Source organism: Lampetra planeri, chromosome 7, assembly GCF_965212315.1.
Source record: "Lampetra planeri chromosome 7, kcLamPlan1.2.h2, whole genome shotgun sequence".
NCBI classification, from domain to species: Eukaryota; Metazoa; Chordata; class Hyperoartia; order Petromyzontiformes; family Petromyzontidae; genus Lampetra; species Lampetra planeri.
Window position 1 is genome coordinate 1,356,198 of NC_136113.1, and position 126,995 is coordinate 1,483,192.

General features: G+C 46.0%; 3 protein-coding genes across 4 annotated transcripts; 1 reads left to right on the plus strand and 2 right to left on the minus strand.

The window, feature by feature from the left end:
* Window positions 1-2,637: 2,637 nt before the first annotated feature.
* LOC144720142 (platelet-derived growth factor receptor alpha-like) lies at window positions 2,638-54,829 on the minus strand. Its single transcript, XM_078596649.1, is given in 27 exon segments — window positions 2,638-4,078; window positions 5,176-5,300; window positions 6,135-6,240; window positions 7,452-7,551; window positions 8,611-8,722; window positions 9,417-9,539; window positions 10,231-10,346; window positions 10,479-10,615; window positions 11,020-11,146; window positions 12,367-12,477; window positions 18,610-18,702; window positions 19,651-19,783; window positions 20,744-20,838; window positions 21,328-21,486; window positions 21,843-21,994; window positions 25,323-25,461; window positions 26,035-26,150; window positions 26,528-27,080; window positions 27,987-28,164; window positions 31,007-31,134; window positions 32,913-33,560; window positions 34,507-34,687; window positions 41,702-41,874; window positions 45,787-45,834; window positions 45,837-45,861; window positions 47,013-47,234; window positions 54,812-54,829. Coding segments are annotated over 27 exon segments (4,191 nt in total). The 3' UTR covers window positions 2,638-4,005.
* Window positions 54,830-58,063: 3,234 nt separating this feature from the next.
* EMC7 (ER membrane protein complex subunit 7) lies at window positions 58,064-69,378 on the minus strand. Its single transcript, XM_078595888.1, has 5 exons — window positions 69,120-69,378; window positions 66,598-66,717; window positions 62,741-62,879; window positions 62,332-62,412; window positions 58,064-61,293 (listed from the first exon to the last, which is right to left on the minus strand). Exons 1-5 carry the CDS (start codon window positions 69,347-69,349, stop codon window positions 61,144-61,146), a joined length of 720 nt encoding a protein of 239 aa, XP_078452014.1. The 5' UTR covers window positions 69,350-69,378; the 3' UTR covers window positions 58,064-61,143.
* A 1,613-nt stretch (window positions 69,379-70,991) lies between these two features.
* Window positions 70,992-90,618, plus strand: LOC144719726 (steryl-sulfatase-like). Of its 2 annotated transcripts, none has more exons than XM_078595886.1 (10): window positions 70,992-71,188; window positions 78,010-78,170; window positions 78,474-78,595; window positions 80,333-80,455; window positions 81,318-81,741; window positions 84,569-84,705; window positions 85,371-85,508; window positions 87,763-87,925; window positions 88,708-88,829; window positions 89,833-90,618. In XM_078595886.1, the coding sequence occupies exons 1-10, from the start codon at window positions 71,066-71,068 to the stop codon at window positions 90,192-90,194; spliced, it is 1,875 nt and encodes a 624-aa protein (XP_078452012.1). In that variant the 5' UTR covers window positions 70,992-71,065; the 3' UTR covers window positions 90,195-90,618. The 2 variants fall into 2 exon arrangements, with proteins under 2 accessions (XP_078452012.1, XP_078452013.1); XM_078595887.1 differs by lacking the exon at window positions 70,992-71,188 and adding an exon at window positions 71,254-71,277.
* Window positions 90,619-126,995: the final 36,377 nt, after the last annotated feature.

Here is a 126,995-nt window from a genome sequence, read left to right on the forward strand (position 1 = left end):
GGCGTGTGTGTGTGTGGGCGTGCGTACGTTCGCTCCGTGTGGGTTGCAGGCGCGCGATTAGGACAGGGAGGTATCGTAGTAGGGAGGGGCAGAATACTACTCGGTAATTAGCCATGCCGGCTACGCGGACCCGCGGGGGAGGGGAATCCTCGGGCGATGGTTCCCACGCCACGGGTGAGGAACCTAGCAGCGGGGGGGCGATTGATGATGCTAGCCCGGCCGTTAGCATTATCGAGGGAGGGATCTCGGGGGCTAGCGACCCCCACACAGTCACGAAAACTTCAAATCTACTTTTGAGAGTTTTCAATAATACCACAAAAAATGTGCCTCCGCGCACTGGAGACCACCTGGAGAAGATTGTGTTGACAATGGTGAACAAGTGGAGACCCTTTGAAGTTATTAACATACATTTTTTTGTGTATTATCCGTTGTTTTTTCCATTATAAACGATAGTCCCATAATAAGTGTTAACATTTTTTTAAAGCACCCAACATTAGGGCAGTCGGCAGTTTCACGCCTCGTTGTTGAGCGACAACTTTGCTCGCTCCGTCGGCCCCACCGTGTCCTCTTTAGGCCCCGCACCTTCCTGCGTTCACACGGCGGAGTTGACACGGAGGGTCGTGGAGGGGTTGTGAAGGGGGCCCCAGGAAACGTGGCTAGCCCCAGTGAACGTGTGTGGCCCCAGGAAACGTGGGTAGCCCCAGGAAACGTGGGTGGCCCCAGGAAACGTGGGTGGCCCCAGGAAACGTGGGTGGCCCCAGGAAACGTGGGTGGCCCCAGGAAACGTGGCTAGCCCCAGGAAACGTGGGTAGCCCCAGGAAACGTGGGTGGCCCCAGGAAACGTGGCTATCCCCAGGAAACGTGGGTGGCCCCAGTGAACGTGGGTGGCCCCAGGAAACGTGGCTATCCCCAGGAAACGTGGGTGGCCCCAGGAAACGTGGGTAGCGGTATTCGTGGCGGGTCGTGTCAGTAGGTGAGGCGGCTTCACAACTTGCCGAGAGCCCTCTTCGAGCAGCAACATAGGATTTCAACTGACATGGAGAGCATGTTACTAGAGTGAATTATGTCATATATAAGCAAATGCTATCCCCTATAGAAGTGTTATTTAAGCATTAGGTTGCATTTTTTTCGAGTTTTGGTTTCGAAATTTCATATTCGCTTTCCCATACCAATTCCACTTTTAGGTAGTTTTTTTTTACCTTGACCAAAAATATGTTCACATGATCTTCAAGTTATAAATGTTTTAGTTGTATTATTGTTGTTCTTGTTTATCCAGGGAAGCCTCACTGAGTCTCACAATGGTCCTGCCAAGTTTTCGCAACAAGGGACAATGATTGCAATGTTTTTTCCACTTCATGTTTCACATTTGGCTAATCTGAACCATGAGGCCGGCACACTAATTATCTGATAATTACTCTTGATAACTCGTGACTCGTTACATTACCTGTTTAACAATGTGCTGTGCACTGTTTCCAGACGTGCATTTCATTTCGAAGCCTTGAAAACCCAAAACCGTTGAACACTCGTAGAATTATTCAATTATCAAATGTTCAGATCTAATAGAATGGAATGTTGCGCGCTATGATCATATAACCACACAATATACCGTCCAATTTCATAATAATACAACACTTATAATACTGTAGTTTTCATCTCAGCATTTCATGGGGCTTTTAGGTTGATGTACACAAACTAATACTGTTGTCTGATCCACACTAAATTCCAAATGTATGTCAACTACATATGTGTTGCGCCATACCAAGGCGCTGTAGGTTGCTTTACCTGCCACCACGCTCACGGGCCGACAGGGGGCAGCCGAGAAACAGAACGAGGTGTGTCGGGGTTGACCCAAGGTCAACCCCCCCCCCCCCCCCCCCGGGTGGCCCGTGACCGGAGGTTGACCGGAGGTTGACACCCCAGGCCCCCAAAGACTGGGGGCTGGGGGGGATAGGGGCCACCGGCTGATTTTAAGACCCTTTAAGATTTAAGACCCTTTAATACCTTTTCAGAACCTCCCAGACATTTCTGGAAGGTTCTGGAGAAGGGGTGATGAGGCAAGGGGTAAGCCCCCGACCTGGGGATAAAAGCCGGCCCTCTGAACGGGTCCGGCAGTGTTCGCCTACTCAAGCCTGAAGCGTCCGAAGACCTGAAGACTGGAGCAGCACCCTAGGACCCTCCCCGAGGCTCTTGTCAGAGCCGGGTTGTAGCGGACCGGTGGTGGGACCCTGGGTCGGGTCGGTCTCGCCTCCCTTAGCGGCCGTGGCCAGAGACCTGGGTGTAGAGTAGCCCGGGGTAGTGTGTAGGACACACGAGAAGGGATGCTGTACCTCCCTTAGGCTATCGGGTTGAAGGGGCCGTACCCCTTCGTGTTACAGTCGCTGTCCGTTGAGTCTGTTGTAATAACCGCGTTGCCTCCATATATACGTCTCCGTGTAGTTAGTTAGACACAACCTATGCCTGCGGGGATATTGGGTTAGACCAATGCAGTTCAGCAGAGGCAAGGTTTAGCCGAGCGAGCGAGCAAGGCATGGGGCCACGCACGATTGTTATAGCACACACGGGAGACTTGTTGATGATACATTCAGTCACCGATTAAAGGCGATCCTCGCGTTCATGGTGGATGAATTAAAGAGTGCATTTAAGAATCGATCATTTATGAAATACACAAACCATATGCAAATGGTTTGTGTATTTTAGCAAACAAAAGTACAAAAATGCAGAGCAAGAAACAATGCAAACGAGATGGTACAAAGGATGCAAAAATAAAATTTTCTTAATTTGAATCATGATCTCGGATCGTAACAACTTGATTTCTGTGGGGGATATATTGTTACAGGTATTGTTACAGGTATTGCTTCGAGCACTGTTGTCATATTAATACAGTAATGTATTCGAGGTGCTTTTACCTGTGGGATTGTGGTATTACAGAGCACACAATAAATTATCACGGTGCAATATTTGACAGTCATAGCGCTCGCTAAACTGCAACTAAGTGCGATGCTCGATCATGTCACTCGGGGTTACATCGCAATTCCTTACAGACTGCATAAGTAGGACAACCTATTTTTAATTTAGGGTGTCAAGTGCCTCGGTTTACTCTTTATTCTGTACCTATAAAACAGCATGAGACACAATTCAAGAAAATGGACCTGTTGTGCAAAATTAACTTGAATATTTAAATTGGAAAATTCTACAAAAACCATTGCAAAGAGTGGTCTATTACAGTATATCATGAAATATTTAAACGTTTATTCGTAATGTAATTTTTGTAATGTGTATATTGTTTCGTATTCATATAAGGTACTATACAGTACAGTAATACTGAAATTGTAAGTGTTCATAACTAGGACTACGCAATGAAACCATTAAAAACGTCTTTGTAGTGACTGAAATTGGAATGTTCAGTAACGTATCCATATTTTCGCATCTGAGTATAAAACACGTGAGAAAATGTGTAAACCTTTAGTAATAAGTGGAATCTTCACTGATTAATATACGTCGTTCAAGTAATGCAAGTTTAACAGGTTCTAAATATCAAGTTATAACGACTATGTTCGATATGAGGCGCTTAATACGTAGTCTTCATCGCAATACTACTGCAATCTCCAGATTTTAAGACACTCTGGAAATATACTCTGCTTTAAAATACAGGATGGGGGGGGGGGGAGTGCATCTTTTAATCTTGAGGATACAAAATATAAACAGTGGGACATGCAATAACATAAGTATTGAAAATATTCCATAAAAAGGTCATAACACAGGCAAAATACCGTGAAGCGAATTAAATATAATCAAGGAATGGGGGTAGCAAGAGTACTGTGCTCGACTTGTGTTCGAAGAGGGGCCAGCCAGCAACACCCGGGTACTGCATCTTCAGCTGCACATGGGGACGAATGTGTGAACACGTGGAGAGAAATGCTGTGCTCTGGAGCAGCAGCAGCAGCGAACCCAGTGGACTGCCGGGTGCTGTGCCCCTGTAATGGATGCCAACCTCAGCTGAGTCGATCACAGGAAACTGGTTTCCCACTCTGGCTGTACATCTTCCGTTTTGAGTTGAAGGTATAACAAGCCACCTTCCCTGCATGTGCCATCCACACCAACGCACAGAACACACCGCACACGTATCACTTTGCTCATTACGATGTCTATTTTGTGCGTATTTTTTGGGTCTTTCGGTAAAGTCACGTAGATAGAACAATAAAATAAAAATTAATTAAAAGAAAGTGAATAAAAAATAATAAAAAATATCATGACGTTTCGATCGCAACACAAGCAATCGTCACCATGAAGTGGGCGGGGCTAGTGGTGTTAAAGTGAGAGAGATTAGCATGTCAATGTAAGAGATTAGCATGTCAATGTAAACGGCAGCTGTGTTAGTGTTAACCTGTTAATATAAAATCAGAGAGTCGAAAATAACTAATAACATCAAAGGTAGGATGGAAACATCACAGTCAGTTAAGACTTTACCTGGTTAATAACAAGTCTTAACTGACTGTGATGTTTCCATCCTGCCTGCCTATGTCAGCTGTTCTTTCCGACTCTGTGTGTCTTTCTCCCTCTCTCTGTGCATCTCTCTCCGATCTCTACTCCAGTGACCCGGGTGCTGCTGTGGGGTCCACTTTCTGCCCCGCCTCCTTCCCCCCCCCCTCTTCTCTCTCCCCCCCCCCTACTGCCGAGGCCTATATAACCTCGTGCCACGGCAGATCTCTCGCCTACTTCAGAAGTTTTTTTTTGCTGTGGTTGTCCCACCTGATGACGATTGCTTGTGTTGCGATTGAAATATCGTGATCTATTATTTTTCTACCTACGCGAGTTTACCGAAATACCCAAAGGGTAAAGATTTAGTTTATTTAAGACACAGTACTGTAATCATCACAATTGACAACCCTTCCATTTCTGATGGATTTAAAGCCTATGCACACTGTGAGTTTTTGGGGTTGAATGACCATTCTTCACCACGTTGGTCAATGCAGGTTAATAAAGGGGTGAGGAGGGTGGGTTCGGACCAGTTAAGATATAATTTGCCCCAAATATTAGCCGTGACCCGGAAATTATAGTTGCCGGGTTAATCGCTTAGTGTGCTAACCACGGTGTCATCACTCCCCCCACGTTAATCTATCGTAACATATATGTCTGCATTTCAAATTCAAGTGTATGAGGTGCGGTCTCACATACCTGTCTGACTCAGTTTTGTCCTCTGGATCTGCCGTGCTGCTCACATCCACGCGCACATTTGTGTAAACACTGTTGTGTATCTTGTTGCGTCTGTCACAAAACTGCTCGCTCGTTTGATCGTATGCCTATTCGGACAACAAGCGACAGGGCAAGGAACCAGAGCAGTGGTAAAGGGCAGAGGGACAGCAGACAGGAAATAACAGATAGAAACAGATTCCAGAGCTACTCCTTCATTGTAAAATATCATCCGTGTTCTGCCCACTGTTAGATGAAGGCCTCCCCACATCGCCATCTTGCAGTCTCACCATCCATCCTGCTCCTGCACATGAACTAATATCATGGCTCCATCTCCACAGAGATTATTTTCTCGACCTATTTCCTCCTTTTCCTGCCATTCCATCGCCGGTCTCATCCATCGGCCAGCAACCATTTTAGCAGTTAATATGATTTCTCTACTTACTTTTTTCTCAGCTCCATGTTTTCCCCTTTCTGTATCTTGGTATAATTTACAGCATGCATTAATCCAGGACAATGGACTTTCAAGCATTTTTACCATTTGCTTTGGCAGTTTTGATGTTTTTGATTCATGTTACAGTTAGCAGAAGACACTGAAAACGTTTATAGACACATCAGTATACTTTTTTTCATGATCGAGATCAGCTTTTTTATTAAACGCTTCATCCAGCTCTTCATCATTTAAAAAAAATCATATTGATCAAAGTCCACTTTACACGGCTGCGCTTATTATACACATACTGCTGTGTTTTCAAGTTATACCCTTTCAAATGTTAATTTTTTTTAGAAAATTTGCTCATGTTTACGAATCCAACTTTTCGGCCTTGTTTGCACAGTTCACTTATTTCATGAATTTAATTTAGCCTTGGGTTTGGTGTTTCTAAATTGTAGAAACACCGCTATCGTAGTCACGCGTTTGTACAACAAATATAAACATGTGGTACCTGTAAGTATGTCGGTGGTAGAAGCTTTCCCACTGTTTTCACGAGCTGGGAGAATGTGGGTCTTTGGGATGCCCTGAGTGCCCAGCAAGCCTTCATTATTTCAAACCTGACTCAATCACATGCACAGTCACAGCCAGATTAGGGAACTTCAGCAATGGTCCACAAGCACAAGTCACAAAAACTCAACAAAGTGTCTTTAGCACTGCCCTAAAGAGGAAAATAATGGTCAGTGCCGAAAACGTTGCACATTATCTACGTGTATTACCTGTGTAGGGTAGTATTGGCGAAAGTGTTAAGTTTTTATTGTGACCCTATTCCACCATTGTCAAATCATGTTTCCACGAGCACACTGCCATACTATTTGAAATTCTTACGATATCGGAAGTGCTGAGTGGAGAGCCGTTGGCATGAAAAGGGAATGCTCTAGGCCAGGCAAGGGTTTGAGTGGAGTGCTCAGGTTGGGGTGCTTTGCGGTAGACACAATGTCGAAATGGGGAAGGCGGCACGCCCTTCCTTGGTCCTGACCCTGAATGAATAAAAAGCCCACGTCTAATTCACCCTTTACTTGAAGTTCTGTGGGAAAATATTACTTACATTGTGTGGGTATACATGGAGTGTAAAATCACACTTTGTTCAGATTTACTTTGGTTTGTTGTCATCATTGTTGTGATATAATCCACATTCAGATGGCTGCAATAACCTCATGCAATGCATCATGATCAGTATTGAGGTTCACACATTTCATAAAGTAAGATTATATTTTTTGGGTATTTTGGTAAAGCCACGTAGATAGATCAAATAAAAAATAATCATAATAAAAATATAAATAATAAAAAGAATAACAATATCACGACGTTTCAATCGTAACACAATCAATCGTCATCAGGTGAGAAATATCGCGGGAGAGCTGCTGAGAATCAATGCAAGATTACTTGTGTTATTATTAGCAGCAGTATTCGCATGTTACCGTCACATGGACATCTCTTTTAAAACTGCCAACCATGCCAGCATGCATGGCTCTGTAAACCAATTTTATTTCTCAGAGTAGAATTAGTCAAGCGAAGGCAAACAAAAATGACCGATTTTTGTAGTCGGTCGCGATGGGACGTTTAAAACAGATGACATCCACTGCGAGGGGTAACAAATACAATTTTCCGTAATAATTTTTGTCTATTAATTTAATATAAAGTATTTTAATTATAAAGTAGGAAATTCCAGGGTCCCCACACGTATGTCGCCATGAGATTTTTTTCTGTACCCTCATCCTAATTCGCTACATACACAGTTACCACAATGCGTCGCACTACGAGTACTCACAGGTCTTCCGTCGCATGTTCTGGTTTGTCCATATGAAGTCCAGCTTTCAGCTGCCCATAAAAGTGTGCATCAATTGCCATTCCAGGGTAAGGACTGCCTCCTAGAAATAATTCATCATCACCGTCATCATCATCATCACCATCATCATCGTCATCATCATCATCACCATCGTCATCATCATCATCACCATCATCATCGTCATCATCATCACCATCATCATCGTCATCATCATCGTCATCCTTCCAGCGGCTTCTGGCTGACCATCGAACAAAGACGGTCATCGCATCGTGCACTTTCAGATGCGCTTCTGCGGCCTTCTAGAACACTCTTCAGATATTAAGCTATTGGACTTGTACATTTTAAAATAATCTAGATTGAAAACTGATTTCTAAAGAACTGCTTTTTGTGTTTAGTTTGTTGTCCTTCTCCAGCACCTCTGATTAGCTCGGTTGGCTACGTACGGTGCGAAAACAGTTCAACATACATTGTCGTCGCATGTGCATTGGTAATTCTAAGTAAATACACGTCAAGGGGTGTATGCAATACTCACGTTTCCAATGTCATAAGGCATATTTAACATAGGAACCTTTACAGTTATATGAAAACTACACTCCATAGCACCAACAATACAGTATTCTGTAACAAAAACAATATTTTCTAGTGTAGGGATTGGAGCTAGGAGTTGATGGCAGGTTTCACTCGCGATTTCACGATTGCAACTGGCAGAGCGCTTTTACATTCACGCGCCAAAAATAGACACATCGGAAATTGGCCAGCCAGGGAAGCAATAATCCAAAATTGGCAATTGGATGGCACGATTTCACTAGCGCATTTCAACTGTTCATCTAGCCCCAGGGGACAATAAAAAAAACCCTCAATATTTCAAGAGCTGCAACGCAGAGCGGTGGTCTTTAATGAATATCGTCAAGAAGCAATCCTTAAAGAGTTGCATGTGGCTCTGGGACCGCAGGTTGCTGACCCCTGCTCTAGCCCAACTACCCAGGGCCCACTTAGTTCATAACTTATCATGTATTTGTGAATGTGTTTACTTTCACCTATCATAGTTGACCAGCCCTGAAATAGCATTTTATATGTGATAGCATTACACTAAATGACATTTGTGAGTGTGGTATTCGGATATAAGTGTGTGTTCACATACCGAGCGAGAATATTTCCCACAACAGCACACCGTATGACCACACGTCGCTGAGTGTTGTGTACACGTTGTCAAATATACTCTCCGGGGCCATCCACTTCACCGGCAGGAACGTCTGTACACACAGAGACATTACGACTTTTACTCGTTAAAAGTTACATTCTTGATCCATCCGTTCCCCCTCTTTCAGTGTCGGTCTAATTCCAAGCATGACTTCAGTGACTGCCGAGGTATTGTGAACAAATTGCGTAGGGCATACAGCATACTGGTTAAAATGAATCGATTCTTACACGTGTGATTGGATGCTTGCATCATGAGCGTAATAATGTATTTGAATCGATTAATGTACTATTATATGCCTATGTGTAATGGCAATAACATTATTTCATAAAATGTAAAAAAAAATGTAAGTCTTGTGCATTTTTCGTGAATGTCCAAATATCTGATTACATGTGCATACATATGTACAAACAAAGACACCCCCGTTTTAGCCCGAACAGACTGTTGGGGCAAGTTTTGTTCGCGAGCACCTATTAAGGCCGGCACGGCACACAAGAAGGTAGGTGACCAGATCCACACCTGATCGCCTTTGTCCCCCAGTGCTCATGTTTACACACTGCACGAGCTACTTATTTAAGTCAGAGTCGACCTTGGGGAGGCCCTGAACCAGTTAAAATACCCACCACATTTGTTAGTCGTGAGCAGGAATTGAACTCCACTCACCGGGTTCATAGCACATTGCGCAAACCCCTACACTTCTGCCCCCCCCCACACACACACGTGCAATGAAAGTTATGTTTTGTACATACATTGCCCCTGGATATGTAATTGGTGTCTTTCTCCAGATCTCTCGCCAGTCCAAAGTCACAAATTTTGACCACTCGGTGGTTTGCGAGCAGCACGTTACGGGCAGCCAGGTCTCTGTGTACGCACTGTCGCATACAAACACAGTAACACACGTGTTATACCCTATATGGTTCCATATATGTGGCATTTTTGAGAGCCTATTAAGGCTGGCACAGCACATGATGCATTTTAACGAGCACCTCATCCATCTGCCTTTATCCTTGCAACACTGAAGCTTACACAGTCAAGAGGATACATTACTGAGTTTAGACTGGTTCTACCAACTAGCCTTGGTACTATGCAAGGCACAGGATCGATCCATAGTATTTGGGATAGTGATACATTGTGTTATTGACGACAGCACTGCTCCTGATATGACATTAGTTTGATGCTTTTCTAACAAGTTGGGTAGCTGACAAATTTGTTCGAGCGCAGTTCTTCGATCGTACCCAAGTATGCCTTGGGTATGCCACCCAAGCATCACATGACCCTGAGATTTCAATGCATAAGTGGGCAACAAATATGACAAGTGGGCGCACGTGTTTCTTGTTTTGGCTGAAGCCCAAGCTCTTATTTTGGCACATCAGTACCAAAATATACCATATAAGGCCACACATTAGATTGGTTGATAATTACTGCTATGACAAATAGAACATCAGCAAATCGTAGAGTGTTCACGTGGAGTGAATACATATTCAGTACATGTGTGGTGTTAATGTGTGAAGTTCGTACACAGTTACGTCCAGGTCTGATGATTGTTTTAAATATCAGACATACATTTTTGGAGGCAAGGAACGCCATGCCCTGTGCCACCTGGTAGGCACAGCTCAGGAGATCTGTCGATGTGAGGGGCGACGCGCCACCAAGTTCACAGCAGGCATAGAATGGTTCGTCTGTAACAATACACAAGCCATGACCAGAATGTCATAAATGCTACAATTCACGGGCCCATCCGTGAGTTAAGCACATATTATTCTCGGCCTATCAACAATGAACATGCATTGTGTGAATGCACATATTCTTACCATCTCTTTGAGTATCCATATAATAGACCCCATCCACCACTGTGTATAGAACGCGATCCACACGTGCTTCAGAACGCACGTAATTGTCATCATCTCCCGGCCTCATATCCATATACATGCTCTCAGCACATGTAGAGCTATACACACACACGCGGGTGTGCGTACACGTGAGCACAACCAGAACATCCGTACTTATATACAGAATCGCATTATTTCATGTTTTGTAATCACAATGAAATGTAATACTGCAATGTGCAGCTCTTTGTAAATCCACTATTGAATGAAGGGCCTCCCCATTTCATATCAGTCATGGGTTTGTTTGACCTTACTTCAGCACGCTTGGTTGGCGCAGGTTAGTGGAGGTTGTAAGCCGAGACCGTTTTTGATTTCACTCGCCACTGATATTCAGCTCGTGGCTGTGAATCGTACTTAGGTCGCTGGGTTCATAGCACCGTGCCATTAACAGCTCCATCGGCCTAACCACCCACACTACTCACGACGTGAAGTGTGGTGACAACGGACACGTCCGTGGGCAGCTCACCTTGCTGCAGGCCTCTTGAGCGATTGCTGAGCATCCTTTAGCCAGTGAAGGTACGCATACTTGTTCCTGTGCAGGAAGTTCACCAGATCACCGTGGCAACAGAACTCGGTAATGATGTAGACAGGACCTGTGGGGTCATTGTTTTTATCGTTATTTGCTATCTTCTATAAATGTGAATGGCACAATTCGCCATTGTAAAATGTCCATTTTAAAAACGAGCATCTCCTGCTCCCGTTGGCAAGTTACAGCACAACACATCATTTGTGCATCACGACACCTCACGATCTCAGTGAATGAACTCACATTCCCAGATACGTTTGAAGATAGTGGCATAAATATTTAAATGACTGTACTCACGAAAAATTTTCATGCATTTTTAATTGAAGTAGGTGGCTATAAATAGGAATTTGAATGAGCAAACAAATCATAATTAATTGCTCGTGATTTATTTGGGTAAAGGCGCAGGCTTCCCATCGCTTACTCAGGGCCTCCACTCAGGGCCTCCACTCCAGGAAGTTCTCGAGAGCCCCTCTCTAGGGCAATGTGAACTCTCTCCCACACTGGCTCGCTGACTCGGAAGAGGTGACAGTACTCAATCTTTACACCACCACACTGTCCCCAACTTTACCCCTGACAATCGACCAACTATGGTGTACCCATTTATGCTGCTGGGTGGACAGAGGCAGTGCAGGGGGGGGGGATTTAAGAAACTTGCCCATTGTTTCACCTGCCAGGCCGGGAGATCAAACCAGCAAAACTCTGCATTGCGAGTCTATTTTGTGATCCATTCTGCCATGGCTGTATCCGGTGATTTCATCATCATTATCATCAGCCCTGGTCAATTCACTGCTAAATAATAATGCAATTTATAAAGCACGCAACATTTCACGGAGATAAATGACCGCGACTCTTAAGGCGCGGAGCCAAGCTTAATGTCGCGCGAAAGCCAGGTGAAGAGGTGGGGCCTTTAAGTGTCTTAAAAGTCGGCGTAGGTTGAACGCTGCTGCGAATGTGCAGCAGCGGAATGGCGTTCCAGACGGCGGGGGCTGCCACGGAGAAACGACGCCCGGCAGTGACCATGGTCCTTGGTGTAGAGAAGAGGAGGTTGTGAGTCGCGCTGCTATGGAGAGTTCTACCGTGAGGTGTAATGCGGGGCGACAGGAGAGCGAAGAAAGATAACGGTGGACGACTGAAAATAGAGGAGCAGTGGCACAGGCAGGCAGGATGAAGGCCTCCCCAAGCTGCTGCCACCTCTGCAATGTAATAATCCACCTAGTACTCGCACATGAACTGCTTTCATCGCTCCACCTCCTTGGCGTTTAAACAAAGAAAGTAAAATCGTCTTGCCTCCCACAGTGCAGGCCCCCAACAGGTTGACGATGTTGAGATGTGCGCCCAGGTGGCTCATGATCTTCAGCTCAGACATCATCGCTCTCCTTTCACTCATGGACGAGTTGGCTGAGAGACACAACGACCCATGCACACAAAGACTTTATCATCATCATCAGCAGCTGTGATCTGTTGGCTGCAGGATGAAGGGCTCGCCAAGCCGTCGCCATCTCTCGCGGTCCTGCGATGCAACTATCCATGTGACACCCGCGCAGATTTCGTCGTTCCATCTCGGACATCCTCTAGGGCGTGTTCCCTCTTTTGGATGCGACACAATTATTCATACAAGTGCAAATCCTTACACACTTGCGAGTTGACGTAGTGGCCTGCGCTATAAAGCAAGAGATCTTCCTTGATTCCCAAGCATGGCAAACATTATTGGTGAGTGATATCTATAAATTGAAACTATAATTTTTTTTTTTACCAGGTAATGCCCACTGAGAAAGACGGCTTTTTTGAGAAGCGATCTGGCCACAAGTTATAGCTCAACGAAGTGGCTTGTCATGTGGGAATTTCTAATGTAGCAGCCAAATACTCTAAACGCATGGTAATTCTAAATGTGGAGGGAAAATCCGGAGGACCCTCAGAAAATCGAACCCACAACCTCATGTATACCAGGCGAGGTAGTTAACATCTTCTAGCCACCGTGGCACCCCTAAACCATTCCTCAGCGCATCCCCTTCAGTACCCCATACTGACCTGCGTGGTGAGGTACGTTCAAAGGATCCCTTTATTTGTTGTCAGGCATACAAAACCCAAGGCTGAAATATCACATTCCTGCGGAGGGAGCTGGTAGGAACGTTGGGTTGCTCGGTCAATGGCCAGGGTTAACGGCGGCGTGGTGTATTCCACAAATATGGCCGACTGTGAGAGCAGGCACAAGCCGGCGTGAGTAGGTTAAACGTTGAGTTTTATAAGGGCACCACGGGGTGACCAGCCCCTCCCCACCCAGCCCCACCCCTCCCACCCCCCACCCAGCCCCACCCTCCCCACCCAGCCCCTCCCCACCCTCCCCTCCCCACCCAGCCCCTCCCCACTCTCCCCTCTCCACCCAGCCCCACCCCTACCATTTTTGGATGTACGACGAACCAGGTGGTTCCTACCAGTATCACCTGCAAATTACTCAATTCATATTAGACGTAGCAACACCGCCCCGGACCACGGAAACGCAGCAGGACCCTCCTGCAAAGGAGTCTTGAGACTCAGCGAGGCTATCCTGGGCAAACAATCATACAAAACGAAAATAATTTAGAAAAATAATATGCAACCTAAATTTCGATTTAAAGCTTTCATGACTGCAGGCATCCATCTTCTTGGTTCTTTCGGTAAAGTCACGTAGAAGGGAAGTAATAAAATACAAAAATAAAACATAATAAAATAAAACAATTCTCACGACGTTTCGGCTACAATGCAAGCAGCCGTCTTCAGATGAAGAATGAGACACTACCAAGCTAGGAGCTTATATATAAGCTGGGTTGGAGGTGGAAGAGCGCCTTAACAAAAAGAATGTGCATATGAAGAGGAATTTAGCATATTCATGGGAAATGCGTAGGAGGTGGGCGGGGGGGTTTCAAAGTCATATTATGCCCATGCATTATGCAGGATCAGCAGCACCAAGGGGGGGTGCAGGGAGTAGCATTAACAAAGGAAAGGAATGTTAATAGTATGTAGCTGCAGTTATTAAACAACCACGTAGAAAACTAAAGTATAAACTACATAAAGAACTAAAGTATAAACTGCATAGCACCATCAGTATACTTACTATACTCTACAATAAGCTGAGTTACTAACAGCAAGTAATACATTAAAATTCTACGTCGTAAAAATTATATAATATGCTTCCATCTAAACTTTATTCTCTTACATCACACGAGCATACACCGTACTATATACTGCCATAGATAAACCCAACATTAAATTATATACTGTATTGCTATAAACCACCCTATACCTTATACATTTTAAAATAACACTATGTATTATTCTACCCACCCTAATGTGTATCACACTGCTATATGTTTACTATACAATTACGATACTATATATTACGTTGTACATTGTATTAAGCATATAAATGTTATACTATTTGTTATTATACACTGTACCATTGACCGTCGTGTCAATGGGTGAGTCGTGAGGGGAAAACTTGCAGCGGAGCAAAGAATCCATTCCCTGCGGAGAATACAATGCCAGTGAGTGGAACGCGGTCTGAAAGTCACCGTAAACGTGAACACAATCAGTTAAGATCCGAAATGGTTTATTACGTCCTTCCAATGATTGCTAAGCCAGAATCCATCTTCTCGGTTAAAATTGTCTCTGTGTTTGTATATGTGGATCGCCTCATGAACGAATCTCTCATGATAGCCAGATGGCTTGCAGAGAACCTCTGTCTTGGAGAAGTCAATGTCATGTGAGCCCACTGAGTTGTAACAGTGATCTGCCACGGCTGAGGTGTTTGTCCTACCGTGTTTCAGGTCTGCTTTATGTTCACGGATGCGGTCCGAGACATGTCGTTTGGTTTCCCCAATGTAACTGCTACCACAGAGGCAACTTAGTTTGTAGACGCCAGGGTACTGTATGTCTGGAACCACATCTTTTACAGACGGTACCAGATCACGGATTTTATGTACTGTGTTGAATCGGACCTGGATCTTGTGTTTAATCAGGATTTTGGAGATCTTTTTTGTGACCCCAGCAATGTAGGGTAAGGTGATGGTCTTGAAAGGCTCCTCAACAGGATCCTTCTTGATGGTTGGAGTGATGGCTTTGCGGATTGTGTAGTCGGAGTAACCATTAGCCTTAAGAGCTTGGCATACGTGTTTGAGTTCACTGGAAATGTGTTCCTGGTCGGAGATGCATTGGGCTCTATGATATAGAGTCTTGATGAGGGAATTCTTCTGGGATGGATGGTGGTGGGAATCCGGTTTTAGGTAAGCATCCGTATGGGTGGCTTTCCTGTAGACAGAGTGGCTCATTGAACCATCAGGTCTCCTTTTGATTAGGACATCCAAAAAGGGTAGCTTGCCATCTTTTTCGACTTCCATGGTGAATCTGATGGCTGGGTGTATGGAATTGATGTGGTCGAGAAATTGGTCTAGAGCAGGCCGACCATGTGGCCAGATGACAAAAGTGTCGTCTACGTACTTCTTCCATAAGGTCGGGCGTAGAGTGGCAGTCTGGATGGCGTCCGTCTCAAATTTCTCCATGAAGATGTTGGCTACAACCGGAGATAGGGGGGAGCCCATTGGGGTGCCCTCAGTTTGCTTGTAGAAAGTTCCATTCCAGGTGAAGTATGTATTGGTTAAGCAGTGTCTCACCAGGGGGGGTACCCCAGCATTCAGTCCTTGATGAACCAAGTCTTCAATGATTGCGATGGTGTCAGGTACAGGAACCTTGGTGAATAAGGAAACCACATCAAAACTGACAAGCAGGTCGTCTGGGGACAGGGCAATCCCCTTGATTGTCGATACCAGGTCAGATTCACCATGGAAGTCGAAAAAGATAGCAAGCTACCCTTTTTGGATGTCCTAATCAAAAGGAGACCTGATGGTTCAATGAGCCACTCTGTCTACAGGAAAGCCACCCATACGGATGCTTACCTAAAACCGGATTCCCACCACCATCCATCCCAGAATAATTCCCTCATCAAGACTCTATATCAGGGGTCGGCAACCTACGGCTCCGGAGCCGCATGCGGCTCTTTACGGGCTGCTTCTTGACGATATGTACGTATGTACAGTATGTACTCAGATGCATTGCGGCTCTTGAAATACTGAATTTTGTACCGAATTGGAAAGAAATGGCTCTTCTTGTTATTTTGGTTGCCGACCCCTGCTCTATATCATAGAGCCCAATGCATCTCCGACCAGGAACACATTTCCAGTGAACTCAAACACGTACGCCAAGCTCTTAAGGCTAATGGTTACTCCGACTACACAATCCGCAAAGCCATCACTCCAACCATCAAGAAGGATCCTGTTGAGGAGCCTTTCAAGACCATCACCTTACCCTACATTGCTGGGGTCACAAAAAAGATCTCCAAAATCCTGATTAAACACAAGATCCAGGTCCGATTCAACACAGTACATAAAATCCGTGATCTGGTACCGTCTGTAAAAGATGTGGTTCCAGACATACAGTACCCTGGCGTCTACAAACTAAGTTGCCTCTGTGGTAGCAGTTACATTGGGGAAACCAAACGACATGTCTCGAACCGCATCCGTGAACATAAAGCAGACCTGAAACACGGTAGGACAAATACCTCAGCCGTGGCAGATCACTGTTACAACTCAGTGGGCTCACATGACATTGACTTCTCCAAGACAGAGGTTCTCTGCAAGCCATCTGGCTATCATGAGAGATTCGTTCATGAGGTGATCCACATATACAAACACAGAGACAATTTGAACCGAGAAGATGGATTCTGGCTTAGCAATCATTGGAAGGACGTAATAAACCATTTCGAATCTTAACTGATTGTGTTCACGTTTACGGTGACTTTCAGACCGCGTTCCACTCACTGGCATTGTATTCTCCGCAGGGAATGGATTCTTTGCTCCGCTGCAAGTTTTCCCCCCACGACTCACCCATTGACACGACGGTCAATGGTACAGTGTATAATAACAAATAGTATAACATTTATATGCTTAATACAATGTACAAAGTAATATATAGTATCGTAATTGTATAGTAAACATATAGCAGTGTGATACACATTAGGGTGAGTAGAATAATACATAGTGTTATTTTAAAATGTATAAGGTATAGGGTGGTTTATAGCAATACAGTATATCATTTAATGTTGGGTTTATCTATGGCAGTATATAGTATGGTGTATGCTCGTGTGATGTAAGAGAATAAAGTTTAGATGGAAGCATATTATATAATTTTTACGACGTAGAATTGTAATGTATTACTTGCTGTTAATAACTCAGCTTATTGTAGAGTATAGTAAGTATACTGATGGTGCTATGCAGTTTATACATTAGTTTTTTTATGTAGTTTATACTTTAGTTTTCTACGTGGTTGTTTAGTAACTGCAGCTACATACTATTAACATTCCTTTCCTTTGTTAATGCTACTCCCTGCACCCCCCCTTGGTGCTGCTGATCCTGCATAATGCATGGGCATAATATGACTTTGAAACCCCCCCGCCCACCTCCTACGCATTTCCCATGAATATGCTAAATTCCTCTTCATATGCACATTCTTTTTGTTAAGGCGCTCTTCCACCTCCAACCCAGCTTATATATAGCTCCTAGCTTGGTAGTGTCTCATTCTTCACCTGAAGACGGCTGCTTGCGTTGTAGCCGAAACGTCGTGAGAATTATTTTATTTTATTATGTTTTATTTTAATTATTTTATTTCTTCCCTTCTACGTGACTTTACCGAAAGAACCAAGAAGAAATATGCAACCTCATTTGTTCAAATGGGCTGCTATTGTGGAGCCACTTCAGATTCTCCCCTATGTTACTGTCACTCTTGTTGCGATAGTAACAGTGATAGTAACTATAAACAAATATGATTAGTCATTTATGTTTTGCGTTAGGCCACATAATAACCTGGCCAAACTTGTGGCATAAGTTCCTCAAGCACCCGACAAAGCCAAACATGAAATTTTAATGTGTACTGTACAAGTGTTTCACACGCCAGTAAGTTTAGAAGAATTATCACTACCAAATTTAGCAATTAGACATGACGCGTCGCTTAAAACTGTGCCAAGCATCTTCAGGGCAAAATCGAGGAAGTCAGAATTTGGCATTATCCAAAAATAAATTGTTGAATCATCATATTGTTGTGTATGTCGGAGAAACGGCGGTGTTGTTTTTTGTTGATGAAACCCGATTTAAGAGTTAATTGGCTCACAGGGTAATTCAAAATCATCTGAAACTGAACTGATATTGGCTGTAAAAGCGTACATGTTAAATTATCTTCTTGGTTCTTTCGGTAAAGTCACGTAGAATTTCCATTCTACGTGACTTTACCGAACGAACCAAGAAGATGAATCCCTGCAGTCACGAAAGCTTTAAATCGAAATGTTAAATTATATTATATAGAGGGATTGCTGACACTGTATTTTCTAAGTTCATTTAAATTGACCTTTATATTAATGTACTTTTACAATGTTTTCACAATTATATGTGTATTTGGTAAACGTGTTTTTATTGTGTATGTATGCACGTGCATGCGCGGAAATGTTACCTTTAAGCATTTTGACAGCCACGCACGGAGTTTCCGTGCCCTGTATGCTTGCTTCCACCACTTTACCAAATGCGCCACAACCCAGGACTCGACCTGTTCGAAGAGGGATGATAATAATCACAAGCATGCCTGATAAATTTTGTTAGCCCACCTATCCAGGATTCAGGGCTTTCCATAGCTCTCAAATTTCAATTCGGGGATGAGAGATGGGCCAGCTTTGTCGCCTCGGAGGGAGGGCTCAGCCCTCCTTGCTACAATATTGAACACCAGTGGTGGATTTTACTCAAGGTTCTCCTTAACAACGGCTAACTTTGCGAGCGAGAGCAGAATTCAAGATAGATGAAAGCAAATCACATCCTTACCAATGCTGTTTGGCGTTTAATGTGTTTAGCGTTTGTTTAACATTGATTGTGTCGTGCCCCCCCCCACCACCATCCTGAGTGTTTTAATGTTTCATTTTAAACTATGTCACGCTACAGGGCTGGGACGGACCAAGGTCCTGGGAAGCCCTGTCTGCCCTGAACCGACTGTGAGAAATACAGGGTAGGCTGCTGCTGCTCGATCAGCTACCAAGTTACAGGGAAGATGAGAGTGGGGTCCGGAGCAAGTTGTAAGTGTGTATGTTGAACTCCTTTCACACTGTACGTGGCTAAGTTAGGGGTGGCTCAGATGGCCCTGGGTTAAGTTCCAGTAAGCTCTTAATTCGAACCAGAATATTTCATATACTTAGAGATTAAAAGTTTGCACAATTTGTTATAATATCACATTCTGCAAAGTTTCACCAAGTTTAAATAAAAAATGCTTTTAAAATGTAAGTGTGAATTTTTTTGGTTTGTTTTCACTTAAAATAAAATAAATTGAATTTTGTATAAAATTCAGAGACAATAAGTACTATAATAGTACACAATTAATATGCTACACCAGCTTTTTTTAACTTACATGTTATTTAAATACATATTTATACGGTGGATGCATATACTGAAATATATGTTTATGAACATGAAATTTCCTGTCGGTGACGGTGTCTCTGTGCGTTCGTACCAAATTTCAGAGTGCTTCGGGGAACTTCCCAGCGTCGGTCATACAGGAGTTGCATCGGGTCCACGTACGTGTACTCGCACCCGTCTGGGCTCACCGACTCGATCACTTTCCACCGCACCTCGTAACGTGGTTTCTGCGCAGGCAAAGCCACGCATTCACGCACGGACGCACACACGCACGCACACACGTGAGAAAAAGAGCCAGTGGCACGCTTCCCGCAGCTGCACCGCAGTGGGCAGAGTGCACACTGCATGGTGGATTAGAGAACATGTGCAAGTTAAATGCATCATATTGGTTGTAGAGTTCATTGAAACAGTTTATTGAAACATGTGTGTAATCCGTAATGTGTTGTGCTGGTGTCAACTCCCTTTCATATCTTCTGTGTTATGTACCTGAATCGTTTTGTTTATAAAATACTTTTGGAAAAAACCCCATCATATTCTCTCTAAAGAAAATTAACACACACTCAATGCATTCATCAATAATGCTGATCTATAATGAAAATACTGCATATAATAGGTGACGTGTTGCGCCAAGGCTCTTCTTGCCATTTATTCCCGTTGCTATTAAATCTAATTTTAGGTGTTGTGATCTTGCAAAGATAGTTTATTAATAATGCCATGGTAACGTGATCGGTTAAGAGCAATAATGAAACATTAATATTCTATAATCTGTAATATTCTTAAGTTATTTATTTCTATTGCTATTTGTGTCTGTGGTAATATAAGTATTAGACCATGACTGAAAAAGAGCGTTGTATTGGACAAGTATCGTCCTCTATAGACATGGAAAAATAATGGAGATCAACAAATATCCACTAACCGCCTTCCACTGCCACGTGGAAGGAGCAAGATGACGTCCATGCGAGAGGTAAATGGACAGCAAAGAGCAGGACTCAAACGAGAATGAAGTATTCCTACAGGAAGCGATCGCTGTGACCGGAAAAAATAAATGAGGGGGGGGGGGGGAAGAGCTCTATCCAGCCTCGTCAACAGCCACCACGTGGTCACCGTATAGAGCAGAAGAGAGAGAGACACGGTCCTCCACAGCACTCCAGAGTCTCCACACGAAGGTGGAGGCCACGTTCACTTACCCTATTACAAATGACAATGGCAACGATGAGAAGGGCAATGGAGAGGACGAGGAGGAACAGCACCACCGACAGCACTGTGAGCCCCACCTTGGAGTCTTCATCATCATCATCGTCACCACGCGTTGCCAAGCAACAAAACAACACGCACGCAAGACATTCCGTGATGGGCTCATTACATTGAGTTTATCGTTGCACAGTAGTCGAAAACATTCAGAACGTGTTCATGACGAAAGTGTTATTGTGACGATTCATATCATCAGGCCGCTGGAGCTGTGGTTGCAGTGCTTTTGACACGCAAACAGTGGATTGCAAGTTCTAATATTAGAGCGGGGTCATCTCGGCCCACCATCCATCTAGGCAGGATAACAAAGGAAACTCCTTTGAGATAAGTCAACAGCAATTGAATGAGGAATTTCTACCAGTGGCGAAAGATCGTCAGCGGAAACGACTAATGCCCCATCACTTGGTTAAGTCCGACTCGAATCGGCACTGATGACATTTAGATAAAAAAAAAGTAATATAATGGTGATGATAAGCACTGTTGTGAATTGAAGTGGTGGTGGTGGTGACGGTGGTGACTATACCCGTGTTCAGTAGGGACAGGATCTGCTCATCGGTTTGGAAGGGGTTTGTGGCCACGCAGCGCACAGCGGTTGGGGTCACCAGTGTCACGGGATCGAAGGTGATTGTGCTGCTGCTGATCCCCTTGCTGGGATCGGCCCACTCCTGCACAGATATACCCTCTGCAATACAGAGCGTGGCAGCGACGTTAATTCCTCGGGCAAAACGCTGAAGCAGATGAGTGAGTATTCTTGGTTCTTTTCGGTAAAGTCACGTAGAAGAGAAATAATAAAAGAATATAAATATAAAAAAATTCTCACGACGTTTCGACTGCAACACAAGCAATCATCATCAGGTGTGTTGCAGTCGAAACATCGTGATAATTTTTTATTGTTTTATATTTATATTATTTTATTAGTTCCCTTCTACGTGACTTTACCAAAAGAACCACGAATATGAATCCCTGCAGTCACGAAAGCTTTAAATCAAAATTCAGATGAGTGAGGTCATTTTTTAAAATGGAAATGCTCATTGGAACCTTTGTCTGGGTTCACGTTGCTGTAGTCGAAGCCAGCAGCTGGATTGGCTCTGCGGCTTGAATTAGCGTCAGCTGGCAGGCTTGAGCCTAGCCCTGCAGGAGCTGTGGCATTGCTGACGTAGATCAAGGTCCAATGGATTGTTTCTGTGCAACTGGGGGAGGGATGAGGCACAGTAATAAACAAACACATTAAACAGTTGCATGGTAGGTTTGCGTGTGGTGGGGTAAAGTGTGCGCACACCCGCCTCTTCCAAGACATCTGGCCAGCGTGGAAGAGTAGGCCATACCAACCCTTTGGAGGGTATTGGTAGAGCTAGCGATGGCTTGGGCGAGCCATTTCTGTGCTAGACCTTCTTGCCGTTCCCTATTAAACAGTGAATGCCTCATTCACAAATCACAATGAAATTTCACAGTCGTCAAGCGCTGAACCTCTTTCTTTCTGGTCAGCAAATTCTCATTTCAACAGAGGGGAAGTGATGGACAAAATAGAACCTTATGGCGGGACCCCGGGGTTCCATAAGCCCCCGGCTCTCGCATAAACTGCGTAGCGATGTTATTGTATGTCTGTTGAAGGCGAACGGTACGGCAATCTATTCCTCTTGATGAGCTCTGCACGATGCGCTAATCAAAGTTTTAAAGTTTTGTTTCTTCTGCGCATTCGTCCTCGCTTTGGCGCTTGGACAACATGACAACAGAATGATCCGCGCCAGGTGGGTCATGGCGTTTATGTTGCGCGGTGGGATGGAGTCGCCAAAAATACGCCATAAGGTTCATTAATGGCCAGAGGTGTGGACTCGAGTCATGTGACTTGGACTCGAGTCAGACTCGAGTCATGAATTTGATGACTTGCGACTCGACTTGGACTTGCATAACAATGACTTTGTCCCACCTATGAGATGTGGACTCGAGTCATGTGACTTGGACTCGAGTCAGACTCGAGTCATGAATTTGATGACTTGCGACTCGACTTGGACTTGCATAACAATGACTTTGTCCCACCTCTGATAATGGCATCCTAGTGTAATGCAAGCAAGGATTGAGGGGGGCGGAGTCTGGGTCACGTGAGGAGAGGGAGGAGTTAGGGTCACGTGGGGGAGAGGATTTAGGGAGAGAACCGGAAGGGGATCGGGGAGTTGAGACGGAGTGAAACGGGAGGAGGCCACGCTGGGCAGTACGGGGAGGGTGGCGCGATCGCCACGTGTTGAGAGACGTCGGCACCGTCAGCCATCGGTGTCAGGGCGCAGAGGGCTAGCGGGCTGTGGAAGGCTAGCTGCAGAACGGAGCAGCAGGGTGGCTGCAGAGCGGAGCAGCAGTGTGGCTGCAGGGCGGAGCAGCAGTGAGGCTGCAGAACGGAGCAGCAGGGTGGCTGTGGAGTGATCGTCGGAGGAGACGCGGGCCTGAGCGAGGACGCCGTGTGAGCGAGATTTATACGAACCCAAATAAAGGACAACGGAGATCGACACTGAGAAAGAGTCCTTTATTACACTAGAGAGACTGCAAAGCAATTCCGAATATTTGATTGGGAGAGCTGACCACTCCACCACAGCAATGTCACTGGGCATGATAACGCAGCCTGCAATCTCACACTCGGCAATAACAATACTGATCATTTGCTCTTGTTAAGGGCCTTTCACAGTGTCTCAAGGTGCCGTGCATGAAAAGGACAAAAATAACGAAGAAGAACCGAGTGGCAAAATAAGAGCGGGAGATCTGTAGTGCTACGTGAGCATAGCAGCAGCAGCAACAAAGGAAAGACAAAAACTTCGACATTGCAGAGAACGAGCGCAGGGTATGTAACGGTCGTAAACGAAACACGCGGGAGTATAAAAAAAAATGTGTTTATATAATATAAATATATATATAAAACATGTTTTAAAAGATGTGTTGTAGTCAGGGTTTGTTTATTTTTGCAGAGGTCATGCGTATAGACATCTAATCTGCAGGGTTATTGTGGTCAGCAAAACAGAAAGTAGGTTCATCACATATCTCTGTGCACTTTTGCGTGTTGTGCATTACTCTACACTCTGGGTTTTCCGACTCACCCAAAGTAGTAAAATAGTAAAAGAGGCTTGGTATTCAGTAAGGCTGACTATGAATCCTAATCAACTGGAAAATCATGCTGAGGCTAAACATTCAATTACCACTCGCAAGAGTATGCTGCTGCATGCTTATGTGACGGCCGAACATTAATAAAAGCTGCCCAATTCAAAGTAGCCCCAGGTCACCCTTGCAAAAGACTCAATCTGAATGAATGCTAACCTAGAATTAATGCTAACCTAGTTATTTAAATGTGAGGCACAGCCCTGCTTGCTTACAGCATCGCTGGCAGAAGGGCTTCCACGAGAGGGGGCTCCAAGGGGACCCCTACAGGGGGTATTTTTGCCTATTCTTAATATCGTTCATTTTGGCTCTTTAAGCACAATTTATGCCAACATCTCTGACGCGTTCTGTTCCGATGTTGCCTGTTCCTCCATACGGAACACTTTGGTGTTGTTCTTATTCTGTGCTGATGCACCACAGATCTCCCTAAATGACGTTACGCGATTTTTGACGATTTTTGACCCCCCCCCCCATCGTCACACGACGTCACAAAAAGTCAGACCCCCCTCAAATATGACGTCACAAAGCTCTGCCCCCCACCCAAAAAAAATAAAACATGCTTCAAATCGCTTTAAACTATTGTCATTGTAGTGCGTATTTAATGTGGCACTGCACTCTGATGTTGTAGGAGAAACTATTTATTATTGAGTCTATTTAATTAAGTAGAACGTGTTGTCTATATTTATTTAAAGTTTTGATGTGACGTCACATTTCTCAAACCGCCCCCCCCATCGTCACACATCGTCACAAATGTATGACCCCCCCCTCCCCTAGGTGCGTGATGTCATTTATGGATGGCCCCGAAGTGGCAAAACGGGATGCTGCGTGTAACAAATAAACATCGGTGGATTGATTTTTCCACGCTGTGCCAGAATTCTTGGAAGAAGTAGAAGGACCCATACTTTACCCCAGTCACACGTGACATGCCCATCGACTTCCTGTGAGATATAAGAATACGGGAAGTCCCCGAATTCAGGAATGGTTCCGTTCCAGAGACCCGTTCGTAAGTCGAACGGTTCGTAAGTCAGAACACAATAATGTACCGTATTTAAAGCACATACGGTCAGTGTTAAAATATGTGTTATGGTTCAACAAAAAATGGAAGCATTGTTGAACTCATAAATGAGAAGAAATATTCTACATTTGCACGCAACACTGTAAATTGTTTCGCGGTTTGGTTCGCAAGTGCGAAATCACGTTGGCTAAAAAATACATATCCAATGGAAGCTCGTTCGTAAGTAAGGATGTTCGTAAATCAGGTGTTCGTCTGCCGGGGGACTGCCCTTACCGTACTATATGAAGGATACCGGAACGGGATTGAGTTAACACACGCAGAGCCGTGGGACGCGAGGGCTTCCCCCGCTCGGCGCTGCTACCGACCTGTGCTGCTGGCTGCAGGCGAACCACTCGATGCGTGGTTTGGGAGAGCCACGCGCCACGCACACCACGCGGTGCGCTCCGCTCCAGCCATTGTCGCCCTGCTCCGGGTTGTCCGACAGCTTCGTGATGGCTGCTGGCACTGAGAGAGTCAACGCCATAATTACGACCCGCACTGGTGCCATTGTCCTACGTGATGTTTGTGTTGAATTACATATTTATACATACTCTTTGGTTCTTTCGGTAAAGTCACGTAGGTATAAAATAAAATAAATTAAATCACGACGTTTCGTGGGACAACCACAGCAAGAAAACAAAGAGTATGGATCCCTGCAGTCACGAAAACGTCAAATTACATATTTGTAAACAATGATGTTGCCGAAATGGTTTTGTGACAGTGTTTAGCTGGTTCCTTACGCTAAGGGGTTCTCTGAATGGATTATATAACATGACACTGATGGACGAGATCAGTGATGGCAGGGGTTTGAAATGTTGGTGATGATCATGATCTTGTGATGCTGCGATATGACAAACAGTAGATTTTCCAACCAAAAACAAAAATGCAGAAGAAAGATTGTTGTGCTTATTTTGAGAATACAAATAAAAATTGTGTTTATAATGAAAAACAAATCAACAGTAAATACACAACAGTAGCTCATGCAGCGTAAGAAAACCGTGGCAATGTTGACGCCTCGTTATAAAAGGGGCGTTTTACCATTGATGGACAGGTAGAAGCTGTAGCTGGCATTGCCATCGCTGTTCTCCACCACGATCGAGTAGAGGCCTTCATCGCTTAGCGCCACGCGGCTGAGGCCCAGCCAGCCGCGGTAACTGTGACGTCACCAGACAATCATCGCAGTGTCACAATAGCCACACACGGCCATCACGCCTGAAATGCCCAGCGTCGTCACTGCCACCACGAACGATTCAGATACTAAACACTTAAGTGTTAAGCACACAGAGATCGCGTATCTAAAAAATAAAAAGCCCTCTGTCTCTTGAAGCTCAAACGAGCGGCGAGTGTGCGCAGAAGACTTTGTGCATCTCCAATCGGAGGTGCAGCCACATTGTGAAAGTGTGGGGTTGTCCTACTCTCGAATGGTTCCTGACAGCATCCCTGCATCTCTGCATGAACTATGATATTGTAGTGCATGGCCATATTAGTCGTACAGTTCTTACAATCGGTGCATTCAGGTAGCATCACTTACTGGTTATTCCGTGGATCTACAGCTTCAAAGCCAATGTGTGCGTGGCTGTCTCCATGATCGCCGGAGCGCACCCCCTTCTTGTCGTCTTGTTGGCTGTCAGGCGCAGCTTTGTCCGCAGGCTCACTTGCTCGATCGCGACGCAACGGACCTCCGCCAGTCTGCTCACTCGCAGCAGTCTGCCTGTCGTTCTCCAAGCGCCTCTCGAATCGAGCGTCCATCATTTTCTGAGCATCGCTCCGGCTGGGGTCGGTCCGACTGCTCGCTATGAGGTTATCGTTCGTCTTGCTGTCACCCGTCTGCTTGCGGCGCTTGTGGTCTGGTCCGCTACCTTCGGTTGGTTGCTTTCCTTCCTGGTGGTGACGAGCGAACTGAGCCTGATCGTTTGGGCGATGGCGGTGTTTGTTCTTGTCAAACAAGCGTCTGCCGTCTTTTGTCCAGAAGACAGAGAGAGGAGGTGGAAATGCGAAGATGTCCACCTCGTAGAGGGGCGAACTCAGGAGCATTGCAGACTCGTCGGGGCCGATGTGAGGCCGCACGCGGACAAACCCCTTGTCTGCGGAAGAACGAGTAAATGTAAGTTGATGATAACATTAGGGGCCGTCCATAAATGACGTCATGCGATTTTGGACGATTTTTGACCCCCCCCCCCTCGTCACACGGCGTCACAAAAAGTCAGACCCCCCCTCAAATATGACGTCACAAAGCTCTGCCCCCACCCCCCCAAAACATGCTTCAAATCGCTTTTATCTATTGTCATTGTAGTGCGTATTTAATGTGGCGCTGCACTCGGATGTTGTAGGAGAAAACATTTATTAAAAAGTCTATTTAATTAAGTAGAACGTGTTGTTTATATTTATTTAAAGTTTCGCATTTTGATGTAACGTCACATTTCTAACCCACCCCCCCCCTTGTTACACATCGTCACACATGTCTGACCCCCCCCCGCCCCAGGTGCGTGACGTCATTTCTGGACGGCCCCTAATTATATTCAAGTCAATTAGCATTCACTCTTGTGAGCATTCATATATCCAATAATTATGATACAGTAATATTAATTGCTCATTTATAATTGGACATAATCGTACAATACATTTACAACGTTTTGTATTTGCATGGTTGCTGTTATTACTACTAGCCATAGCATCACGTGTTACGTCCTGGCTTGTCAACCAGAGTTCGATTCCCGCTCACGGCCAACATCGTTGACGAATATCTGAACCCGTCTTCGTCCTCCTCTAGGTCGACTCAACCTCAAATGAGTACCTGGTAAGGTGTGCAAACATCGTCGCTGGGGAGAAAAAGGCGGTCGGGCATGGTACTGGCCACCCACCCCCATATTTATGCATACCATGCCAGCCTTCATAGGCGCTCGCTAACAGAATTATTCCCAACAGTTTGTTTAAAGGCTATACGGGAGATCTTTGTCTGTGTGCGGAGTACGTTTCGGCGGTTCGCTTACCCAACACGGTGATGTGAGTGCTCTCGTTCGCCTGTCCGTACGAATTCTCGGTCGTGCACGTGTACACGCCGGTGTCGCGCTCGTCGGCCAGCGGCACGGTCAGCGTGTGCACGATCTGCATGCCGCCGCCAGAAATGCGCCGCTCGTGCACGCTCGTGTGCGACGTGCCCCCATCAACCTGCGCACACACCACCCACCGCAAACACTGAGTCGGCATTGCGTGGTGCGCATCTCCACTGGCATCATTCCTGTGAAGGCGGTGATATTTCCGTGTTTCCTGTGGTGGAGGATGAGGTGAAGAGCAAGAGGCCATCATGGCCAACTCTGATGATTCCACCACACCGTTTTGTTTCTCTCATCTTTCCGCTCAATCCCACAATTGTTGTTTTAAAGGCCTACACCCACTGGTCAAGTTCCACTCTTACAGTCTGCCAACGTCTGGCTTTAGGTATTCCCTTTAGTCTCGGCAACCTGCCCTCCTACACACTGCATGTGTGTCCCTACCCATTGTAACCTTCTTTTACGGATGACATCTTCAATACTATCTTTCCATGTTCGACTCTAAACTGTCAAGTTGTCTCCCTAAATCGCTCCATGTAACTGTAGTGTCATAGGTGGGCCACACTTACCAGCAGTGGTGGACAGGGCCCATCTGCAGGTACCTCGGACCCTGGTGGACAGGGCCCATCTGCAGGTACCTCGGACCCTCAGGGGAGGGGCCACTGTGCTAGCCCAAGAGGGGAGGGGCTGCTGGGGCCTCTAGGATCCTAGACAGCTAAGCCCTCGGCGCCAGGCTCTGGGATCCCAGGATCCCAGACAGCTAAGCCCCTTAGCGCCACCAACGGGGGGGCTGTGTGTGCTCTGTGGGGTATCTGGGGGCACACACAACCCCACCCCTCGATGGGCAAGAGGCATAAAAGAGCCGCTCCCTGGCCGATCGGGGGCCAGTCGCAGCTCAAGACCCAAGACCAGCCAGCTAGGACCCTGGACCCCCTCGTCCCGCTTGTCCTTCTAAGGACCGGGACGCTGTGCGGGCCAGTGGTGGGACTCTGGGACTCCCGGCTCTACGTCCTTGTAAGGGCAAGTTCCGAGGAAGCCAGAGTCTAGACCCGCACCTTGGCTGGGTCGGTTCAGGTAGCCTCCCCTAGGGTAATTGTAGCCGGAGGACCCGAGAGCGTAGCCAGACTAGGCTGTGTCCCTAGGCCGTGTTCCTAGGCTGTGTTCCTAGGCTGTAACAGAGTATCAGGACTTTTAAATTTCGATTTAAAGCTTTCGTGACTGCAGGGATTCATCTTCTTGGTTCTTTCGGTAAAGTCACGTAGAAGGGAAGTAATAAAATAATAAAAATAAAACAATAAAATAATTCTCACGACGTTTCGGCTCCAACGCAAGCAGCCGTCTTCAGGTGAAGAAGTATCAGGACTGTTGGAATGTTGTATTGTAATAAAGAAGTTACCTCTACAAGTGTCTCCGGAACCCATTACATAACTACGAGTAGCCTCTGAATGTCCCTGTGTGCAGAGGTTATGAGCCTCCTTTCCCTTGATTTAAAGTGCATTTTTTGACATCGCACAGTGACAGAGATATCACTCCAGCCTCAATCCCTCACCTTGTAACTCAGGGTGACCATTGTACTCTTCCAAACTGATGTGATTAGGCCATCAAGAAAGCATTCCCTGCTAAAGGTCTACGTTGCTTGATCTGATTCTTGCAACCCTCTGTGCATTATGGCACATGCCTGCGTAAATATGGATGGCACATTGCCACGTCAAGTCCTTCACTACATTCCCACTTCCTACTTCCAACTGTCGTCGATCTTGTCTTAGGGAAGTTCACAATAAAACCCCAATGTTCAACATCGTTGCGTAAAAGTTCAAACAGTGACAATGTTGCCGGTCAAGGTCCTGGTCTTCGAAGTGGGGTGTACTCTACCCACAGCCCCCCCCCTCCCCACAGTCGCCCCCCTCCCCCTCTAAATAATTTGTGAGCATGAGATACAGCAATAGTTACCAACATGCTCATGACATGCTTTGTTTGTACCGTATTTTGAACTTTTGTTGCACCATATGCAGCCAACCGTGCTAATCGGCGGTGCGGGAATTGGCGGAGCGTAAGTTGGCCCCTCTGAGTCTTATAGCCCAAATGAAAGATTCATCGCAAAGTGTACATTACAAAATAAATAAAGCGCAATGGGCATGTATCGGGTAATGAATCCTGACACTTCTACTCACTGCTCGTCAATGACAATTCCACATCGTCAATCCACGCTTTCGCTCTTTCTCTCTTCTCGCCCCCCTTCACTGGAACCAACGTCCCTCTCCACATTAAGCAGTCACAGTCACCTTCTCTCACTAGTTTATTGGTACCTCCAACTCACCCCACGACCCCTTAATCTCCCCCTCATAACCACCACCGTTACTGTTCCCTCTTCAAATTCTCATTATAAATAAAAAAAAACGATGTTTTATTTTACCAGGTAAGGCACACTGAGACGTATAGAGCTCTTTTTCAGAAGCGACCTGGCCACAAATGATCGCTCTACGAAGTGGATTATCATGTGGAAATTTATACCAACCAAATAACCTAAACGCGTGTTTCTAAATGTGGAGGGTACAACCGGAGGACCCGGAGAAAAATCCACGCGACCACCGGGAGAGAGACACGCAAACTCCAAATATACAGCAGCATACCAGGCGAGGGAGAAGAACATCTCCTAGCCACCAGAAGAAGAACATCTGTGCGTGGCTATCACTCATTCCCCATTCATTCAATCCATTTATCATAATTCACTGTCATCAATTTCGCTTTCACCGAATTCACGAATCGTCACAGATTCGCCCCCATTGCTTCCTCTCATCAATTTTATTCACCTCACCTCCACCATCACATCCACGTGTTTTATCTGTCGGAATTCTCTGTAAAGCGCCTTAGCTAAGGCGCTATAAAAAAAATAACGTTTCGATGAGATAAGAATTGAAGCGCACATAATGATAATAATAGCCGAAGCACAAGTGCCATACCGGCTTGCGAGGGTGTCTCCAGGTGAACGTGACGATGTCGTTGCCCGTCACGGTGCACGTGAGCGTGATTGTGTCGCCACGCCGCACCACGGCACGTGGCGAGTCCACCACGGGATGGAGCTGTGAGACTGTAGACACACACACACAGACAGCAGAGACACACACACAGCCACAGGCGGAGACACACACACACAGTCAGCGGAGACACACACACACACAGTCAGCGGAGACACACACACACAGTCAGCGGAGACACACACACACAGTCAGCGGAGACACACACACAGTCAGCGGAGACACACACACAGTCAGCGGAGACACACACACAGCGGAGACACACACACACATAGTCAGCCACAGGCGGAGACACACACAGTCAGCGGAGACACACACACAGTCAGCGGAGACACACACACACAGTCAGCGGAGATACACACACACACACAGCGGAGACACACACACACAGTCAGCGGAGACACACACACAGTCAGCGGAGACACACACACACAGTCAGCAGAGACACACACACAGTCAGCGGAGACACACACACACAGTCAGCGGAGACACACACACAAACACAGTCAGCGGAGACACACACACAGTCAGCGGAGACACACACACACACAGTCAGCCACAGGCGGAGACACACACACAGTCAGCGGAGACACACAGTCAGTCACAGGCGGAGACACACACACACACAGCCACACGTGGACACACACACACACAGTCAGTCACACGAGGAGACACACACACACACAGCCACACGTGGACACACACACACAGTCAGTCACACGAGGAGACACACACACACAGTCAGCCACACGAGGAGACACACACACACATCTCACTGGAGTGGTATTGTGCCCGTCAGCACATCTTAAGCACTAATATGTACCACATGCAGTGAGCTGGTATTCATGGCCTTGCGTCTGCTAGTTTGCAAACAGATACAATATTGGAAAGATCAATTGTGTCTCAATGTGGAGCTGATATCACTGGAGATGTCTTCTTTTTTTTGTATAACTACCAGGTGAAATTATTGTATCTTTAGATGTTTTTTCTGTCGTTTCCCTGGTTGTGTTCCCGGTGCGCTATGAGATGAGTGTCGTGAAACAGAGAATCCATTTGGAAATCTAAACAGAGCAGTTCCGAGAACCATTTCCAGACATTCTTCTGAATAATCTTGATTTGAAGCTTTCGTGACTGCAGGAATCCATACTCTTTGGTTCTTTCGGTAAAGTCACATAGGTAGAAAATAAAATAAATCGCGACGTTTCAGGCGCAACACAGTTTAAAACAGCCTGGTTCAGCAGCAGACCATGCTTTCCCACCTGATGATGGACGCTTGTGTTGCGCCCGAAACGTCGTGATTTTTTTAATTTTATACCTACGTGACTTTACCGAAAGAACCAAAAAGTATTCTTCTGAATAACCTTACAACTGGCCTTTTTAAATAACACCAATCTCAACACACTACGGTGGGTAGTTTCACACATACTCTTCTATGAGATTAATGTCTGATGCCTTACACTGAAACCGACATTTAAATTCCGCTTGTCGATTAAAACGATGCGGCATTTGAGGCGTGTCCTGGGAAAAAAATGGATAATCCACATATTTCCAATTTTAAAGATAATCTACGCAGGCCTCATTGGAACACTTTACAACCCACTTCCGAAATTGTGATCACCACGCGTCATCTCCCCCACACAGATGGCTGGCTGCCCAATAACTACTCAAAAGATGCCTTCCTTTATCCACTTCTTTCTGCTACTCTCAACGAAATGCTGCTAGATGGACAATAAGATTGTGTGTGGGTTATCAAGTTTTTTTGTGGGCCCCCCCCGTGACATTCCTCGGTTGCGCTGCAGTCGGTGTCGACGGAGGTGATTGCGCTGCACACCTGCGAGCACCATCACGTGGTACTCTTCCGACTCCTGCGTGCGTCCCTCCAGACGTGCGACGCAGCGGTAGCGCCCGGGCAGCAGGTTCGCCTGCAGGCCCACGCCGGGCACGTACCACGCTGCCCGAGGGGTCCCCGCACTCGGCACCGCGGCAGCGAACGACACTCCGCCGGATTTGGTGGAGTGGACGGTTGTGACATTCGAAGACGGCCCTGTGCTCGCCATAGCATTGGAAGGAGGTATCCCGGCTTTGCCATTAATTTTGTCTTCGAGCGTTTGGATGTAATCGGCAGGATTCACGATGGGGAGCGGCTGCTTTTGAAGTGCATTACTGGGGGTGTTTGAGGAGTGCGCACTTTGGTTTGTGGCAATTTGGTGTTGCGGCGTTTGGGCGCTACGTTGCATCTGGCGGGTGACACTTTCTCCCACTGCGACGTTGTTTCTGTGCGTGGTTGCGGACAGTCGAGGCGGCATGCTGCTGCTGCTGCCGCTGCCAGGCGCGGCGGCTGCTGGGGCGGCGTCGTGACGGAGCGACACCGCCGTGCGTGGCGAGGTGACGAGGCACGGGAGAGTCGCCACGTCCCCTGCGTGCACGATCACCACCTGCGCGTGCTCACTCCGCGAGGGCACGAACAGCGAGCGCCCGTCTGGAAAGCGCACGGCGACGAGCAGTGTTGGAACCTTTGCGGTGGGGAACCCTCATATCGAGTGAAATGTCACTCCGAGTGGAAGACTTTTTTTTCAGAGACCTCTCGAGGGCAGTCGTATCGCGCTGTCGGGAAAGAGTTCCGTGTTCCCGTCAATAAGGGACAATGATTCCCCATTTTGGCCGTATGGATTGGCAGGGTGGGTTGCCACTTTTACTGGTTTTCCCAGTACCATCTTCCTTTTAAGGTAGCTGTCCTTAGGAAATCCATTAATAACATTCAAAGTCCCAATTACATAGTCACCCCAAACACATGAAGTATGTCACTTGATTCACAGCATGTCCCTTCTGCACCTCCTTCCCCACACCCCTGATCTGCCCTTAGAATGCTGGTTACTTCCTCCCCACCCCTCCTTCCCCCCCTCATCCCCCGTCGGAAGACCCCCTCAGGGTGGGCACCGGGCATTCCTTCCCCACACCTAGACGTGTTTGTTCAAGCGCCGAAAATCTCCCCCAAGAAACCATCGACGCGTTGTATCGGACTTGCGCGCTCACCATAATAGAAAACATTGCTGAAAAACAGTCCCAATTACACGTTGTTCTTCTGCCCTCTTATGTCCACGATGTGTCCTCGTTTTTTTGTACTTTCAGAGGTGGCAACACTGCTGCCATAACAGGAACGTTCAGTGAACAACTGTTTAGGCTAAGTTACCCGTTGGAGGTCGAGGATAGGGAGTGATTGCACTTAGCACTGAGATGCAGGTCAGATATAAACCCAAAGTGCGAGGGATTATTCACGTAGTTAAACAAAAAACAAAACGTATTTTGCGAACAAAACATTTCATTTACCGAACTTAAAAAGACCGTCGTAAAAAAAGTTTCTTCATTGACACAGGGGACGATGCTGATGATGATGGTCGTGACATTAATGATGACGTAAAACTTACCTTGCACATAAACTCTCACAGTGGCACCTCGTGCCTCTGTCCCATCAGTGGCGTCAGCTTCGTCGTATCTACGCATGTCTTCGTGATGGTACTGACACGTGTACACACCATTGTGTTGCAGCGTCGCATTCTCAATTCGTAGCCAAGTTGAAAACAAGCCGAATTCAGGTATGGCTTCCGTCTGAAAATGAAGATGTCAATAATGTCAAACGATTTTGTGACGTGCAGAAAGGTTCAACAAGAAAACCTCACATAATCTGAAGACCTTTCTATGATGTTCCCGGAGTTTGGATTTCCCCTCCATATATAGAAACAGTATTTGGCTGCAATACATTTCCACGTGATACGCCACTTAATTGAGCTATCATTTGTGGCCAAGTCACTTCGGCAAAAGAGCTATTTAGCTCAGTTGGCCTTAGGGGCCCTCCATAAATGACGTCACGCGCCTGGGGGGGGTCAGACATTTGTGACAATGTGTGACGACGGGGGGGGGGGGGGGTGAGAAATGTGACGTCACATCAAAATGCGCAACTTTAAATAAAAATACACAACATTTTTTTAGGGGGGGGGGGGGGCAGAGCTTTGTGACGTCATATTCGAGGGGGGTCTGACTTTTTGTGACGTCGTGTGACGAAGGGGGGGGGGGGGGTCAAAAATCGTTCAAAATCGCGTGACGTCATTTATGGACGGCCCCTTACCTGGTAAAATATATATTTTTTAACTGTGGGAGGGAAATGGAGTACTCTTTGGTTCTTTCGGTAAAGTCACGTAGAAATAAAAAAATATTAAATACTAGCATACGACGATTCGATTGCAACACAAGCAATCATCATCAGGTACAAATGAAAGAGAAAACAGACCTAGTAACATAAGTCAACACCCCACCTGATTGATTACGTTCTTCCAAAGATTGCTAAATTTGAGAGAGAGAGACAAAACAGACACGGAGACACATAGACAGACACACAAGCAAAGAGAGATAACACAGAAACACACAGAGAGAGAGGCACACACAAAGGCACACAGAGAAACAACGCCTCTGTATCGAGGCCTTAAATAGAGAGAGGGAGGGGCAGAGAGAGGCGGGGGTAGAGAAATCAGCATGTCATTGAGAGATTTGGAGCTTTTGTGACTGCGTGGGTATGAACTATCATCCCGCACCTGCGATTTGCACGGTTGGCTACGTATGGTGCAAAATAAGTAAAACAATACATAAACACATCACACCTGTCAAGAACAAAAATGGTGATATTCAAAGTACAGTAGGCTCAATTATCCGCGCTAATGGCAAGGATAATCCGAAAAAATAACCACTTTCCGTGGATCGCTATGCTAAAACCACGAATAAAGGTATAAATGAGCAATTGATGCGCGTGCTCAGTGATAACAACTTTCCTGCTCCCGCGCAGAAGACTCGGCCCACTAAGTGGACGGCAGAGCCATGCCAATCAACGTCAATCAAACTCCGTCCACTGTGTTAAAGATCTGAAACTACTGTACTGTAGAGGCGGTCACGTGGATTTAGGATTATCCGGAGTACAAATTTGTGCGGTTTGTGCACGTGACTTGCAATAAACATTTTAAATAATAACAATGTGTAACTGCTTTTAGATTATTCATTTAGGTTTAAGGGAAATGCCATGAGTTATTCATTCATGTAAAAATCTCAGGTGAGCGGTTAATCCGTAAATCGGATAAACCACACGCGAATAATCGAGGGTCTACTGTAATGCCTTTATATGAGTTTTAGACACGATGTGGGAATGTGGCCTAACGGTGAGCATCTGCTTGCCCTCGCCACTGACTCAGACGAGGCATGCCCACCGCACACCCGCAGAGCAGGCTGATTGCTCATAATTGCCTGCTGTGTAAACTAGGAAACGTGACTCATCTCAGTTGCATGTTCGCCACCAATTGCAATACGGGAAGCATAATTTACACGTAAATTTAATAGCAGAGGCTTGAAGTAATTGTGCACAGAGAACGTCATGTCCAACCAAAACACTCTGTATATACAAAAATGCGAATGCTGCTGTTTTGTCCTTTACAAAACCATGTAACCGGTGGCACACCCGGGGAAGCGACGTACATAGAGAAGGAAGGCGCAAGCAAAACTGAGCTTGCACGCAGCGGCGTACGTTTTCACAGGGGGCGGGGAAAGAGGTGGGATTCATAGGGGGGGTGGCCACACACGAGGCACGGGAGGCTTTCGAGATGATCTGGATACTGAATATTGATACCCCACGCACTCGAATGGAGCAACCTGATGCATCGCTCGAGAATGTTAACATGATTATGTTAACTTAATTGCTGTTAGCTATCCAGTTTCAAACGTTTAATCGTATTGAGAAATCATATACTTTTGCATTTTTAAACATCACATCAGGCATATTCGGTAACAAACATAACATTGATAATAATAATTAATAAAATAATAGGGTTTCTCCCCTTTTTTCTGGCAACAAAACTGAAACCTTTTACAAGGAATCATGTGTGCATTAACCACAATACTTGTGGTCAAAATGCAAAAAAAACACTGATAATATATGCATTGTCCTTGCAACTGAAAGACAATGCACTATCAAAGTAATGAGGGCTCGGGGTAAGCAGCTACATCATTAGACCTCCTTTGTCTTTGAGCTGTACGCCTTTTGGCGTCCTCTGGTCTAGCACCAATTGAGACGAGGCTCAAAAGAAAGCCGTCTCTAGTGTGGACCAATCAGTTTCAAGGACAATGCATATATTATCAGTGTTCTAGATTTGAAGCTTTCGTGACTGCAAGGATTCATATTCTTAGGTTTTTTTCGGTAAAGTCACGTAGGTAAAACATTAAAATTAATGAAAGTAAAATAAAATAAAAATCACGACGTTTCGGAGGCAACACAAGTCTCCGTCATCAGGTGGGACCGTCACAGCCAGATTTGCTGCATCAAGTGAGGCAATGATTCAAGATGTAATCCCTTAAAAGCAAGTTGAGGGGGGAGGAGAGGGGGGGGGAGCTCATCAGAATGTGGTAGCCAATGAATGGAACGTATCGGGAGGGAGGGGGGCGGGGCTCAAAGACGGCACGACGTGCCACGTAGAACACATCAGGAGGGGGAGGGGGGGCGGGGCCAAAAGAATGCACGACGTGGTACACGAGAGTCGGCGGCGTGGATGTGGTTGTGCGCAAGCAACTACTGCTGCACACGCCAACGCATTGGACAGAGAGGGGGAGGGGAGGCCAAAAGAGAGTGTGGGGTGCAAGTGTACGTGGACATGTGTGTGTACAAGCACCTGTTGATACACATGATAGAAAAGAACGAAAATGCCCATGTTTATACCAGTGCTGGCTGAACAATGAAGAAAGTACTGTTAAACACTGGGGATGTTAACACTCGGTAAAGTGAGCCCATGGCATTTCTGACCAACACCACCTGACCGGTGAATTAAGACATGTACATCGGGCCCTCAGGATGAACGGATAATCTGACTGCACTATCCGCCAAGCTGTTTCTCCCACCACACAGAAACAGCCACATGAAACTCCGACCAAAACTATCACGTTACCATACATAGCAGGCGTGACCAAAAAGATCTCCAAAATTCTAAACAAACATAAGATCCAAGTCCGATTCAGTACGGTGCATGAAATCCGTGATCTGATTCCATCTACACTATGAGATCTCTTTTACCAGTGGCAAAATATAATGGTAGGTTTTTACCCTTTTAACTGGTACAAAACTGACACCTTTATTCAAGGCATCATGTTTGCAATGCAAACATGATGCCTGATTCCATCTGTGAAGGATGTCGTTCCTGACTTACAGTATCCTGGAGTCTACAAATTGAGTTGCATTTGTGGTGATTGCTACATTGGAGAAACGAAACGTCATGTTTCTGATCGTGTCCGCGAGCACAAGTCAGATCTGAAACACGGCAGAACTGATTCTTCGGCCGTTGCCGATCATTGCTACAACTCGGTGGGCTCTCATGAAATTGTCTTTTCCGAGACCAAGGTTCTCTGCAAACCTCCTGGCTACCATCAAAGGTTTGTACACGAAGCCATACAAATATACAAACACAGACATAATTTCAACCGTGATGATGGGTACAAACTTAGTAATCATTGGAAAGATGTTATCAACCACGCAAAAAAGACTTAATTACACTTTTTTGGACCATCTTATCTGACAGGCACTATTTTACTTTACTTTACCGAGTGTTAACATCCCCAGTGTTTAACAGTACTCTCTTCATTGTTCAGCCAGCACTGGTATAAACATGGGCATTTTCGTTCTTTTCTATCATGTGTATCAACAGGTGCTTGTACACACACATGTCCACGTACACTTGCACCCCACACTCTCTTTTGGCCTCTCCTCCCCCTCTCTGTCCAATGCGTTGGCGTGTGCAGCAGTAGTTGCTTGCGCACAACCACGTCCACGCCGCCGACTCTCGTGTACCACGTCGTGCATTCTTTTGGCCCCGCCCCCCCTCCCCCTCCCGATGCGTTCTACGTGGCACGTCGTGCCGTCTTTGAGCCCCGCCCCCCTCCCTCCCGATACGTTCCATTCATTGGCTACCACATTCTGATGAGCTCCCCCCCCTCTCCTCCCCCCTCACCTTGCTTTTAAGGGATTACATCTTGAATCATCGCCTCACTTGATGCAGCAAATCTGGCTGTGACTGTCCCACCTGATAACGGAGACTTGTGTTGCCTCCGAAACGTCGTGATTTTTATTTTATTTTACTTTCATTAATTTTAATGTTTTACTTATCAGAGTGTGTTTTTGTTTGCATTTTGACCACAAGTATTGTGGTTAATGCACACATGATTCCTCGTGTAATAAAGGACTCTTTCACTGTGTCTGTCTCCGTTGTCCTTTATTTGGGTTCTTACAACTTGTCCCACACGGCCCTCGCTCAGAGCCTCCCCGCTTGGCAGCTCGACACCTGCCGTCGCTCCCGTAGCCTTTCCCCACTCCGATGCAGCTCCGCTGCAGGCTTTCTTGTGCAGTCTTTCAGCTGCTCTCGCTGCAGCTCCACCGCTGCCCTCCGTTCCACCCGTGCCCGGTCACCGCTGACCGACGGTGCCGAGTCTCACCACGTGGCGATCTCGCCACTCTCCACCTTCTGCCCTGCGTGGCCTCACCCTGTCTTTATTCCCACACTCTCTCCTCGTCTCTTCCGGTTACCGCCCTTAAGAGCTCACCCCTCTCCCCCACGTGACCTAACCCCTCCCCCCCCGTGACGTCATATCCGCGAGGCCGTTTACGCCCGCATTACACTTGTAAAAAGGTTTCAGTTTTGTTTCCAGAAAAAAGTATATTTTGTTACTGGCAAAGGAGGTCTAATGATGAACTAATTAATAAAACCAAGTGTTTCAAATCCCTTGTCTGCTGTGCAGGTGTAGTGAGTCCAACTGAGTCGCAGACGTTATCTTGGGAGCAACACTATTCATTCACATAACAGCACGAACATAACACAACCTACGCCCAGGTCTAGAATCCTCATCTAACCACGCTACGGCAGAACTAGACACGGTTCGCTATCCCGGTCCGGACCACAAGCTGGGCCCCGGACCGCGTGGCTAGAGGCTTCTTCTCCCTGACGTGGATCTTCGAACACCAACACTTGAAGAACCCCGAGCTCCTCACGGAGCTCTCGTTATATGCTCCCGGGCTGGGGCTGGCTCCGCCCTTAGCTCCGCCCACCTTCCAGGCTCCTCGAGCTCCTTCTCGAATGTTCCCGAGAGCTCTCCGGGACCACGTGACCGCCCCTCGGTCCCCATCCATCGGTGCCCCCCCTCCAGTATCGTCCGGTCACGTGACAACAGGTTAGCCAGAGCATCATGCCCCAGAGTAACCCTGGCTGGCTGATGCTCCCTCTCGCTCCCTCACTGGGAGCCGGCACCGCACACTGCTCGCGGTGCCTCCGCGCTAACCGGCGCTCACCCAACCACCGCTAGTGTTGGTACTGCAGCCCGCAACCCGGGCTGCCCGCAATGACATTACCGGCCGTGACTTCGCAAGTCCCCGCACCACACAGTGACAGGTACAGTCACTACACAGGCAACATATTATAGCAAAGCCTAATGATGATGTAGTGCTTGAGACACGCGTCACGCGCTGGGTCTGTATGCGTGCATGTGGCGGACAGTGAGGGCAAACGAGGACACAGGGCGCTGATTAACTAACCGTTGTTGTTGTACAAATTAAGGTGGTGTGATAGTTAAGGGGGCCGCAGGTGGCCGGGGGTAATTGAGGACGCAGGGCGTTAATTGGACGAGAGGGGCTGTTGTCCGAGATTGGCGCCGGCGTATCTGGAATAACAATGCCACGTGGCACCGGGGGCTGGGGGCGAGTGGCGTCGCGGGGGATGACTTAATTAATTAGGGGTAATTGGTTCGGGGATAAAGGGTGAGATGGTGGAGTGAAACGGGGGTTGGTGCCTGGGACAAGAGACGAACGGATGGAGAGACGGAGCAGCGGATAGAGAGAGTACAGCATAGGGTAGCAGTGGATAGAGAGAGTACAGTATAAGGTAGCAGTGGATAGAGAGAGTACAGCATAGGGTAGCAGTGGATAGAGCGAGTACAGTGTAGGGTAGCAGCGGAGTAACGGAAGCATCAGTGGAGAGAGAGACGACGGAGAGTTACGACGGAGTGAGACGACGGAGAGTTACAACGGAGTGGGACGACGGAGTTAATAGTGAGCAGCCGAGCTGGAGAGAGAGAGAGCGGAGAGGAGAGTCGCCGGAGGAGCCGAGGGGAGTGAGCGAGGGCAGCGGAGCGCAGCGAGCGAGCGGAGGAACATTGAGTGATGTTGACGGAGAGTTGTGGGTTGGAATATACGGAGGAACATTGAGCGGTGTTGACGGGAGAAATGTGGAACTATATGATTGAATAAAGAACCGAGGAAAGACAAGAAGCTGTCGTGTCGGTACGAGCACTACAATAATAACAAAAAAGCTCGCTAGGTCGGAGCAAAGAAACAAATAGAAAAAGACAAAACATTTTTTAGGAAATGTCTTAATTGCCAACTACTGTAGTAGTAGTAGTAGTAATAATAAAGCGCTCTTTATAACAACACATGGCGTACACGACACAACATGGAAGTGGAGAACAACAGCAACGACAACAACAACAAGATCGCTTTCTACGGTGCACGCATCGCGTTCGGTCAGAGCCACCGATGGGGTCCACCGCCCTCACCTGCGCCGTGGCTGTGGTTGCGGGCGGCGTTGAGACGGCGGCGTTTTGAGGATCGACCCAAACCACGCGGGCCGAGGCCTCACACCTCACGGCCAGCCTCTGCCCGACCTCCACAGTCACCTCGCTCGCGTTGGGGCTCACGCGTGGAAGATCCAGAGCACAGCAGCAGCAGCCTGAATATCGGCAATGAGAAGACCTATTATAAAGGCCCCGGCGTTCCGTTTGTCCGTCAACTACATTTTCAGAGCCGTTCAGAAGGCCTGAATCAAAAAGTTATAGAAAGTGGACCCCTCCCCCTCACCGGATGTGGGGATAAAAAGTTGATCCAATAGGGTTCCAAAAATGTTATTTTGTAGGCATATATGCCTACACACCCTACATACAATAGTCAGTCGTATCTACTACACACCCTACATACAATAGAGTCAGTAGTATCCACTACACACCCTACATACTATAGAGTCAGTAGTATCTACTACACACCCTACATACAATAGTCATACATACAACCGAGTCAGTAGTGTCTACTACACACCCTACATACAATAGAGTCAGTAGTATCTACTACACACACTACACACAATAGAGTCAGTAGTATCTACTACACACCCTACACACAATAGAGTCAGTAGTATCTACTACACACCCTACACACTATAGAGTCAGTAGTATCTACTATACACCCTACATACTATAGAGTCAGTAGTATCTACTACACACCCTACACACAATAGAGTCAGTAGTATCTACTATACACCCTACATACTATAGAGTCAGTAGTGTCTACTACACACCCTACATACAATAGAGTCAGTAGTATCTACTACACACCCTACACACAATAGAGTCAGTAGTATCTACTACACATCCTACATACAATAGAGTCAGTAGTATCTACTACACACCCTACATACACTAGAGTCAGTAGTATCTACTACACACCCTACACACAATAGAGTCAGTAGTATCTACCAGAGGTGTGGACTCGAGTCATGTGACTTGGACTCGAGTCAGACTCGAGTCATGAATTTGATGACTTGCGACTCGACTTGGACTTGCATAACAATGACTTTGTCCCACCTATGAGATGTGGACTCGAGTCATGTGACTTGGACTCGAGTCAGACTCGAGTCATGAATTTGATGACTTGCGACTCGACTTGGACTTGCATAACAATGACTTTGTCCCACCTCTGGTATCTACTACACACCCTACATACTATAGAGTTAGTAGTATCTACTACACACTCTACACACAATAGAGTCAGTTGTATCTACTACACCCTACATACAATAGAGTCAGTAGTATCTACTACACACACTACACACTATAGAGTCAGTAGTATCTACTACACACCCTACACACAATAGAGTCAGTAGCATCTACTACACACCCTACACACAATAGAGTCAGTAGCATCTACTACACACCCTACACACTATAGAGTCAGTAGTATCTACTACACACCCTACACACTATAGAGTCAGTAGTATCTACTACACACCCTACACACTATAGAGTCAGTAGTATCTACTATACACCCTACATACTATAGAGTCAGTAGTATCTACTACACACCCTACACACAATAGAGTAAGTAGTATCTACTACACACCCTACATACAATAGAGTCAGTAGTATCTACTACACCCTACATACAATAGAGTCAGTAGTATCTACTACACATCCTACATACAATAGAGTCAGTAGTATCTACTACACACCCTACACACAATAGAGTCAGTAGTAACCACTACACACCCGACATACAATAAGAGTCAGTAGTATCTACTACACATCCTACATACAATAGAGTCAGTAGTATCTACTACACACCCTACACACAATAGAGTCAGTAGTAACCACTACACACCCTACATACAATAAGAGTCAGTAGTATATACTACACACCCTACACACAATAGAGTCAGTAGTATATACTACACACCCTACACACAATAGAGTCAGTAGTATCTACTACACCCTACATACAATAGAGTCAGTAGTATCTACTACACATCCTACATGCAATAGAGTCAGTAGTATCTACTACACCCTACACACAATAGAGTCAGTAGTATCTACTACACACCCTGCACACAATAGAGTCAGTAGTAACCACTACACACCCGACATACAATAAGAGTCAGTAGTGTCTACTACACACCCTACACACAATAGAGTCAGTAGTATCTACTACACACCCTACATACTATAGAGTTAGTAGTATCTACTACACACCCTACATACAAGAGTCAGTAGTATCTACTACACACCCTACACACAATAGAGTCAGTAGTGTCTACTACACACCCTACATACAAGAGTCAGTAGTATCTACTACACACCCTACATACAATAGAGTCAGTAGTATCTACTACCAGAGGTGTGGACTCGAGTCATGTGACTTGGACTCGAGTCAGACTCGAGTCATGAATTTGATGACTTGCGACTCGACTTGGACTTGCATAACAATGACTTTGTCCCACCTATGAGATGTGGACTCGAGTCATGTGACTTGGACTCGAGTCAGACTCGAGTCATGAATTTGATGACTTGCGACTCGACTTGGACTTGCATAACAATGACTTTGTCCCACCTCTGTCTACTACACATCCTACATACAATAGAGTCAGTAGTATCTACTACACACCCGACACACAATAGAGTCAGTAGTAACCACTACACACCCGACATACAATAAAAGTCAGTAGTGTCTACTACACACCCTACATACAATAGAGTCAGTAGTATCTACTACACACCCTACATACTATAGAGTCAGTAGTGTCTACTACACACCCTACATACAATAGAGTCAGTAGTGTCTACTACACACCCTACATACAATAGAGTCAGTAGTATCTACTACACACCCTACACACAATAGAGTCAGTAGTGTCTACTACACACCCTACATACAATAGAGTCAGTAGTATCTACTACACACCCTACATACAATAGAGTCAGTAGTATCTACTACTACACCCTACATACAATAGTCAGTAGTATCTACTACACACCCTACACACAATAGAGTCAGTAGTATCTACTACTACACCCTACATACAATAGTCAGTAGTATCTACTACACACCCTACATACTATAGAGTCAGTAGTATCTACTACACACCCTACATACAGTAAAGTCAGTAGTATCTACTACACACCCTACATACTATAGAGTCAGTAGTATCTGCAGACATTTGGAGGGGGCGATGCGCCGAGAAGCCTTCTGCAGGAGCTATACATTAAGGCGGCCATAGGCTGCCGAAATTCTAGTGACTTTAACGGTGTGCGTTCATTTATTTGCGAATTTGCATCAAGAGCTGGCGTTTTGCAGGTCATGTGACTCCGCATAGATGTATTTGAATTCTTTATGCCACTTTAGGGGAGACATTTCTCTGAAATAGAAATAAAGAAAGTACTCTAGTAGGGCCTCCTCCACTTTTGCTGGCACCACAAGGCACACATGATGACGTCAGAGATCAGTCGATGTTGTCTAGAGTGGATTAGAGTTGGAGGCACTACCTCGCTGGCATGAAAAAGGGACATTGTCCAAAACGTCGCCTATTATAAACGTTTCCGATGAAGGCCACAACACAGTGTTGTGGAAAAAGGTTCTGAGTCTTTTTGTTATTTCGTTTTGGGCACCACTGCCAATTCAAGTAGCATCACACAATACTTCGCTTTTTTTCATATTAATCATTCTCATTTGTCCACAGAAATTGGACATTTTCAGGACTCCTTCCTGATCTGTTAAATGTTTAGCCAGTCCTTTTCGAAAACTGCGTGTGAGGAAACCGAGATACCCACAAGAACCCATGCTTAAAAGAGGATGACACCACCACCACCACACACATAGCCTGTAGTCATGTTTAAAAACTATCCTGAATCCCTACAGGAACTTTTTTTTTAATTGCATTGTGTCAGGAAATTGTTCTCAAAAGAAATAAACAATTATAATTAACATCCCTGTTCATGCACCAGCCAGACCTGTACAATTCCACATTTGAGACATACACCACCAACACACTCGGACATGTATGGTGCAGCACTCATCTTGTCAACAGGAAGCTACATACCCAGAATAATGGAGGCCAGCAATATATGTAGGCCGAACATCATGGTCACGATGAAATCCAAAGTAAAGAGTGACGCTGTTAAGACACAGACACACACAGGGCAGAGAGGATTTCAACAAAACACGGCCATGGAATGCTGCTCACAGAGACAATAAACTTGTAAACTGGGATTGTTTCCAGATGCTGCCGTGGTGTGATGGGTTGTGCACTGGACTTGCAACTCAGAGGCCGCCTGTCCAATCTCCCACGGTGCAAGTTTCTTCAAGCCTCTGTCCACCTAGCAGTTATAAATGGGAACGCCACAGTTAATCGATCGGTAGGTCGCATGTAGTGGGGGTAAAGTATGGGTAGGTTTCACCTCTTTCAAGTCGTCTGGCTAGCATGGAAGACTAGACCACATATCCTCTAGAAGGGGCTGTCTAGAGGAGGCCCTTCTGCCAGAAGTGACTTGACCCAGTGATGTTGAGACAACTTTAACCTCACGGGTTCACCAATGGCTCGTAGGTTGTGACATTCGACACCAGGCTACTGACCGAGTGTGCCTCCTTAAACGAAATACCGTTTTCTGAAGGCCCATTATGAAGTTAAGCTGGCTCAAACTGAATGGTAACATTATCTGTATTAAGTATGTTGTTTATTTTAACCACAGTGAAAACACCCTTCGGGACCTGTCTCATGAGTTAATAACTAAAATAGATATAACGACAGATTAAATAGATTAACAAATTAACTGCTGGCCGGAATTAAATCAAATGTCAATGATAACTTCGCTAAAATAGTGGCACAGTGATCAGCGAACCGTGCTATGAACCCAAGCGAATCGCGTTCGATTCCCGATCAGGGCTAACAAACACCACGGGCGAGAGAAACATTGGCCAAGTGTCCTGTCGCCTCCCACACCTCCATTCACCACCACGCATGTAGCACCTTAACATCTGCAGTGAGCAGATGAACAATTATTGCCCGTGTCGTCGGTCTCTGAGACCAGGCGACCCCTTGGATGATGGCAGCGGCATAAGTGAGGGCTGCATCCCACGCCTAAAGCGTGATACAGCAGCAGCAGCCGCAGCATTTCCAACATCACATTCTACTTGGCATCGTCTCGCACAGGCAGAAACAGCGCGCCCAACAACTTCACCATTGTCACCTACGATTCAACATATCGAAGGTGACGTTTCGGGCAATGGTCCATCTATCGTGGCCGAGAGGCGGCGGGCGTGCATTACGCGTGGCTGATGCACAGCGGGACGCATCGTTCGGCTGCGCGTGGAATCGACGAACGGGCGGAGGAGGCGGCTTGTCAGTGGCCGCCGAGTGGTTGATCCGAGCGGAGCGAACTCTTCGTTCACACGGCAGGCGTTGGGGGGGGGGGGTGCCGAATTATCGTCGTAGCAAAAGTAGCTACTACATGTGTAGTAGCTACATGTGTAGTAGCTACGGGCCCCGCACTTTCAAGGGCCCCGCGCTAAATGCTTTCAAGCTATCAATTCCGGCTCAGTGATTCTGCACTTGCTCTATTACTATAGTACTATACCGCCTTAGAACAACTGGGTGTTTAAGGTTAGCAATTTGTCGTATTACATGCTTGTATAGCAAATAAAAAAATACAATTACTTTACTGTGCAAGTAAAACAATTGTATTTTAATATTTATGTTTTTTAAAATGTAGGGTCCCTTTATAACAACATTTGCTACAGGCCCCGCACCGAGCTACATCCGTGCAATTCGCGCGACTCACTTTGTTGGTCTCGACCAGGTGGGGGAGGGATAACCTGCGGTTCCAGGACCACCACCGTCTCGCATTTACACACACACACGTATATATTGCGGCTCTTGAAATATCTTTACTTTTTAAATGGAATTTGGGATAAAAAAAATGCCTCTTCTTGTTATTTTAGTTGCGGCCCCCTGGGTCTCGACTGATCCCCGTGGCCTCGGCTCGCTTATCGTGCCCCCTCTCTGCGTAGCATTTCTTTGTTGACGAGCATCTCTTCGTTAGAACCCAAGCTCAACTCCACCCCACCCACCCACCCAGCCCGCTCGCTCCTTAAACAATGCGTCCCCTGCAGTGGTGCCGGAAAACGCTTACCTGGATTTCCCCCCCCAAAACGTGGAGGGAATTGAACAGCAGTCGAGGGATTCGTCGCGCGCTTGTCCGAGGCCCAAGCTCGTCCGCGTCCCAGTGTAAGCGTCTCGTGTGTTTATAACATCCGTTCTCGAGGCTCAAGCTCAGCGATTTGGCCCGTTTAAGTCTCCTCCCCGTGCATATGTGGAACACATGTCGTGAGCAAGATTCCCCCTCCACTCGCTGAGACCCCCCCCACTATTAGTTAACTGGAGGAGAAAGAGAGGGAAAAAATGCAGTGCGTTCAGGAAAACTTTGCAAACGGATGCTGAGATGTAAAAGTTGCACACACCAACAACAGCCAGCCATTCGCCAATACGTGGCGGGGACGTCACCAGCGCGCTTGTGCCAGACTAGGTGCAATGTTGAGGCCACGTGGAGTGTCGAAGGCTTGCTGCTGACAGGAGGTCACGGTAAAGACCCAGGTACCGTGGGTTGACTGACTGAGATGGTTTGGCAGATGCACACCAGCTGTGCTCCCCACTGTGCGAACTTACCGAGCGTCGCTCCTCTGCCCTCCGTTGTTGTTGGAGGGCGACTTGGCCCAGCTGCTTACCGGTCTTCGGAAAGTACACTCAGCTCCACGTCCTCCTGTACACCGCATCGCTCCATCTCTTCTCTAGACCGTGCCACGCCCGTTTAGCCCCCTCGATCCGGCCGAACAAAAGCTGTTTGGGCATGCGGTGGCTGGACATGCGGGCGACGTGACTCAGCCACCGCAGCCTTGCCTGCCGGATTGTATCACCGATGCGACTTCGTCCAAATCTCTCACAAATCTGCGAGCTCCTCACACGATCCAGCCTAGTTAAACCCAGAATAGATTTTAGGCAGGCCAGCCTGAATGCTTCAAACCGGCGCAGATGTTCCTTCAGATGGGTCCACGTTTATCAAGCACAGAGAGGGAGGGCACGACTGTGGAGGAGAAGACCCGGAGCTTCGTATGGAGCGATAGGCCAGGTAGCTTCCACACGGCGTTACGCAGCTGATGAAAAGATAATCCAGCTCGACTGATTTGGAATGAGACGTCTGCTGCCAAACCGAAACTAGTCATGAGCACACTGTCCAGGTATGAGAACACCTCCACTCTCTCTACAACTGCCTCATCACTCGTGGGGAGTTGAGGCGGCGGAGTGTTTAAACTGTCTTGCAAATATGTCTCATTTTAATGAAATTTGCAGGGTTTAAGTTTGAATTATGGTTTAAAAAATAGTGACACATTAAAATTAACATTTGATAGAACTAACATATCCAACATTTTTGTTTAGTTTTTTTTATATTGCTAATTTGTCTTTTTTTATTGAGCAGGGATATTATTTCATGCCGCATGGAGTAGTGCATATATCAAAGAGGCCAAGTGGATGCCAGCAAAGGATAGCAAAAGAGGCAAGAATTCAATCACTTAAAATGCTTGCTGGATCCATGCTTCAATATGTCAATAGACCGGATGATGTCCAGGGTTCATCAAAAGACACTGCTCGTCAGTCTCCAATTGATAAAGCTGATTCTTCTAATGCTAGCATGCATTCTGCAGAAGAGCAAGGAGTGAAAATCTAATATTTTGTAGCAGAAGAGCAAAGAGTGGAAATGGCAGAATTTGAAGCAGAAGAGCAAGGAATGGAAATTGAAGAATTTGAAGCAGAAGAGAGTGCTGAAAGTGACTCTAGCCATTGTATGTAAATGAGATGAGTCACGTTAAGGAGAAAGATTTGCTAATTTTACGTGACGTTTCTCTCTGGGAGATACCAGTTCCAGATCATTTTTGGGTTGAAATCAGCAAAAGGGTGAAGTGCTTCTTTCCAGAACAAAGACGGGCCTTTCAGTGTCGCGGCAAGGCAAGATGCACAAGCAAAGGGAGATGTGCGCCAGCTTGCAAAAGAGTGGTTTTACAAGGTGATGCCAAATGGTGAAAAAATTCTGCGGTCATGGATGGTTTACTCACGCGTCAGCGAGAATTGATACTGTTTTTGCTGCCGACTGTTTGCCGTTAAGTGCTACAGATACGACATCCACATTTGTGACTGGGTTTCAGAAGTGGTGGAAACTGAGCCCGAAAGTGCATAACCATGAGACATCCGAAGAGCACCTGCGTCGCCTTGAAAAGTGGAAAACATTGGCAGCAGGACTGAGGCTGCGCAAAACCATTGACGCCGAAACTATTGCTTTTATGGAAATGGCGAAGAAAAAGTGGAGGGACATCTTGCACAGATTGCTTGATATCACATTGTTTCTTGCCAAGCAGAATCTGGCATTCCATGGCCACAAGGAAGACGAATCTTCATTGAATAAACGGAACTTTCTTGAGATGGTTAAGATGCTTTCAAAATATGATCCAGTGCTGAAAGAGCACCGAATGAGATTAAAGCGGAGCACATGTAAACTTAAAGTATCAGTCTCTTATCTTGCACCAAAAACTCAGAATGAGTTTATAAGTGCCCTGGCAAATCATGTGAAGGAGAAGCTTGTCATGGACATAAAGTCTGCGAAGAACTTTGGGATCATGTTCGACAGCACACCTGACATATCACATACTGATCAGATGTCCGAAGTGATCAGATATGTAAAAATAAACAATAGGAAAGTTGAAGTGAAAGAAGTATTTCTAGGATTGTTCCCTTTAAGGGGGAAAAAAGCTGCTGACCTCAATTCTGATATTCTTAAAAACTGGAAAGTGACGGACTGGACATCATGATGTGCAGCGCTCAAGGTTACGATAATGCTGCCACTATGGCTGGAATCCATGGAGGCGTACAAGCCATTGTTAAGGGAAAGAACAAGAAAGCTATTTTTAATGGATGTGTGGATCATTCGCTTAACTTGTGCGGTCAGCACTTTTGCTGAAAATGCATCGCGTGTGACATTTTTTGGAATTCTTGAGACAATGTTTTTTTCTTTGCTGCTTTCACTTATCGATGGGATGTGTTAATTGACCATACTGGATTGCCAGTGAAAAGGCTATCAACAACACACGCTGGAGTGCTCATCATGCTGCAGTTAAGCCAGTTAAAGAAAAATTTGATAAGTTTGTGGCGGCGATTGAAGCTCTTTGTGATCCACATAGAAAATTGGACACAAGAGGAGCAGCACAAGGTATTTTGCCTGCTCTCTGTGATTAACTTTTCTGTGCTACCCGTACTTATGGTGCGATGTACTTGAGGAAGTTAATCTTACACAGCAATACATGCAGACTGAGGGCTTAACTCTCGACAAGGTGGTGAAAAAGCGAGAGGCGCTAAGACTTTTTCCAGAACAAGGAGCAGACACCTGGAGCATGCAATTGAACAGGCGCTTTTAAAATCAGACGAATATGAAATAGCAGTAGAGAGAAGAGCCAGGTTCAAGATGAGGATGGCAGGGGAGCAGGCAAACGATACTTGACTCACTCTGCAAGAAGAAAATAAGAGGGCGATGCTTGAGTGCATTGAGCGCTTTCATTCTGAACTCCAGATCAGATCAAGAGCCATCAAGGAAGTAGCAGCCATGTTTGAGGCTGTTCAAGCGAAGAGTCTCATATCTGCCATAGAAGAAGAGTTAAAGGTGTCCATTCCAAATTACTCACTTTCTATGATGAGGTATCTGAGAGTGAGCTTATAATAGAAATACCAAGGCTGAGAAGGCACCGGAAAGCAGCAGAGATTGATCTGGAAGAAGTCAAAGATTGGGCAACATTAGACGTTTTGGCATTCATAGCTGAATGGGACTTCATAGAATCCAGTGGCGGCTCCTGCAAAATCTCTCAGGGGGGGCAAATGTCTGGATGATTGATAAGGATAAGGTCCACCCATGCAAAGGATAAATTAACAGCTTAAGCATGTAAAGGCAACTTCACTTCTTTAATATTAATGAAAAATAAAGTGACTCTTACAATACATCTTGTTTGTTTCTATACTCACTATTAATACAATCCACTCATGTTTCTTTTATTAAAGATTCCACTAGGTGGCGACAAATAATTTTGTTGGATGAAACGTGATGACGTAAGCACGTTAGTGCGAGCCCTCCCGGAAGCCATAGAGAATGCATTGCAGCGCCCCCCGTTCGAAAAAAAACATCTTTGAATGTAAGTCTATGGGACCACTCGGGGCGATTCTCAGCCGGAGGGAAATCGCCCAAAAAGAGGCGGTACTCCACAGAACGTAGCATGACGCTGATTGGACTATATCCAGAGGCACAGTGACGGCTAGCGTGACTCTGTGGTTGAATGACATTGGTGGTGCGTCGTCCAATCGCCCTAATGAAGAAACCGCCCCTGATAGAATCTCTCCCAACCCTTTCACTAAGCCTAAAATTATTTCTGACGATCCGTGTGGCAGTGGCTTCATGTGAGAGGAGCTTTTCAAAGCTGAACTTATAAAGAACTATTTGCGATCTACCATGGGACAGTCAAGGCTTTCTGATCTTGCGATATTATAAATTGAAAGTGAGTTGGCGAAAGGCATTGATTTCGATTAAGTGATTCACAGGTTCACAGCTTTGAATGCCAGGAAAAGAAAGATCTGATTTAGTCGAGATGTTCACTAAGTGCTGAAATGTTTATGTATCTTTTCCTGTTAATTTTTTTGGTATTATTTCATTTATGAGTATATTTCCATGTGCATTTGTCTACAACTTCTACATTATTTGGGCCGTTATTGATAATGCAAACCTAATACATTAATGTATATCATGTAACGGTTAAGTTTAATGTTAAAATGAACGTAATTTTGATGTAGTTCTTAAACGTTTTTATTTCCAATTATATTGTTTTCTTATCGAACTTTCACTTTAACCATATGAAACTATGTAAATGCATTTAGGATGTGCGTATGATATTGTAATTTAAAGATGTAATTTTAATTTTGCTAGTTGTTTATGTCACTATTGCCATTCCATTCAGTGATAAACGGGAATTACCATTTACGAGTAACTTTAGTACAAAAACATGACTAAGGATTCTGTATGGTCTGGTACGGGAGGAGGTCCATGGGGGGTGACACCATGAGTTACCGCACTGGGTGACACCATGAGTTACCACACTGGGTGACACCATGAGTTACCACACTGGGTGACACCACGAGTTACCGCACTGGGTGACACCAACCCCAGTGACGCCACTGGGGGTGGGAAGTGTGCGTACTCCCATATCTCTTCGAAGACGTTCTGTTCCGCGTGGAAGAGGAGGCCAAATACCCTCCACTAGAGGGGAGTCTCTAGAACTTCCTTTGCTGTAGGTCCTTCCCGCTAGCTGTGGCGTGCACCAGCGATCGCAGGGCTGCTCCTCTGTCCGTTGACGCTGGAGGATCTTTGAGACATCATTGAGCTCTGCGGGGCAGATCACAAGTTGGAGCCTCTGATACACAACACGAGGCTCGGGGCGAGTTTCCTGTCTTCGACGCAAGTTAACGCTGGCTCAAAGTGAATCCGCCAGCAGGCATGGACTGGGCCTCAGGGGCAGCAGCCCGTCGGGCAAATGCCCGATGGGGCCGGTCCATTCCGAGGGCCGGTGGACCGGGCTGTGTGGGGAAATTGCCAAATGTGAACACATTTTATTCAATATTTTACCACCTCTAATGTGCACGCTTCAATGCTAATTATTTACGCTCTCGGTGGGATGACCGCACGGCAATGTTGGGCCGTGGTGCGTTCACACCAAAATGCCTGGGTCGATAATTTTTTTTGTTAAGCCCCAGCCCGTCACTATCCGCCAGCAAGTGACACGCGAGCAGGCAATTGCGGGGGCTGAACCTTTGTCTCGATGTTACGCCAACTGCGTGCACCGTGCTGTGTACGCATGTAAGCAGCAGCGGCGGCGGTGGTAGTAGTCGGGGCGGAGCGGGGCTGCGGGAGGGGCGTGCGTGCAGTGTGGCCGCGACTGCGCCGGGCTGAGCTCTCTGGCATTTCCGACCGGGTGCGCCCTCGCCCTCGCGCCCGTGCGTGGGGTGGAGTGAGATGGAGTGGGGTGGTGTGGGATTGAGTTGGGTGGTGTGGGATGGAGTGGGGTGGTGTGGGATGGAGTGGGGTGGGGTGGGATGGAATGCGGTGGTGTGGGATGGAGAGCGGTGGTGTGGGATGGAATGGGGTGGTGTGGGATTGAGTTGGGTGGTGTGGGATTGAGTTTGGTGGTGTGGGATGGAGTGGGGTAGTGTGGGATGGAGTGGGGTGGTGTGTAAACATCGCCACTTTGGAGACAAAAGCGGCCGGACGTGGTCGTGGCCACCCAACCCGTCGTATGGGTGCTCGCTAACAGCACTTGCCCCAACTGTCTGTTGAGGCTACACGGGGGTCTTTGTCTTTGGCGCCGCTGGTGTTGATCATTGAGGGGTAAAATTGCTGCTGCTGCTGGGTTATGAGCGGACAACTGGATATGAATGGGATTTGTTGCAGAGCCGCGACATGAATAAGGCGCGAACAGCCAATCTTGCGGGAATGCGCGTGAACACAACCATAAGTTTAGAATGCAAATCATTGGTTTAGTAAATGTGTGTCAACGGCAGTCCCCAACATACAAACACGAGAGAGAGGTCACACGCGCACCATGTGCTAATAATAGACCAGCACTAACATTGCCCAGATGTGTTTGGTCATGGGAACACAACCTATCTCTCGTTCTCAGTCTCGCTCACCATCTGTTCTCCGTCTTCGTCTCTGCTCTGTACCGCCGGATTAACGAGCAGCGGATGCAAAGGAAGCGGGCGCGTACAGGGACGAAGTCGACATCTGAGCGAGGCGCACGGAACGACAGCCACGGAAAACACCTTGAGAGGTGGCGTGGTGCCGTGCGCAGGTAGGAGTGGTCGTGCCTTACTGCCGCGCTCTATCCACTGCTGGACGCAACAGCCACGCGGCCCGCACATTGAACACGAGTCCCCATATAAATGGGTCATCGTGTTTTATATTAAAGGAGGATGCAACGTATAGTGTTACCATGGCTAGCAGTGCCATGATTATAGGGCCGACACTCAACCACGGGAATCGGGTATGTGTCCCCTCCTCCTACTCCAGTTTATGTTTTAATGATTATCTCTTACCCCTAAAACAGACGAACATCAGCGCAGGGTGCAGTGAGACGAACAGGCGAGCGTCCCTCTCCGTATGGCCGTGTCTTTGTTGGTCTTCGTGTCTTTGTTGGTTTCCGTGTCTCTTGTGGGTTTTCTGGTCACTGTGTTTGTTGGTCTCTGCTTGCGACCGTCTCTATCTCTCCGTATCTGCTCTCTTGTTGTCGTCTTGTCACTACGTCTGAGTGCCTCGCTCCGTGTCTATTGAGTCGTCTCCTCCGTTTGTCTCTCTGGCCAGTGTTTCTGTGCATTTCGACGACTATCTCCACGTTATCTCTCGCTCCGTATAAACTTTCCCCGTCTTCTTGTGTCCCACTGCATCTCGTCTCGAGCTCTCCCCGTCACTTGAGTCGCCTCTGCGTCTGTCTCCGTGTTGTCTGTCGTGAACAACCCCACCACTTCTGCCTCACCCCCCCCCCCCAGGGCTCCCCTCTACACCCCCCTAGACCTCACCATACCCCCGCGAACCGCTCTCCTTCACCGCGTGCGGTCCTCAATGGTCACGCATGGCAGGCGCTGCGGTGCCACCAAACACGAGGCACGGAAAGATCACCATCGATGATGCACCATCGCCCTGAACGCATTCTCACGCTCGCGAGACACAGGCAAAGCTGATATTGCGTAAGAGAATCTGCGGAATTGGATATGTTGCACCAAATATCACGCCACGAAAAGCCATTTCCTCCCGTTTATGCAAACGTTACGCTGACGCTGCATGTACTCTGCTAATGGCAACAACGTTGAGGCGTGACACAAAGCAGATAGTGGAACGGGACGAGACGAATTGACTCTGGATTTATGATCCCGGGACGATGGCATCTCAATAGAAGCTGGAGCTCACACCCCTCATCGGAAGCCAACAGCATCCCTAACTAGTAAGCCTACGTGTTAAAAAGCACCACGAACTGCCCATGCGCTCCATGCATGGTCACAGCGCAACCCAGAACACTGCTTCCCGTGGCCTCAAGAACCCCACATGCAGTGCAGCCCTGCAGCGGGGTTGTTTAGTATTCATTTTGCAATCCCAGGCCACCATCTCAGACGCGGGGTGTGCCCACTCCACGCACGGAGAGGAAGTCGAAGCGACTCTGCTCGGCCCAGGCAGGAGGCGCTCTTGCCGAGGGGACCCGACAAACCTCACAAACGGTTGATGCTCGAAGCCCACTGATTTAATGTTTGTTTGAAGTTGTTTTTTTATTGTAACTCACCCCGCCCTCCCAACTAAATTGCTTCCCTAGCCTTGTCCCGAATGCTCGATATCGTGCAACGAGAGTGAACCTCCTTTTATCCACAACCATATTAAGTGCTATTATGCGCGACCTCGGATTGACCCCCGTTATCCATCGGCTGATTTTTCCTTTATTGAAAAAAATCCAAAAGGAATCATGCAGATTCTCAATCCCGCTGGCCTTTCCCTTGGTTGCACGACGATAACACGTAACTGAAGGCTCTGTGAGCATCATGGTTGTTAAATCGCAACATTACGATGTTATAAAAGTAAATTACTTTAACAATGCTAAAGTGCGGGAACACGCATGCACATTGTTACCAAGTACTGTGGCTGTTCGCGCAGCAACAGCTCCCTCGCGTGTCCGTAAGCGCAGAAGCCCTCTGTGTGCACTAGGCCCGGTGCGTGGGACAAGGAGGGCCGAGTGGAGCCACGTGGGATATCGAGACCCCAAGCGAGACATCCTCACAAGAGGAAATAAAGATCAAAGCTGCGCACAGCTTGCACGGAGCTGGGCTGTATTCTTAAGGATTCTGAGAATAATTATCAAGGAAGGGCACAGGCATGTGTTTTTTGTTTCAGGAAACATTCTTTGTATCTTTTTTTTTAGAACATGTTACGTTTGTGCAGGACCCCCCCACCCCATCCACAATCCAATCAACAAGCCATGGCTTTTTTGTGCAAATATTGAAAAATGACCATCAACGTTCCATTTTGCGCACGTTGTGGTATTAGTGTGAATGACATGGGATGTTTACGTGTCCCCCGACAGGAATACCACTGTCTTGAATTTATTCATAAAGTGTCATCTTGCATATTGATATCAACATAAAACGCAGGCGAGGTTCGTCCACTAGGGGCGTTGCGCCACGCGCCACCAAGCAGCTGGAGGTGACAAATTATGTTTCAAATAAAAATATATTTTTTATACATTATTTTGTTGTGTTTAAATGTTTTTAAATATGATTATTTCAACGTGAATTGCCTAATGAAGGTAACATTTTAAGTTCATATTAGAAACCGCTGCAAGTCTGATTTATGCCTTGGGGAGGTCTCGGGGCAGCTGTGAAGGCATCCGAGTGAGAGATATATCCCTTCATTAATTACGATAATCTTCGCATTGTAGCCACGCCGTTTGATACCCATTCAGGGCCGTGAAAAAGGCGCCCATGGCTGTAATTACTATGACACAACGCTAGGTTGCACCGTGCACACACTCGAAGCTTTTGGCAGTGGCAAGGGGGTTGTGTAGTGTGGACTTGAGGGTCATGGGGACAGCATTTTAGTGCTTTGTTTTGTTTCGTATTGTTTATAAATGCCTACCGTTGTTGGTAAAGACAAGACAGTTATATCACTTTCACGAGAAGGCCAATAACATGACGAGGTTTTTCATAATTAGAACACCATATTTTCAGAGGTCACTCACAACAGCCCCACCACCTAATGGAAATGTCACGAACCGCCACCAATAAAAACGTGGGGTTTCCTAGTCGATACTCTCATCATGTTATTTTTTGGCAAGGCAATGTCGTGGTTTCAGTTTGCCATAAAACTATACTACGTGGCCTAGCCAAAAAACAAATATGGATCATAAACAAGAATATGAATATAGATGCACTCGTGTAATGTTTAGGTGTTCCCACAGCACACACATCAGCGATATGAAGTTGAACATACTCGTTTCCATATCACTCTTCTGTTAAGACACTGATACACGTTTTAAAAATCGTGTAACTTATTTTGTCAAACCGGTCACATGGATATATGTAACAATTTGTTTGATACCAGTTCAGCACATTGGCTTTCGCGACCAATATTATTCATAATAAAGGTTTTTGGGTTATTAGTTCCCGTCATAATACACTTTCTATTGATGACAATGATACACATGTAAACGGCCTTCTATGTTATTTTATTTTCAAAGAAACACAGCGAATGAAAATGCAATAAATGAAAAATGAGACTAACTATACGTGACGCATTCCATCCACTCGCCAGAGCATTCTGCTGCTCAAGATTCAACCGTCAAAACAAAACGTGCAAGTCGCTGGACAGCAACGAAGTGGCTTGTCAAGGAGAAACAATTCCGTTAAGTTACTCAACAGAAAGAAAAAAAAAGACAAAACAATGTTTAATCAGTTGTCGAGTTATTTCTGTTATCTCTTAATTGTGATAAGTCATTGCACAATCACACTTCCCTTCCGGTCATCTGGCCCCAATGTTCAGTAGCCATTACTGTCGCAGCTGCTGCTGTGCGGTCACCAAAACGTCGAATTTTCTCTGCGTTGCCATGGATCACAGCTACCGGCTCGACAGGCACTTCATTCCTCATCATGCATTTCTAATCATCAAGACGCTCACTCACCATTGCGTAATCACAGCACCCCACTACCAATTTACACCAAGAACACAAAGCTGTACAATAATTTAACTGTATTATAGTGAATATTGGTTATATTTTCAAGCGAATAAAGTTATAAACAGACAAGGATCTGTTTCCATACAAAATATAATTCCATTTGAGTGCATTAACTTATGAGCTTTCTGGCCCAATGTTTTTCCACAGCATTTGTTTTAAGCAGCAAACCATGGACTGGTCCTGATTTTGTCTAATCAGCTGAGCGAGGCCTTTTTTTAAAACAAGTTGTTGCCATTCCTGAATGGGAAAGACTAAAGCGTCAGCACAGCAAAAATGCACAACAGTGTACGTGCTGTCATGTTGAATTGTGAGCCGTGGAATATGAAAGATAGGGGTTTGTTTTCGCCATGACAGCATGGTCCATCAGCCGAAATGCATATCAATAAATATTTTGCAGCACAAAGTTGTTGCAAACTAATCTACGACAACAATCCATTACACACGTTGTACAATGCTGCTGTACTGTGCTGCTGAGCCGCATGGGGTTTGTGGAGACTTCCTCCCTATCAGATTATCAAGGCAACCCAGTGCCACAACTCACAGCAAACTCTATTAAATCGCGGATCAAGCCAAAACCTGTCCAGTTTGCCCGATTAAACAAATATTGCTTGAAATCAGTGGTCCACAAGCTGATAGGCTGATGGACCTAAATGTTATTTATTTACAGGGTAAAACAGACCAATGTATATTATATTATTCCTTATAATCCATCATGATAGTGCATAATGAACATTGTTTTACATCACCCTTAAATGTGAATACAGGTAGAAAAAGTGCATTGCCTTTACAAACACAAAGTTTATATTATTTTGCAAGTCACCAACTCCAACCCATATTCATACTTTCTTGCTGCTGCCACTCCCACCTGATTAAGAACTGTGTATGCCAAAACTGTGTGCCAAGTTATTTGAAAGCAGAACGAATCAATAATAAACAGTTGTGGAATGTCAGTAAGCTCTTTTTATCATGTTTTAAATGTATCATCTTTTCAATGCATCATATGTTGTAAGGCCCAATGGGGCTAAACAGCTTATTTTCAAGGACGACATGCCTATAAAGGTTGCAAATGTCTCTTACCAGCTTAGAATTGTTTAGGGAAACGGTCGATTGCATTGAGCCAGCAACTGCAGTGCCCTATGCATGGGAAGTAAAGAGTTCCTTCGCTTCGTGCGGCGTTCCAATACAGTACACACTACACAATGTGGGCCCATGTCCGACCGCAAAGGAGTGAATTCAAACCGCATATTGAAAATTTTGGGTAGAAATATGTTATAGCCGCATATACAGCACGAAATTGCACAAACTGAATCCGCACACAATGAGGGAAACCTGTATATGGGCTGGCTGTGCGTGGTCTGTTTACTCATCTGCAAGAAACATCGCCAACCAACATTACACAAGAGTTGTCATTTATGGGGCTCATGTGTTCTGGATGTGAAAAATTACAAATATCCACATTTCCCCCCCCCCGTCCCCAAGCAGAGGTAATGATATAAATTGAGATCTTGTAACTACACTTAACGATGATTTACTCTGCTCAGTACTTGGTATGAAAGTAACACAAGGACTAACGGAAATGATATGAGTGAAGAAAAGGGATTTATTTTCAAATTGCAGTCACAGATTTCTTATGTACCACAAAATGTAAATCTTAAATATTGTTGTGCGTCTAAGTTTATGTTTGGAAAGCATTCCCTGCTTAATTTTTCCATTGGTTTTAGGCGTGCAGGATTTATTTGCAGATTTTTGTATGAATTCAAATAATTGATGACATTCATTTAAACAAACTGGCTCTCACATTTTATTAAAACAATATCTTGGCTAAATCTGCATTTGTCATCACTTAAATAATAATAATAAAGTATTTAATCCAAGAGTGACCACGGATGAGTCATTTTGCATGTTTACCTGCAAAACGTTAGGTCGTTTTAAAAGGGTTTAGATTTGCACTTTCCTTCAGTGTGTTTTACCATTAATGCACAACGCATTGTGGTGCAAGCCAGAAAAAAATTTGCGAGCTTAGAAAAAACTACTGGCGTAATATGTACATATAAATAAAATAACAGTTCAAATAAAAATAACCTGTTGTTATTTCTATTTAATCTGTTATGTATATACACATATACTAATGGTTATCTGAGGACAGCCTCACGAGGAAATTTCTAATAACTAGAAACATAATAAACATAACAAATTACCATTAAATTTGGACGTGTGTTTGGAAAATGTAATTAGTATTATGAGATAACCTGTTCTATGGGCAGTTGTGGCATAAAAACACGCAGCAACACGATATCGTGAGAAACGTATCTTGATGCGATGTTTTTTCTCAAACTATAAATTCGCCAAGATTTTATTCCAATTTCTGACAAGGGATTCAAAGTTATAAATTGGATCAATAAAATCGAGCTTCTTTTAAATATAAAACAATGTTACTAAATATTGATGTCTCGTTTTGGGCAATGGGGCAGAGTGGAACAAAAAAGAACTGCAGCCACTGCTGTGGTTGTGTGAAGAGAGGGAAGGATCAGAGGGTGCAGGTGACAGTTGTCATCTATCTCCTCTTAACCGGCCCTGGCTTACTGACTTTCGTAGTGCTGCTGCTCTTAACGGCTTTCTTCGTGGTGAAGATGCGCGTCATGAGTTCGGACACGTCGGGAAGATCTTTGTTTGGTGTCAGCATGTTCATAGACTGCTCCATTTCCTGTAAAGTAAAACAAATTACAATGATGAGAATTGTATAATTAAAAGTTAATTGAATTCGGTCGTTCATAAAATAACGTAAAAAAAGTTCAAATAGTTATATGTAACCATTTGATAAAAAAAGAACATTACATATGAGTCAGAGATTTGAAGATTGAAAAAAATATATTACTGTCAATTTAACAAATACCTTTTGCATGTGAAACTGTATAAAACCTCACTTATCTCAGTTGTAGAGCATTATGGATAATATATTATGATAAATTACATTATTTTCCATATTGCATGAAGACAATGGGGGGGGGAGGAATGGGGCAAACACAATTTCAACCGAGACGACGGTTTTAAACTCAGCAATCATTGGAAAGATGTTATTAACCACTTTGTGTCATGACTTAAATTTGTGTTTCCTTGTCAACCTCTACCGTCAGCAGTGTGGATGGGCGTAGCGAGGTGCAATTCCCCCCCTCCATCTCTACCCCTCCCCCCATCTCTGCTCCACCCCTTCTCTCTCTCCCCCTGTCTCTGCCCCATCCTTCCCCCCCCTTTTCTGATGGGTGTACCGAGGTACAATTCCTCCCTCCTCCCATCTCTATCCCTCTCTCCTACCCCCCTATCTCTGCCCCACCCCCTCTCTCTCCCACTGTCTCTCGCGCAGCTCTTTCCCCCACCCACTCACTCTGGAGCACTTGAATTTGTGCAACCCCATTCCTTCCCCCCCCATTGTCTGATGGGTGGACCGAGGTGCAATTCCCTCCTCCTACCATTTCTACCCACCTCTCTCTCCCCCTGTCAATTCCCCCCCCTCCCATCTCTACCCCCCCTCTCCCCCAGTCTCTTGCGCAGCCCTTTTCCCCGCCCACTCACTCTGGAGCCCTTATAAGCAGCTACATTTGGAGGCTTGCCCCCTCTTTTCTCTCCACCTGACGAAGACCGCTTGTGTTGCGATCAAAACATCGTGGGTTTTTAACTTTTAAGTTATATTTTTGTTTTCTATCTTTACCAAAAGAACCAAGAATATACATTAAACTATGCTTACCTTTCGCATTTCTGGGTCATTGGTGTTCATTACTTTGGGCAAGAGGAAGACAATGAGCAAGGGCAGGGCCATCATGAGCACCTGTGAAACACAAAAGAGCAAGTTAGTTCAAACGTAGCTTTCATAACAAGTGGTGCCAATCCTCTTGTATAAATATTGTTCCACAGTGATTGTATAGTCACTGCAATTGTATTGGTTATTGCTATAAATGTTACAAATAACTCATGAATTTACAGCCCAGCAAAAGTGTGCAACTGCGCTTATCACCATCAGTAGCGTCGCTGCATTCTTCTTAATGAGTATATCTGTAGAGATTAGAAGCTGCTTGTGTGACGAGCATGTATGCGATTTTGTCCCAAGTAAACTAAATTAACACGTGCACGCTCAGACATCTGTAGGGGAATCAAACCATGGGGTTGAAGAGGAAGTCGGTCCATTTCCACGTCTCGCGTTTCATGAAGTAGTTGGGCGTTCCGAAGGCTCGCATCCGCAGCGGGTAAGGCATTGGCACCACCTCAGAGCTCTTGATGTAGTTCAGTTTACGGGCCCTGCAAAGGTGCAATGTGCATCTTTGATTTTTATATTTATAATACAAAACAGTATTTACCACTGTTCATGCAATATCAATATGTATGTTGAATGTCTTTCACACCGTACGTGGCCAACTGTGCTCAACAAAGGTAAAGGAAATTGTGATTCCTTACTTGTAAATTATTTAGGTAATATATGTTAATTAAGACATGGGTTTGAGAGCTTGGATGACTATACACATAACAATAGGAGTTAAACAAGGAGATATTATTTAGGTGTAAGGATTTGGATACTTATACTATCTGCTATTACATGGATCAGACATATCGGACACTGACCAAAAAAAATAAGTGAGAAACAAATCGATCAGAGAACAAACATAAATCAGAGACATCGTGTTGGCTGCTAAAAAAGCTGGCCTGTGTGTTTGGGTCCTGGCATGTGAACTATAAAATTTAGCTTTTTGATATTTAAGGTTTGTGTATAGGTTAAAAGCTATTATTTGAGTATGGAGATAACATAAGACATACATAAGTTACCTCACTTTCAGAGAAACTAAATGTAAACATATGCATTAAAAATTTAATACGCAAAACTAAAACACAAAGTACGGTGAAATAATAAGGGATGCACCGCATCTTCAGACATTTCTATCATGTGGCCGAATAAAAATTTCCAAATGCAGCTGTACTTAGAAGAGAGTACGGCAGCATAGGGGAAGGGAGAGGCAATGTAGCTGGGACTGGGGCAGGCGTACATACATAGTGGCGGCTTGCAGTACAGGTAAGAAGCAGGAACTCGGTGTGTGTGCGTTTCCGTCTCTGCACGTGTACACTTGTGTGCATATGCAGCTATGTATGTGTTTATTACAGTTGGGAGATAGGATGTCATATTCTTACATAAACATGGCAATATCTTTCATAATTTGGTCGTGCAAGATACAATTTAACGAGCATTCATTTATATTGTAGTAATTGCTACACAGTTAACAATATATGTACTGTCTTTATTCTTCAGCTTTATCCTCTAAATATAATGCAATGGAATGACTATGTAAAGAGTAGAAATGCTTTGTGCACTGACTGCACATGAAATCAAATTGCATGATCAATGTTCTAATTATTTATGCCTCACACATATAGATCTGTTGTATGTGTAATGTAGGAACTTGGCGGGAGACGACCTTACGGGTAGCACACTCTTTTATTAACACCAACTTATATTACACGGGTGGCTAACTCCAGCCTTAACCCACAGGGTTCCCCCGGCTACACCCACACGGGCTCTTACGCCCCGTAGCCTCTCGGAACACACCCAGCCGGGGTGTCCGTCTCGACTCTGGGTCCCACAGTCTCGGTCCACAGGGACGTCAGACCACGGGTCCCACAGTCTCGCCTCCGAGCCACACAGGGCCCCGGCCCTCACAAGGACAGCGGGACTAGGGGTCTCAGGGCCTACCTCTGAACTCCGTCTTCGGTCTTCGACTGGTTAACAACTCCCCGAGTGCTCCCGCGCGTCCCCCTTTATAGTCCTTCATGCGGACGTCGCTGAGAGCACCCACCCCAGTTGACCAATCACTGCGCGCTGCCCACGATCCTCTTTCCCACCTTGTGTCAGCGCGCACAACCACGCACCACGCGCCGCCCCGTAATCTCTCACTCCCGGCGCGCGCGTCAACACCACGCCTACATCGCGTGCCCAACCACGCACCCCGCGCCGCCCCGTGATCTCTCACTGCGGGCGCGCGTCCGCACCACCACTACATATGCTATCAGAACTGAACCCGAAGCAATATGTACTGTATATCATTATGGCAGAGCCTGGTGGTCTTTCTCCCTCTATTGATGAGAAATAAATTAATTTTAAGATGTTAATCTGTCAGAGATCTGGTATATATGGTGGGTGTGATCTCTCTCCTGCTTCATATCTGTCTAATGCATAACTTGTTACGCTGTACCTAAACTCCAACTCCGTATGTTTACAGGGGGTCCCCACTATATACGTCGGCGTTAGGGACTGGAAAGTTGGGACTTCTAAGTCAAAATCTTTATTAATTAATTTATTTTTGGTGACTCCGTCCCACTGCGCACATAAACGCTGCGACGCACCTGGCGCGGATCATTCTGTTGTCATGTCGTCCAAACGCAGCGAGGACGAATGTGCAGAAGAGCTGAACAAGCGAATGCACTCCATGCTCGGGTACGGGCAGGATCATATATCTTATCCAAAGCTGCTCAAACTGCCTACACGACTTCAGTCCTTTATTTGTCAACGGTATGCATAATACAGTGAAACTGCTCTCTTATCTTCATTTTTATTTGTGACCTACCAATGTCTGCAGCCAGGATCAATCGATGACAAACCTATTACCTGCAGATATTTAACAGATGAGATGCATTGCACCGTTAATTCCTCCTGTTTGATATTTCTCTTCTCCGTATGCATCTGTGCAGATAGTTTTTTTTGCGATTAAGCCATAGTCCCCACATACCGCTCGTATCAATGCGGATAAGAGGAGCGGCGACCCACTACTCTGTAGAGTAACATTGGTATAAACGCTTGTTACAATATGAACAGCGCATTGAAAACGCGCACTATTTTATGTACTGTTTACAAAGTGTGTTCACAAATCCACAATAAGAAACACGATGATTGACAGAGGGGTGTAAATTATTTTTTCGATAGTGTATATAAATAGAAATACTGCAGTTAAGTAGTTTTCAGTTTTAAAGGCATAGTTTAACAAGACAACACTTGCCACCATCCTTCAAACCCATTGGTGAAAAAGAGCAAAGTTTTTGTTTACATTACAATATGTCTATGCGAGCGCTGGGTGCTTATGGGACCTAAGGGTCCCGCCATAAGGTTCATATTACGGGGACATTTCTCCCACAGGAATCCTACATGTTAATGAGGGGGGGGGTTGGCTCATAAGAGCGTAAACATTGCCTATGCGATGCAAATCGGGGCAATTTCTCCTATAAGAAACAATGGGATAAGGTACTGATAGTGACAGTAACTTAGTGAAATGTTGTGTTTCATAGCTAACAACCAAAATATACGTATTTTACCTGTACAGAAAAGCATGTACTGTACATGTATAGTACCTGTACTATATTTTACAACACAATGTACACATTTATAACCAATTGTGAGTTCAAGAACATTTAAACAGCAATAATACTTATACTGATAACAGCAATCATACTTATCAAATACAATCTTAAGCAGTATTTTCTAAATAATTTAGCTTAACCTATACTTTTTATGATCTTACCTTGAAGAGTGGATGAGTTCTGGGCAGATATAATTTTAACACTTCTTTGCCGTGTAATTTTAATCTCCGAATGCTTTAAAGGGTGATTAGCTTTACTTTCTATTTAATCAGCATTCTTCTTCTATCGTACGTACACTCGTTGAAGGAAGATTCAAATGGCACCCGATATCAACCACACTTTCACCTTTCCTACGACGCTTTGTCACTTCCGTTTGAACATCGAGCGTAATACAGCGGTTATTCTTTTGCTCACCACCTGCACCGTCACCTGCACTATGCTTTCTACTCATTGTTGAAGTTTTGCGATTTTAAAAGACTATTGGTAATATCTGAGACATTGTTGTGGGGCATCGTTATGCCCCTCCAAATCGATACGACTAAAAGTTACATGTGCGGCTACAAAAAAAAGAATGCAACAAATGTACAGCACTTTGATTTGAAAATATTGATGTAGTTACCTTATTTTCCCCTTCGTGGTGATGTCAACTCGAACAGGATCAAACTTGAAAGAGGGGGATGCTACCTCCACAACATAGGAGCCGGAGGGGACGTTATGCACGGTGAAGCTTCCATCCGTTCTGCAAAACCAGTCAACACCACGTCATTTGAGCGGAGGTGGCCATGTGGCTCAGAGGTCAGAGCATTGAGCTGCCACCGTGAAGTTTCAGGGTTTGAATCCATCCCCTGCCATCTGTGGTTAAACCGGATTCTCAAGTGTACATCGATGATCTCAATCCTGCCATCAATAATTGTAATGAGTAGACAGTATGGCAAAATAGGGCAAGGGAGACGAAATGGAGCTTGGAAGAGAACAGTGGTGGCAGCTTGGGAGACCAAGCAAAAAGCAAACTTGCACAAAAAAATGTAAAATGTGGCTCTACAGTTAACTTGGCAAAGCTACAGGTCTAAGAATAAAAATAATGGTTTGACTATAATGCAACCAACAATTTTTGGAAAGTGGGTGAGAAAGTCCTGCCCATTACTGTGTAGACCAGGGGTCACTTGAACCGATCTCAGAGGTAGCTCTGTGATGTGTACTTCTGTGGGCCACTCCACTACAACGGGTTACAATGCTCTATAAGAGTTATGAACGCATTCTTCATCTCATGACGAACGTCATTTGAGCATATTTGATGCATGCAAACCGTCTCATGGACTTGCCACACGACACATTACCAGGCAAACACAGGAAATGTATCACACACGCTCAAACGTCATCCCCTAGTGTGCTGCAGTGTTCTAAGATGATTAACAAAAGCATAAATATTCCTGCTATGAGGAAGGGTTATTGCTCCAAACATCACTTATGTTTCCCCTCTTTTAGGCCAGTGTTATTGACAAATGTGTTGAGTTTTTGTGATATGTGCTTATTCACCTCGGCCAATGTAGTGTAACAAATTGTTTTTATCTAAAGCATTTAGTCTGGATGTCTGCGCTGGGAAAAGGTTAAACATTACATTTACTACCATTGTCCCACAGTAGAATTTTCTCCTCCAACATTCAGTCTGCTCACGGTTGAAGTAAAATTAAGGACACACCCACATCCATGCAAACATACACAAACATAAATCGTTTCACTTAAAGGAGCATATACAGGAATTATAATTGCATAGCTATACTGATGTAGGGTGTACAGTTATAGTATAGAATTTATGTTGAAAGAGTTACATTATTGTAATATTGTAGATTTTTTTCTCCCCAAATTTTAACCCGATTGTGGTACCCAGCTGTGTCATGAGAGCAAGCCATCCATTCGGATCTCTCAGAGTAATGTGAGCGAATGTCCCCAGGAAGCGGGTATCAGAGGTCCCTACTTGCCTGGTCGACACAATAGAGGGCAGCACGTTCACGCCATGTCGTCACGTGACAGTCATTAGAATTTAGCCCAATAAATCGACGAACCAAATGTTGCGGTTTTTTGTTGTTGCGCGGTCATTGTTGACCGTGTCGAAGTCATAAAAACCTTTTATTTGAGAACCAGGTTTATTTCAGACGGCTTGGCTGGCTTTGAACCCCGAATCTCTGTGGTGACAGTCAGTTCAAGGCTGTCTGTAATCTCTGAACCCAACGCCCACCTCCTGCTGCAGACGATTGCGCGGCTACCTTGACAGCAGAGGGCGCGGTGCGAAAACATCCATCGTTGTTACCATCTTCTACTCTGCCCCATTGTTTATACTCGCCGCCTTCACGAACCAGCAGCGAGCAGCGAGAGCGAAGTATGGTCAAACAACTCCCAAGACTCGCTAGGCCCTCATCCAGCAACAGACAAGACGATACGGCTGTACGTGGACGTACTGCTGCAGCGTGCGTAATGGTGTACATAGTACCCAGTTTACACTGCAATTATTGTGTACAATCAGTTGTGTACTTGTACGGTTGGGGTGGTGACGTTAATGTGTTTGGTTATACTGTCGTAGTGCGTAATGAATTTACATAGGTACTAGTAGTGAACGTGTAGTTTTATTGTTGTAGTGTTGTGGTTGAGTGTATACCGGTACTTCTGTAGGGAGGAGTGGTGGTGCAGTGGTTTGCGCACTGCGCGACGAAGGTCGATTCCCGCTCACGGCCAACATCAGCGACGATTATCTGAAACGGTCCTTGACCTCCCCTAGGTCGACTCAGCCTCAAGTAAGTACAGCACCTAGTGCGATGTATAAACATTGCTCCTGGGGAGACAAAGGCGGCTGGGAGTGTTGCTGGCCACCCACCCCCTCGTGTGCCGTGCCGGCCTTCATCGGTGCTCGCTGACAGCACTTGCCCCAGCAGTCTCTGAAGGCTATAGGCGGGGGATCTTTGCCTATGTAGTGAACGTGTAGTTATATTGCTGTAGTGTTGTAGTCGAGTGCATACTTGCACTGCCGTAGCACGGACGAGCATATGAAACGCATCAGATGTGTATCTCTACCGTCGTCACGGCTCTGGGAGGCTTCATCGAGCAGTGGAGTGACCGCGGATGAACGCGCCGAGGCCTGGGTCTCACCTGAGCAGCCCCGTGTACTCGCCGCCCTCCACCAGCACCCGGGCGCCAGAGATCCACTCCTGCATCTTGAACCCGGGCACGGAGACGCGGCCCTCGATCTTGAATCGCTCCCCGTTGGCGTCCTCCGCCTCGAGGTAGGAGAAGGAGGAGGAGGAGACGGGGGAGGAGGTGGAGGCGGCGGCGCCGCCCGCGAGCAGCACCACCAACAGCGTCGACACCAACACCGCCATGTTGCTTTGCCGGTCGGTCACGTGGGGGCGGGGGGCTCCTCCTACTCGTCACGTGGTTCCGCTCGTAGCGGTGCTCTCATGGGGGGTGGGGGGGGCTCAGTGGGAGGGGGCAGTTGGAGAGGGCGGGGCTCTGTGGGAAGGGGCGGGGCTCTGCGGGGCTCTGGGAAGGGGCGGGGCTCTATGGTAGAGGGGGTGGGGCTCTGTGGGAAGGGGCGGGGCTCTTTGGTAGAGGGGGCGGGGCTCTACGGGGCTCTGTGGGAAGGGGCGGTGCTCTTTGGGAGGGTTTCTCTGAGAGGGGGCGGGGCTATGCTGTAGAGGGCGGGGCTCTGTGGGAAGGGGCGGGGCTCTGTGGGAAGGGGCGGGGCTATGTAGGAGGGGGCGGTGCCGCCAGGGTGGCGCAGTTAGAATCGGAGGAATTCGATGAGCTACAAAGCGTTCTTTCTCTGATGTCCAGTAGGGGCGAGTCAGAACTTCACAACAAAACAAACAATACAAAAACACAACAGGAGTGCGAAATATAGGACATGTAAGCAAATCACTTTAACGAAACATACAAATAAAAATAAAAAATCTAATTTTATGTTACGAGGTACCAAGTTGACTCTCTACACGTGGCTAGGCGATGGAAATGATCACTATGTAGCTAATAACATTCTGGCAAATGTATCCCTCTCCGCTGGCGAGATGTTAACTCCCTCGCCCGGCACACAAGGGGCCCCGTGGGTGCAATCCCGACTGACGCCGGCTGCTGGACACTTGGAGTTTGCGTGGGCTCACAGTGGTCGTGTGGATTCTATTATTAAACACTCTTAGGGTTTCTAGGTAAAGTCTAAGAGTATGGATCATTGCAGTCACGAAAGCTTCAAATCTAGAATTTATCATTACAGGCTTTTATTTAACTCACTCTGTTGTTGTTGTATCCTCAAGTCTTGTAACTCAATTTTAACCCACTTCACAATGTGATATCGACTGCAAACTTGGTATACTTATGTCATACTGAATTACTGATGACAATGCTATATTCTATCATTAAAAATAAAAATTGAATTATATTTTTACACGCTTTCTATTATTTTTGTCTGGGTCCTCCGGTTTTCCCCTCCACATTTACAAGCACGCGTTTAGATAGAGGATTTGGCTGCTGCTGAGATATAATTTGTGTTAGACAGACAGGTCGCTTCTGAAAAAGAGATAAACCAGCAGCTCAGTGGGCCTTACCCAGGTTCAATAAAAAATAGTTAAAATGTTTTATTATTATTGGCTCTTTCGGTAAAGTCACGTAGAAGGGAAATAATTAAATAATAAAAATTTTAACCAATTAATTTATTATTCTTTTATTATTTCTCTTCTACGTGAATTTACCGAAAGAACCAATAATATGAATCCCTGCAGTCACGAAAGCTTTAACTCAAAATTTATATTTTGTTTATCGGGAGGGGAGGAGATTATTGCTGTGGGCACGCTGTGGTTCAACGCAGGAGGAGGATGATGAGGCGTGGGATGGCCAAACAGGGGGCAGTGCTTCTTGCACCGCATCGCTGAAGTCACCATTGCAGCTAAGAATCGATATATTTTGTGAGCGAGTTTGTTACTGTCTTGTTCAGTCTCGTTAATCCAGGGAGCCCAAACGTGCCATTTCCCATCGTACACACACACACGTGTATCCAAGTACGGTGTTTAATAAGATATGTCTTCTTGGGCGCGGATTTTCGATGCATGGATCGACACAAGCGAATCAATGGAATGGATTCGCTGGAATGTGAGGAGCGTCACAAAGTTGCTCAACGTGAACCGGACGGAACTCGGAGGAGAGTCGCGGTGCAGAGCTCACGAACAAGGGTCAGTGCGGTGTTGCGTGTGTGGTGTTGCGAGTGCGGTGTTGTGAGCCCATTGTAGCGTGTGAAGGGTAGTTGTGCTCAATGCAGAAGGTGAGCAGTCACTGTCGTGTGTATTGTAGGTAGGGTGTTGCTAGTGAGTGTAGGTAGGTGTTGCTAGTGTGTGTAGGTAGGGTGTTGATGGTGTGTGTAGGTAGGGTGTTGATAGTGTGTGTAGGTAGGGTGTTGATAGTGTGTGTAGGTAGGGTGTTGATAGTGTGTGTAGGTAGGGTGTTGATAGTGTGTGTAAGTAGGTTGTTGATAGTGTGTGCAGGTAGGGTGTTGATAGCGTGTGTAGGTAGGGTGTTGATAGTGTGTGTAGGTAGGGTGTTGATAGTGTGTGTAAGTAGGTTGTTGATAGTGTGTGCAGGTAGGGTGTTGATAGTGTGTGTAGGTAGGGTGTTGATGGTGTGTGCAGGTAGGGTGTTGATAGTGTGTGTAGGTAGGGTGTTGATAGTGTGTGCAGGTAGGGTGTTGCTAGTGTGTGTAGGTAGGGTGTTGATAGTGTATGTAGGTAGGGTGTTGATAGTGTGTGTAGGTAGGGTGTTGATAGTGAGTGCAGGTAGGGTGTTGATAGTGTGTGTAAGTAGGGTGTTGATAGTGTGTGTAGGTAGGGTGTTGGTAGTGTGTGTAGGTAGGGTGTTGGTAGTGTGTGTAGGTAGGGTGTTGCTAGTGTGTGTAGGTAGGGTGTTGATAGTGTATGTAGGTAGGGTGTTGATAGTGAGTGCAGGTAGGTTGTTGATGGTGTGTGTAGGTAGGGTGTTGATAGTGTGTGTAGGTAGGGTGTTGATGGTGTGTGCAGGTAGGGTGTTGATGGTGTGTTTAGGTAGGGTGTTGATAGTGTGTGTAGGTAGGGTGTTGCTAGTGTGTGTAGGTAGGGTGTTGCTAGTGTGTGTAGGTAGGGTGTTGCTAGTGTGTGTAGGTAGGGTGTTGATAGTGTGTGTAGGTAGGGTGTTGTTAGTGTGTGTAGGTAAGGTGTTGATAGTGTGTGTAGGTAGGGTGTTGCTAGTGTGTGCAGGTAGGGTGTTGATAGTGAGTGTAGGTAGGGTGTTGATAGTGTGTGTCGGTAAGGTGTTGCTAGTGTGTGCGCTAAGATAATTTTTCTGCTATAAATGTCCAAATGATAAGCCACTTTGTTGAGTTATTATTTGTGAACAGGCCACTTCTGAAAAATAAGTTAATACCTCAGTGGGCTTCGCCTGGTAGGATCGAGGATATTTAGTTTTATTTGTATGTTTTTGGATAATTTATTTACCTTTCTTTTACTTTTACCTCCTTTAATGTTAGTTTAACATATCGGCTTTTGCGACCAATATCATCCATAATACAGGTTTTTTGGGTTAGATCGTGTAAATATATAAATGTGTCGGTAAACCCGCCACCATCCGACACCACCCAACATAGCCAAATTGTGAGGTTTGTCACATTAACAGAACGTGCCAATTCGTTACGAGCACAGCACACCGGTGTGTTGGAGAGCTAAGCCACAACATTTACGACGTTTCGCCAGTGATTACAACTAGCTTCATCAGGTGACAGGCAAATCTGGCTGTTGCGACTTGGAAGACAAAGGCGGCCGGGTGTGGTTCCAGTCACCCACCCCCTCGTGTGACGTTCCAGCCTTAATAGGTGATCGCTAACAGCACTTTCCCCAAGAGTCTGGTTCAGACTTTATAAAGGACCTTTGTACAACATACCCCTGAATACAATGTTTTTGTAATGAGAGAGCGCAATCTAGTGGGCGCCAGGGGATAACTGTACAGGCACTATCGGGTAATCGATATCCAATCCTGAGCGGGGATGACATCTGGGCCAAAGGTGACGGGCGGAGCCGGAGGGGATGTTCGGGAACCATCAAGAAGGTTCCACAAGGGGGCGTGGCTAGAGGCGGAGCTTAGCTCCACTGGGAGGAATATAAGCAGAGGCAGGGTAGGACTCGAGGTCGGTGTGGGAAGCCTCGGGTCCGGACTGCGTCGCTGCTCATCCTCTCCTCGCCATCGGCCACGTGGCGGATCCCCAGCGGAGCTCGCCTCTTCTCCCCGGCACACCGCCAGCCAGCGGCGAGATCATCGAGGGAGAGTGGCGATCCTCGACGGTGGAACGGAGAAAACACCTCGTCCACGGCGGTTGATTAAAGGAAATTAACCCGGAGAGGGAAGGAGCGGAACTGTACAGTAATTCAGTTAATAAAGAAGCACTATTCAAGAATCGTCGTGGAAGTCTTTTATTACATTGGAGTCAGAAGTGGTCCTTGAAGAGACAAGAATATTCTACTAGTGTGAAAAATGTCTAAGCATCTCAAGAAGAAGAACCCACCTGTTGCGTCTTCCGACGACGAGGATGCGGGGACCCAGGACCTGCTGACCCCGGGATCCGTGGTCCCGGTCACAGGAACCACGGCTGGTGAGGTCGCCGCACCGGAGGCGGGCGGCGCGGCTGCGGCATCTCCGCCACAGCGGGCTGAAGACGGCTGGAAGAGGGTGGAGGAGCAGCTAGATTCACTGCGGGTGGTGCTTCTCCAGCTGGTGTCGATCATCACATCGTCTTCGGTGGCAGGGCGCCCACCTGAAGTATTGCCGGGGCATAACGAGCAGAGGTTTGGGGCCGGAGCCTCGGAGGGTTCCCCTGCGGAGACGACGTCCACCGTTGCGGGCGCTGAAGAGATGTCCGTCATTACGCATGCTACGGAGACCACGCGGCGGGACGCCGCCATCTTGGACGGCGCATGAAAATTGGACCGAATTGCATCTAGACCCACATGAAGGGGTCTGGTGTAGATTCTGGACTTTAGTTTGTGCATTTGAATTGGGCTTGGACTGGATACTGTGTTCCGTGAGAAACATGGCGTCTGCAGTGTTGACATTGTATGACATGGGAGACGGGGCTTTGCTGGCTCTCAGGTCAGATGGTAATAATCTACACGAGTTAATCATTAGCAAGCGTAGCCCATAGCTTTCATGAAAAATGCAAGCAAAGCTTTATCATTGAGCATGCCAAACTTTTCTTGTATGTCAGGGGATATTTGACATACAAATATTTTAACAACACAATCAAATACGATTTTTGATCTTTCGTATATAACAATCTGAAGTCAGTGTAATCACGCTGGGGTTACCAAGTAATTGGACTGGGTGGGGAGAGCGACTGAAGTCTGCCCAGTTGTTGTGCCAGTACCACTGAAATTACACCACTGCAGAAATGCGCACATTACACCACTCCTGATAAACACGATTTGCTCATGAGGTTCTTGGTGTACAAGAAGCCCTCTTTTCAGTTCATTATGAAGCACACGAGGCTCGATCGGCCATATGTATATATGTATGTTGAACTTGTTTTGCACCATACCTAGCCAACTTCTAAAGAAATTAGTTTTCAACCTAGATTTAAAAGTGCATAGCTCCAGTGGCTTGCTAATATTGGAACGGAAGAGTGTTTCAGACGCCCGCAGAAGCGCATCCGAAAGCGTGTGATGCAGTGACCATCTTTGTTCGATGGTTAGCCAAAAGCTGCTGTGAGAATGACCGGAGTTTGCGTGATGGTTTATACTCCCTGACGAGATCAGTATAGTATTGTGATTATAGAGGAAGACTTTGATGGGACAATTCCATCTTATCATTGAGATTCATCTCATCTAACTCTCGAGCACAGTCAGCATTACCAAATAAGAGCCCACTTACAATGATATTTAATGTACTTTAAGTGTTATATTTCATTCATGAAAACGATTTCTTCATGTTATTTCCAGTCAGTGGCAAGTTTCTTCACCTCATCTCTGGCTGGAGTCCAGGAGAGTGGGGTACACATTTAGAATACGAAATAGAAGTGACAATTTACTTGAAACGTAAGTTGTCATAGCAATACAATGATCCATATTTGTTTTTGGGTAAGGCCACATGGTAGTTTTATACAAAAATTATTGCCATTAACCTTTCACCACCCAACAAGATTGTGACTTTTGTAGTGCCATCGGTGGATGTCACTGCATGTTGTGTGAAGCTGGCCTGTGTGAGGCACGACACACGCCGCTCACACCATCTACAGCACTGCAGTAGGAATGCAGTACCGGCCCTAGCGGGGGCCGGTTGAGATTGCTGATCAAGGATGGATGGCACTGCACTCCATGTGCAGAGAGTGCCAGGGACGGTGCAGGGGTACACAGGGGGCCATGGCACTCCACGTGAACCCGGAGGCCTGGTGACCAGAGGTACCGGTCCGGGGGCCCCAAAGAGGGGACTGGGGGAACACGACACCAGGACCAGGACCCTCTCGAAGGCTCGAGAAGGGGGGCGTGGCTAGCGGCGGAGTAAGCCCCGCCACGGGCAATATCAGCCGGAGCCCTGAACGAGTCCGGCTGGCTGTTGCAAGAATCAAGACCGAAGCCGTCACCTGGAGAAGACTTGCCCGACTACAAGACCCGGACCCGAGCCGGGGTCCGGTCTGAGATAGCCACCCCGTGTGAGCTAGGGTTAGCTAGCCCGGAGGAGGTACCTCCCTAGGATAGCTGGTGAAGGAGCAGCTATACCCCTTCGTGGTTAGGGCTTTATTGTTAAATAAACGTGTTGCCTCTAAGAAGTCTCTGCCTCCCTGATTGGAACCACTACACTTTTACAATTATTTATACGTCCAAACGGAATGATGAAATTCAGTCGTGATAAAAAGCTAAAGCCAGAATTTCATCAATACGTTGGCATGTATGAAAAATATCTGACCAAAAACACTAATATAGATCAGAAGAGACTTATCTGCATATTTGTGCATATGGCCAGGTTCACTGTATCAAGAAGAACTCTGTCTCCTTGTTATCACAGTAAAATATCTAACAACAATTCAATCATTAGCTGAAAGTTAATATTTAGATTTTGTGAACCATTACCTGAATTTTCTGCAAATCCTTGCGTATTCATATAGATGTGTGGTGCCGGCCCTAGCGAGGCACGGCATACATCGCAGACACCCCGTATATGTGGGTGTAGTACCTGGACCCAAGCCGGGGTCCTGTCCGTTGTAGCTACTCCCAGTGTAATTGGTGTAGTTAGCCTGGTGGTCCACCACCATATGTTATTATCTGGTTAAGGGCAGTTACCCCTTTGTGTTGGTATCAATAAATGTGTTGCCTTCAAGGAGTACGTCTGCGACTCAGTTCAGGTTTCAAGTTTAATTTATTAGGTATAGCTCTTGAATCGGGTGCAACTGCAACAAACAAAAAGCAAAAACATGAAAAGAAAACATCTTAAAGTTACTATGTGACTATGTGCAATCAGAAAATCCAAGAAAAGACAGCAAAATATTGCAGAAAAAGCGCCGTACACCAACGCTGTGTGCAAAAATCCCAGTGGGATGCAAGTCAAACAACAACAACCACAAGACAACTTAGATTAAGGCCATCAGTCTAACTCCGTACTACAACAAACAAACATGGCCAAACCAAAAAACTTTCGAAATCACCTAAAGAAAGCCATAAAAGTAATGAACCAGTGATCATAGGGACTGTGACCGAATTTTCACAATAAACGACATAAACAACATGTACCACCAAATCCTGCAGCCAGTTGAACTCAAAGCTCGAGGTTTCTAGACCCTGTGGATACAGGCTGCGTGGATAAGAGGGTCACCCAGCAGGCTTCAGGGAAGGCTGGTGGAAGCCTGGTGCATGCGTGACCATGCTCATCTCACAGAAATGCCGCCAAGGAGATTCCTCCTCACAATCTCCTCGTTGTCATCCACGCCTGGGAGATGAAGAAGAAGTCTTGCCTCCCCTTCACGCCCAATCCGTGACCTCCACAATGACGCACAGTTCATGGCACGGATGGCCATGTAAATCTCGTAGGGAATCGGAAATTCTGTAAGTTGCGTAGGCCACGATTTATCGCATTTCCGATTCCATACGAGCTTTACGTAAAGAGGGGAACGTACATTTACGTGAGATGCTACGCGTGGTCAGGAGTAGACTTAATTCCGGCATTACTCACATTTACATACATCCGTGATCTCTCACCTACCCCAACAGCCTTAACAGACTGTTGGGGTAGGTGATGTTAGCGAGTACCTAATGAAGGTTGGCACAGCACACGAGGGTGTGGCAATGTTTGTACACTTATTTATTTGAGGCTGAGTCGACCTACTGGAGGCCTGGACCGGTTCAGATAATCGTCACTGATGTTGACCGTGAGTAGGAATCGTCCCGGTCGCCGGGTTTGTAGCGCAGCGTGCTAACCGCTACACTACCGCTCCCCACAGCCACATACATGTAGACACGTACAACACACGTGTCGATACAACTGTGACTGTTGAATCCCCCATGATTTGATCTTTGGGTCACATTGGAAATTCTTCTAAAAATGTGTCCACCGTACTCCCCTCCGCACCCTCAGTGGGTTATAGGTTGATGTAAACCGATTCCGATGGCGAGGAATTCAGACTGGTAATGACCATAGCTCGTTGTAGTAAAACAATCTCACTTCATAAATGAGAGCCTGGTAAGCCCCAACTTGTTGTGAGCAATATAAAACAAATTCTCAGCCACTCCCTGTATGATGAAGACGATAAAGTATGAACATTTTCACAAGAAGATGCTTTTACCTTCATGATATCTACAACAATCCACAGAATTGCAGGTTATTTGTTCTTTTAAAATATACGAATTCTTAGTAACTTGGCAAATAATATAATCATCACATATTTTAACAACGACCACAGATGGCAAGTATGCCTTTTGTTGTGTTATTACATACGAGACATCTGCAGTTAAATGCCGATGAGTGACAATTGCCTCGTTTTGTTTCGCAGTCTCTTGGTACCATGAGGATCATGCTTCTGGGCTTGGTCTTGCTGCTGATGGGCCCCATCGGCAATGCAGACCCACACCCTCGCAGGCCCAATTTTGTGTTGATGATGGCCGACGATCTGGGAATAGGGGACGTTGGCTGTTATGGAAATCACACCATTAAGTAAGAGATTTTCACACCACCAAATGCTACTTTAAAATGAAATGAACTAAGTTGTCTTAAAATGTTCATATCAGACGCATGAGAATTGATTTCAGGAATTTTCACTTTACGCCAATAACACGACAAATCACTTCAGTCGATTATTAACAAGTCTTTCACCGATGTAAGTGCCCGTATTTAATGATTCGCTATTTTTCTGGTTCTTTCCTAGATGCGTTTAAAAATGTACCCATGCATGTTCTCTCTAATTGTTGGGAGTGAGATATGTTTGAGGGTTACTTTTCCCCATATGCTTTTTGACAGGACCCCTAATATTGACCGTCTCGCCCAAGAAGGAGTCAAGCTGACTCAGCACATTGCCGCTGCTTCACTGTGCACCCCAAGCCGAGCGGCGTTTCTCACTGGGCGTTACCCTGTCCGCTCTGGTAAGCATTACCAGGTGTTAATTACCAGTAGGTGCTGCAGTGGTGACATGTTAACTACCTCGTCCTGGTATACAGAAGGTCGTGGGTTCAATCCCGACCCTGACACCTGCTGTATATTTGGAGTTGAAATGTTCTCACTGTGGTCGCGTTGATTTTTGTCCGGGCCCTCTGGTTTAAATCAACAGGGCAATGTGCACATCTTCACAAATGGACAACTAAAACAAACCACAGCGAGACTGGCCATGCAACCCAATCTATGGACCAAAAAGTAAACCACTGTACTCTTTAGTTCTTTCGGTAAAGTCACGTAGAAAGAAAATAGATTAAATAATAGAATACGACACGTGTGTCTATGTAGACACGTGTGTCTATGTTGTGTGTATCTCTCTGTCTGTCTCTGTGTTGTCTCTCTCTGCTTGTGTGTCTGTGTGTGTCTCTGTGTTTGTGTTTTGTCTCTCTCTCAAATTTAGTTCTACCTGATGACGGTTGCTTGTGTTGCAATCGAAACGTCGTATTCTATTATTTAATTTTTTTTCTACGTGACTTTACCGAAAGAACCAAAGAGTAATTCCTGCAGTCACGAAAGCTTCAAATCGAGTTTAAACCACTGTAGTCTCTGCTCCTTCAACGGAGGAGGATTAGCAAAACTACATAAACTCTCTCTTTTAACCCTCTCATGGCTAGCAGACCTCGACATTGGCATCTATCTCCTTGGGTATATTGCCATCGGCAAAAAAGAAAAGTATTACAGCTCCTCATGAGTACAAATAATAAAAGGAGTTAAAGGTGCAGCAACCTTGTAATTGATGTATCATACTTCTGCTGCCAGAAAGAGCCTGCACAAGAGGGAGCTCTGGAGAGACCTACGTGAGGATATTTGGCCTACTTTTTCATCATCAGCCACCACCTTTAATAACCCCACTCTTTGTTTTAACCACTTATCTTACGTACAATTGCATAATTGTAAAGCGCCTTGCATGTAAATCTATACAAGATAAGAATTTCAAACCACTGCTGGATGACGACCTCTCTACACCACAGTCATCCCTTGCAGTCCCCGCAATGCCACAATCCAACTCACTCATGAACTGGTCTCGTCTCTCCCTAACACTGAGTAGCCCAGTGACACTGAACCAGTGATGAACTGGGAATAAAAATCAGCCCAGGCTTTTGTAAACACACCGACCAAGATTGCTGTGCGATCTCATCGTCCCATTTGGGCTAGGTCCTAAAAAACAAATGGGCCGGTGAGGAAGAATCTTTAGGGCTGAAGAATATGGGACTTAATGCCAACTGAGAGCGCAAATAAGCAATGAAGTGTACACATTAGAGGAGTTAAAGTATTTCACATTTACAATCAGACAGACTGGCCCACCGGCCCTCGGAATGGACTGGCCCACCAGGCATTTGCCCGGACTGCTGTCCTATGGCCAGTCCCAGGCCTGCATTGAACCCTCATAATGAGCCTCAAAGTCCACACTGGCCCAGTGCTTAATGTTTATTGAACAAATGCTGCTGGAAAATACGTCTCCAAAGGCCTGCAAACTGATTAACTGTATATGTAACTTTAGCTTGCTTAATTTTTGTATTGAACCAGCCCTTTGGTTTATCAACGTATTTATGTTTTATTGACAGACAATAGCTACACAAATTCTTTTGTGATAACTTTATTGAGATAACGGTGAGTTGTTTTGAATTATATAAATAATGCCAAATGTCTTTCCTATCTCATGGCAGGAATGGCTTCAAGGGGATCGTTGCGTGTTTTCATTTTCAATGCCAACTCTGGAGGTCTTCCCACAAGTGAAATTACATTCCCCAAATTGTTAAAGGAGCAGGGCTATTCCACTGCGATAATAGGTAAGTAAATTTTGTGTAAGGGTTATAGTTTGTTGATCGAGAAAACCTATGAAACTAGCATGTTGTGAAATCCACAGGGTAGCATTATGTGGTGGGAAGTAGAGGACAGTGCAGCAAAAGCCTTTGTTAGACTATACTTATATGCTCCCTGCCTTCACCGGCCTGCATTGACGAGCGTTGTGCAGGAATTAATCTCCACAATGAGTGTAATCATTGCAGTAATAAAAGTTCACTTTCCTACATGTGAAATAAATGTCATTCATTTTGAGATCATACATTGCTTTTTAAAGGTATTCATGTCATACAATGCACGTATAGGCATCATGGCACTGTTGCTGCCAAGGGCATCGGTCAACACTGGGACTTCTGAATGGAATCCAGTGCAGAATTATTATTCATAATCCAGCCCCTCTTGCCTCTAATTGCCATTCCTTTGCCCCATACGGTGCAAACCAAGTTCATCATACATTACCCTGTACATTAAGCATATACTTCTATGGTCAATGCTGTTGTCAAGTATTTCACGTGACTCCACCCGTCTGTCAACCCACTGGCATTACTCACCTCTCCTCGTCTCGCCATGGCAACTGCGTTTCCTTGTAGACTGTCCCCACGGCGTTTCTGCATCGTGTCTATTGCTATACTCTGGAAAGCATTACTCTCGACTGCCCTACTTTAATACAACCTGCTGTCATTAAATTCAACTGTCAATTGGTTTGCACATTCTCATCCGCGTTGCCAATGGTGATTAGGCTCACAATAGGTCTACACTTTTCAAAACAAGAAATACTTCACTGTTTTTAATGTTCAATATGCAGACATGTATTTTAAACTCGCCGCGTCTCTCAATTCTCTGCTGTAGGAAAGTGGCACCAGGGGCTGAACTGTGACGTGGCAGGAGATCACTGCCATCACCCGCTGAGCCATGGATTTGACTATTTCTATGGAATGCCGATGACAAACCTACGGGACTGCAAGCAAGGGGAAGGCAGTGTGATCATCGCAGGAAGCTACAAATTAGTCATACATTTTGCTACCTACTCCCTGCCACTTCTGCTTGCCCTGCTCCTTTCCCATTTGGCAGGGCTTGTGCGCATCCCGAGAATCATATGGTTCACTTTCGGTGTAGTTTTGATGAGCGTCATTGGACTTGTTGTGTTTGTCATGAGTCACTCACGGATGCTAAACTGCATTCTGATGCTGAACCACGAGGTTATTCAACAACCGATTGTGTTTGAAAACCTTACGCAGAGGATTGTTTCCCAAGCCATTGGCTACATTGACAGGTATAAACCCGTTTTTTTTTACCCGGTTTACATCAACGTCCTTTACTTCCGAGTTGCACCTGGTGTCTATAACTAATTTAGGATTTTGGTTTGTGCTTAGAAATGCAAAATTCGAATATGCAACAACAAAAATGCGCCTGAAATTTCGTCATGTCACTGGTAATTCCGATCCTTCTTTTGAAAGTCGGTGTGTTCCCATAAAGTTGTGGCTTTGTGAATGAACACATTGTTATAATTGAATTAAATATAATTGTAATTTTAGTTGGCATATTTTTAATGCTCTTTAGTATAATGAAAATATCTACCTTGATAGTTATGTGGTAATAATTAACAAAATTAACCCAAACCTGTTTTGGTTTAACTCCTGACCTGCTACAATATTATCAAACTATTTCCTGGATAATGGCCTCCGCATGCCGATGGGTATTGGGGTTTTGCCATACTTCACCAAAGTGGCACAGCAGTTTAGCGCAGTTCTATGAACCTGGGGACCAGAGTTCAATTCCCGACTCGCATCAGTGGTGAATGATTATCTGTACCACTGCTGGGTCCTCCATTCATCAACCCACACTGACCAGCATGATAAAGCATGGGGATGCTTTCATTCAGCAGCAGACTTATATTATAGCAGGTCATAAACTAAAACACAACAAGCTTTATGTAAAATTTGTTGAGGTATGTGATGCACATTAGCCACAGATAAGTTTGTGTGCGATGTGTTTTACCTCATACCTCCATGGACACTAAAGTTACTGTACTTTACCTCATCCCGAATAGTGCCGCCCTCTTCCTTTGTCTCCTATCCGACACCCCCTTTACCGACCGCCCATTGCCTCTAAACGGCTGTCCTACCACACGGAGTTTAGTTTAAAATAGTTTTGACATTCCGCATCCGTATGTATGTTGAACATTTTTTCGCACCGTACGTAGCCAGCCCCTCTCCTCACTCTCAACCATTGCTGACCATTTCAACATTTGTTTCCTACCCCATTATAAGAACAATATTTCTCCTGCCCACAACCCATTTCCTATCCGTATTGTTTCATGCCACTGCCCATCGTGCTCCCTCACCCTTTGGCCTTCCCAATGGCGAACGTTTCATCAAAAATAACTCCATTCTAAACCAGCTTTGTTCCTGCAAAACGACTATTTTATTTTGATCTTCCTATGAAGCACAACACTGATATTCGTAGATAAGGCAGTCGGGGGCAAACACTGTGTGCATCGTCTTATAACAATACATCTCACATGAAATAAACTGAAAATAACGGGAAGCCTATAAAAACATTACATTAATCCGACAAAAAAAAAGCTCCTATTTTATTTACAAGCACAAACTTTGATGGTGGGTCATGTCATTTACAGAGTTTTACTGCAGTAATCCCTCCTCTGGCAGCATCTGTTCTATAATAGCAGCTCATGGAACATTTTGTTTGGAAGGCAGTGCTGCAGTCTTGCTGTCATCCATAATGCAAAGTCACGTTCTCGGCTTATTAATTGACACAAATGTAGCTTTCGTATAGACCATCTCTGTGCTTTAGCAATCCCTGCCATCCTACACCAAGATAGAAAACGCATTTCTTTGGAACTGCTTTTTGTTTAGTTTGTTGTCCTTCTGCTCCTCGGTTGGCTACGTAGAATGCGAAAGAAGTTCAAAATACATAAATACACAAGTCTGCAAATGACCATGCTCCTAAATCCAACACTTTGTTTAATGTGTTCTCCAATGCCCATGATTGCTCATCACTACCCACCCTTACAGGTGCCTCTTTCCAGTGTGGCTAATTATATAGCATCGTGAATAACACATCGGTCACATTATCAACATCAACCATAATCACACGATCTTCATCATAATTTTTGTCATAATCATCCCGTACCAATACCACGGTGGCACCAACTCACAATGTAATACATAGCACTAAGCCTGACCTGTTATATAAAACAGCCTATTGGCCGTTTATTAATCCATATCAAAACTTAACTTCAGTGATCAATGTAATTAATGTTACCATCTCTCTCCCATATTCTGCCTTTTTATAAAATAATCTTGGACATGTTACACTCAGGAAACACCAATGTACTGTATATTCATGTTCATTTATATGTTTACTGCAGTGTATTGTTCAAAATGTTCTCTCTTGCTACTTAACATACTGATTTTCTTATTCTTCATCGCTCATTCACCATTCACTCATTGATCCACCTCCAACATAATGAAGTGTCCCTGTGAACACTTAAATCAGTGGCTATTCATACATTACCCCACCGTGCCAGACCTGCCAACCGACTAATTGTGGTGTACCCAATATAGGCAGTTTAATGCGAGCTAAGATTGGTGCTCGGGTTTGCATTGGGAGTTGCAGGCACTACGTTTTATTAGGGGTGGGGATTATAATGATGATTGTGATGATTTGTTGATTATTTTTGACTTGATGTTACTGATAAAAAGGACAACACTAACATTCAAATATAATTCCCTTTCATGAGTTTGTGGTAGGATAACATTGCCACATCCTACAGCTCATAGCTCACAGTTTTCTGCACACTTATTGCTTGCTTACCGCTCACTTCGAGTAAAACTTCACAGCCCTGCTTTGAAAATCACCAGCACAGACCAGCGAGCACGGGATTGGCCTGAAACAGCGAAACAGCATGCATTGGGCATGCCTCCGACACATGACGTCACTCTCATTCCTTTACGACATGTCACGTCTGGACACCTCGAGCTTATGTGACCGCTGCACATATAAGGCGCTACATTGATCAGAATTGTTCCGTGTCAAGCTAAATGATATTATGTCACTAATTGCTTGTGCTGTCCCAGGAATCGCGATGGCCCCTTCATGCTGTTCTTGTCATTTGTCCACGTCCACACGGCGCTGTTCGCCGCCAAGCGTTTCCACGGAACGAGCAAGCACGGTTTCTACGGCGACAACGTGCACGAGATGGACTGGGCGGTTGGTATGCGAAACTTCCATCGTTCTGTAGATGTATTATGTGTATATTTGGAAATGCTCGCGTAACACTTGGTAATTGGCACAATTATAATTATATAGACGTTTTAAATATAAAAAAAAAATCGAACTTGTACTTTTGTTTGATATTTCGTTACATTTGAATTGAACAACTTTTTAACCAAGTTAATTTATTGGAAAATGTATGGCCAACTCTTTATTACCAATTATCCTTAGACATACGTGCGTGTAATTCTCTCTGCCATGGTGGCCAGACGTCTTGGACGAGCTGGGAGTACTCACACGACCCCACTGTGCGAGAACTTCTGGTCTACTGTTACATACCCGTTTATATTTCTGGGTGGAAAGAGGTGGCGGGATTTAAGAAACTAGCACCATTATTTCAACTTGTTCTCTGGTGCTAAATGTTGATCCGAAAATTCCTGCCATCGATTAAAAATGAGTAGACTTGTTTTCTGTTCTTTGGGTGTGAATTTGGCAGATATGAAAAGAGCCCCGGATACGATTTGAATCCTGATCAGTCCCATTTATAATCAGACATACCAGTGCATAACCTATTGTAATTGAAACTGTTACAATTGTTTTGGCAGTAATTCACCAGTCTTTCCAATACTGTTGTAAACAATACTTTCCTGTTGGGTCTTTTTGCAGGTGAGGTAGTGAACCACCTGGAGAAGCTGGGACTCAGTGACAACACCCTCGTGTACTTTACATCAGACCAGGGTGGACATTTGGAAGAGATTAGTGACTCTGGAGATGTGGAAGGTGGATGGAATGGTATTTATAGAGGTAAGTTCCCTAGTATAAATGCTCATCCTGATTTTTTTTATTCAGCTTGTTTACCCAGGAAAGCCTCAGTGAGTCTCAATTAATTTTCAGGAGGGCCCTGCTAAGTATTCGCAATTGATGTTGCTGCTGTGTGTAATCTCGATTGAATAATATGCAGGTAATTTTTCAGCATTGGGATGTTTGGCCAATACCAGTTACATTGTGTGTGTTTTAGCTGTGGGAGGAAATGCAGAAGAATCCCATGCAGAACCAGGGGAGAACATACAAACCACATGTAGAAAGGTGCCCTAGTCAGATATTGAACCGAGGCCCTTCCTGCTGTTAGACACAAGTGTTCCCACTGTGCCACCCTGTCAACTTAAATAAATGTTTAAATATATAACACGGTGAACTTTAATCACCCTGCTGAACTTCTTTTCAACAGACCAAATATGCACAAGAAGGGCAATGAACTTTATATACAAGCATACACTTAATTGCATGAAATACAAATATCCACCCATGTTGATCATTTAAAAGGTCAAAGTGATTTCTTGCTCAAATGAGCATTGAGGCAGTGCTCTTCTCACATTGACTGCCCTGAGCCGGTGTTGCAAACTCTATGTTGCTATGACAGTGGTGAGTTTATTCATAGAACAACCACTACTGACTTACCCACAAGGTGATACATATTTTATGGGCCCCAGAGAGATGATTGGTTGAGATAACCCCCAACCTAGACTTGAACACACAACCTTCTGATTGTGAGTTGCTCGCTCTACCCAGCTACCGTGATCGTTACCACAGAGAAAATAGACCGGGGGCTCTTTCAAATCCTTGTCAAAGAAAAGGCCACAATGTGGACACTTGACATGCGTCAGTTTTCGACCAGAGGGTTCGTGTCCCCCCTGCACATTTGCGGACTGTACACGGATCGCACGAGTGGGCTATGTGTACCAAACGTTGCTGGTACCAGCCGGTACCGCGCTGCTGTGGAGATGGTGCTGGTGGAATACGCGGACATTGTCATCAGTGCTACTGGCAGAGAAATTAGATCTCCTGCAGAAGACGTCATCATCAAAATGTATTATCTACACAGTTCAAAAGAACTGACAAATACCTTGTGAGAGACTCAGCGCAGAAGATTCCCTCGGTTAGATCTTCCACGAAGCTCATGGCCTCCCCGAACCCGCAGCCGCACAAACCAAGGCAGATGCGGATTCCGGATGCACAAATGGAAAATTAAAAACTCTCCAGTAGTGTGCGAATGTGGTCATCCAGAACAGACCGCAATGCCCCGATCCACAAATACGAAGGAGACATCACAGCGATGATGATACACTCTGATACTCCTGGCGCTGTATTCTGGATTGATCACCTCAATAATAATAATTATTAAATGTGAAATTGTAGCTGTTGTTTCTGCATCTACATCTGCCTTACGAAAAATCTATACAGTTCCTCCCATGCAGAACAGGAGGCAATTGCAGACTGAATACAGCATTGAAAAACAATACATTATAGATAATATGCACATAAATCTTCTTGGTTCTTTCGGTAAAGTCACGTAGAAGGGAAGTATTAAAATAATAAAAATAAAACATAATAAAACAATTCTCTTGTGAGAATTGTTTTATTATGTTTTATTTTTATTATTTTATTACTTCCCTTCATGGCCTCCCCGGGGAAGTAATAAAATAATAAAAATAAAACATAATAAAACAATTCTCTTGTGAGAATTGTTTTATTATGTTTTATTTTTATTATTTTATTACTTCCCTTCTACGTGACTTTATATAATAAAGTCACAATTCTCTTGTGAGAAGTAATGTGAGAATTGTTTTATTATGTTTTATTTTTATTATTTTATTACTTCCCTTCTACGTGACTTTACCGAAAGAACCAAGAAGATGAATCCCTGCAGTCACGAAAGCTTTAAATCGAAATGCACATAAATATTGAATAAATAAATAATTATATGAACATGTGCTTGAAAACTTTTTTTGTCCAATGCATGCGAGTTATTCATATGCCATATGGAAATGACGTGTATTTAGTTTAGTCTAAAAGTGATGAATTGTGGGTGCATTCATCATATTTATGGCTGAGCTGTCCCACAACTTTGGTGCCAAAGTTTTCTCCATGCACTTGTTTACTCACATGCAGCAGGACCTTCCGAAAACAGAAGTTCGAGACTTGGTTGAGTAATGCTGCTGGGGCGAATTTAGCACCAGTTAAGATGCCACTAACGCCATTTCATTGTGCTGTGCCGCAGGTGGGAAGTCTATGGGTGGTTTTGATGGTGGAATTCGTGTGCCGGCAATCCTTCGATGGCCAGGAGTACTCCCTGCGAGTGTCCAAGTGGACCAGCCGACCAGCCTCATGGACATATACCCAACAGTGCTGTCACTGGCTGGAGCCAGTCTACCACAGGGCAGGTCAGCCTATCCTCCTGGCCATTTCAGGGCTGCTGAAGAGCTGAGCGATTGTCATGTTTGTGACCGGGCCAGTTCATAACAATTTCTTGGTTTGTTTCATGGAGGTGTCCAATAATGTATTTGCAGGATGACCAGAGAATAATCTTAGCTACAAAGCGGACATTACGTACCTGTAGGTGTGACTTTTTGACGCAAGTAATTTGCAAGGCGCTCTGCATCTATATGTACACAGTTGAAAACTTTACACCATTGTTTAATCACATAATATGGAGGGTGGAATACAGTACTCAAGAATGGTGCATCCCTGCCTGTAGGAGACCAAGAATCAGTTAAATGTAGCAGCCAATGACGGCTGGTAGGTAAATGTGTCGATGGGGCACAGAAGTCTGCAGGGAGGGGAAGTGTAAAGGTTGGATCGGGGGGGGGGGGGACAGAGCGCAGAAGGAGGTGTAGAGGTTGGTGTATGTACTTAATAATTTTTACAATGAACAGAGCCTCGAGTACCAAACGGCCTACGCAAGTAATAGCGGAATTAACTCTGCTCCTGATCGCGTGTAGCATCTCACGTGAATTCACGTTCCCCCATTTACATAAATCTTGTAGGGAATCGGAAATTCAGTAAGTTGTGTTGGCCGTGATGTATTGCATTTCTAATTCCCTACGAGCTTTATGTAACTCGGGTCGCCAGGTTCGTCACGCACGTTACTAACCTGCAATGCTACTGCTCCCCATGCCTTGCCGTGTCTAATCTCTTTATTGCATACACATTCCACGTTGTGCAGGGTGATCGATGGGAAGGACTTGCTGCCCCTGCTGCTGGGAAATCAGAGCTACTCGGAGCACGAGTTTCTCTTCCACTACTGCGGCACATATCTCAATGCCGTGCGCTGGGTGCCTCGCGACAGTACGTCAGCATTCGCAGCCACTCATGTGAACGCGAGGTTCGGAAATCGCAGGCAATAACGGCAAAAAAAATGGAACGCAAACTGAAGAGCGCGAAGAAGCGTGGAGAGATGCACGCCACAGAAATTACGCTGAGAGACCGTAGGGATGTTTGTTGTATGTTGAAGTTCTTTCACACCGATGGTAGACAACCGTACTAATTGGACGTGTCAGGGAAGGACAACAAAGAAAAAAGTTATAAAGAAACGAGTGTGCAGTCGATTTTATTTTAATGTGCATAGCTCCCCGTGGCTTCCTAATATCGAAAGGAAGAGCATTCCAGACGGCCGCAGAAGCGCATCTGAAAGCGCGCGATGCGGTGACCACCGTCTTTGCTCGATGGCCGGTCGTCGATGACAGCGTTGGGGTGGCAGCCAAGGAGGGGAACGCATCCGAGGGGATGTCCACCGAGGAAATGGGAGCGATGAAATCGTCTCGTGTGCATCGTGGGATTTATACATTGAAGTGCTGTAAGAGATGACGACTTGGGGAGGCCTCATTCAGCAGTGGATTGATTTTGGCTGATGATAAAATATATTCACTTGTAAAGTGAGGATCTAAAGAATCGCATGCATTGGTTTTGCCAAGTTTCTATATTGATCCGTCTGCCTGGAAGCCTCATTCATTTGTCGGCCTTCAATAGGTTCGGTGTTCAAAGACAAAACCAAAAAACTTACAACGCATACAGAAATTTTTTTATTTTGATGATTAGATGGGAATATGCCAGAATTTGTCTCATGTGGAAAGGAAAGAGCAATATATGTACACTCCATCATTATTGCCTCAATGTGCGGGTTTTTTTTAATGAATGGCAACGGTTGAACCATTTGTACTTACCCCTTGCACCATCTAAGATCGTGTAATTGAGTAAATGTGTTGTTGCTCTGTAGAAAGGATTCACCGCTTTATGTAAAAGTTATTTAAGTTTCACGCCTAACATTCACGTTCATTATTTATCCTAACAGGCCAGCTCATCTGGAAGGTGCATTTCTTCTCGCCGGTATTTTCTCCTGCCGGAAGCAATGGGTGTTACAACACGGTCATTTGCCACTGCCAGGGCAACTTTGTGCAGACACACGACCCCCCGCTGGTCTTCGAGATGCAAAGCGATCCTTCAGAGAGCTCCCCTTTGGCCGTCACAAGCGCCGCTGTCCAGGCGGTGCTGGCTGTGGTCCAGAGGGCCGTGTCCTCGCACCAACAGAGCCTCACGCCGGTGCCCAGCCAATTCTCCTTAAACAACTTGCTCTGGAAGCCCTGGCTGCAGCCTTGTTGTGGCTTTCTTCCATCGTGTGGCTGCGACAACGATGTGACCCTCCCGCATGAATAACGTGCCAGTGGAAGGGGAATTTAATGAAAATAATTTGTTTGATCAGTTGTCACATTTTCCTTCAAACGCACTGGTACTCTACAACATGCTGTTTCATTTACCATCAATATTACCGCTGTCCAGGTATTGGGATTCGAGGATAGAATGTGCATTACAAATGTTTATTATTATAATGGAACGTGCCCAATAGCATGTCCACCGAGAAGATAGAGCAATGAAATCAGTGTGTGTGTGCAGGTGCTGGGTGGATTGTTATATCACAAGATCGTGTGAGGTAGCGGTGGCTTGGGGCGGCCTTCATCCAGCAGTGGATTGACCATGGTTGATGGAGACAGTGGATATTTTCAGTCATTTCGATGGCAGTCTTATATGACTCTTGAGAGATGTTTTCTCAAACGGGTTTATTAAACATTTGTATCTCAAAGAGTTACTGTTTGTGCACATATTATTTGGGTCTTTCGGTAAAGCCATGTAGATAGAAAAAATAATCAAAATAATAACAATATCACGACGTTTCGATCGCAACAGGTGAAAAAAGAGGGGGAAATCTGCCTCAGCAGGCTGTTTATATAGGTTTAGAGATGGGCGGTGCAGCTAATGTTAATGTAGGAGAGGTCTCGTAACATGCAGTAGGTCTACACCAATCAAAGAGCTGTTTACAAATGGTTTAGAGATGGGCGGGGCAGCTAATGCCAATGTGGGGGAGGTGCTACGGAGCTGTGGGGGGTGGCCATTGTATTGTGAGAGATTAGCATGTCAATGTAAGACAGCGCAGTGCCCACATGGAGGTGGAAAAGAATGGCAAGCCGCCATTTACTAATACAGCTAACGGTGGCTGTGTTAGTGAATGTAACTCAGATAATTTAAAATAACTGCTCGGTAGGATAGGAACATCATAGTCAGTTATGATCTAAACTGGTTGAAAACGTCCTTCCAATGATTGCTCAGTTTGTACCCATCTTCTCGGTTGAAATTGTGTCTGTGTTTATATATCTGGATGGCTTCATGAACGAATCTTTGTTGATAGCCAGTGGGTTTGCAGAGTACCTTTGTCTTGGTAAAATCTATTTCGTGTGTGCCCACAGTGTTAAAATAATGATCAGCCACGGCTGAGGTATTGCTCCTACCGTGTTTCAGATCTGCCTTATGCTCACGGACCTGGTTCGAGACATGTCGCTTAATTTCCCCAATGTAACTGCTGCCGCAGACACAGCTTAGTTTGTAGACACCGGGGTATTGCATGTCGGGGATCGCATCCTTCACAGAAGGGATCAAATCACGAATTTTATGTACTGTGTTGAATCGTACCTGGATCTTGTATTTGCTCATGATTTTGGAAAATGTTTTGGTGACCCCTGCTATGTATGGCAAGGTGATGGTTTTGATTTGGTCCTCAGATGGTTCTCTCCCCACGGTTGGGTTGATAGCTTTACGGATTGTGGCAACATCTACAACCAGACTGCTTAGAGACCTGGGAATTAAGGGCCAGAGCCAGCGTTCGGCAATCAGAGCTGCATCGGAGGCGGCAGAAGGCAGCAGTCAGTGGCTCTGGATGAAGAGGAAAGACCCCAGCTGGGCCCCGAAGTGAGAGGGCCAGGAGGTATGCGGTCAACAATGCTTGACTCAGGGAGGAGGACGCCCCTGCCATGCATAGTTGGCTATCAACAACAAGGCAACTCCTATGACTAATTGGGAATGGGACGCAAGCGTAGGATTGATCACCCTGTCGCTGGCCGCCTTTGGGGAGGGTGTATAGTGTGAAAGGCCGAAACACCCTAGGAACCAAAGGTACACTACTGACGATGCGCTCCCCAAATTTCACCAGGCTCACTGTTCATGAACTCTTGGAAGTGCTTGCACAAAGGATAGTAACATCTCATCCTGTGTTCTTGGAATCTGTAGTCCGAATATCCATTCCTCTTGAGGGTTTGGTGTACGTGCTCCAGTTCACTGGCTAGGTGGTGATGGCCGGAAATACAACGAGCTCTGTGGTATAGAGTTTTGATGAGGGAATTATTCTTGGATGGATGGTGATGGGAGTCAGGTTTTAGGTAAGCATCCGTATGGGTGGCTTTCCTGTAGACAGAGTGTCCCATTGAGCCATCAGGTCTCTTTTCGATTAAAACATCCAAGAATGGTAACTTGCCATCCTTTTCCACCTCCATGGTGAATTTGATAGCTGGGTGTATGGAATTGATGTCGTTGAAGAATTGGTCCAGAGCTGGTAGGCCATGTGGCCAGATGACGAACGTATCATCTATGTACCTCTTCCAAAAGGAAGGACGTAGGGTGGATGCCTGGATAGCATCTGTCTTAAATTTCTCCATGAAAACATTGGTTACAACTGGAGATAAGGGAGAACCCATATGGGTACCTTCAACTTGTTTGTAGAATGTTCCATGCCAGGTGAAGTAAGTATTGGTGTGGCAGTGTCTAACCAGGGCTGGAACATCAGCATTCAATCCTTGTTGGACCAAATCGTCAATGATTGCAATGGTGTCAGGCACAGGAACTTTGGTAAACAAAGATACCACATCGAAACTGACAAGCAAATCACCTGGAGATAGATATCCTTAATGGGAGATATCAAGAGAACTAAGTACAGCTGAGGTGGTCTTACCAGTGAATGGCTGCAACGTCTCAAACAGAAATCGGGCCAGTTTGTAGGTGGGTGAGCCAATGGTGGAGATGATAGGGCAGAGTGGTGTGCCTTCTTTGTGGATTTTTGGTAAGCCATACAATCTGGGTGGTCTAGCAGCAGAGGGTTTAAAAGCAAGCCGCTTGGATGGTTCGATTAAAGATGTCGAGTCAGTGATGATGTTGTTTTTTGTAACCAGGCGGTTGATAGGATCTCTATTGATTATGGTATAGCTGCCATTAAGTAGGTCCTGAATTTTGTTATTGTATGCGGGTTTGTCCAAGATGACAGTGGCATTGCCCTTGTCGGCTGAGAGGATGACTATGTCATCTCTCTTTTTTAGTTGAGACAGTTCACGGCGCTCATCCTTGCTGATCTTGCTAATAGGTGTCTTAGCGTTTTTGAGTATTGCTGCGATTTACAATCTTGCTATGTCTGCAGAAATGTGTCCCAAACCCTTAAGGGCTACGTCGACCTGGGCAATGATATCATCAACTGGGATGTGTTTAGGGGTGACTGCGAAATTCAACCCTTTAGCTAGAATCGAGTTTAGGCTGTCGGAAATTGGGCTGTTGCTCTGATTGATAACAATCTTGTCACCATATAACTTTTCAGTGTCTGGATCTGGCTTCTTCTTGGAGAGGAGGTTGAACTTGGAAATCAAGTTATCTTTGCATTTAGCTGACATTGACGCGGCTGAAGAGGCTGTCATGTTATCTACATGGTCCCAATCAGATGTAGACATTTTTTCTGTCAATGTTAAGTGTGAGTGCACATCTTGGCAATTGTGGCCAGTATCTTGAATGGTGTTCATTTAATGATTTGTAGAATGAGTGTCAAAATTAATGAAAAAACTGGTAGGGAACACTGAGCTTATTTTAAAGAGACATTTTGACGACAGCATGAGCTAGTGATATAGTAACCATGCGTCAAGAGACACTGTGTATGCATGACATGGTGACCAATCACCCCAACATCATCGCACCACCAATATCTATGCCTGTCAGACTGGGGAAGCTGATTCTGCTGCTCGTGAAATGATCTAAATGGGGCCCGAGTTAATATTAGCTTTTATCTGTTTTAGCTCAAATGGCTGATTTCAATTGAAAAACACATGATATAATTATATTGACGCAAATACCATTTTTTTTATTTAAAACTAATAGTGGTGACAAGCAGAGGCGCGCAGACAGCAGAATTTTGTCTCTTGCATCGTTGAGTAAGGGCGCGTATGTGGAGCAGAGAAAGGAGTCGAGATGAAGGCGCCGTGGCACGCTCACGAGAGACCAACTTCAGTAAGGGTGGCGACTCAGACTGAAACGTAACCATGGTCGTCATGTACGGCACTGAAGATGTTGACACCTTTTATTGGTGCTCGTGTCACGGTGTAGTGGGTGGTGGCTGATTGCAGTTGCCACCCCCTCTCCCAGTGATTGTAGTGGATTCCATTGAACTCCTGGTGCACATCTGCTTTTGGCGATGGTGATCACACCATCGCCCTGGGTTGCCACTGCTCTGTTATGGGTGCCATTGGCATGCTCGAGGTTGTGCTTGAGTAGATGACGTGGGCACATTACAAGAGACGTGTATTGGAATGGCACTCAGGAGTCGGCAACCAAGGGAATACCTAAAGCCACTCGGACACTAAAGGCAGATTTAGGAAAATTAGCAAAACATATGTTTCCCTTTAAAGGCACAGTTATTAAACAATTGTTACGTTATTTGGGAAATTCAGTGTTTACTCGGCTACAGCTGAGGGATCTAGTAGAAGGAAGATGGCGATAGTCTGGTGTGGTGGCATCAATGGTATTCACTATGACCTCTTGACCTTGCCTTTAGCTGCCATAGAATTGACCACTGCAACTGATGCGGGATAATGGCTGCAACTGAAGATATCTGTATGCCAATTTTATCTTAATTTTACTCTTTTTTTTAAGTAACCAATCTTGTAACGGGTAATCTCCCATGTGTATCCCAGAATGTGAACCTTTACAAATGTGAACTTCATATATATTTTTTATTGCATTAGGAAACATATGCAAGCTATGATGGTAGTGAAGTTCTTGCACTCTGTCAAATCTGTGTAGTGGCGTGGATGATGTTTGCACACGTGCTTTGAATGCAAATTGTAGGAATTATACAAAAATAAAAGTGAACGTCGGCATTATTATTTTGTGTAACCAGCCTTAGTTCATGAAAAACGACTTCAAGTTTTTGTTACGATGCATACAAACACATAAAACTGAGTTTTTTAACAGGTTAAATGTCTTTACATTAACAGGTAAAATGTCTCACTAGCACAGCCACCGTTGCTCGTTTTCCTCGATGTGGCGGTGGCTTTGCGATCTTACATTGACATGCACAATTTCACTTTAACATCACTAGCCCCGCCCACTTCGCTTATGACCCTTGGGCTACACCCATTTCAAACCTGTATTTATTTTAAACAATTTACGATGGAGAACCAAAGGGGTGCAGGCTGCAGTAAAGGTTAATAACCACTGCATCATAGATCACGCAGTCTATTTATGTGAAAACCGCCGTGTATATGTCAACATTTTCTCAATTAACTATAATTGACCAGTCATAATCACAATTATTCCATTTCTCATTTACATTTTTAATTCGTGATGAGAAAGTGTAACCAAGGCCTTTAATATAGGAGTCTGGTAGTATCATGTTAACTTCACCTTGTACTTAGCATTTTACTTTTAAGACTCTGAAATATTCTTGTGTTTCGAGTGTTAAAAAGGCTTATAGCTAGAATTTGTGCATAATTTAAAGAACGCAGAAACACATTCTCCATCTCCAGAGGGATGGAAGCCCTGGCATTTTACAAAAAGCACATTCCGTTCATTTGAAGGCCGATCTGTGGGCAGCTGCAGCAGCTGCTGTACCATTAACGGATATTTGTCGATGAACCACTTGGGCCAATGGAAATTGTTTTAATCCTGGTCTTAAATACTGCCTCATCCGGGGAAGCTCTCTTTACCAGTGTGGTTAATTAAGCATGCAGTGTTCATCCATGGCTGTTATGTAAACCCTTGAAAAACGCAACGTACGCTGTGCGAGCCGACGATGCCGCATGCAAGGGGATTGCAAACGAGGGTCTCCTGCGAGGCTGCAGGTACTGAGGCACGGAGCTTTGCTTATGATGAGGGAGAGGTCCCCGTGCTGCCTCAGGGTGCGGCTCACGCCAGCGATGCACTCGCCGACAGGAGTCCCCTGCCCCGGATCTATCCCTCTCCTCATCAAAAACACACATTTGCCAAACTCTCCAGTATGGTATAGATATTTATATTTGTAAGCCACTGTGTACTCTAAAGCGGAGAGTTAAATTCACATTTAAGCTCCATGTTTCGCATAAGGGGCAATACGCATAATTTATATTTGACTAGCTTCTTTGCCTGTCCTAGGACGGAAGCTGTAATATGTACGAAAAAATTGAGCAGAGTATAATTGTATCTTGTGTAAATTTAATGGCAGTGAATCTTGCACGAAAGTACGTCATCAAACACTTCACTGCATGTCACTGTAGCACTGTATTAATGGTAGTGAATCTGGCACAAAACGAAGTCATAAAACACTGCACTGCAGTTCACTGTAGCATTGTATTAATGGCAGTGATGCTTGCACAAAAGGGGCCGTCCTTAAATGACGTCACGCACCTGGTGGGGGGGGGGGGTCAGTCATTTGTGACGATGTGTGACGAGGGCGGGCGGGGTTGAGAAATGTGACGTCACATCAAAATGCGCAACTTTAAATAAATATAGACAACACGTTCTACTTAATTAAATATACTTTTTAATACATGTTTTCTCCTACAACATTAGAGTGCAGAGCCACATTAAATATACGCACTACAATGACAATATTTTAAAGCGATTTGAAGCATATAGTAATAGGGTTTTACCCTTTTATCTGGCAACAAAACTGACACCTTTATACAAGGAATCACGTTTGCATTAACCACAACACTTGCGGTCAAAATGCAAACAAAAAAAGACAACTCTGATAATGTATGCACTGTCCTTGAAATTGATTGGTCCACACCCGAGACAGCTTTTCTTAGAGCCTAGTCTCACATGGTGTTGGACCAGATGACGCCAAAAGGCGCACAACTCAAAGACAACGCACCATCAGAGTATTGAGAGCTCGGGGTAAGCATTTACATAATGAGACCTCCTTTACCAGTAGCAAGATATAGTAATAGGTTTTTACCCTTTTATCTGGCAACAAAACTGACACCTATGACTATATCTTACGATTTGAAGAATGTTTTATTTTCGGGGGGGGGGGGGGGGCAGAGCTTTGTGACGTCATATTTGAGGGGGGGTCTGACTTTTGTGACGTCGTGTGACGAAGGGGGGAGGGGGGACAAAAATCACGTGACGTCATGTCACTGTAGCACTGTATATAACTGACTTTCAATTTGTCCAAATTCCCTGCTCTGATACTTTATTATCTTCTGCTTTCGGTCGCTGGGGTTGAAATAAATTGGAAATTAGACTTACCTTTCGTCTCAAGTGCTGAAGAAATAAATAAAGACACCAAATCCCCTTTGTTGCTGCGTATAATTATTTATTACATTCACTTTCAATAAAGAAATATTAATGAGGGGGGGGGGGGTGCGACATGTGGAGTGACGTCACGCGCGTTACACACAAACATACATTATTCGCTCATTATAGTAGTAATTATTGATGAATGTGTACTGTTAAACATTAATGATAATTAATTACGTTTAGCTTTTTCGTCTATTTTATATTTTACATATTGTATTCATTACATATTGTAACACAGTACACAAAATTTGTGACCTGATCCCATCTATGAAGGACAAGATCCTTGACATGTAATATCCCGGCGTCTGCAAACTAAGCTGTACCTGCGGCAGCAGTTACATTGGGGAAACCAAACGACATGTCTCGGACCATGTTCATGAACACAAGGCAGATCTGAAACACGACAGGACCAATACTTCTGCCGTAGATGACCATTACTTTTGTAGGACTCGTACTCTCATTGTCTTTCTCGTCTCGTTTATTCACGCGTAGAGTTCACACCTCCTCCTCATCATCGCTCCGTGTCTCTCCGTTCGCTCCGATGCACGACCCGCCATTAACAATACTCCATGTCTCCCCGTTCCTACCGTACACTGTATTCTCTCTATCCCCTGCTACCGTACACTGTGTTCTCTCTATCCACTGCTACCGTACACTGTGTTCTCTCTATCCACTGCTACCGTACACTGTATCCTCTCTATCCACTACTACCGTACACTCCGTTCTCTCTATCCACTGCTACCGTACACTGTGTTCTCTCTATCCACTGCTACCATACACTGTGTTCTCTCTATCCTTATCATATCTATTCCTGCTCACTGCTGCTCCGTCTCTCTCCCAGGCACCAACCACTCCAGCTCCAATCCCAACCAAGACTCCCGTCTCTCCGTTACGCTGTGCCCTTTATCCCCGCACCAATCAGTCTCAATCAATGATCTCATCCCCCGCTTTGCTACTTGCCCCCAGGCCCCCAGCCTCACGTGACCATGTTATTTCCACCAGGCCGGCGCCGATCATTAGCCACTCACCCTCCTGACCAATCACCGGCCTGCGTCCCCAGTCACCCCTAACACCTGTCGCGTCTCTTAACGACCCCCCCCCCCCTTAATGCCACGACAACAACAACCGTGTCCTCAGATGCTCCCACTGTACTCTGCTCGCTTGCCTAGCAACAGAACGCGTGGCGCATGATATTTCAAGTCCTACACTTTAATGCGGCTGGCTCACGTGAAATGTATTTCTCTAAAACGATGGTACTTTGTAAGCCGAGTGGCTATCAACAAAGATTCATTCACGAAGCCATCCATAGAAACAGACACAGACACAATTTCAACCGAGACGGCGGTTTTAAACTCAGCAATCATTGGAAAGATGTCATCAACCACTTTAGGTCATGACTTAAATGTGTGTTTCCTTGTCCACCTCTACCGTCAGCAGTGTGGATGGGCGTAGCGAGGTGTGTGGTGCCACGACCGCGGAGCAACTCCGCAAACGCCGCGATCCCCTCCCGGCCCCCGCACTAAACACACGCTCACAGCACGGGGGGAGGGGCCAGGGGGGAAATAGCCTGTGGGCGGTGCAGACGGGGAGGGGGGAGGGAAAGCCCTGGACCCCCGCGGAGGTGTATTCCGCGGGATCGAGGGCGGGCGCGTAGACAATGGATCGGGGCGTCACGGAAAATAACGCTCCAGGTAAGGGTGGGGCATTAGTTTAAAATTGAAAGGTAGGCGCATGATTGGCAGCGTGGTATGATGGCACCCCGGGCCTTTGAAGTTAAGAGGATAAAAAGAGCAGCTGAGTTGGGGCAGTGGTCTGCAACCTTCGGTCCGCCAAGACCCTCTCCTTGCCGTCCTGCCTCTTTGAGCCGCTCACTGCATCCGTGTGATGCCAGCGAGTGCTGCTGCGAGACAGTGATAGGTAAAGTCTTCTCGCGTCTCTCCTCCGACTCTCACAGTGTCCGTGCGACGCCGTGAGTCTAGCTTCGAGGTACGTGGTAGAACGCTTGAGTGACTGGGTTCGTAGGCAGAGTTAGGCTAATCTCTAATCACAAAGTATTCCCCCTCCAGGTAGAGGGTATTTGTGATTTCTGTGTGTGCGGGGGGAACCTCGGTGCGGTGCTGGTAATTTGAGCGTGTGTGTGAGCTGCGCAGGTCTTAAAACATACACGGCCGCCGACGCTGGCGCATGTTTACGCGTGAGTGTGTGAAACACACGCGCCTGCAGTGTGCCGTGTGAGTAATTAGGGCAGGGGCAGGGTGTGATAAACCCGCTTGCCGGCATTTACACAGCGTGTTTACACAGCGACAATAGCATTAACGGCGAGGTGGGCATGTGCATATTCATACAGCCCTTTAGCATTAGCCTTTGTGTGCAAGCGGATTACGGCTTAATTACCTGGGGGATGCGTTCGCATATTAATACCGCCGTTTTCTTTAGCGCTAACCTTTGCATCGAATTAGCGCCTGTAAGGGCGTGCGTGGTTACGCGCGTGTGTGCGATATATGCACCTGCAGGTGTGCGTGTGTGCACGCCTCCGCGTTCGCTTTTGTGGTGGTGTACGTGGGCGTGTGCGGGATAACCCCGGGCGGTGGTGAGCCAGCCAATCAGCCATGTCCCTCAGAGAGGGCGCTGGCGCGGGGGGGCCGATCACTCGATCGGTGGGGGGCCCGGCGAGAGGGGCCGAACGGCACGGTGGAGGAAGGAGTGGAGGGGGGAATGGAGGGGGTGGACGTCGCACCCCGCCCGCGGATGTCCCCGTCCCGGGTTGACTGGAGCACCTCGCCTGGGCCGCTCCAACCAGGTAGCACCGTGGAGTCCGTGGTACTCGCCCGGCCCTCGTTGCCGGTGTTGTGGGCAGTGGCTCCGCTGTCCGAGGCTCCAGCGGTGGTCTCCGTCTCTATTCCAGAGGCGCCTCCCGTCCTCCGGTGTCCGCTGGCTGGGGAACAAACTCAGGGGCGGAGGGGTTTAAGTGCCGCCGTGCCCGCCGCCTCCTGGGGCCCAGCGGGGCCCATGTATGGCGCGAAGCCATCGGGTATGGGGAGCATGAGGGGCGCGGGGATTCCGGGGTTTCAGGGTACCTGAAGGGCGGGGGCTTCTCCCGCCGGGGCCGCCCTCGGTCCAGGATCCGCGCCAGTAGGTGGTCAGCTTCCCCACCTGTCCGGCCCCTACGCGCGGGGTATGCAGCCATACTTTAGAACCCGCTGAGTAGAAGGGGGGCTCCACATGGGGGCAGGCGCCCTGCTCCTACCGCTGATGTGCGGCCTCCCCCTGTCGGCCATGGGTCCCTCGCAGGGTCCCCATCAGGTGCTCCACGGGCTGGCTCCCTTCCTCCCGTTGAGGTGGGGGAACGCCGAATAGCAGGACTGCCGTTAGGCGAGACTCCCGACCAAACATAATTAGGAAGGGGTCTGCCCAGTGGAGGTGTGCACTGTGGTGGTGTAGGCGAACAGAGCGTAGGGGAGGTGTTCATCCCAATCCTGCTGATTGGCAGCCGCCATGCGTTTGAGCTTCCCGGCTAAGGTCCGGTTAATGCGCTCCACCATACCATTTGCCTGGGGGTGGTATGCCGTGGTTCGGTCCTTCTGGATCCCGAACTCCCAGCACAGCGCCTGAAATAGCTCTGCCTAATGACTCGTTCGGCAATCCTATGTTTAAGCACGTAATACTCCACAAAAGCCCGGGCGACCACAAGGGCCATCTTGTCTGGGATGGCCACTGCTACTGGATAGCGCGTGAAATATTCTACCACTACGAGAATGTACCGGTTGCCTCAGTGGGATCGTGAGAATGGCCCCTGGCTGGTTCACCCGGCTGATGCGAAACAGCCTCAGGGGCACCTGATACCACGCCAATTTCTGCCCACACTGTTGACAAGCGCGGCAGCCCTGTACCCAGGCGGCCACGTCTTGCGCCAGTTTGGGCCAGAGATACTGGCGACGCAGGGTCTCCCGAATGCGCCATTCCCCATCATAGCCCCCGAGCGGGTGGTCGTGCACCAGCCGTATCAGCTGGGGCCATACCTGGACGGCTTCGGTTTGTTCCTGCACCACCCCATTATTTACACACAACCGGGCGCACAAACCACTCCAGGGTCCCTGTAGGGCGACCTTTTCTTCCCACAGGGCCGCCTCCACCGCCGCCAGGTCCCGGTCTAGCTTCAAGGCCTGTCTTAGCTGCTCATCGTCCAGGCTCAGGAACGCGCAGACGACGTCCTCTTGGATCCGACCAGGCGGGGCAGAGCGGCCCGTTGGGCCCCTGGGTGCAGGCTCCGTGCCCGCCGGGCGGCCCACCGGGCCCCCAGCTTTTTCCGCAGGAACCTCTGTGGCACACACGGCACTCTCTCTCAATGGAGGGGGGTTAGTCTCAGGGCATTCCAGGGGAGCCATTGCCTGTCGGCAGTGTCCCCCCTTGAAGCATGGGCAGGCCTCCTCAACCCGTGTCTCAGAGCACACCGTGGGTCGCCTTGACAATGCGTCTGCGTGCGTCCGCACGCAGACGCATAACACCTGTTTTGTTGCCAGAAAAAGGGGAAACCCTATTATCATATTTTGGTACTGGCAAAGTAGGTCCCATGATGTAGATGCTCACCCCGAGCTCTCATTACTCTGATAGTGCATTGTCTTTGGGCTGTACACCTTTTGGCGTCCTCTGGTCTAACACCGTTTGAGACGAGGTTCAAAAGAAAGCTACCTCTGGTGTGGACCAATTAGTTTCACGGACAATGCATCAGAGTATTTTCTTTGTGTGCATTCTGACCACAAGCATTGTGGTTAACGCAGTTATGATTCCTTGTAAAAGGTTTCAGTTTGGTGTTTTAACATCTTAACACCTCTTTTGTTGCCTAAAAAGGGGGAAAACCCTATGATCATATTTTGGTACTGGCAAAGGAGGTCCCATGAAATATTTCGTAACTCATCATTGACAACGAGGGGGTAGTGTTGGGCATTGTGTGGCTAGTGCGCTGCACCACGAAGCAGGTGACCCGAGGTCGTCCCCCGGGCAACGGCGAACATCAGTAGCGAGTGACATCTGAATCTGGTTTTGGGCCCTAACCCTCTTAATCAACACTGTGTTGAAGCATGCTCAAACAATTGTCAATGCCTGACGAGTCGTGGGGCAGCTCTTCATTCCGGCAGTGGATTGCAAATGGGTTGTAATCTTCTTGGTTCTTTCGGTAAAGTCATTATGTTTTATTTTTATTATTTTATTTTTTCCCTTCTACGTGACTTTACCGAAAGAACCAAGAAGATGAATCCCTGCAGTCACGAAAGCTTTACATCGAAATGGGTTGTAAATTAATTAACCGTGGAGCCCTGCAACCTGGGTGCTATGAGCACTCGGGCAGCAGCCACCAAGCACAACATCACCCCCCACCCACCCGGCAGTCAGTGACGCACTTCGCTCAGCGGCCACTAGAGGGCGCGCCTGTGCTGCCTTGAGCGCGATCGTCATCCCCACGACCGCAGGGGGGTATGGGTCCCCCTGAAAGGTAACGGGCCAAAGGGTGCAACCCTGCGATTTTTTCTCACACCACTCCACTGCTGGTGGAAAGCGCCTCCATTGGACGGTGCTCTAGCTACTCGAGACGGTAATTTGGCCAAAATGTATTGCAATGACAATTGGGTCAGGTTTGTAATGTCAATTGGGGTAGGTGTGTTGCGTATTAGCAATGCCAAATCGGGTGTCCACTTTCCAACAACTTTCAGCTTTAGCGAACTCATTGACCTACCGTCGGATGTGCACAACTTTGTTTGAGGAAGAGGGGATATTATAGAATGGTGGTAGAGATTACATTTGTTGAAATTAGAAAAAACACATTGTTTTGGGGTAATGTGCCTGCTGTATTTCATCGGTAAATGATCGTGCTTGTAGATCAACGCTACGATAAACGGACATAAACGTGCACGTGCACAAGACAGCGTTTAACATTCTCAAGGCATTCAATAACTTGCTTAGGCCACTGCTGGTGGAAGGGTTTCCACAAGATTAGACCTCTAAAGAGGCACATCAGAAGGGTAAAAACTTTTGCAACTTAAAAGTACAAAAAAAAGACACTGCTGCTTCCATAAAACGTTGCCATGCAAAACTGGCGAGGCGCATTTGCTGCCCTTCGTCACATTAACCCGACAGAGTCCGGGCTGCGGAAAACAATTGCAACGCCGCTCCCCTGCCCAGCTGATGCATGACCACGCAAAGATGCGCACGGGGCCACAGAGGAGGCGGCCCCAGGGTTAGCTTTGCCTGAAATAATGAAAGCTGTAAATTTTTGCTCAGGTGGACGCCATAAAATGGGCATGTTATTTTTTTTGCCCTTGAGTAGTGAAACGTGAAACTGAAAGAGGAGAGGCAAACACAATGCGTCAGAGTTGTGAACACGAGCATGGAGGGGAAGAAAGTTATCAGCGAGTGGCTCTGTGAGGTGTCTGCTAATGATGCCATATGAGAAGATTACACCGTGAAGGCGATTGTTAACTAAACACGGTCACGATTCAGCCCTGAAATCGCTCGCTCACGTCGCTGTTGGTGGAAGGGCCTCTACCGGAAGGTCCTCGAGAAGAGATCCTCGAGAGGGAATTCGGCCCACTCTTCCAGGATGGCAGGGCGTCTTGCAAGTGGTGCGAGTACCCACACTTTATCCCGCCACGTGTTTCCTGTCGATCACCGAAATGTGGTGAATCCATTTCATGCTGCTGGGTGAACGGAGGCAGGGGTAGGGAATTCAGAAACTCACCTAACGCTTCAGCTGCCACTCCGGAAGATGGAACCCGCGCATGTGACCTGTGGGTTGCAAGTCCAGTGTGCGAGCCATAATAACACCACGTTAGCATCCCCGTTCGTGAAAAGAAAATAGCGACACACCATTCACAATTAACTTTTTTTTTGCAGACAAGTTTCGGTAACATTAAAACTATTCTAAATTATAACGCGACTGACTGCTGTATTGTAAAACACATTAAATGCAGTATTATAGTAGCATCAGATGAAATATAATGGTTGTTTCTATATTTGGAACGTGTGCTAATTGCAATGAATACAATTTTTGACTATACACATTTCATTATACCACTCTGGTCAGAGGGGGTTGGTGAATGTGGGGAGAATACAGAACAATGCATTTGGCTGCACTGTCCTCTGCTGCCCACGTAGTTTACACCGCACCTGTTTTTTTGGACATGGGCACCCATCCAAGCATGAGCCAGGCCAAAACGCTGCTTAGCTTCTGGCGTCTTGACGAGATCGGGCGCGTTCGGGTGGCTTGGTCACAGGTCATTGCCAATAAACCATAATAGCGTGAATTTGAGTGAAATAATCTGGCTCACTCCACATTTGTCGCTGAAGCCAGACCCTGGGAAGCATGAAAGATATTTAGTTTGGCTTTCTGAGCCTCAGCCACGCCGAATCCCACGAGGCACTGCATTCTCTCTTCCTTCTCATCCACGACTCGCAGCCGCTCCCTTGGGGGTTAGCTCATTTGAGAGATGCAAAGATTAAAAGTGAGTCACGTATCTTTATTTGCTCAATGTCAACCGATGTCCACAAGAGGTTATGAAGGTAAATATATGGGACGAGTCAAAATAATTCATCTCGACATTAAATTTGACACACACCACTAATACGATAAAAAAAAGGTAAGGCAAATGTACTAAATATTTGCTTTTTTCTAAAGAAAATCAAATAAATTCAGGTTTGACTAAACATGGTCGTTCAGGTCCAGGACAAGTTTCATGGAATGACATAAGGTTTTTAGCTGCTGCGGAATTTAAGCGATGTTTATAGATTGCTTCTAGGCGGGCTGTCTAGAGCTCCCTGTTGCGGAGGTCCTTCTGCCAGCAGTGGGGTGAGCAAGAAGTTGTAATGTTGCACCTTTACCAGTTTTTTACAGACTGCAGAGCACTTAAGTTGAGAGATGGTGTTATGCCAAGATACGGTGTTGCGCAAAAAGAGCCCCAACGTCTAAAAAAACAGGGAACAAAGAAAATAAAAGTGCCACGACTTGAAAATAACAACAGCTAAAGTGCTTCACCATGCAAAGCTAAACACTTTCGTGGGTGATGGCAGCTTTTAGTATTTGCATTAACTGCAAACAGTTTATTCATTTTTAAATCAGACACATGCGTAAACACAGGCCGAGAAATATGTTTAGTCTAATGCGTGTTTGTAGTTTTTGCCCGCGTGTGGTTTCCTCCCATTTAATCCTGCCCATTTTTAGAGACATTCGACTCCTGAATGCTGCCTGGTTCTGTCATCAACTGCGATGCCTAACGGACCCAACAAAGTGGCACTTCCGCAAGCCGCTCTGCAGAACCGAGCCACTTTTCCCACGCAGTCGGCTCACATGCCAGCTAGGGTTACAACGTGCAAGCCCCTCCTGTCGCACATCCCGTCCACGGTGCGTTTGAAAAGCCTGCGCAAGTGTTGCACGGTGACGCCAAGATGACTTTAGCAGAAGCAACCAGGCTGACCTTCAACCCCTCTCATTCTCGGCGCCCACAGTGCCAGCACTGATTTCTATAGCCGAGAATGGAACCCCCGCGACATTCCCATGTACTTTTCTATCTGCTAGTCAGGAAACACATGTTGCTACTTCCGATTGATAGGCTGCCTCACTGGAAAAAGTTGGAACATTTCATGTGGCGGATTATCCACGCTCAGGGCAAGGTTCTCCTGTAAGACAGGGCTGGCCAGGCCACAAATCACCGCTGGGAAACGGTGATGACAAGACCAGGCGTTCATAAAAATTAGCACCTCAACACGGCAGGCAGAGTGGCACGACACAGGAGCCGTTAGACAAAAAATGGCAGCCCCTTCATTTCCCCAAGCGTATGTGGTTAATGTAATTTAAAATACAATATAGAAATGGTGAGATAAACAATAATATGTAGGTAATAGAGCATTACTGGATAGATCCACAAATCGATAAATGCCATCGGCGGGCATGAATGTGCATCATGATCATCACCTGACGTCACGAAGCCACGGCTGAATGAAGGAACCCCTCATCATTCTGTAATGTTACTGTCCACCTAGCACCAACACGAGCTGATATCATTGCTCCATCTCTTCAGTGGCCGTATTCTCTGGGACGCGTTCCATTATTTGGCTGCCAATTTGTCACAATTCTTGACCATCAGTCAGCATCCCTTCTAGCGACGTGCCCTGCTCAAGCCCACACACTTTTCTTTCGCTCAATGCAATTCCAAGCGTACATCCTCTGTATCCTTTTCATAGCCACCGGATTTATAAGACCGTGTCTATTCTTCCTTTTATGGCGAGCTCACAGATTTGTGGAGACAGGTTTTCTCTATCACAGGACCAGGCACAATTATGCATGCAAGTGTGTCCGTGCCATGGTAGCGGTCCACAGTACGTTTGAAATTGATATACAATTGCTATGTGACGTGGCTTTCACAAGATCTTCAATGGCCACACTTTTAAAATGTCCACACCTTTCAAGGTCAATGGCTACAATAGGCTGCCATGCTATGCACATAATGCACCCCCGCGCACCCCTCCCCCCCTTGATTTAATAATTAGGTATTGTTTTCTGCCAATTCTGTGTAGCCTGGATACTGCTCCAGGGTAACAACATCCCTTATTATGCTGTACTTCTATACTCCCACTTTTTTGCTTCCCACGTTCACTAACCTGCCCTGACAAACGTGGTGAAGTATGGTCGAATAACTGCCATGACCTGCACGACACGGGCAGGCCCTCATCCAGAAGTGGAATGAAAAAAGGGCTGTACATGTGCGTGTAGCCTGAAAATATTGGTACCAAATGAGTCTCCATTGACTCATTAAATTTAGTCTCCATGTGGCTCAAGGTTCGAGTATTTTGAAGCCGTTAAGTTGTGTCGGCATCTATTTTCTGTGGAGGGCATTTTGTGGAGGACTGTTTTCTACAATAACTACAAGTAGTACAGCTCTCCGATACGTTTTCAGATGGGCACTGGGATGTTGTTGCTGAAGAAGCTCCCAGAGCGAAGCATCAGGCATCGTACTGAACAACACGTGGTATAACCCGACAACACACGGGAGAGACACAGCACAACTGCGAAAATCTACGCAGCATCATAAGTAGTTATTGACGATTTTCCACAATGAGGTGGGAGGGTTACGTTTCACTCGGTGTCCGCATGTGAGCATTGCCCACAGCGTGGCTGTCTCTGTCGGCAATGCGGAGCCAACAGTGATGGAAACTACACATTCCGGGTAAGGGGCCCGTGCGTTGGTGCTACAACTACAGTGTTACAACTACAGTGTTACAACTACAGTGTTACAACTACAGCACTGTGGGCATCCCACACTGTGGCATTTGTTTTATTGAGCACTAAGGGATGATAAGTTGAGTTGCTATCTCCGACCAAGATTCAAAAGCACAACTTTCTAATGGTGAATCATGTACCCAATATGGCCCCTGACTAGATTATATTGTGCTGATGATCCATAATAAATGTAACGCGAGTGTAAAGCTATCTCTTGTTCTACTGCCAGAATGTTTTTTTTAAAACAACACTTTCAGCCCTTTAAAGATTGGTAGCTATACAAGCAGGCTAGTGCAGGGCTGGTGGGTGGGGCTGTTCACTCTGATATACAACAAAACAGAACGTATCCATTTTAATGTTTAATGATGTGGGAAGCCAGGACAGCTTTCTCCCAGAACAGCTACCTCAACAGAGAAGACGACCCTGGGAAACCCAGGACAGGTGGCAACCCTACTGGTGGGGGTTGTAGAACTGCCAGCGAGGGGTATAGGGTTGTCTGAGGGAACGTGGGTGGATAATTGCTCAAACTGAAGCTCTGGGCTGGTGGGGGTTGAGCTGAGCTGGTGGGGTAGTTCCCACTGAGGACGTGTGAAAGGGTCTCATTTTGGGCGTCTGGTAAGAGCTCGGGGACGTGAAGGCGGCCAACCGGTTTGAGTTGGCCAACTGGTCACACTAAGATCAGGGGCCAAGGCTATGATTTGGGCACGGAGGTCACGGTGGCCAGGAACATCGTGAACTTGAATAAAGTCCTTAAAATCTAGAAAATTTCTGGAGAAAAAACACATTAGATTTGGCGCTTATTTTATATCCTTCCAAAATTGTAGTTTGTTTTTTCAGAGCATGATTGGGTGGGGAGGGCAGGGTGGGCATAGGGCTGTCATTTGTTTGACGTTTTTTTACTGTTATTTCAACAGTCTTTAAATTTATAAATTAGGTATATTTTCATGTTAGAGAATTGTTAGGTAACTGCCGGCTCATTTACTGGGCTGAACCAATCAGCGCCTCGGGCCTATTACCAACGCAACTCGAATGCGCCCAATCCTGTCTATCTCTGGATAGTGCTTGGATGTGCAATCACCGTGCATTATAGGTGTTATAGGCTGCAAGGATACATTGGGCTAAATTACGTAGCAAAATCCATTGTTGTACTTTCTTGTATGATTGCCCATTTATGGTCCCTGCATCCACCAACCCACGCTGATCAGTGTGGTAAAGAATGCTCAAGGAACCCCCACGACCTTCAGACAATGGGGAAGCCCTCATCCAGCAGCAAAAAGACAAAGGGGAGTGCATTTACAAAACATACACAGGGACAAATTCAGTTTGAAGGGGGCCCTGGTCTGTTATACATTTTGGGGCTCCTAATTTAATTTTCAAATCCTTTTACTGTTTTACCGACATCCATGCCCAACAGTCAATTAATATTTTTGATATTTCAGTTCTAGTTTTTACAAGTGATATACAATTAGAAAGCCAGGCCCCAGGCTGCTTGCCCATGACGCCCCTGCAATAATTTGGGCATGCAGGCACACCAATAAGGGACTCAAGCCTGGCCCAGAGCCACAGGGGGTTCTAAGTGGTTGCACAGATCATTTCGAGACATGCATTGGGCTTCACTTTCCAGCTGCTGCCACTGCATGGTCACAATGATTTGCCAATTCAACCCAAAATGAGTACTTCAACATCAGCCAGTCTTGGATTCGAGGCTAGAACAGCCACGAAGCCAAGGCCGAGGTTTAGGCAGGGAGCCATAAGCCCAAGCCCAGGTCAAAGCTGGGATTCTTTTCAGTGTCAAGGCTGGTCAAGACTGGCCGGCCCTTCTAGGCGGAGGCCACTGTCAAGGCCGGTGCCTCTTAAGCCAGGTCCTCGGAACGAGGCCAAGGACTAACATCAGCACTGGGGTGACAGATGTGACGAGACTTAGAGTCTAAGGAACCCCCTCCCCCCACACCAATCCGCCCTCCCCCTACCCTTTGTGATCAGGGATGTTGGTCAGGAAGTGATGTTTCAATTTTCTTTTTTTTACAAATTTAAATGTAGGCGTGAGTTAGATTAGACTATTTAAAGTGTAAATATTTCTGGAGTTTTTGTCCACGTATTTTTAACATTTACCCGACTAGGAGGCCGAATTAGGCGAGCGATATCACAGCAGCACATGCATCTTGATTCCACGTTGACTCATCACTTCACAACTGATCGGCCCAGGTAAAATCGAGTGCTACTAATATGGACATTAATAAAATAAGTCACAAAGAAGCACTAGGTCAGCTCCAGGAGAAGACATTAGGAGAGACTAAGTGGACTGTGCAGGAAGGGGAATGTCAAGAAGTTGGCATCACTGTAAAGGAGCAATGAGTTTATCTTAATGATTGGAAGGAAAATTGTGAAAAACTGCAATTTTTTATCGTGTAATTTTTTATTTTCTTGGTAAATCTTCAGTTCATACCCTATTAATAGATCAACTTTCAGTTTATTTTACAACGAGATGGTTATGTATTCAGTTGTAAATATTTTTTTAACTGTCTCCATATCTTCTTCATAAAAACATGTAAAAATGTAAGGTTTATTTCAAAACGAAGCTTCAGACTTCTGGTTATGACATGAGCAATTCAAGTCGTGAGCACATGTAACGTTAACAAAATCGCAATTTTTAAATACCTATTTTACACAAGCGCACAAAGGGGAGAGTTTGTAACGTGACAGTGCGATGGCAAACGGGAAGTGATTACCGTGAAATGCAATTAGCAGAAAGCCAGCACATGCGTGAGCTAAGACATGTAAAAAATACTAATGTTATTGATAACTGGTATGTAAGATTTGAAGTTTTCGTGACTGCAGGGATCCATACTCTTTGGATCTTTCGGTAAAGTCACGTAGGTAGAAAATAAAATAAATTAAATCACGACGTTTTGGGCGCAACACAAGCGTCCGTCATCAGGTGGGACAACCACACCCCCCTCTCTATCTCTCCTCCCTTGCCCCCCCCCCCCACCCCTCTCTTACCTATATGGCCTCTTGTCACGGCAGCCCTTTTGCCCACTTCAGTAATTGTTTTTTGCTGTGGTTGTCCCACCTGATGACGGACGCTTGTGTTGTGCCCGAAACGTCGTGATTTAATTCATTTTATTTTATACCTACGTGACTTTACCGAAAGAACCAAAGAGTATGGTATGTAAGAATTGCTTATCGCTGCAATGTGTCAATAACAGCAGATGATCTGGTAGAAATATCGAAGAGGAGCAGGAGAATTTCCCCAAGCCATTCTGCCCTGCTCCTTTTATTGTCTGTTGGGGAAATAAAATATGAAATTTCCCAATACTTTTGTCAAACCAGTGTATCCATAATGTGGTACCGTTACAGGAGTTAAGCTTAGACTCAATTGGTGTTTAAAGTGTCATGAAATAATGTGAGGAGAGTGAATACTTTTCCATGATATTTCTATGCATTTCACAGGTTATGATCCGTTTAACCAACCGTGGATTGTATTGCATGCTTTGCATGAATAGAAGACTTGTCTCGTTATCTATTTATTTTTTTGGAGAAAAAAAATACGTTTATTCTGTTATCTGTCATTTCCTGTGATTGTGAAGAGTGACAGTACTGGCAAGTGTTTATTTTTTCAATGTATTAAATTACCAACATTGAAGGTACATTTATGCAAATGAAAGGCAAATTACACTGTACCATTTAGGAAAATGGAGTGAACACAACCGCACACAACAAAAGCAATGAGAATAAATTAAAATAGGATGGGATGCTACGGTAGTGTCATGGTTAGGACGCTGGGGGTCACTGGTTTGACCTCCCGGTTCGGCAGTTGAAACAATGAGCAAGTTTCTTACATTTCCCCGCCTTTGCCCACTCAGCAGTATAAATGGGCACATCACTGTTGGTCCATAGAGAGATCGCTTGAAGGTGAAACACGCTCATGTGTAACATGCTGCAGAGATGCCTCGTGCCTTCTGGGATGGTCTTTTAATCATAACGGCATTTTCCAAAGACTGCAATGTTGTACGTAAAAATACACCTCACTCAAGAATAATAATGATCATTGTTGGCCAATAAGCCAATCACAGGTGCAATGGTGATGTCAGCACCTTTCATTGCTCAATGACAGTTGTTTGGTTGTTTTATACACGATAGTAGTTATGGCGGTTGGACATTTTTGCCATTGTATATTTATAAAGACATAGCTAAGTAAAGCCAAGGCAGTGTTTGATTTATGTGCCATGAGCAAAATAATTAGGGCCGGATTTGACCAAAGCAGATACAATTATGGGAAAAAATGGTTACGTGAAATTTGCTGCATTTTTATCAAATTTATCAGCTTTTACTGCCACCGTTACACTGTAAAATGCCCTATGAGCAATTGGAGTTGCTTCTGGCATGCTGCCATGTCTGTCATGGGAAACCAGTCACATTTCCTGTCCACTTCCTTCCAGGAGCCAGAATCAAACTGCTAAAGCAGTACTTCTGAAAGCTAGAGAACCACACAAGCATAAAACAACAGCAAAGGCTCCCATAAAACGTGTTTTGTGGCTCTGTATAATCTCTTCCAAGCGGGTTCGGTAAGTTAGTGCATGTCTAAGTGAACCCGGCATCCCAAGTTCGATTCCCGGCCACAGCCTTCGGCCCCCCTCCCCAGCTCCCTGCCTTCAACCGCCCACACTGACCAACCCATGGCTGACGCAACTTGCAAATGAATTAAATTCACCATTAGCTTTAAATAACACTGTAAAATATTTATATTTTTTAAAATTAATATTACATTCAGTTGTTTGCTTTGACACAGAGCAAGTGAATGCGTTTTATATATAAAAAAAATTGTATAAAAGAATTTATCACGGAAAAAAGTGCAAATTATTAAGTATTTGACAAAATTATATATCAGATTTGTGTGGCCCGCATAAAACAGCGTGATCGGCGTTGTTGCTATTACATTGCATCATCGATGGTGTCCATGAAGTCCTCGTACATTAAACAACTCTACTTAAATAAGCTTTAACTGCGTGTTTGAAATGAAATGGTGACCAAATATTCTCTCTACGCTCTGACGTTTTTTAAACCAAGAGGCAAGAATGGTCTTCAATTGCGCATACCAGAAGCATTCAAAACATAGCCGAGATGCCAATGTGATGGCAGACATGTGGAGGTTTAAGGGGATGAAACTCGTAAGTTCAAATCTTTAACACATCATCAAGCGTGTGCGTATATATATTATTTCCAGCTTGCTCAAACTGCTGTTTCATTACAATTCGTTAGCAATGCATGATATCCATATCGTTGCGGACGACCGCGTACATGTTGAACGGGTGTTAAACTTTGTCGCATTGCCATTCATTAAGAGTTGTGGCCGGAGTGGCGTAGGTGGGGGGGGTCTGGCTGGCGCGGGCCACGGAGGGCGCTCGCTGCCTCCCGTGCAGGAATTCCTTTGATTGTTCGCGAGCGCAATTACAGGAGCCATGCGTCCCACCCTGTCGGTCTGCCTCCTTCGCCCTCTCAATCCCCGCCGGTCTGGCCCTCTTCTCAGCTGCCTCTTATCGCACGATCCCCTCCCCCCGTCTCATCAAACCGCGCCGTTGCGTTGGCCATCACGGTGGCGGTGGGAGAGTTCGAGGGCTGTTGGCCCCAAGTTCCCCGCCGCTGGTGCAATATTCGTCCCGAATTATGACTTTGTTGCCACCTGTGTTTGCAGTAGAAGCCACGGGCGGGCCGGGACCCCGCAGGTTCCGCGACCCCTCAACAATAATACTGCACGTCCGCGCTCTGTTTGCCTCCACGGAAAAGGCAAGACAAATATTTGCAAAAGAATATTTTTCCTGGCCGAGATAGACCGTGCTGCTTAATAACATGAAAACCCCCACCGTGGGAGTTTTCTTCAAAATAAACGATAATGGCGCTTTTCCCAGCACACTTGAGCACGGGCACCGTGTTTATGTACAGATACAGAGACATCAAAATTAAAATTTACATGCTGTGATTGCAATATTCATGTTTCCGTCAAGCACACAAATTGGTCTGTGATGATTGTGCACTTTATACCCCGATTTGTTTTCAATATTAACATATCTGTTGTAACGTAATATGTTATTTTAATATATTCAAATGGCTCAGTGGGGGTGGAATGGTGGTTCGCACACTGCCCTAGGAACCAAGTGATCTGAGCTCGATTCCTGTACACAGATATCATCGGTGGAGGGTGATGTCTTTCCAGTGTAACAAAGTGTGATCAAATATGGTCAAACAACTCACATGCTGGCATCCTGCGGTGGCTTAACAACGGGCTCAAATGAAGTATTTAACTAATGTTCTTAAACGCTTGAATGGATTGTCCATCGATACGTAATTCATGAACATTACGAATTGCTACAATTGCAATGTGGCCAGGGACACGTTGTATTAGTAGCGCCTGGCACTGCAGTGGCAGGTTACAGCTGAAGGTGAGTTGCTCTGGGGCGTGAGGTTGATCTCCGCTTGTATTTCAGAGGGCAGCATGTTAGACAAATCACACGAAATGTGAAGATACCTTTAGTTCTGATCATATAATACCGGCAAACACAATGGCAGCCTGGTGTGGTTTTATACAGGTTGGGCTAGATTCCCATCTGAGGCCACAAAATTACGACTCACACATCGCTTGGCGATTTGCCCCATTGTTGAAAAAAACCATAATTTGACAACTGATGAGTGGGCAGGGGGACATGTGCTTGGCCATCATGGAATAAGCTAAAGAGAATGGAAATACTGTAGTAGCCTGTTTTACTTCCGCAGTGGGAATAGTCAAGGTATGTGTGTGGACATCTGTTTTAAAGACGCCCTGAAGGCATAGAGCTGCAGAAATAGGTTAGTGTAACAGAAAGATGCATTTATATTCGATTATTTTTTTTTTACATTGACTCTTTTACATTTGTAGTAATATTACCAGAAAATAACAAAGGGAAAGTAATTGTTTCCTTTAACTAGTTTGAAAAATATATTAGCTTATTATAAATGCGAGTAAAGCTTTCTGTCGATAATGTAAAACTAAGCAATTGAAATTGCAAATAAATACAAATCTCATCATGCATACGAGCCCTACACAACTACAATGCCTTCCTGCCACATTCTATCTGAATCTCCAAGTCCCTTACGCTATACTACCATTGCCTACTTATAATCCTTGATACATGCAGTATTACGTCACTGCTTCTTTTGTGAAAGACGCACCAACAAAAACGAAACTGCTGCGGTTGTGCAACTACATAGCTAGGCTGTGTATCCTGGAGCATTACACGAGTCTAGAGCTGCCGATGGTAAGTTGATGGAGCGCGGTTGAAGTTAAAACAGTATTGGCATTGGTCTCTCTGGGAGGCAATTACACAGGGCTTCACAAGTGACTCTATATACAGCAGCAGATTTAAACTGCTGCGTTGCACGCAAGCCAGAGTCCCATCACACAACTGTTTCTTTCCGGGCTGGCCTAATGTGCATCGTGTGGTGTGGGAGGCCCTTTTTTGGGGCCATCCTGAACCACATTGTGGGCACCCTTCTGGGCCAGCATAAGCTGTGAATTTTGGCGGTGTGGTCGGCCTTTCTAGGCCAGTGGTCAATGATAAAGAAGGGATCTTTTCAGGACCTGCCACGAATGCATTTTCGTGGCTCCAATGGAACTGTTTGGGGGGACTGCATGGACTATTGTTGTGGTTGGTGGGGCCAGGGTGGTCAGTGTGGTTTGGGCGAAGAGATGGTGGACCGAACTGACCTTTAAATTCGTGTTTTGAATATTGACCGTCTTCAAGGACTTCATTGGGTCAGTATTTGCCGTGGAAATGTGGGTCAGTATTGTCCAAATTGTTACTTTCTTGTTTCCCCCCCACATTTTCCCCTTCTTGATCTCAAGTGTATTCAAATTTTTGGCAAATTTTCTTTGGTCCATTCGGTAAAGTCAAGTAGAAAATAAAATCTAATAATAATGGAATACGACGTTTCGATTGCAACACAAGCAACCATAATCAGGTAAGAATGAATGAGAAAAAAACAAAGTGAACTTAGAAACACAATGCAACACAAAACAACAGCCAACACGCCACCTGGCTGACCACGCTCCTCCAAAGAATGACGACAAACAGAAAGACAGCGCCACTGAGTCGAGAAGATAGGGGGGAGGGGTTGGGGCAGAGAGAGGGGGGGGATTGGGGCAGAGGACAATGATAGAGTTGTGTGGAATTCTGGACCATAGTGGCGGGAGGCTGACCACACTCCTCCAAAGAAGAGTTGCGTGGAATTCCAGACCATAGTGGCCGGAGGAGAGACAATGGACTATAAACAAACCAGCACGGCAATATTTAGAGCAAGAAAATAGGAAGTTTGAGAAAGCAACCCCTCCCCCCTCTATTTAAGGCCTCGACTCAGTGGCGTTGTATTTATGGTTGTCATTCTTTGGAGGAGCGTGGTCTGCCAGGTGGCGTGTTGGCTGTTGTGTTGGACGGCTCTCTGTGTTGTGTTGCATTGTATTTCTCAGTTTACTATGTTTTTTTTCTCATTCATTCTTACCTGATTATGATTGCTTGTGTTGCAATCGAAACGTCGTATTCTATTATTATTTCATTTTATTTTCTACGTGATTTTACCGAAAGAACCAAAGAGTAATTTCTGCAGTCACGAAAGCTTCGAATCTAGCTTTGTAATTTATTTTTTGTGTGGTGTAGAACTTTTCCACATTGTATTTAAGCATTGAAAAATGCAAATGCTTATCTTTAGGTTGTCAGCTCATTTGCCTGTTTAAAGTTACAATATAAATAAAGAGCTCCTCCTCCTCGTATCCCCAGCCCTTCTCTGTAAGTTTCCTGGCAGTAAAAAATATCTGGCCACTAAAACCCATCCTTCTCCAAACCGACACATTTCCCTTAAACACACTTCAGTATATTTATTCCATTCAGTTCTAATCTGGTAAACATCATTCATGGAACACTAATTAAACGTATCCCTCAAGAGTTACCACTGTTTTCTATTCCCTTTTTTAAATTGTGTGATAATAGCCTTTTTCAGTCACGTCCTACATGCTGCCTACTATGCACAGTTTGACCTTAACAGTTATCATCACCTTACCAGACTGCTGCTGTTTAACTGATGTTCATTCTTATTTAAAGCTCTTTAGTTTTCTTTGCCTCTTGCATATTTTCCCCACTGCCGAATTAATTTTAACACTTCTGTCCAGTCTGTTTAGTACGATTTGCCGGCACACATTTATCACATCCTACACCAAAAGAGTGGTGCTCAATGCCCAGGGAGAAATTGTGGCTAAAGTGGTCAGGGCTAAAAACCATGGGTGCAGTCAGCTTGGTCAGTACCACTAAATGTGTGCACGTGCACATGTGTATTCTGCGTGTGTGGGGAGTGGTAGTGCAGAGGTTAGCGCATTGCGCTACGAACCCGGCAAACCGAGTTAGATTCACGTACATGGCCAACACAAGTGGTGATTATCTGAACTGGTCCTGGGCCTCCCCTCGGTCAACTCTGCCTCAAATGAGTACCTGGTGTGGTGTGTAAGGGACATGACACCACCGCACGACAACAAATGTCCTCCCTTCGACTGGATCACCCTTCTTTGTCATCATCATATGAAGTGCACCCATAAAGCAATTGCTTTCACAACCACCGATCGTCCATATGTGATGATGCAAATCTAAAGTTGAAGCGTTAAAGAGTCCCATGCTCCACCTTGGACAATATAAATAATGGGCAAATGTTGTTTTTCAGTACAGCATTGCATGTCCGTGATGCCTCAGAGGGAATATCTCATCCTGAGCCCGACCAACAGTGGAAATCATTTTATTGTTAGTTTATTTCCCATGTATCCACGAAAGGTCTTGATTCTTGGTGTCAGGCCATTTTTCCATGTGATGGTTTATCTTTCCAGGCTTGGATTACTCTCTGTTCATATCTTTCTTTGCAGATTTTAATGTTTGGCACTCCCAAGTCCCCTACATTAAATCAATAGGTGTCTAGCAAGGCAACATACCTGTGTGTCCTATTTATATAAGGGGCCGTCCATAAATGACGTCACGCACCTGGAGGGGTCAGACATTTGTGACGATGTGTGACAAGGGGGGGGGGGGGTTGAGAAATCTGACGTCACATCAAAATGCGCAACTTTAAATAAATATAGACAACACGTTCTACTTAATTAAAGATACTTTTTAATAAATGTTTTCTCCTACAACATCAGAATGCAGCGCCACATTAAATACGCACTACAATGACAATATTGTAGTTTAAAGCGATTTGAAGCATGTTTTATTTTGGGGGGGGGCAGAGATTTGTGACGTCATATTTGAGGGGGGGTCTGACTTTTTGTGACGCCGTATGACGAGGGGGGGGGGGGTAAAAAATCGTTCAAAATCGCGTGACGTCATTTATGGACGGCCCCTAAACACAAGCAAGTAATCCTTCATAATGCATAACACTGAAGTGGGATAAACCAGCTTCACCATACCTCGGGAACCTTGTTTGTCTCTATTCCGATGTTCTTTGAATTCCTCGTGTTATTAAGTACATGGCTTCATTCCAGCCAGGTCTATCTGAGTCAGCAACTCGTAAAGCACACCATATCCATCACACTTCGCGCCATGGTTGTGGCTACTAGTCACGCGCCTGCTCCAGTCTACGAGCGACCCAGAACATATTCAAGGCGCAGTGAAGTCCTAAGTGCATGAACAATATGTCATGTTGCACGAGTCTCTTCCCGTGCGAAAAACGTTCAACATACATACATGCAGTGGAGAAACTACCTGTTCCTACCCTGGCAGGCTGGATCCCACTGCACGAATAAGGTACAAAGAGGCGCAACAACAACTGAAATTCACGTGTGTAACGAAGGCCATGGGTAAAGTCAGGCTCACCTGGAATTCAGGTGTATTCCCATGAAAGCGTGATGTAAATGCTGTTTGCTCCGTATCTCTACAAGGGTCACCATGGTGCCACCCACTGCATGAGCAGACACGACCGCTGCCTCAGAACAGACAGAGGGAAGACTATTCTTCTCCTCGATATCCATAATCCTGATCTCCTAGTCTTCTGGCGTCACATCGTCCAATGGTGGAGACAAGTGGAGGCACTCAGCGTCCGTCACAATCCACAAGCAGCCGTTTTTCCTGCCCCTACCACGTGGGGTTCAGGCCTGCGCCTGACCCACGCCACTCTCCGACGACTGACGCCTGTCCCGGGTTTCCCAGGATCATCCCTTTTTGAGGTAGCTGTCCTGGGAAACCCAAAACTCTTCTTGGGACATGAAAAAGTGCCGTGTTTTGTCGTGGCGTAACAATACACCGCTCAAGACAACGCCTTTGCATGCAGTTCTCCCCACCTCCTGGTATTGTGAGATGTTGGTTTTCCCACGTGTCCCAGGTTGTTTTGTACCTATAGAGATTGCAACTCTAGTCTCCCCCCCTCTCCGCGCCGAGCCAAGTGGCACCCCCTTTGTTTTTACGAAGGTGCACGCAAATGAATGGGGTTTGTGTTTCGCCCGGGTCGCATGCAAATGAGTGGTCTCCGTGCACAATGGGCAGCTGAGTAAACTATCGCTGTATTTCACTCTCATTAACATGCGACGCGGCTGCCATATTTTCTTGCCGTGTACACTTGTATGCCATGATGCTCGAGTTGATATTTCAGTGCTGTGCAGTAGTACAAACCACTGCTCCGTAGGAATGTGGAATTTCCACTCGCGGCTCGGGGATGGAAACAGGAGACTGAGTGCCGCATCAAATTGCTCATTTGCGAGTGAAATCGCTTACTTCGTGAGCAATGCAGCTCTGGGAGCTCAAGTCTCTTGCTTTCCTCCTCGCCAAGAGAGCAGCAATTGTCATGTTTTGTTGATTTAAATCACTTCCACTGGGCAACCCCAATACAGTAGAAATATATTCTTAAAAGTACAAGATGTGTATTGTGTCAAAAGCGGACACTATACACAGCAAGTAATGCTGTGGCAGTGTCATGCTTAAAGACAATTTATTAAACGATTGTTTTGCCAGGTATATATAGCTCTTTTTCAGAAGTGACCTGACCATAAATGATAGCTCAACGAAAGTGGCTTATCATCCTAGATTTGAAGTTTTCGTGACTTTGGTTATTTCGATAAAGTCATGTAGGTGAAATAATAACATAATAAAAATATTATAAAAAAATGAAAATAACTAATATTTTCATTTTTATAACTAATAACTTATTATTTTCATTTTTTATAATTTTTCGCCTACGTGACTTTACCGAAAGAACCAAAGAGTATGGCTTATCATCACCATGTGGAAATTATATCTTAGATAAAAATACTCTAAAACGCGTGATGTTGATTTTTAAATGTGGAGAGAAAACCCGGAGGACCCGGAGAAAAATCCACGCCACCACGGGGAGAGAGAGAGACACGCAAACTCAAAATATACAGCAGCAGGGGTCAGGGTCGGAATTGAACCCACGACTTCCTGCATACCAAGCGAGGTAGTTAACATCCCTCCACCGTGGCGCCCCATTCGCGCACAATGATGAGCACATTCAATGCGAACCAGAGATCGCCAGGCAGTTGAAACGATGGGAAAGTTTCACAAATCACGCCGCCTCTGTCCACCCCAGCAGAAGTAAATGCGTCCACCACAAGCCGGTCACCGCGTGGTGGGGTAAAGCGTGGGTAACTCGTTACCTCTTCAAAGACGTCTGGCCAGCGTGGAAGAGTAGGCCAAACACACCCTCTATCGCTCTTCTCTAGAGCTCCCTCCAAGTCGAGGTACCTTCCGCTAGCAGTGCCGTGAGCGAACAATTGCGGGGCTGCATCTTTAGCTCACCTTGCTAGAAGCGCCTCAAAGAGATCGCGTATGAAGCCGTTGCCGTCAAAGTGAAAACAAATCTCGATATCAATAAATAATAACGAAAACAACAACAACAACAAACACGCGCGCGCGCACGCCTTTCAGAACAACAAGAAGACGCGGGCCCTGGGTAAGAACAGCGCGAGGAAGCGTCAGGAGCACGTTTGTTTAAACACGATTACAAAACCAACGCAGATAATGGGAGGGGATCGTGAATAATGTTAGTAGAAGGATTTTTTTTACTTGTCGTACTTTATTGTTGTTGTTTTTGATGCAAGCTGCATCGATGAGAAGGTAACGAGTTGAAAGGGAGCCGCAATCCTACCGCGGTCATCATCACACGAACCCGACAAACGCGGCCCTGAGGTTGAACCTTAAACCTCCCTCTTTTATTCTCCCACTGCACAATCGAGCCGTGCCGGGGCCGCGCCGTGATTTCCCACTTGAGATGCCGAGCCGTGCCCGCTGACGTCGAGGAGTCGAGACGCGTGCAAAGTGACGCCGTGTCCGACAGCAGCGGCGGCGTGTCGTGCTCGGGGTGGCCGATGTGACTTAAAGCCTGGGTCACTCCGACCCGTGTGTCCTGGTGCAGCTGCACCGCCTGCACACTCGATGGCTCCACCGCAGCCAGGATCACAATTTTTGTCATTTCATTGAAATGCAACAGGCCATAGTGCATACCTTCACATCAGATATACATTTTTATCGTGGTTTGAATATACCCATGGGAAGATGCGAAACAAGCTATAGCACGGTGCATTTTGCACCCCTGCAGCATGTGTTTCACGTCGTGGATTTATTTCTGTATATCAAAGTGATAAATGTGAGAAATGCGCACAACCTCATGCTTGAACGACAAATAATATTTACTCGAATGTTTTACGTTTAGCAGAGGCACGACTTTGCTGCTGTTATTATTGGAACATTCTAGCAACTAAGACACTCGATCGTGCTGCGATGGCTCATCGAGCGAGGGGGGGGGTTCGACGAGGGGATACAAAAGCGTGCGTTTTAGTGGCCGGTCCAGGCCGATTGAATGTGGACCCAGGAGTTAACAAAGTCATGACTTGCCAGCCAATGGTGTCTAAACAAAGAGTGCTTGTGGCTGAGATGGGAGCAGATTGCGGGGAGTGGAGAAGCACGGCTGCAGAGACAGAACCTCCAGCAGCCTCATTATCCCTTTTATGCGGCTGAATTTGTCACTTGTCCAATCGTGGGCTGTCCCGGCAGCTCTTCTCACAGGCGTGGACCTCTCCCATATGTTTTCACCAAATTTGGCTTTTCAGCCAGTCTCCAAGCAGCGCGGACAAAGAGTGTTTAACCAGGCAGTCGGCAAACTGTGACCCGCGCAAAACCATATCATCAATCGTGCAGCCGTCATTAGCATTGCAGAGCAGGCACGGCGCAGTCAAAGAATCGTTGTTAAAAGAGACAAAGGGAACGTTACAGTTCTATTAACAAAGCCACCAATCAAATATGTAAATTACTGAACCCCACCCTACCCCATCATAACAGGAAATTAGTGGAGACTGGAAAATCATACGTTTAAAGGAACACGCAGAAACGTGCAAACATCACTCAGCCTTTAGTCATTATGCACAAAACCATCAGTAGTTTCTGAAGAAGTGTATTGTGGTTATCTTATCTTAGGTCACCGTCAAAATAAATGTGAGCAAATGTGACAAAGCCACTGCAAGCGAAGCATAAACAGCACCAGGGCTCGCCTGCACGCTCAGAGAGATGTGTGTGGGGAGGAGAGTGATGGAGAAGTATTTAAAGATAATTTTCACACATGGGGCGGAAGGGGGGGGGGCGCATTTTCCCATAAACTCTGCTATGAGATGACAGTCAAACAGAAATGTATAATTCTCAGAGCTTGATTTAGTTAAAAAAATATTGTTGATTTTTATGGCATGAAGCCAAATTAAGTGCAACATCAACATGTGCAGTCATTGGTGACCGAGCCGAAACCGTCAACTCACTGCACTTGAGAACCCACTAAATGAATCGTGGGCAGCTGCCCGGATTCAAACCCAGGATCTCAGTGGTGTCAGCCTCGTGTTCCGACCTTAGAGTCATCCTGCCACCCCCACTGCTCGTATTCTCAATGATCAATTTAGAAGCACGTAATCGTTCTTGAATAAACTTATTGCAACCGATGAAACATGGAAAATAATCAACAGTTTGAAAATGGCCAGGCCTGAGTTACATATACATGGAATTGACCCATTTAGAACAGGTGTCCTCTGTTTGGCGGTGAGTGATGTCCCTGCGGGCGTGTAAAGTGCAGTCAGCTGATGGAGCCCACTGGATTTCCAGGTTCACTGCCTGGAGAAGCTCAACGCCGTTTGAACAATACGTCGTATTTTGTTGTCAATTTCAGTCATGACAACTCTTCAGCCATCGGTGATTTTTATTTGAAAGAATGTGATCAATACATTGGCACGTATAAATAATATATTTGTAAACGCGAATAATATTTTAGGGTCGTGAAGGGTGAATGACAATAATTTTGGGATAACATTTCTACGTGGCATAACCAAAAATAATAACATGGATGTTCATTTTGTCTACGGAAACCTACGTTTTAAGTTAACATCGAGTACATTACCTACTACATCATCAGCGATATACCCCACCTGTTTAAAATGTAATTGCAACCATGGCTGTCCGTGGATAAGATTAAATGCCCCTTTTCCACTGACTGTTTCGCCATGCCAAGCCGTGACCAAAGTGTGGAATGCTGGCCTCCCAAGACGTCTGAATCTCTAATATGGCCAAGCAGGGCCAGAGCCGGGGCTAACTGGGGGCCACGGAGGTTACCGAGTGCAGTAACGGCTGGAGAGGAGGGCAGGTGACCACTGTTGTTGACACCTGCTGCCACTGCTGCTGCTGTGGTTATTGACTGCTGTTGCAACTGTTGGTTGTGTTGGGTCACTTGCTGCAGCTGCTCCCGAAGTTGGACTTGAATTCACCACGGCTAGGGTGAGTGCTAGAGATCAGTCGCTCTGCATGGCGTTAGGGTTAAGGTGAATCGCTCTGGGCAGCGCGTGCACTTTGATGTAAATGGAAGCTCCACAGACCTGTGGCACCTCCTCTTCTTGCTGGCTGCATATATGAACGTGGGTGAATCCAGGAGCTGGAGGCTAAACTTTACTGCAAATGGGCTGGAATATTGTATCGCGTTGGCAGTTATTTGTTGGCGTAAGTCATTGCCTTATTATTGTTGGTGTTGTACATTTAAAGTTACATTTATTGACGAGTGGCGTGTGTTGAGGCATCTGTGAGCTCCAGGCGTGGCCCAACACTTGAATATTCAATGGTGTGCTTGGATCTTGGCATCAACCACCTCCCAAAAACAACTAGACGGATTGTGAACAGAAGGACAGGGATCGTATGCTCTGGCCATCGAACAAAGACGGTGACTGCATCGTTCGCTTTAGAATCCACTTCTGTGGCCGTCTGGAACGCTCTTTCTTCCAATGTTAGGAAGCCGCTGGAGCTGTGCACGTTTACATCTGGATTGCAAACTCATCTCTTTAAAACTGCTTTTTGTGTTTCGTTGGTTGCCCTTCCCCCGCAACCTCTGATTGGCGCGGTTGGCTGTGTACGGTGTGAAAGAAGTTCAACATATATATAATGCACATAATTATGTTGAGTCATCATACGCAGGGAGATTTAGCTTGACACTGAGTTTGGATAGCAGGCTGACTATGAGAGGTTTAGGCTCATCCACCATCATAAAAAATCAGCCTCAGTGCTGTAGTGCGGCCTGAGCCACAGTGATAAGGAGGGTTGCCACCTGTACTGGTTTCCCAGGATCGTCCTACTTTTAAGGTAGCTATCCTGGGAAATATATAAGCCTTCCCGCGACATTGAAAGTACAGTACCGGGTCTTGTCAGTTGTTTGATAAATAAACCCCTCAACGCAATGCAATTACACGAAGCTGCCCCCACTTCTGGCATGGTGAGATGTTCTTATTCCCATGGCAGTCTGGTTTTTTTTTGTATCGCAGAGGTGGCAACCCGAAGTGTGATACGCCAGTTGGTATGACTGCCGATTGCAGTGTGTGCCAGACTTATACTGTACGTTGCCCAAACAGCCTACACATATGGGCCGCTGTTAGGAATTGGGTTGGCAGGATTACGTAAAAATATTGGAAGGAGATCGACATTCGCCAACATGAGCACCAGGTCCTCCATGGAAACATTCCGCAAACATTCCGCAAACATTCCATATAGTTGCAACAGAGAGGATGCTGCCGGCAGCGTTGTGGTGCTATCATTGCTGTAGTGCTATGATTGTTGTGGTGCTATTGTAATGTAGTAACTTGACGGGAGACGACCTTACGGGTAGCACACTCTTTATTAACACCAACTTATATTACACGGGTGGCTAACTGCAGCCTAACCCACGGGGTTCCCCTGGCTACACCCACACGGGCTCTTACGCCCCGTAGCTTCTCGGAACCCACCCGGCTGGGGTGTCTGTCTCGACTCTGGGTCCCACAGCCTCGTCCCACATGGACGTCAGACCACGGGTCCCACAGTCTCGCCTCCGAGCCACACAGGGTCCCGGCCCCTACAAGGACAGCGGGACTAGGGGTCTCAGGGCCCTACCTCTTCAACTCCGTCTTCGATCTTCCACTGGTTAACAACTCCCCGAGTGCTCCCGCGCGTCCCCCTTTATAGTCCCTCATGCGGACGTCGCTGAGAGCACCCACCCCAGTTGACCAATCACTGCGCGCTGCCCACGATCCTATTTCCCACCTTGTGTCAGCGCGCACAACCACGCACCCCGCGCCGCCCCGTGATCTCTCACTGTCGGCGCGCGTCAACACCACCACTACACTATCATTGCTGTGGTGCCATCATTGTTGTGGTGCCATCGTTGTTGTGGTGCAATCGTTGTTGTGGTGCTATAATTTATGTGGCGCAATCATTGTTGTGGTTTCATCATTTCTGTGGTGCCATCGTTGTTGTGATGCCATCGTTGTTGGGGGTGCCATAATTGTTGTGGTGTCATGGTTGTTGTGGTGCCATCGTTGTCGTGGTGTTATGGTCGTTGGGGTGTCATCATTGTTGTGGTGCATTCGTTGCAAAAAAAACAGCACAATACCACTGCTAGGTTCATCTCCATATATAACACATTCCTGCGGAGGAAGTTGGTAGGAACGTGGGGTTGCTCGGTCAATGGCCAGGGTCAACGGCGGTGTGGTGTATTCCGCAAATATGGCCGACTCTGAGGGCGGGCACAAGCCGGCGTGAGTAGGTTAAACGTTGAGTTTTATAAGGGCACCACGGGGTGACCAGCCCCTCCCCACCCAGCCCCACCCCTCCCACCCCACACCCAGCCCCACCCTCCCCACCCAGCCCCTCCCCGCCCTCCCCTCCCCACCCAGCCCCTCCCCACCCTCCCCACCCAGCCCCTCCCCACCCTCCCCACCCAGCCCCTCCCCACCCTCCCCTCTCCACCCAGCCCCACCCCTCCCATTTTTGCATGCACGACGGACGGACGGACACAATAATCCCATGTGGGCTGGTGTAACCAGGAGGTTCCTATCAGTATGAAAGGCAAAGTTGTGATTATGTGTGTCTGTTGAAAATGTTTAGCGTACTTTCCGACATGCAACAAACTTGAAATTTGCCATGTGGGTACTTTCCAGACTGTACACCATGCAAAAATTATTAAAATACACTTTTTTGGGGGGGGAGCTCAATAATGCATTTATTTTTTGCACGGCAAGTGAGCTGTGACGTCAAATCTGTCACGTGACCTGCACATGTGGAAGCGTAACGCATTGTAGTGTAGTGGTTAGCGCTCCGCGCTACGAACCTGCCGACCCGAGTTCGATTCCCGCTCACGGCCACCACCGGTGACGATTATCTTAGCCGCTCCTGGGCCTCCCCTAGGTCGACTCTGCCTCAAACGAGTAACTGGTGTGGTGTGTGAACATCGCCACTGGGGAGACAAAGGCGGCCGGGCCTGGTGAATTCAAGTCTCGGGCGAAGCCGGGTAGTAAAGCTAGTCCTGGTCTAAATTATTCTACCAATTCACTCATACACTGTTGCCAATGATTGGCAATACATACCAGTAGTTTTTGACAATATGTACTGGGTCTTAGGCATTCATGCATGAAAGTAAATTATTACTCTTCGAATATATGCATCCAATTGTGTCGATGATATGCAAATGTGACATTGAGGGTGATTTAGTATTTCTCAAACTCCAATTCTCACGACTGCACGCCCCCTCCCACCGCACAACTGGAGTTTACCACGACTAAAATAATTAGCAAATTGAAATAATGCGTCCATGAAGCAGCCACGCGTGGCGCCTGGTGGCTCGTGATCACAGAAGGTGCGTGAGCCGGCGTTTGAGAAGCGCTGTGTGAACAGCATCAACGACGACGGAACATATGGGGCAGGAAATACAAAAGAGACGGTAAAAACGAGAAAAAGAGAATTTTCTGTTTTTTCACCATTGGAACCTCA

Bases quoted from the DNA above. Each gene is read 5' to 3' on its own strand.
- EMC7 (XM_078595888.1), bottom strand. From the start codon at position 69,349: ATGGCGGTGTTGGTGTCGACGCTGTTGGTGGTGCTGCTCGCGGGCGGC. The intron at 66,718-69,119 runs GTGAGACCCAGG...CTGGTTTTGCAG, and splicing joins GAGTACACGGGGCTGCTCAG to AACGGATGGAAGCTTCACCG. The intron at 62,880-66,597 runs GTAACTACATCA...GCACCTTTGCAG, and splicing joins ACCACGAAGGGGAAAATAAG to GGCCCGTAAACTGAACTACA.
- LOC144719726 (XM_078595886.1), top strand. From the start codon at position 71,066: ATGGATCGACACAAGCGAATCAATGGAATGGATTCGCTGGAATGTGAG. The intron at 80,456-81,317 runs GTAAGTAAATTT...TCTCTGCTGTAG, and splicing joins CTATTCCACTGCGATAATAG to GAAAGTGGCACCAGGGGCTG. The intron at 84,706-85,370 runs GTATGCGAAACT...GTCTTTTTGCAG, and splicing joins CGAGATGGACTGGGCGGTTG to GTGAGGTAGTGAACCACCTG.